The sequence below is a fragment of the Taudactylus pleione genome, unplaced genomic scaffold (assembly GCF_031769625.1).
Source record: "Taudactylus pleione unplaced genomic scaffold, aTauple2 ptg000397bl, whole genome shotgun sequence".
Taxonomy (NCBI): Eukaryota; Metazoa; Chordata; class Amphibia; order Anura; family Myobatrachidae; genus Taudactylus; species Taudactylus pleione.
Window position 1 is genome coordinate 7984123 of NW_028284799.1, and position 144179 is coordinate 8128301.

The 144179-nt window shown below is 43.1% G+C and overlaps 1 protein-coding gene across 2 annotated transcripts; it reads left to right on the top strand.

Moving 5' to 3' along the window:
• The first annotated feature begins 727 nt into the window (after positions 1–727).
• LOC148506759 (N-acyl-aromatic-L-amino acid amidohydrolase (carboxylate-forming)-like) lies at positions 728–65706 on the top strand. 2 transcript variants are annotated; one of them, XM_088446327.1, is made up of 7 exons: positions 728–810; positions 29292–29533; positions 35636–35816; positions 45614–45713; positions 50173–50280; positions 56955–57064; positions 65414–65706. In XM_088446327.1, exons 1-7 carry the CDS (start codon positions 793–795, stop codon positions 65633–65635), a joined length of 981 nt encoding a protein of 326 aa, XP_088302453.1. In that variant the 5' UTR covers positions 728–792; the 3' UTR covers positions 65636–65706. The 2 variants fall into 2 exon arrangements, with proteins under 2 accessions (XP_088302453.1, XP_088302454.1); XM_088446328.1 differs by lacking the exon at positions 728–810 and adding an exon at positions 24577–24679.
• Positions 65707–144179: the final 78473 nt, after the last annotated feature.

Genomic DNA, 144179 nt, shown 5'->3' on the forward strand with positions numbered 1-144179 from the left:
TGAGATGAGGGCTAAACAGGGTAATCTGGAAATGCTGTGACAAGGTTGGAACTCAGGTGCAGGCTGGATAGGATAATTGGGAATAACAGGTTTCAGGAAGGAATGGGTAGGTTTGGGAATTTTAGGTTCAGGGAGGGAGTAGGTAGGTAAAAGGGGCAGGAGTTGATCCACAGCAGGAAGCAAGGCAGGGTGACACGATGCAGGTTTACAGAGTGCCAGGGACCAACCAGGAGTAGGACTAGCAGCAAAGCACAGGCCAGGTATTGCTGTAACAGGATGTCTGGATGCCAGGTATTACTGTAGCAGGTTTTCGGGATGCACCAGGGGTTGCTGTCAGCAGGCTTACTGGATTGCCAGGTTTGGCTGTAACAGGTTTTCTGGAAGCACCGGGGGTTGCTGCCAGCAGATTTACTGGATTGCCAGGTACAGCTGAAACAGGTTTTTTGGATAGCGCCAGGGATTGCTGTAGCAGGTTTCAGGGATATACTAGAACACAGAAACAGCATGAACCATACACCACGGGAAGACGAGATGTTCAGGCCCAGAATGCTATCAGGAGAGGATATATATACCATGGGTCTGGCAGCAATTGGTGGATACGGACAGGTGGTCTGGTAGTAGCATTCTGAGTGGTGGAAGGCACAACATGCAGAGGGAGTATTCATCTCTGCAGCTCTGAGAATCAGAACCACACCTGTGATTCCAATCAGGGCTAGCAGTGCTCACAGACCGAGGAGAGACCAGGTGCAATAATCAGAGCAAATCCTCCAGGCAAATTACACACACAGATCCATGGGGCAGCTGACAGGGGTAAGTCTCAAGGCAAAAAGGTGACAACTAGACAGGGTCGTGACACAGTGTGTCCGGGGCCCTATTTGGATTTCTGCAGAGAATATTGTGGGAAAAAGGGGAGTATTGGATCTTTCTTTCAGGTACTTCCGTTGGATACTTTACTTTGAGAAGGGGACGTGAACATCTGGCAGCAGGTGAGTATGTGTGAGTGTGTATGGGTGTAATAAAACTTTATTTTCACATTTCTTTACAGGTGAACTACAGGTACCAGTAGGCCCTTAATGCCCCGCATGCTGGTACTTGTGGTTCACTAAGTACCAGCATTCGGGGGAGGCTTGCTGGGACCTGTAGTTCCACTGTAAAGACAATGTTGTTAATTCTATTTTTAACACTACATATACTATCAACTCGCCACCCACTGCCCAGGGGTGGCGGGGATAGCCTAGGCCAGGGGTGCCCTGGAGAGGGGGACCCCTTTATTGGAGGGATCCCCAACTCCCCACGGATCCCTGGCTTGGGCTGACTAGCTGTCAGGGCTGATGCTGCAGCACCCTTGGCTGTGGCATCAGTCCCTTGCTAGAAAGGGTCCGGAGCTGGTTTTAACTATACGGGGAACATCACACCAATTTTTTTCTCCCTATATTTAAAACTAGGTCTGGCCCTGCTGTCTGGTGCTGGTTCTTAAATTACTGTGGAACCCTACACATTTTGTTCCCTGTAATTTGAAAAACCAGGACTGGCTGGCAAGTCCAGGGCTGGTTAGTCTTTTTTTTTTGGGGGGGGGGGGCTCACGTAATTTTTTTAAAATTAACCAGTTTTTTAAAGGTACAACACAAGCAGCTTACACATATCTCACTGATATGTGTAGGCTGCTTGCTAGGGAGAGTTGTGCAGAAATAAATCACTGCAATCTCGGGTGAGATAACTCACTCAAGGTTGCTTTAAAATCACCCGGGAGAATCGACCTACATCACCATCGGCAAACTCGTTTAGCCTCAAATTGCCTGTTGGTAAATTTGAGAGATAAAAAGAGATTAAATCACCCGAGTTCAGGTGAATTACACCGAGATGAATCACTTTGCAAATTGGGACAATCCCGATTCTTAGTAAATTTATCCCTAAAATGGAAAACAGCAGCACGGCCGGCACTTTTGTCTTATTTCTCATTGCACACCCAGGGTTGAATCGCACTCGATTTCTCCTCGCACACCCAGGCTTTGAATTGAATTGCGGCCAAAGTAATAAATACATAAATGCACTTAACCTTGAAGACATATTTTCCCAGGACACTTAAAGCTTAATGGATATAATTTAAAAAAATCCACTTATATAGGATCTAGATCAAGGGTTCTTTAATCGTGCACAAGTGAGTTAGGGGTCTAGGGGCCCAATTCAGACCCACTTGCTAGATGCGTACGCTCGCACCCAGTGTATGCAAATTCAGCAAAGGCAGGCGATCGCACGGCAAGGCATTAGCACGCCCACTATATCTTAGCGTGCGATCGCTCTGTGTTTGCATACACCCACAAGCCTGTCTTAAGACACCCACTAATGCGCGTCACCTCCAGGAAGTGTGTACAACCGTTGGCAACATCGAGTACCATCGGATGCATACGCAATGCTTATGGTTAACCATACCACACCGCAAGCACTGCCTGCGAGTGCTTCAGAGTGAAAACCAACCAAGTGACGTGTACACTCTGCGTTAATTATGCACGCCTCTTAAACAGCGTTGAGATGCGCAGATACGCCTGCGTTCGCACCTCCACTCCCCCGTTTCCTTCGACCAACCCCTATTACCACCCACAAATGGCTTCTCCTGTCACTCAGTCCAGCAAGCAGTCTATGCGCAGCAAGTGAATGCTTCCCAATTGCCTGGACTAGTTTGCGCACGCGCACTGCGATGCGTAAGCATGAGCAGATTGCAAACCATTGGCAGCTACGAGCGAACGCAGCCTAGCAAGCGGGTCTGAATCGGGCCCTATGTACTAAGCCATGGAGAGAGATAAAGTGGACAGAGATAAAGAAGCAACTAATCAGCTCCTGTCACTTTTTCAAACACAGCCTGTAAAGTGACAGCTAGGAGCTGATGATTGTTACTTTATCTCCGTCCACTTTATCTCTCTCCAAGGCTTAGTACATAGGCCCTGATTCAGAGCCGAACGCTCTGAAAGAGCGCTCGCTCTGAATCAGGGCATTTTTTTTTTTTGGAGCAGCCTCCTGGCCGCTCGCATAGCTATGGGTAACCACCACAGCTATTGCAAGCGGCCAGGATGATGGTCGCGATGGTCAAGACCATCACGACCATCGGGCTTGCGACGAGACACTTGTGGTAGGGTCTCGTGGCCGCAAGCCCCAGAGAGCTTCTGGCTCTAATAGAGCCGGAAGCTCTCCCACTGACATCATTGGTGATGTCAGTGGGGCCTCCCACAAACGGCAGGCGTTCGCATGGGAATGCCTCCGTTTGTGAAGCCACCCCCATGCCACGCCTCCAAAATGGTGCGACAGCCGCCCCCTTTTGGTGCGAGACCCGGAGCGACGGAACGCCCGTCGCTAGCCAGGTCTCGCGCATGCGCACGTCGGAGCCAGTCCCGGCGTGTTGAAGCCGGATAATTGGCTGAGACAGGATCAGTTAAAAATTAGATCGGAGCGACGCCATCTTGCGAATGGCAACAAGACTGCCCAGCGCCATTTTAGCAAAACTCACACTTAAGTACATACGGTGATGCTATTATTAGCATCGTGCGATTGCATATCATATCATAACACATATACACATTAAATATGCACAGTTGTGCTGTTAACACCATTTAGCACATTAGCAACTGCATAATACCCCGCGTGCGAACGCAGTTTATTAGTTTCATGCATTCGCAACTGCCCCAAGTTAAAAGTCCTCACTATATAAATACAGACAGTCACTAAAACATACAAAGGGATCAACCCTGCAAAACACGTACCATGGTGAACTCTAACTAGCGTCCTTTCCCAGACCCCTAATACTTACACACTGTACATTTACATAAAAGGTTCCATAGCTCCAAAGTGTAATATTCAAGGTTTATTCATTTATTACTAATGTTGTAAAATAAAGATTATTTGATATCTAAGGTTTAGTACATGATAAGCTGACCGTGTTTGGTGTTGTACTGATCTACTCTGTCTCAAAAGCTTCCCGGTGTCATCGGTGAGAAGATCGCAACATGCATCCGCAACTTATGGACTATAGAGAGTTAAAACACTAAAATGTACTATGTAATATTAGCAGCTTAGATTTGCATGCAGCGGGAAAAAGGAGACAAAAGGCTGTTGGAGGCTGACCTGTGTCCATTTGAATTGACCTGTTAACTGTCCTGTAACAGAAGCATCGTGACGGAGAACCAATGGAATCATGCCAAACTTGCTTATTGTATTGCCTATCCCTGTAAGAGTATATATGTTCGCTCTCTGACCCCAATCAGGAGTCTTCTTGCTGGTGCTGTTGACGGAGGTTTCTTGCCGGTATCTGGTCCCAGAGCGCGTGCGTATGTAACAACTGTACCTTGGGTCTGTATGATATATTTGCGCTAATTGTTTTTAGATCACAGTGTGTAACCTTCTGTTTTTATGTTGAATAATAACCTTACTGTATGACTCATTATGCTAATAGCAATAATTTTAGAAGGTATAGGCAGGATCGTACAGAGGTTTTTACTAGGTATCGATGGGCGTGTGCATGCGCAGTGGTCTAACATTGACCCGCTCGTGAGCGCATAGTGCTTGCGAGCTGGTCTGAATCAGGCCCATAGACCCCTTCTTTGCTGGGTCAGTAATTATCCCACTTGCTTCCTTAAGGGGGGTATCCACTAGACGATAAAGTTGAACGATTGAACGATAATGACAAAATCGTTCGATAATCGTTCAAACATCGTTTGAACATCGTTTGCAAATCGTGCAGTAATTGTTTCTAACGATGTACGATGCGCGCTCCCGCTGGTCGTTTGATCGTCTCCTCCATCGACTGAACATGCAGGTCAATTTCACTTGATTGCTTACAAATCGGTTACACATCGTTTACACATCGTTTACACATCGTTCATGCTGAACGATCAAACGATGAACCACTGTCTGCCCACTATAGCTGAAAGCTCTCAATTACAGATTAAAACAACATAGTTTATTGTTAGATCTTTTGCAAATCGTTTGCAGATCTTTTGCAAATCGTTTGCAAATCTTTTGCAAATCCTTTGCAAATTGTTCAGAGTGGAAGATCATATTTCAAGGGAAACTTCAAGGGAAAATCGTTAAGAGGTTGGACAGGGATAAAATCGTCTAGTGGATGCCCCCCATTAGAAAGAAATCCTCAAAACATGACCAGTTGGGAATATTTGAGTGTTGAGGTTGAGACTAGATATGCACTAGATATAAGCCTTACTCTAGAATAATCCCACATTTTATCCGGGCCGTCATCAGGGGTGGACTGCCAGGACTGGAGTCCCAGGCCCGGACCCTGGCTGCTCCTACTGCCGCTGCACAGCTTGCTGCAGCCCACACTACCCCTTGAACAGAAGAAAGGGGGCCCAGTCGCTGACACCTGCCGGCCCCTATGTTAAATAAAGTTTGTTTTGGAGTCGGCGTGCATGATGTCACGCTGCGTTGCTGAAGGGAGAGGTCAAAGGAGCCGTGGATCGTGAGGAGCAGTGTCCCCTGTCTGCCGGGGAAGAGGGAGAGAAGAAGCCAGAGGGAACTCTGGGCCTGATTCAGAGGCGCTCGCTATTTGCGAGCACTCGCTCTGAATCAGCGGATTTTTTTTTCTAAAATCCACCTTCAGGCCACTCGCGTAGCTGTGAGTGACCACCCACACCTTGTCGCGACCATCGGGCTTGCGACGAGACGAGGTAGGGTCTCGTCCACCGCAAGCCCCAGTGAACTTCCTGCTCTAATAGAGCAGGAAGTTCACTACTGACATCACATGTGATGTCAGTAGGGCTGCCCACAAACGGCAGGCATTCCGTCGGGAAGGCCTCCGTTTGTGCAGCCATCCCTCCCCTGACCCGCCTACAAAACCGGGCGAGCTGTTGATCAACATGGACAGCCGCTATGCGCTCACGAGTGGGTATGAATCAGGCCCTCTGAGCCTTCTTCAAGGAAATAAGGTAAGTGGGAAAAAGCTATGGGGGAAGTGAAGTGGGAAAAAAGCTGCATTTAATAACCCAGGGGGGGAGGGCCCTGCCTATTTTGTCGGTCCCAGGCCCCGCAATTTCTGATGGCAGCCCTGCATTTTATACTTAGGTAAAGTAAAGTATATAGCAGTTACACTGCATCCAAATTAACATTGTGCTATTCTACTTCAGGTCATACCTGTCTAGATGCATACTTTCCTACCAAACTCATTGTAAGTGGAGAACACTTACAATGTTTAATTATACAATTATATACTGTACAGTGTAGATGTGGAGATAGTATTTCAGTGGCAAACGCAGGATTTTGAAAGGGGGGTTTCCAAATAATTGGTTACAGAACCAATGACAAAAAAAGTCTAACCAGAATAAGCCTGCAACATTCACTTTATTGTGTACTTCAGGTGTTTTAATATAAATAACAATAATTAATATAAACAACAAGGCATATGGGCATAAAATTTGCTTATGCACAATGTGTAACAGTATGTACGATCAAAATTTTTATTACCAGTGCAATTTACGCTACACAGTAGTCCCTTATTCAGGTTATGACACATAGTAGGGCCCCTTTTACACAATGCCCACAGTAGTAGTGCCCCTTATACAATACGCACAACAGTACTGACCCTTATACAATGCCCACAGCAGTGGTGCCCCTTACACAATTCCCCCAGTAGTGGTGCCCCCTATGCAGTGCCCCCAGTAGAGGGTGGTGCCCTTTATGCAGTGCCCCCTAAGCAATGCCCCCATTAGTAGTGCCCCCAGTAGTAATGCACCCATTAGTAGTGCACCCATTAGTAATGCACCCTGTAGTTGTGCCCCCAATAGTAATGCCCCCAGTAGTAATACCCCTATTAGTAGCACTCTCTTTTGCATCATGATTATACCTACTCCTATCAGATGGCAATAAAAGTACAGCATTACATAAAAAGTACGGCATTACATAATAAGTACGGCATTACATAATAGGTAAGGCATTACATAATAAGTACAGCATTACATAATAAGCAAGGCATTACATAATAAGTACGGCATTACATAATAAGTACGGTATTACATAATAAGTAAGGCATTACATAATAAGTAAGGCATTACAGTACATATTGCATGTACATATATTAGCTTAATGTGATGTACATTGTACTTAGGTCAGCCAGATTTGTTTGTCACCCACAGTCACACCTAACAATGTATCAATGTATTTAAAAAAATATAAATAAGTCCAGTATAAAGTGTATATATGTATATTTATATTAGACCTGGCCAACCTGTGGCTCTCCAGCTCTTGTGAAACTACAAGTCCCAGCATACCCTCCCACCAATAAGCTAGTAAAGCATGTTGGGACTTGCTTGAAGTTATATATACTGGATACACTGGGTAAATAATGGTTGCTTTTGTATGTAGCCCACAAATAACTAAAAGCTTTATTTTTAATCTGATATTTAAAGTTGAACTATACCACTCCCCCTCCCAGCCTAAGGATACTGGATTTCTACTTCTATACGCACCTACCTATACCTTCTAAAACCTGCCTTTAAACCTCTAAAGTTTACGCTATTTGTCAGGGCCAGCGTGCCGAATTCCAGGCATTCCAAGAGAGCAGCACTTTTGAATCTGTAACCCAGAACATGACTTGTGCACACACCTCCTTGTCCCCTTTCTGCTACTGTTCCTCCCAAAATTCTGATCCTGTCCTTCCCAGCCACATATTTCCACAGGAGTTACCAAAGATTCCTGGTCCGTTGGTTGGCACAAAACGTTCTCGCAGCAAAAAGAAGAATCGGTGAAGGTCTTGAACTATCTCCTTTGTAGACTTTCCACTCCAAGTATCCCAAGAAATTGGGAAGATGTCTGAAGAAAGTTTTTGTTTTGGTGTCCGGAGTCCACCCATAAAGAGGGGGGTACTGTCACGACCCTGTCTAGTTGTCACCTTTTTGCCTTGGGACTTACCCCTGTCAGCTCCCCCATGGGATCTGTGTGTGTAATTTGCTTGGAGGATTTGCTCTTATTATTGCACCTGGCCTCTCCTCTGTCTGTGAGCACTGCTAACCCTGATTGGAATCACAGGTGTGGTTCTGATTCTCAAAGCTGCAGAGATGAATACTCCCTCTGCATGTTGTGCCTTCCACCACTCAGAATGCTACTACCAGACCACCTGTCCGTATCCACCAATTGCTGCCAGACCCATGGTATATATATCCTCTCCAGATAGCATTCTGGGCCTGAACATCTCGTCTTCCTGTGGTGTATGGTTCATGCTGTTTCTGCATTCAAGTGTATCCCTGAAACCTGCTACAGTAATACCTGGCATCCAGTCATCCTGTTACAGCAATACCTGGCCTGTGCTCTGCTGCTAGTCCTACTCCTGGTTGGTCCCTGGCACTCTGTAAACCTGCATCGTGTCACCCTGCCTTGCTTCCTGCTGTGGATCAACTCCTGCTTCTTTTACCTACCTACTCCCTCCCTGAACCTAAAATTCCCAAACCTACCCATTCCTTCCTGAAACCTGTTATTCCCAATTATCCTATCCAGCCTGCACCTGAGTTCCAACCTTGTCACAGCATTTCCGGATCACCCTGTTTAACCCTCATCTCAGCATTACCTGATTTCACTTCAGCCATTGTCACGTTATACCAGTTCAGTCCACATTGTTCCAGTCCAGAGTCAAGTTCCAAGCTCATCAGTTCTATCCACGTAGCCACCCAGCTACCAGCGTCTACCCATGGCTATCCAGCCTCTCCACGTAGCCATCCAGCTACCAGCGTCTACCCACGGCTATCCAGCCGCTCCACGTAGCTACCCAGCTACCAGCGTCTACCCACGGCTATCCAGCCGCTCCACGTAGCCACCCAGCTACCAGCGTCTACCCACGGCTAACCGGCCGCTCCATGTAGCCACCCAGATACCAGCGTCCACCCACGGCTATCCTGCCGCTCCACATAGCTACCCAGATACCAGCGTTTACCCACGGCTATCCAGCCGCTCCACGTAGCCACCCAGCTACCGTCTACCCACGGCTTCCCAAGCCACAACAAGTAGCTTCCACGCTACCATCCGTCTGTAAGCCCATCTACTAGTAACCCGACCAGCTCAGTCAGCCTACCTGCCGGTCCCGGTCCGGTCCCTCCAAGTTCCTTCTGGTCACATTCCCACGTCTCAAGTTTCCAGTTCCAGTCACTCATCCCCAAAGGCAGTTCTCACTGCTACCCACTTCTTATAATAAAATAACTATTCATCTACATCATCTGTGGTTCCAGTCATGCCGGCCTCCGTTGAAACCCGATCACCACCTGAGACAGGTAACTCGCAGACACCAATTGTGACAGAATGTTCAGGCCCAACGATGGTGGCGGATCAAGCACCTATTAAGGCAGTAGATGCTTTCCGTAACCTGGTCACCCGCTTGGATTCACAGGAGGCCGTACAGCATCAAGTGCTACAGCTTTTGCAAATCCTGAATAACCGGCTAGATGTTACCCAAACCTTACCTGAACCCCTAACTACCTTCCATCGACTGCTGGAACAGCTTCAGGCTCTACTCAGCAACATTTTTCAGATAATTCCTGAATTTCTTAGAGCTGCCTCTGTCTCGACTAAAACCTCTGCTTGGAATCCCTAAGAAACAAGGATTCTTCCGAACCAAGTAATGTCAGACATCGTAGTTACCCACGCCCCAAGCTCTCTGTGGCCGAACGCCAGCGGCGCAAAGATTTACAGCTCTGCCTCTATTGTGGGAGTTCTGACCTCTTCTTTAAAGACTGTTTCCTTTGCAACTCCAGCAGTGGTTCCAAGTATCAACATCTCAGTGCCCGTTCCGGTCCCAGCCCGGATTCTGCCCATTCCGGTCCCAGCCCGGATTCTGCCCGTTCCGGTCCCAGCCCGGATTCTGCCCGTTCCGGTCCCAGCCCGGATTCTGCCCGTTCCGGTCCCAGCCCGGATTCTGCCCGTTCCGGTCCCTGCCCGGATTCTGCTTGTCCCAGTAGGGGACTCCAGTCAGCAGCCCCAGGAGGGGGTTTCAAGTCTCATACCCCAGGAGGGGGTTTCAAGTCTGGCACCCCAGCAAGGGGTTTCAAGCCTCGTACCCCAGCAGGGGGTCTCAAGTCTCATGCCCCAGCAGGGGGTCTCAAGTCTCATGCCCCAGGAGGGGGTCTCAAGTCTCACGCCCCAGGAGGGGGTCTCAAGTCTCGCGCCGCAGGAGGGGGTCTCAAGTCTCATGCCTCAGGAGGGGGTTTCAAGTTCCTGTTATCAGGGAAAAGTGTCTTGTACTACAAAATCTGATTATGGTTCCTGTTCACCGTCTCCTGCATATATTGTTCCAGAAGATGACAATCTCTGTAGTCTGTTCTCAGCTTTGATTGTTGATGCTACTGTCTTTAGCTCCCCAGGACTCCTTCCAGTTCCATCAGTTGGTCCAAATTCTGAACATCGGTCAGCTTCAGTTATTTCGACTCCTCATCAATCGGAGCATCCTCAAATTTCCTCCTGCCAGGCACCTGAAAGTGCTCCACAATCCTTGAACACACAGGATTCGTCAGATACTTCACCAGGCATTTATTTTGATGGGGACTTATCTCAATACTATGCTTTATTGAAACAATTCTTCGGTATGATGAATTCTTCTCTGCCATGTGGAGTCAACTCTACTAATATTGTAGAGTTTGTTATCTCATCTTTTCAAGGTAAAGCTTGGGACTGGGTTGCCCCTATTAACAACTCCAAAGATCCAATGCTTCAAAATATAAAGACTTTCAGTGAAGCTGTTGTCAAAGAATTTGGTCCTTACCCTATAAACCAAAATTCTAGCGAAGTTCTCAGTTCCAAAATATTGTCCAAGCACTCTGTTTGTGCTACCAAGAATTTGTCCTCCACTCCTCTGAAATCCGAACAAGGTCAAGTTTTCAAGGGCCCGCGTGCCGAATTCCAGGCATCCCAAGAAAGCAGCACTTTTGAATCTGTAACCCAGAACATGACTTGTGCACACACCTCCTTGTCCCCTTTCTGCTACTGTTCCTCCCAAAATTCTGATCCTGTCCTTCCCAGCCACATATTTCCACAGGAGTTACCAAAGATTCCTGGTCCGTTGGTTGGCACAAAACGTTCTCGCAGCAAAAAGAAGAATCGGTGAAGGTCTTGAACTATCTCCTTTGTAGACTTTCCACTCCAAGTATCCCAAGAAATTGGGAAGATGTCTGAAGAAAGTTTTTGTTTTGGTGTCCGGAGTCCACCCATAAAGAGGGGGGTACTGTCACGACCCTGTCTAGTTGTCACCTTTTTGCCTTGGGACTTACCCCTGTCAGCTCCCCCACGGGATCTGTGTGTGTAATTTGCTTGGAGGATTTGCTCTGATTATTGCACCTGGCCTCTCCTCTGTCTGTGAGCACTGCTAACCCTGATTGGAATCACAGGTGTGGTTCTGATTCTCAGAGCTGCAGAGATGAATACTCCCTCTGCATGTTGTGCCTTCCACCACTCAGAATGCTACTACCAGACCACCTGTCCGTATCCACCAATTGCTGCCAGACCCATGGTATATATATCCTCTCCAGATAGCATTCTGGGCCTGAACATCTTGTCTTCCTGTGGTGTATGGTTCATGCTGTTTCTGCATTCAAGTGTATCCCTGAAACCTGCTACAGTAATACCTGGCATCCAGTCATCCTGTTACAGCAATACCTGGCCTGTGCTCTGCTGCTAGTCCTACTCCTGGTTGGTCCCTGGCACTCTGTAAACCTGCATCGTGTCACCCTGCCTTGCTTCCTGCTGTGGATCAACTCCTGCTCCTTTTACCTACCTACTCCCTCCCTGAACCTAAAATTCCCAAACCTACCCATTCCTTCCTGAAACCTGTTATTCCCAATTATCCTATCCAGCCTGCACCTGAGTTCCAACCTTGTCACAGCATTTCCGGATCACCCTGTTTAACCCTCATCTCACCATTACCTGATTTCTCTTCAGCCATTGTCACGTTATACCAGTTCAGTCCACATTGTTCCAGTCCAGAGTCAAGTTCCAAGCTCATCAGTTCTATCCATGTAGCCACCCAGCTACCAGCGTCTACCCACGGCTATCCAGCCGCTCCATGTAGCCACCCAGCTACCAGCGTCTACCCATGGCTATCCAGCCACTCCACGTAGCTACCAAGCTACCAGCGTCTACCCACGGCTATCCAGCCGCTCCACGTAGCCACCCAGCTACCAGCGTCTACCCACGGCTAACCGGCCGCTCCATGTAGCCACCCAGATACCAGCGTCCAACCACGGCTATCCTGCTGCTCCACGTAGCTACCCAGATACCAGCGTTTACCCACGGCTATCCAGCCGCTCCACGTAGCCACCCAGCTACCAACATCTACCCACAGCTTCCCAAGCCACAACAAGTAGCTTCCACGCTACCATCCGTCTGTAAGCCCATCTACTAGTAACCCGACCAGCTCAGTCAGCCAAGTTTCCAGTTCCAGTCACTCATCACCAAAGGCAGTTCTCACTGCTACCCACTTCTTATAATAAAAGAGATATTCATCTACATCATCTGTGGTTCCAGTCATGCCGGCCTCCGTTGAAACCCGATCACCACCTGAGACAGGTAACTCGTAGACACCAATTGTGACAGTCTCAGTGTTCATTTTTAGTTTGATATATGCAGCACAGCATGGTTTTGCACTATGTGCTAGCAGGATTTTTTCCCAACTCTAAATGATATCCTCACAATGTCCTCATAATATTGTGCATGCTTTATTTTTGTGTGTTTTCTATATCTGCCGCATTTTTGTAATTCTGCCCTATGAATTGCATAAACATTTACACTTAAAGATAAAGCTTTGACAAGTGACCTTATGTTTTGTGCAGAGGAAAGTAAAAAGCAAAACCATCTTCACCTTTCCTGCCTTCGATGGCAGAGAACCATTGAATATCTACCATTAATGGCAAAGCACCGATGGTTGTTAGGGAATGGGGGATGTCTTGGCAGCACCCAATAGGATACTTCTGCAGCCCAAGGAGAGAAAAGGGATTCCCATCCAACACCATAGAATAGCAGGAAAAAAGAGGAATATCTCCGGTGCTAGAGGATAGTATAGCAACAATCTTGGTTATAACCTGATAAAAAGTGTCTGTGACACAGTACTGTGACTGTTCTGGGACTGTTGTGATTGTCTCAGCTTCAACCAATATAATGATCAACCTTTTACTCACACAGCGAGCTATCATACAGTATAAAGTAGGAGTGGCCACAGAGAGTGACCAAGTATAAATGTAATAAATAGTAAATTTGTGTTTATTAATGGCATCAAAAACATAACTACTGTCCTGGATAAACAAATTGCACAACGTTTTTCTCAAGTGCATACAACAATTGATGAAAAATGTGCAGAAATTATTTTAGATAAAATTTAAAACAAAAAAAAAATGTATAACAGTATCACATGATAAAATCAGACATAATAATTTAAAGCATAAAAATCTCACTTAAGTGGCAACGCGTTTCACAGCATCCAAACGCTTTCTCAGTTGAACAGTAAATGAGGTTAGTCAAAAGTGCATAGAATATATAGGCACATGTGATAATTATAATCAGCAGACAAAAGTAAAAGCACAGAAGTTTGTTACATAATCATTGAAATAAACTTTCTTGTAATAGATCAAACACATCTAAAATATACAGACAAGAGATGTTTATGGATAGATGGGGTATTCTATATAACAAAGTAAAATCAGTGAATGAGTAGTCTAATAATTTATATAGGCACATTTGTTAATTGAAACAAACGGGGAAAAAAGAAACTTTCTTGTGAGAGATTAAAACATCTGGAATATATAGGGAAGATATGTGTATGGAAAATAGATGGAGGAAATATTGAAAAAAAAAAATTAACAAATTTCACAATAAAAAAGTATATGCATAAGGGTGAAATATACTTTATGAAAATAAGAAATATCAAAAAGACAGAAGATACAAACTATAATCAACTATTGAAGTTGGAGGTCCTTTGCTAAAGCCCCCGTTGATGGAGCAAAACATGTTAGAGAATTACCTGTGACTTACAAAAGGACTTTTGCTGAGTGACATCTGTAGCCCTCTTTATTGATTGGAAACCATCTTTATTTACTGGTGGACTGCGCACTTTGGTGGACTGGTGACCCAGAGAGGCGGAGGTGGTGCCTGGCTGGAAAGTGCCCGGAGCTGGATTACCTTGCCGCATACTAAGATCTCAAAGTAAAAGGAGACGTGACCACAAAGCAGGCTAAGTTCCTGGTCCCTCCCTGGGCTGTGGTCTCTGGGACTGTGAGTAAAACGCCCAACCGGAGTTAACACTGATCACCTTGGAAAAGCATATATGGGCTAAAGATGTTCTAATATTGCAACTTATATATATTCAAATTAGGGGTGAGCGGGTTCAGATTTCTGAAATCCGAACCCCCCCGAGCCCCCCCGATCCGAGGCAGATCCGAGTCAGGCTCGACTTTTCCCGCCTGACTCGGATCTGAAATCGAGGCAAAACGTCATCATCCCGCCTTCCGAGTCTCGCGGGTTTTGGATCCTATATAAGGTACCCGCGTCGGCGCCATTTTCTCACTCGGCTGTGGACAGTGAAGAGGGAGGGTGGGAGTTAGGGCTGGCTGGGCTGTGTAGTGTAGTGTAGTGCAGAGTAGTGTTGTGCTGTGCTGTGCTGCGCTGTGCTGCTGTTGTCCACTACTTCAAAGTCCATAGGGGCTGGCTGTGTTGTGCTGTGCTGCTGTTGTTAATAGGGGCTGTGTCCACTACTTCAAAGTCCATAGGGGCTGGCTGGACTGTGTTGTGCAGTCTGTTCTCCATAGGGGCTGTGTCCACTCCAAAGTCCTGTGCAGTGTCCCAGTCCTAAAGGGGTGCTGTAGTGTTGTCCAGGGGGTGCTCTGTCCATCAGGGGTGCTCCCCCCAAGTGCTAAAAAAATAATATTTTTTGTGTGTTTGTGAATTGTGTGCGCAGTAGCCGCACGTGCATCAACAAAGTAGTGCCAAGCGTGCGCCTGTGTCATAAGTAAAGGGCCGGCTGGCTTGACCGTTAAAGGGTGCTGTAACCCCCAAAGTACACTCCAAACCAAAAAAATAATATTTTCTGTGTTTGTGAATTGTGTGCGCAGTAGCCGCACATGCATCAACAAAGTAGTGCCAAGCGTGCGCCTGTGTCATAAGTAAAGGGCCGGCTGGCTTGACCATTAAAGGGTGCTGTAACCCCCAAAGTACACTCCAAACCAAAAAAATAATATTTTCTGTGTTTGTGAATTGTGTGCGCAGTAGCCGCATGTGCATCAACAAAGTAGTGCCAAGCGTGCGCCTGTGTCATAAGTAAAGGGCCGGCTGGCTTGACCGTTAAAGGGTGCTGTAACCCCCAAAGTACACTCCAAACCAAAAAAATAATATTTTCTGTGTTTGTGAATTGTGTGCGCAGTAGCCGCACATGCATCAACAAAGTAGTGCCAAGCGTGCGCCTGTGTCATAAGTAAAGGGCCGGCTGGCTTGACCGTTAAAGGGTGCTGTAACCCCCAAAGTACACTCCAGTCCAAACCAAAAAAAAAAATATTTTCTGTGTTTGTGAATTGTGTGCACTGTGGCTGCACGTGCATCAACAAAGGAGCAGCGCCAAGCGTGCGCCTGTGTCCCATAAGTAAAGAGCCGGCTGGCTCATTTCTTAAAGGGTGGTGTAACCCACAAAGTGCACTACTCTCCAGCAAAAATAAAAAAATATTTTCTGTGTTTGTGTGCGCTTTAGCCGCACGTATATATCAATATAACATAAATGGAGGACCAAACTTTCTCCGATAAAAATAAAATAGGGAAAGATCACGAACCACTTCCTCCTAGTGCTGTTGCTGCTGCTGGGAGTTGTTCATCATCCCAGAGAGGAAGAAGGAACATCACTACTTTTACTAAACAATTGACCCTCCAACAGTCCCTAGCGATGAGGATGAAGTACGACAGCAGTCATCCTGAAGCAAAACGTATAACTGAGGCCTTGACTGCTATGTTGGTGTTAGACGTGCGTCCGGTATCCGCCATTAGTGCAGTGGGATTTAGACAATTGATGGAGGTAGTGTGTCCCCGGTTCCAAATCCCGTCTAGATTCCACCTGCATCCTCAAAGCAGCAGCGACAAGCGTGCGTCTGTCTGTTAAAGGATGGTGTAACCCTCAAAGTGCGCTCCACAAACAATAAAAATATTCTTCTTCTTTTTTCTGTCTTTGTGAATTGTGTGGGCTGTAGCCGCACTTGCATCCTCAAAGCAGCAGCGACAAGCGTGCGTCTGTCTGTTTAAAGGGTGGTGTAACCCTCAAAGTGCGCTCCACAAACAATAAAAATATTCTTCTTTTTTTTTCTGTCTTTGTGAAATGTGTGGGCTGTAGCCGCACCTGCATCCTTAAAGCAGCAGCGACAAGCGTGCGTCTGTCTGTTAAAGGGTGGTGTAACCCTCAAAGTGCTCCAAAAAATAAAAAAATATTTTTTTAATGTGTTTGTGACTTGTGTGCGATGTAGCCGCACGTGCATCAACATAGTAGCAGCGCCAAGCGTGCGCCTGTGTCATAAGTCAAGGGCTGGTTTGGACATCTGGTCCGGACTGAAGGACGTGCCAACTATTTCTGACAAGTCTACTGTCACTGCATATGATACTGTCCTCAAAGCAGCAGCGACAAGCGTGCGTCTGTCTGTTAAAGGGTGGTGTAACTCTCAAAGTGCTCCAAAAAATAAAAAACTATTTTTTTAATGTGTTTGTGACTTGTGTGCGATGTAGCCGCACTTGCATCCTCAAAGCAGCAGCGACAAGCGTGCGTCTGTCTGTTAAAGGGTGGTGACACCCTCAAAGTGTGCTACACAAACAATAAAAATATTCTTCTTTTTTCTGTCTTTGTGAATTGTGTGGGCTGTAGCCGCACTTGCATCCTCAAAGCAGCAGCGACAAGCGTGCGTCTGTCTGTTAAAGGATTACATCGGTGACAGCATCCAGGTAGGCATGTCAGACAGTCCGTACCTGTACTGGTAGGAAAAAGAAGCAATTTGGAGGTCCCTGTACAAACTGACTCTATTTTACCTGAGTTGCCCCCCCTCCAGTGTGTACTCCGAAAGAGTGTTTAGTGCAGCCGGGAACCTTGTCAGCGAAAGGCGTAGGAGGTTGCTTCCACAAAATGTGGAGAAGATGATGTTCATAAAATGAATTATCAACTCTTCCAGGGAGACCAGCCTCCAGAACGTACAGAGGGACCTGTGGTTGTGGATTCCAGCGGGGACGAATTAATACTCGATGAGGATGTACACAACACTGAAGAGGGTGAGGAATCGGTGGATGAGGAGGATGAGGACGACATCTTGCCTCCGTAGAGCCAGTTTGTGCAGGGACAGATTAATTGCCAGCTTGTTTTGTGGGTCCCCAAACGAACCAATCATTTCAGCCACAGTCGTGTGGCAGACCCTGGCGCTGAAATGTTTGGTTTGTTAAAGTGTGCATGTCCTGTTTATACAACATAAGGGTGGGTGGGAGGGCCCAAGGACAATTCCATCTTGCACCTCTTTTTTTTCTTTGCATTATGTATAGTTTGGGGCCTAGTTTTTCAAACTGCCATCCTGTCTGCCACTGCAGTGCCACTCCTAGATGGACCACGTGTTTGTGCCGCCCACTCGTATCTCTTAGCATAGTCATCCAGCTACCTCGGTGCAACCTTTTGGACATAAAAACACTATTGTGAGGTGTGAGGTGTTCAGAATAGACTGGAAATGAGTGGAAATTAAGGTTATTGAGGTTAATAATAGCATAGGAGCAGAAAAACCCACAAATTCTGTGATTTTAGCTGTTTTTATGCTTTTTTTCAAAAAAATACAGATCCAAAACACAAAACCCAGAACCCAAAACACGGAAGGGTGGTTTTGGCAAAACCAATCCAGATCCAAAACACGAAGAAAGATCCAGATCCAAAACCAAAACACAAAACACGAAAAGTGGCCGGTGCACACCCCTATTTCAAATTGGAGCAGCAGCTCATAAAACGTGTATTCTAGGAGGATCCTTTCCATCCAGCACATCAGTTTATCTTACAGAAACTTTGCTTCGAAAACTCTCACATTGGTGAGACTAAAAATATATAGTAGCAAACAAAAAAAAAAATGTTTTCTTGTTTAACAACTGCTATGGATATTTAGTCACTTGGCATGTGTAACCTTATAGACTTTATTTTTTCATATAGAATTGTGTTAGTAATATATCTTAAGCTTTTAAGACTATAATGTTCTTATGTTATATGTATGTATGATGTTTTATGTGTAATATAAAATTGAAAGTATTACGAAATTTGAATGATGGTGTTCTGATTGTTCTGCCACATTGAGACCTCTTTTTAATTAGTGCATCACCTATATATGCATTTTCAGTTTGCTCTACATGTGTTTATTGGTGAGCTGTCATGGGCTCATATGGTGTTATGCTGCTGTGATTAATTGAACAGCTTCATTGCTGATAAAATTAATATTGAGTTATAATAATTGCCATTTGATTAGTGCCAGGAGCTGTGTAAATAATAAATATAAATTTCTGAGACAGGGCAGACCTACTGTAATTCTGTGTGAGGGTTCGATGTTACTGATATATGCAGGACTGCGAGGTATTACGGATGTGAGAAAGCGGTAGTGGGCGTCTCTATGCTGGTTGAGCAGTTGCAGACATTAGCATATTTTCGCAGCAGGACTGTGTGCGTAATCGCAGCTGCAATCGCAATCTGTAATGAATCAGGCCCAATTTCTTCTCCTATGTATTATTACAATATGTCTGCGCTGTATCTTGCTCAAAGATTCCTAATTGATCTTTTACACTTTGCCTGAATGATAGGTTGGTCCTATTCTATGCCTGTTCCTGCAAGCACTTGCTTTATTTATGGGTCGGTAAAAGTTTAATTGGTATTCTTCTGCAATAACCTAAGAGCTACTTGTTTTCTACAAACATTTTCATACTGACCAGCGGAGATATGAGAAATCTTCACTACTTGAGAATAATCTGCTAACATTAATCTGTTTCTTGTACTTCAACATTTTTATCTTTTCTGTAAATGATGTAGTAACAATTACCAATTACTTGCTTAGATTGTGTCTCATCTCTACAACATATTTCAAAAGGTGAAGTGGCAAGAGGGTAAAATTTTGATTATTTTCAAGAAAAGTCAAGTGCAGATGTGGCCTTCAGCCGCACCAAACAGTCCCTCTCTGCGCGTCAGGTCCCGGGCATCTTGGCCGCGCTGAAAATACTTCTCGCTCCAATTGTGCACTCTAATTGCATAAGTAGATCGTATTGACTGTATAGGAGAGGAGAGAGCCAAACCTGAGGCTGGGGGCGGTCCTGTGGGGCATCAGGTGATAGGAGTGGACCTATAGCAGGGAAGGTTGGGGTTTGAGTGCTGTTCATGTAGTTGGTGTGGGGGTTGGTTCAGACTCTTTTGATTTCATCTTCTCACACTCCCTCCCTATTTTTGTTATTTGTTTTTGTTTGTTTGCATTTGTTTGCTAATTGTAGGCGGGAAAGAACGGCAGGTTACCTGTTTTGTGGATATTTTCTCAGTTAGAGTTGGATCAGTGATATGTTTTCAGGTGCTCTCGCATTCGTTGACTGTTTATATCTGCTGGACCACCTATCCGGGGGCACCGTCATCACCCTGCTGGGTGGATAGTCAAGGTAGAAAGGTGAGTGGATACCTTTGTGGGGTTTTTAATTCTTTTATATTTGACTTTGATATGTAAGGTCTAATCTGTTAACTGTTGGGGATAAGGATATGAGCCGTTCTTTCTTTGCCACCATGTTTTATATTCAATTTATATTTAATTTTATCCTGCTCGTATTTTTAGGTTTCAGCTCATTTAAATACAAAGATAAGAGTTTCTGCCAAATTCATGTCTCTGTGTCATTATTTTAGTTAATATGTGTTTGTTTATTATCACCAATGTATGCACGGGGCAATCCTCAGCCGCTGGGAGGTTTAATAAAACAACTGGAAACAACAAAATCCATTGCTAGCTTGCACTGATCAATTTGATGCGCCACATTTATAGATCTGTCTGTGACTGAGGGGCAGATGTACTAAGCTCTGGAAAGTAATAAATTGGAGAGTGATAAACTACCAACCAATCAGCTCCTGCCATTTTTCAAACACAGACTGTAACATAACAGTTAGAAGATGAGTGGTTGGTAGTTTATCACTCTCCAATTTATCACTGTCCAGAGCTTAGTACATCTCCTCTATAGTCTGAATCTGTGTAAAAAGAGCTGTCTAGATGCATACTTTCCTACCAAACCCATCACAAATAACAGGTGTCTTCTCTCGCCAAGTCTTGATATCCATTGACTTACAAACATCCCTGTAAGCTTCACTCTAGGACCTTCTAAATCTTGGAGAACACTTACAATGTTTAATTATACAAGTATATACTGTACAGTGTATATGTGAAAATTGTATTTTAGTGGCAAACACAGGATTTTGAAAGGGGGGTTTCCAAATAATTGGTTACAGAACCAATGACAAAAAAAGTCTAACCAGAATAAGCCTGCAACATTCACTTTATTGTGTACTTCAGGTATTTTAATATAAATAACAATAAATAATATAAACAACAAGGCATATGAGCATAAAATTTGCTTATGCACAATGTGTAACAGTATGTGCAATCAAAATTTTTATTACCAGTGCAATTTACGCCACACAGTAGTCCCTTATTCAGGTTATGACACACAGTAGGGCCCCTTTTACACAATACCCACATTAGTGCCCCTTATACACAATGCCCACAGTAGTAGTGCCCCTTATACAATGCGCACAACAGTAGTGCCCCTTACACAATTCCCCCAGTAGTGGTGCACCCTATGCAGTGCCCCCAGTAGTGGTGCCCTTTATGCAGTGCCCCCTAAGCAATGCCCCCAGTAGTAATGCACCCATTAGTAGTGCACCCTGTAGTAATGCACCCTGTAGTTGTGCCCCCAATAGTAATGCCCCCAGTAGTTGTGCCCACAATAGTAATGCCCCCAGTAGTTGTGCCCCCAGTGGTAATGCCCCCAGTGGTAATACCCCTATTAGTAGCACTCTCTCTCTTGCATCATGATTATACCTACTCCTATCAGATGGCAATAAAAGTACGGCATTACATAATAAGTACGGCATTACATAATAAGTACGGCATTACATAATAAGTAAGGCATTACATAATAAGTAAGGCATTACAGTGCATATTGCATATACATATATTAGCTTAATGTGATGTACATTGTACTTAGGTCAGCCAGATTTGTTTGTCACTCACAGTCACACCTAACAATGCATCAATGTATTTTAAAAATATAAATAAGTCCAGGTATAAAGTGTATATATGTATATTTATATCAGACCTGGCCAACCTGTGGCTCTCCAGCTCTTGTGAAACTATAAGTCCCAGCATACCCTCCCACCAATAAGCTAGTAAAGCATGTTGGGACTTGCTTGAAGTTATATATACCGGATACACTGGGTAAATAATGGTTGCTTTTGCATGTAGCCCACAAATAATTGAAAGCTTTATTTTTACTCTGATATTTAAAGTTGAACTATACCAGTCCCCCTTCCAGCCCTAATGCTGGGTACACAAAATCCAATTATCGGGCCAATGAGCTAATAATTGGCTAATTGGCCCGATAATAGGATAGTGCGTACTCAGGATTGTTGGAGTGTTTTAAGCCGGTAAACAGCTTCAAACACTTCTTCAACGGTCAGATCGGGGGAAATGAGATTGCGTGTACTGCAATACTTGATCTCTTTCATCTCCTCCCAATCTGGTTCAAAAGATGAAAGAAAAGTGCACTGATCCGTCAATCTCCAGTCGGATGGAAGCGTTTATCGGATCGGTGGCACTCGTCGTGTAATGTCTACCTGGCTTTAGTCTCAGTGTTCATTTTTAGTTTGATATATGCAGCACAGCATGATTTTGCCCCATGTGCTAGCTGGATTTTTTCCCAACTCTAAATGATATCCTCACAATGTCCTCATAATATTGTGCATGCTTTACTTTTGTGTGTTTTCTATATCTGCCACACTTTTGTAATGCTGCCCTATGAATTGCACAAACATTTACACTTAAAGATAAAGCTTTGACAAGTGACCTTATGTTTTGTGCAGAGGAAAGTAAAAAGCAAAACCATCTTCACCTTTCCTGCATTCGATGGCAGAGAACCATTGGATATCTACCATTAATGGCAAAGCACCAATGGTTGTTAGGGAATGGGGGATGTCTTGGCAGCACCCAATAGAATACCCTTACTTCTGCAGCCCAAGGAGAGAAAAGGGATTCCCATCCAACACCATAGAATAGCAGGAAAAAAGAGGAATATCTCCGGTGCTAGAGGATAGTATAGCAACAATCTTGGTTATAACCTGATAAAAAGTGTCTGTGACACAGTACTGTGACTGTCTGGGACTGTTGTGATTGTCTCAGCTTCAACCAATATAATGATCAACCTTTTACTCACACAGCGAGCTATATTACAGTATAAAGTAGTAATAACCAAAGAGAGTGACCAAGTATAAATGTAATAAATAGTAAATTTGTGTTTATTAATAGCATCAAAAACATAACTACTGTCCTGGATAAACAAACTGCACAACGTTTTTCTCAAGTGCAGACAACAATAGATGAAAAATGTGCAGAAATAATTTTAGATGAAATTTAAAACAAAAAATTTTTTAAAAAAGTATCACATGATAAAATCGGACAGAATAATTTAAAGCGCAAAAATCTCACTTAAGTGGCAACGCGTTTCACAGTATCCAAACGCTTTCTCAGTTGAACAATAAATGAGGTTAGTCAAAAGTGCATAGAATATATAGGCACATGTGATAATTATAATCAGCAGACAAAAGTAAAAGCACAGAAATTTGTTACATAATCATTGAAATAAACTTTCTTGTAATAGATCAAACACATCTAAAATATACAGACAAGAGATGTTTATGGATAGATGGGGTATTCTATATAACAAAGTAAAAACAGTGAATGAGTAGTCTAATAATTTATAGGCACATTTGTTAATTGAAACCAACAGAGGGAAAAAAAAAACTTTCTTGTGAGAGATTAAAACTTTCTTCTAAGAGATCAAAACATCTGGAATATATAGGGAATATATGTTTATGGAAAATAGATGGAAGAAAAATTGAAAAAAAATTATTAACAAATTTCACAATAAAAAAGTATATGCATAAGGGTGAAATATACTTTATGAAAATAAGAAATATCAAAAAGACAGAAGATACAAACTATAATCAACTATTGAAGTTAGAGGTCCTTTGATTAAGCCCCCGTGGATGGAGCGAAACATGTTAGAGAATTACCGGTGACTTACAAAAGGACTTTTGCTGAGTGACATCTGTAGCCCTCTTTATTGATTGGAAAACCATCTTTATTTACTGGTGGACTGTGCACTTTGGTGGAGTGGTGACCTAGAGAGACGGAGGTGGTGCCTGGCCGGAAAGTGCCCGGAGCTGGATTACCTTGCCGCATAATAAGATCTCAAAGTGATGGGAGACGTGACCTCCTCTCCGCCCGGCAGCGCACTGAGCTCTGTGCGGCCAGCGCCGGAGTTATAGACTCTGGGCACAAGAGTGTGCCCAGAGTCTATAGTGTATGCACAGGTCACCAGGAAAATGGCCACGGCACAAACGACGGGAAAATGGCAGCTGCAGCCATTTTCCAGTTGTTTTACAGCGCCGGTCCCCCGCACCGACGTGGGACTCCGACGAGGTAAGTAACATTATGGGTGTAGAATGTGCAGTGCGTGCCCCCCCTGTACCCAGGGGCCCGTGTTCCCCGCACACCGTGCACCCATTATAGATACACCACTGATTGTACTGTAAAGGCCCCCATACACGGGGCGATATAGCAGGCGATCTGACTGATTGGTGCGATTTGCCTGCTATATCGCACCGTGTATGGCCCTGATACTGGGCCGAGTGCGGTCCCGCTGGGTTGTACATCGCACCCCCTGATCTCTCTGCAGGACCATAGGATCAGGGGATGCGATGTGCGATCCCATTAATTGAAATGCAGGTGAGACAGGGGGGATCCGGCATATCCGGCGGTTGGCCACCCCATCACACTGTGTGTGCGGACCGCCTGATATGTCGGACGATGGATGCCCTGTCGCCTCGCACGGTGCCATCGCACCATGAATGGGGGCCTTAAGTCACTTGTTGCTTATTTACCTGTTTGTTTATGTACTCTGTAAGGCGCTGCGGAGCACTTGTGGCGCCATATAAATAAAGGATAATAATAATAATAATAATAATTTAACTCTGTATTAGTATCTGTTCGTACTAAAGAAATTGTTTTATATACAGCAACATGACACTTCAGTTACAATAATGAGCGTTATGGCTAATAAGGCAAAAAATGATGAACGGACAATCTATTCATCTGATCTCCCTGTGACACAGTGAGCATTAGCCCTATGCACTTGAAAGCACTTCCACTAGAGTGTCTGTGGATTACATAAACTGCAGCCCTGAGTCAGCATGTTGCAGCTGATCTGAAATGTGTTCAAGGTTTAAAGGGGAGGGTTGAGGAGGGGTGAGGCAGGAAGCTGCTTCTCTGAGCTGTTCCACCCATGTAACTTAATGCAGGAAAGGACAGGAACCCTCATTTATCCTAACAACCAAAGAAAATGCAGTTTGGAAAGATCTTGTTAAGGGTATGACAAGTATCAAGTAAGTACTACGCAATGCAATATTTCATCATTATATTGCTTTGCACAATTCATTTTAGACACTGTTGCAGATAAGATACAGCAATGCCTTACAGGTCATATATGACAGTTAGCCAATGCAGCATAAACGTAAAAAAGTGATATTCAATCAAATAGGAGCTGCTAACTGGAAAATTATTATACTCAATTTCTAGGTTTCATACACCCCTCCAGCAAGATTGGAGGCTTAGTGTGTGTGTGTGTATTTATGTGCATGTGTGTTTATACATGTATATGTGTGTACTGTGTATATATATATATCATATTTGCCTACTTTTGAAAAAGCATTTCAAGGAGATTGTGAAGGCGAAACCTATGAGCGTGGCGGTAAAGTGGACGTGTACTACTACATCTGAGGGGCGTGTAATAAAATTGCCTTACATCCAAATGTAAATGAGCCCCAAAGCAGTTAGTAAGATCTACTTGTTGATGAAAATACACTGATACTTTTCAAAAAATGCATGCAGTCGTAGGGATCAATGGGCCTGATTCGCAACTGCGAATGCAATTGCGATTACGTACGCAGTTCATCTGTGATAGTATGCTAATTCATTGCGATTGCTATGCCGTCGCAGCACTACATAAGGAAGCCCACTTTACCTTGCACACATCCGTGATGTTTAGCAAGACTGCAAAACCATCGGTACAATCGAGTATCATCGCAGCCACACACACAGTTGCACAAGCTCTCACCTTACTCAGAAATTGCTAACTTCATCACACGCTATGACTCCTCAAACTGCGTATGCAGTCGCAGAGGCTAATTTATCCACACCCCTGTAACGGCGTTCAAACGCACTGGCACGTTTGCGTTTCTCCAACCACCCCCCGTCACCACCCACAAATGGTACTTTCTGTCAATCACTCTGCAATGGGTCTGCGTAGCCACTGCGATCGCAGTCCTGATTGCAGTGGAGCGTTCGCGTATGCGCACTTTGATGCGTATGCATGTGCAGTGCGTAACAATCAGCCAATTGCGTGCGAATTTTCAGTTGCGATCCTTACTGAATCAGGCCCATTGTGCCTTATAACCAATGCAGGGAAATTATACTATGGCTCCCATTTGAATGTATATATCTCTGTTTTTTATATATATAACAGCTACATAATGGGGGCAAGGTGCAATCAGGGAAATTGCTAGACCATTCAGGTAGTCAGGGAGATTGCTACTATTTCAGGGAGTCTCCCTGACAATCAGGGAGAGTTGCCAAGTATGATATATATATACATGACAACTGTTCAGTTTTTTGTGGAAGTGTAAATATTTTTAATATCACATTTAATTTTTATATTTAATTAAAAAAAAAATAATTTTGACCTCTTTGCTCCTATGGATAATTTACCACAAAATAATTTTGAATTTCTTAGTTTATCAAGTTAATTTTAATTCTGTTAGTTATGAATTCCTCTTTTCTGGTATTCCCAGATGACTAATTTTCCTCTATTAAGACAATTGATCAATCAGAGATAATGTAGAAACACAAGTCTATATAGAGACCACATGCAGTACAATATAAAAACCATACATGAACGGGTAATTATAAATGGAAGGACCACAAAGCAATCATACTAGATGGGCAGATTTCATCATAGAGACCAAAGAAACTTGGACCATTATAGCTTCAGTTGACAGAGAACATGGACCCCCTTAAATGTGAGGAGATGAATCAGTTTAGTGCTATATCTGGGATGCCTTGTTATTTCTAGCACACATTAGGACCAATACGTACAATTGGAGCATAACTCACCGTCTGATCTGAGCTGATTCTGTTTTTTGATGAAATTCTGGCTCAATAATTATCAAGCACATTTCCACGACTGTATATATGTATAAAAAAGTGAACTGATTGTCTTTTTTGAAATTGCAAAACTATTAGCAAATGCTAGTACTCTTTGTTTTCTGTATTAAAACCGAATTGCATTAAATTCTAAAATACTGAAACACTGTACAATAGAACTTTCAAGTAACATATCTGTAGAACTAAATTAATTGGCTCAGAATATACACTAAAATTAATTGTAGTTTCTTTGCACTGATTTTACTGATTAACTACATGACCCACTCATTTATATTGAACATTGGACTATGCACCTTAAAACCTTTCAAAGTAAGACAGCTTCACTATAAAGGTAAATTCCCACCACCTAATTAGGGTCAACATGGACAGGGGCTGAACATTTTTAAGGGCCTGTTGTAAGAAGTGGAGATGTGACCAGTGGTCATGTACACCCCCATACATTATCAGTCCCAATTACTTCCTAAATATGTAATAGTAGAAAAATTGCATAATTTGGTGTGGGAAATACAAATAAAACTTTAATATTTACAATTTATGGAGGTCTGGATGGGAATACCATTAGAGTGTTATAAAAAAAAAAAAAAAAGCTTTATTTTTATCTATCATTTAATTAATTCTCTACATTTTTATGCTTATTATAGTGTATTTTTTGCTGTTGTATTTTACTTAATAATTGATTAAAAAAAAAAATTAAAAGTTCTATTCATGCAGTCATTTTGCATTTTATTATACATTATATTTTATTTTAGAGATTTTTATGATGTATATTTATTTGATCTATTTTTTTCACTATTAACTGACGGACATCGGGTGTTTAAAATAATTGTCCAAAGCGCATTGAAGTTTATTAAAGGTAAGTATAGTAATCCACCTAAACTTGTCAAAATACCATCCACCCAACTGGGACAAATAGGAAAAATGCTTCCCGATCCAGACGAACACTTTTCGTTGCTTGTGTGACCATGGAAAGACATCTTTGTAAGAACTGTCCATAGCCTGTATGTCATCCATAAAGGATTTATAAACCTCTGAACAATCTTTAAGAGCCCAATCAGGGGAACATCATTTTTAGATGGGGAGTTTTCCCAGCTAATGCTATCTAGACATTTGGATATCATTATACTGGAACCATTTGGGTTCTGGTAACCCTTCAGACTCCCAATCCACGTATGAGGGAAATACCTTGCTGCTTATGGTTGTCTCATTATGTTGCTATCTTAGTCCAGAAGTACAGTATTGTGCCAGCTAAGGGCAGGGCTGGCATGTGTGCTACGGAACACTAGTAGTTTGCTGGCAATGGACAATACCAGGGAACACAATTCATTTCCCTGTGAGGAAGTTTATTGATATACTTTCTGTGGTTCTCATTTTTTCTTAAATTTATAAATGGAAATCTTTTAGAAGAATCTCTGATGACATAAAATGTTTTCTTTATCCTTTTTACAACTATTTCATCAGATGAAGAATCTGATGATGAAACACACACCTGCCTTATGCTTTGGTGTCTTTCATGTGAGAGATTGGAGACATTAGCAGTTATTCTGTGACAGCTACAGACACTGCTGGAAACAGTCGGGAAGCTGATGGACGGAATCCCGACCGCCGGCTCCCCGACTGTATAACCCCGGCAAGGGTTAAATGACAGCCGTCAAAACCATGACACCTGTCATTTTCCCTACGCCGGAAGACCGACACCCGGCTTGCCGATCGAAGGTAAGCCAGGTGTGGACAGCCGCGCGGGGGGGGAGGGTTAGGTTTAGGGTTCCCAGGGGGGACTTTTCGTTAGGCACCCCCCAGGGAGGTTAGGGTTAGGCTAGGGGAAGGGGGGGTTAGGGTTAGGCACCCCCCCGGGGGGACTTAGGTTTGGGCGGCAGGGAAGGAGGGGTTAGGTTTAGGCACTTAGAGGGGGGAATTAGGGTTAGGCACTTAGGGGGGAGGTTAGGGATAGGCACCCCTAAGGGAGGGTTAGGGGATAGAATACGTTAGTTAATACTTACCTTGGGACAATCTGGATTTTCATCCTTGTCAGGCTGCCGCTGTTGGGATTTGAACCGCCGGCCATGCATACTGGATCCACACACTGCATCATACAGATTGAAAATCTGGTGTTAGGGGATGGTAAGCACATGCACGTGACTATAGCCTGCGTGCAGACTTCTCAGTTGAGCAGATGTAAGTGGATTTTTTTTTTCACTGATCATGTTACAGTGAATCAGGACAACCAAAACAGTGCATGAGCTTACAATGTGTATTGTGTCTGGTCATTATGAGAGTGGTGTACTTTGTTTGCTGTTATGGCAAACTGTATTTCAAACTGTTAATGGCGGATCTACTACCAACGCCAGAACTTTTTTCATACAAATTCACTCAATTATATTCTAGCTTAATGCCTGATCCATCCTCATGTTAATCTGCCATTGGTATTGATAAAAAAAATAATAATTTATAGTAATTTTATGTGTCTTTTCTATACAGCAGTGGTTCTCAAACTCGGCCCTCAGGACTCCAAACGGGTCACATATTTTAGATCGCCTAACAGGGGAACAGGTGTATTTCTGACTGTCACATTTTAAAAACCCACTGGTGACCTGGAAAATATTAACTGTTTGGGTTCTGAGGACCAAGTTTGAGAACCACTGCTACACAGTATATGTTTCATGTTACAGTGGAACCTGTAATTTAGGTTTAGTGTCCTTTTTAAAGAATGCCATGAGTGGTAGGGGATACATTTATTTAAACTATTTTATTTATGGTTTATTTATTTTTTAATTTCAGAAAGAAATGATGAATTCACACATCCTTTATCCAGCTATATCCCGTGTGGTGGTCTTTGGAGGTACACATGGAAATGAGATGTCGGGTGTTGCATTGGCTAAACACTGGCTCAAGAACCCATCTGAACTACATAGGAAAACGTTTACGGCTGAGCCATGCCTAGCTAATCCACAAGCTGTGGAGAAATGTGTCCGTTTCATAGACAAGGACCTTAATCGATGTTTTTCAAAGGAATTACTAAAGTGAGATTATTAATTCTTATACAAGTAAAATATTTTTTAAAGCTTTACATTTGTACAAAAAAGAAAGAGGTGAATACTGAACTTTCAGTAATACATCTCAGGTCCTGTATGCTGGGTGTAAATATCCGTGTATATATAATGATTATAAATATTTATCCAGCTGTGCGTACCACTTCTCTGCAGTGCACTAGGTACAGTTTTATGTATACTAGCTCCCAATCTCTGCTTTAGGCCATTTCTATTCTACAATCCGTGAGTAAAAGGTACACCTACCCAAATATTCGATATTGGCAACCAGTAGGAGCACATATTGAAAGTTGCCGATTTCCCTTGATTAGTTAGAAATTTAATTTAGCTCTTGAATTGTACAGCAATGTAAAGTCTTAATAAGAACACATTGGGCCATGAGTTGCATGCAAGTCCGTTCTGTGGACTTTTAGCAATTGGGCATACACTGGAGCCAACCGGTTAAAGTTTAGAACATGGGGTACACTTACCAAGTGGCAGTGATCCCCGCCGCAGCTTCAGTAAATGTCAATCAATCTGGGTCCTACTCCGACCCCATCGTTGTTCTCTCTGGCAGCACCCCCACCGGCTGTAACTGGCAGTACCTCCACCAGCTGGGACACAAGTGGCAGCTGTCCCTTCTGCAGCTCTGGTACAGACTGGCTCCATCCTGACCCTGATTTCCATCCTCTCTGGCAGCAATCCCATCATCCTATTTGTCTGTGGCAGAACTCGCAGGTCGCTCAAAAACAGCAGACAGAGGCGGGGTGCCAGTGCAGCATGCAAATGGACAGCTCTGTCTAGTCTTCTAGTGTGGCTCATCTCCAGGCTCCTCTCCAATGGGAATTGTCAGCTTGGTACAGCAGCTGGCTTGGCAGCTATGTTCGGTGAGTGAAAAAGGCACACGGAACCTTAGGGGGAGGTCTCTCAGTTCAGTCAGTCAGGGAACAAGCTGAAAAGTGTTTCATTCCTAAGTAGTAGCATACTTATGTTAAATTAGTGTATGTCCATGTTCAGAACGAGTTAGTTAATGTTCCGAACAAGTTTACTTATGTTCTGAAGGAGTTTAGTTTTGCTAAGCCAGTGTACTCCATGTTCTGAACTTCAACAGAGCTCAGCATAGCAAGCAGTGGCGTAAGTTTCTCCCAGATGCCCGGAGGCAAGTTATAATTTGGTGCCCCTCGTCACAGCCGCTGACACTGTAATGTAGCAATTTGCATGCACACAGGCTACAGATAGACAAAGGCAGCAGCTGATGGTCTGACATGGAGCTCTCCACTAGTGTATGGTGGCTTCTCAGGTGCTGGGAAGGGGTGCCATATATTGGGCAGCCGAGGCGGTACACTCCGGGTACATAGTTACAGCCCTAAGTGGGGTGAATATGTTGTGGATAATAAAGGAGGTGCCCCTTCAGAGCTGGAGCCCGACGGCAGGCGCCTCCATTGTCTCCCATAGTTCTGCCAGTTATAGAAAGCATTCAGCAGCTATGGGTGTTTCAAAGTCGCACACATGCCAGCCGTAACTCCACTTGCAGCTTAGTGAGTAGAACTGGGGCATTCACATGTAAGATAAGGGAGCCAAGGGTGTGTCGTGGGCATATAGACAAAATTGCGGGGTATTCAGGAGGTGAGAACAAGGAAAGATCCAGCTGATGTCAGACGCATCTCCTGTACCAAGGATAGGGCTGTTGCAATTGTGCAATGATAACCCACTATCAGCCCTGCAGTTAATATTGTTCCAAGTGATTTTCGTTCACTAAAAGGACTGTCCATTACCAAGGAACAGCTACCAGCAGCACTCATTGTTTGCCTCTCTGGGTCTGCTTGCTGTGCCTGTTTTCAACAAGAGGCTGTGACTACTGACAGCAGCCCACAGAGCTCCACCACGATATCATTCTGGCAGCACTCCCTGGATTGGATCTGTGCTGCAACATTGTGGACCTCTGGACCAGCGGTTAGACGGAGTTGCCCTCTCCTTGATTACAGTGGGGAACAGTCAATCTGTTGCCAGAGATTTAAGAGTCGATTTCGATTAATTTTGTGCTCCTGATCATGAATATGCCGTGCTTATTTTTCAATTGACTCTAGTTTTTGAGATATGCAAATGTCTTTAATATTTATGAAAAATTAAATTAAACGTTAAAAATAGTTAAATATATATTTTTTTTATTCTGATTAAATTTGATTCGGAAAATGTTATAAAAAGACACAGGATAATTACATACATAAGTGTTAGGAAGCTATGAGAGCGCTTTTTTGTAGAATTTTCTTTTGTATTCTTGGTACGGGCAGTCCCTCTGCAGACTCCAACAGTAATCTGCCATCATGTGACGATCCCACCATCCTTGATATCTTTCTTCCATTACCTGAATATCCTGGTGGAACCGTTCACACTGTTCTTCGCTTAACTCTCCTAGATTGGACGGAAACTGATCTAAATGGCTGTACAAAAAATGTACTTTAATACTCATGTTGGCACCTACTTTCTCGAAACATTTTAGCATGTTGTGAACTAAATCATGATAGTTGTCTGCCTTGTGATTGCCTAAAAAATTTTGAATGACAGACACATAACTCAGCCATGCTTCAGATTCGGTTTCAGTCATAGATATGGTCAAATTTGGATCCTTCACCACTTTCCGTATCTGTGGGCCGTCAAAAATTCCAGCTTTTAATTTTTCAATACTAAGAGATGGAAATGTTCGACAAATATATGTGAAACAATCACCTGACTTGACCAATGCTTTTACAAATTGTTTCACTAAACCCAGTTTGATATGGAGAGGCAGCAGTATGATTTTTTTCCTGTCAATTAATGTTGGCTTCTACTACAGTTATAACTTCTCTTGGAGGCCATACGGTTTGCTGCCAGTGCTTTTGTTTTGCACGACTATCCCATAAGCATATGTGACAAGGATACTTAGTATATCCACTTTGCTGCCCAAGAAGAAAGTTTACCATTTTTAAATCGACACAAACAGACCACTGATGCTGAGAATAAGCAATTTTTCTAAGACTAACTTGATATTTTCATACTGTTCTTTAAGTTTTGTTGAATGACCGATAGGAATCGACGCAAATTTATTCCCATTGTGCAGTAATATACATTTTAAGTTCCTTTTAGAACTAACCAAAAAGAGCCGCCAGTCTTCTGCTCAATATACTGGTAAGCCCATCATCAACCGGAGAAGTTCCGGGAATATTGTTGCAATCCACGAGATTGTCATCTTGGCTAAAGAATGGCAGTATGGCTTGCTCTCTATTTCGATATGACGTTATAGTAACATCCGGCTCAAGACAGTGCTTTTCTTGAAGTCTGGATGCTAAAAGCTCAGTTCCTTTTTTCGATAAATTCAAGTCACGAATTAAATCGTTTAGTTCCGTTTGAGAAAATATATTTGGAGTGGAGGAACTTTTGTCAAACTCACTTTCATCTGTGTTGTCACTAGCACTGGATGAAATTAACATTTCCACATCATCACATTCAACTTCGCACAAAGAACTGAATGATGGTACCGGTAAATCTTCGCTATGTGGTATCGGTTGTTATGCAGAATTCATACTTGGGTATCCCATTTGTGTTTCTTAAATCGATTCATACCCTTCACATTTACAGCACAAAAATAGCAGTCACTCAAGTGATCTTTTGACTCACACCACATCATACTGTAGGTATGCCGAAATTAAGTCCAATTTTGGAGTGATTCCACGCAGGTTTTACAAACTTTGTGAGGCACCCAAATCTTGTCTAGCTGGCATATGTGACGTCCAAAATAAGCCTGATACGCTTGTTTTACGAATACAGTTATATTTTTTCTTTCTTTTGCAACACTATATTTGCCACAAATATAACAATAAACATCAGGGTTGTTAGTACACCATCTCCGAGAAGAACTCATTTTTATGGCGAAAATGTTTTGTTTCACACATTCAGTGCTAACTCCCAACAAAACCCGAGGACGTACTGAACAAAGCAAGCCCAAACGGTGTTAAATTGGTTCTGGTGGGGAGAGAGAAGGCCGAAGAAAGGAACAGGGGGTGTGCTAACTGTGTCACTCAGTCCTCTCCGTTGCTCCTCTCTGTATGCTGGGAGGAGGCGTGGCTGTGGTCTGAGGATGGGAATCTCCTCCCAGCATTAGTGAGGAGATTTTAATGTGTTATGTGTCTCAACCGTGACTACCAGCTACGTTATCACAAATAAAACAAATTCTTGTTATTGTTGAAAGAGGGTAGTTGTTATAAAAGCAAAACTAAGTCGATTCTGTTAAGTAAAGCAAGGCGAGACTAGTAAGGTACTTGAAATGGAGAATATATTTGAATTTTAGAATTTTTCATTAATTTGAAAACTGAAGCGAATTCAGCTATAGCGAAGATCAAATGTGAAAATAGGACCTGCGAGTACTCTCAAACCGATCTTAAATACTTGGCAAGAAAACAAATATATTTTTTTGTTCCGCAGTGTTATTGATCCACATTACTACATAAGTACATAACCACCTTATTTCCATCTGTCTATGATTTTAAATACCTTTTTCATGATTAGGAATTATTGGACACATTCCTTAAAGGTACTGAGTATACTGCTGTAGAGACCGATTCATTTGGGTCAAACAGTCCTGTTTTCTCACTACTGGAACACTTGTGTCTATCTGTGAATATTGCTTTTTATTCTTGTATGCATAGTCTACTATAAATACATATGATAAGTAAAGCAGGTCAACCAGTGGCATAACTAGGGTCTTTGGCACCCAGGGCAAGACGAAAAATGGCGCCCCCAACTGTGTGCAAGCTCACCAAAAATGGGCATGGTCATATGCCACAAGGGGCATGGCCACTGAAAATGGCGGCGTGTCAACATGACACGCCACTGTTTCTCATCACTCTGGGAACATTCCTTTCCATTCCATTTGCACCTTAATGCCCTCAGTAGTAGTTCCCCTTATGCAATGCCCCCAGTAGTAGTGCCCATTATGTAATTCCCACTGTAGTAGTGCCCCTTATGCAGTGCCTCTTATACAGTACTCCAGTAGTAGTGCCCCTTATACAGTGCCCCACTAATAATGACCCTTATAATAGTGTCCCCAGTGTAGTGCCCCTTTTATAGTGCCCCCAGTAGTAGTGCACCTTATAAAGTGCCCCCAGTAGTAGTGCCCCTTACACATAAAGACACAGACACACAACGCAATACTATACTTACCTGAAGCCCCGCTCCTGCACCCACCGCCGCCCGACTGCTCCGTCCTTGGTCCTCACGCTGAGAAATATGGGAGAGACGTCATGATGTTATGACATTTCTCTTTTCATCCATAGCGGGAGCCTGATGGTGGAGCTGCAGGGAAGGAGATGCCAAGTGCCAACTGGTAACAAAATTTCAGGGTGTCCGTCAAATGTAGTAGGCAGTGGCGGCACCTCTCCAGCCCGGCTCTGGACAGCCTCCCCCCCGGCACAGACACTGCACCTGGGGCACGCATGCCACGCTTGATCCCCCCCTAGTTCTTTTTAGTGAGTCCGACTAACTCACACAGCTGTAAGAGAGCACAGTCAGTTAACTCATTGGCGCCTGGGTTTATTTTTTGTCAGTGATAACAATGACTACTTTCACAAGCACATTGATGGTGGGGGTTGAGTGCAGTGGCATAGGTGTGTCCACACTGGAATATAGGCAGATATTGACGTTTATTTCCAAGTAATATCTGTGGCTGCAGATATGGATGAATTATGTGTGACTCAGAATCAGGCCTATTATATAATCAGGCCCATCTTTAGGTAATTATACCCACATCTAAGTACAGTTATCCCTTGTTTCTTTGTGAAAAGTGTGCTAGATGGTGTGAAAAGTGTGCTAGATACGTTTATTTGTTGACCCACTGGTGGATCCTCCAGTAATGTTAGTAGAAAGTCAGTCTGGACGCAAATAATAAACCTGCCATTTCCAGTGTTGGACAATGTGTCCTTACTTTTGTGAACTTATTGTACCAGAGCAGAGTCAAAGATGATGCTGAAAAGTGTCCTATTTTCCCACAGTATTAACACATGTATGTAATTATGATGTCATTATATATACAGTATATAAACTGTATGCACGTTCCCATTTCAGCTCACCAGTGACTGAGAGTGATCCATATGAGGTGAAAAGGGCAAGAGAAATTTATCAAAAATATGGATCCTCTTCTAATTTTACTTTTGACTTACACAATACCACTTCCAACATGGGAGTCACACTGCTGAGCTGCTCAAAGGATGATGTCTTGTCACTGCACTTAGCAAACTACTTACAGGTGAGCACAGTAGTACAATTGATAAAAGAAAATGTTGTTGTAACAACACGAGGATTTATAAGTTGGGAATCATTTCCTGTGGAGCAGACACAAGAAAATGAGGATGGAACTCCTTAACGGGACCATTGATCCCTATGAGGATTGTAGTGGGCATTCACATGGCCATAATTTGCAATGCAGGGAGAATTGTATGTGGAGCATAGACAGATAGGTAATGCAAGCTGTATTACGCGTTATCTCTGTTTTGCAAATTAAGCCTGATATAGTTTTTACGAAAAGTGAAGAACCTCAAAGATACTTTAACATCTAGCATTTTGATATTGGACAATAAAAAAGAATAGTGGTCTGATCTTCAATTACCACTGAATAAAATAGGACACATAACTATTATAATATTAAATACAGGAACATAAAAAATAGATTTTGAACTACCTGTAAAGGTTTCCCTATAAAGAGAACAAACCCTCCTCCATAGAGAATTATAAAGTGGTAGAGGTAAGTATAATGTTCCTCATTGGAAATCCAATTCCAAAAGATAAGAGATTGTTGCAAAAATTATATTGTTATATATAATGTGGAGGGGCATCTGACCACAGCGGCTGATAGCTGTAGCCATGCTGATATAATTGTCAGCAATAGTCAGCAATAGGTGAGGTTCCATGGTTCCTTGAAGGGATATGTTAATGTTAATATATATATATATATATATATATATATATATATATATAAAAATATAGATAGATATAAATATACACATAGTATACAATCTTGTATGAACAACCCCAAATCCAGAGAAAGAAAAATAAAGATCACAAAGACCCCTCTTAGTGCAATAATGTATGAAAATCACCTTGGTGCAAGAACTTCAAATAAAGTGGCTCTGTACCAATATAAAAGAACGATGAAGCTTATCTGAAATCTCAGAATGACTCCTTAGATCTTCTTTAATAAGGCTCATAAGAATACAAACATAAAACCAGACAGAATAATTCCATTTAGGTAATTCTATTTAGGTAAAAGCAATTACCACAACAAACAATGGAATTGCACATACAATGTGTATATATTGGCTTATCTGAATATAAGTCGAAGATATCAGCAAAATACACCATATAACCAATGCGTTTTATCCTGGGAACAGTCAGACTTCCTCGGGGACATATGAAGATCATGCACTTGCCCTGATATAAATAGCATTACCAATAATTACCAAACAATTTCCACATGTGCAAACAAAGATGGCCGAAACAGGATATCCTGTATTGTAATCATGCTATGTATCCTGGAAAACAATACATATCCAAACCTGTCTCGAGATGTAACAGCAGTCTAAAAACTAATAGGGGAATCAGCACCCTCTAGTGTTGAAAAAAAAAATAACAAAATTTTCATAGATTTTTTTTTATTTTAAAAGCAACATAACATTTTCTTTTACAAAAGCAGCATGACCTTTTCTTTTAAGAAAAAAATAATACTATAATGCTATAAACACTAGTGCATAATACATGGCAATAATTACTAAAATTATATTAAAAACTACATACAGAATATATTATACAGAAATGCTGAAAATGCAGGTATTTAAAAAGGGGGCTATGTAAAGTAAGATAAATATAATCATAAAAAAGAGGCAATTTCATAATAGTCATTAAGACCATAAGGAACCAAAGTATTTAAAAATCCAAATCATTTCTCTCTTTGATAAAAGCTTATCTATACAACCCCTTTGCTCACCAATCCTAACATGTTATATAGCTTCAAAGGTTAAAAGCAAAACATTATGGAATTTAAAAAAAATGTATAGGTCCTGAATGGTTTGTTAATTTATTTTTGATCCCTATTAAGGTGCTCTTGTATGTCAATGTTTAAACGTCTTCAGTTTTTCCTATATAGTAGGTACCATGGATACCTCACAGTGGCGTATCTATAATGGGGGCAGTGTGTTTATTTTAAACTTACCTGTCCGTGGGTGCCGCAGCCATTTTTCCGGTGTTCTGCGCATGCACACGGGCTCCCTCCTCTCTTAAGACGCCCCTGACACCTCAACATATATATAACCAAACATGTATTACAATTAATGTAACTCCATATAGGGAATTTTTCAGACGCGTCTCTATTATAAAATTCTCTTTTGGTTTTTATGATATGACCCCATACATTAAATTTATCACATTTATAACACCCCTGAATAGTAAAAGAACTACAGGTTGAGTCTTCCATATCCAAATATTCCGAAATACGGAATTTTTTGAGCATGACTGAAATAGTAAAAACTTTGGCCCTCATTCAGAGCCGCTCGCTAGTGGCAGTACGCTCGTTCCGAGCGATGTTCACACATCTGCGCATGCGTACGGTTTTTAGTACGCATGCGCGAACCAGTCAGTGCGGCCGAAAATCGTTTGTTCGCTATATAGCGAGGGCCTGCTATTTTGAGTGACAGAATGAGGCGTATGTGGGTGGTAACAGGGGAAGGTGCTTGAAAACGGGGAGTGGAGATCAGAACGCAGGCGTGCTTAAAGGTCAAAACGGGCGTTTTAAGGGTGTGCATAATTAATACAGCAGCGTCATTGACCACGTCACTTGTTTTTTTTTAACTCAGAACTGCTCGCAAAATAGCGGTTGAAAAAACCAACCACAAGAATAGCGAGCAGTTCATACGCTGTACGATGTACTCGATTAATCCAATAAATAGCGGACATGACGTATGGTGCGAGCGGCCAGGGGGCGTTTTTATCAAATAAACTAGTGTATGTTTTGCTTGCTCGTTCAGACTTAGAGGTGTGAACAGACTGCAATGTGCGAACGGATCATTTGAATAGCCACCCCTTGTTTTTGAACGAACGACCGCAAATAGCGAACGGCTCTGAATGAGGGCCTTTGTTTTTTGATGGTTCAATGTGCACAATCTTTGTTTAAAGCACAACATTATTAAAAAATATTGTATAAAATGACCTCAGGCTGTGTGTATAAGGTGTATATGAAACATAAATGAATTTCATGTATGTACACAAACTTTGTTTGAGCCACAGAATTATTGAAAATATTGTATAAAATGACCTTCAGGCTGTGTATAAGGTGTATATAGAACATAAATGCATTCTGTGTTTAGATTTGGGTCCCATTCCCAAAATATTTTATTATGGTATGCAATTATTCCAAAATACGGAATATTCTGATATCCAAAATACCTCTGGTCACAAGCATTTTGGATATGCTTGGAGACTCAACCTGCATTTGGAGTTTTGCCATTCCTTATCATATTATGGTGTCTATTAGTCATCATTTAATTTATACAAGAGCAGGAGAAAATTAACATTGTCACATACTTTTGTATAAATAAAGTGTCAGGGCCATTCTTTAAAAAGCATATTTTTCAGAACTTGGTGGTGTTACTGTACGCTATCCTGTGACTGTGCATGTAAAGATTTGCACGGAGCCACTGCAGCCAGCAGAGGGATCTATTCAGATCCCTCCCTGATGTATCTGCACTGCAGAACTCTGGGGCACCGCAGCCCTGTGTCAGCCATGTGTGCAGCCCACACTGCCTTTTGCTCCGACTTACATGCTTCTGTCCAGGTCCACGGCACTGCTCCCGGTGGAGGAGACAAGTGGGAGGATTTGTGTAACGGGGGGGGAGGATGCTGGGGGGCGAAACACAGCAACAGGAGGAGGAGAGTGGACACAGAGGATGGGTGGAACAAAGCTGACCTGCCCCAGGGACAGTAGGCGGGGTTCCCGGGCTGGAGGAAGGGGTTTAGCAGTGTTGCATCCAATCCCGCACCGCCGCTTACTGGCTGCCGCTGGACGGATCCTTCTTAAACACAAGGCCAGTGTCCCTAACTCCGGGAGGACAGTCCCCCTTTGTAAGTTGGTGCGCTTCTCTTATGTAGAGCAATGTCATCTTCTCCTCTGCACAACGCACCACTCAGTTCCAGCTGAATGACCAAGCATTCAGCTAATCACCGGCAGTTACAGACCTACCTTCTGTGTTTACACAAGCTCAGCATACAAAGGCAGTGAGTGGCTCTGTGGGGGTCTGGTGGGGATTTAGAGGCATCTTGTATTACATCATTCCTATTCACCTTCTCTTCTATAATTTTCTGTGATATATATATATTCTGCCCTTGTGCTATCTCTAGTCATCCTACACAAGCATTCCTTGTGTGATAGCTGCAGCTTCTCAGTGTGTCTGTGTGTGCTAACCAGTCCATCTGTGTGTGATCTGTCTCTCTAAGCAGGTCACTGATTGATTGTTTCACCTGACACAATGACAAGCAAGGGATCTACCTCAGAATTTTTCCTAGAAGGTGTTTGCTTGTACTAGGTGCATAAATGAATTTTCAAAGGGCCACATAGATGGCGCGGCACTGTGTGATTCCTGTGAGTCTGAGAGCATAGCCCCTGTTGCGGCTCTACCTGACCAGACAGCTACTCCACACTAGGTAGCAAGTTTTGCAGGTGTAAAGTCTGAATTAACTTCTAATTTGACTGCTTTTCGTCTGGAACGGTCATCCGCAAGGGTGCAAGGATTCAGTTCTGATATCTTGCCTTCTTTTCTAGCGGCTGAACCAGCCTGGGCACAGGGATTAGACCGCTTGGTGAAGGATTTTGTTCAGATCATGGGGGCTTCCTCCAGGAATTCAGAGAGCTCCACGGGGCGCTCATATAAAAAGAAACTCCCGCTGGTAGTATTTCAGCCGGAAGATGAATGCTCCTTCCACGAGGAAGAGGGTGAGTTATTGGAGGACTCTGAGGTAGACGACTTCTCACAGGAGCCGGATTCGGGCACACAAGGAATTGAAACCTTCATCCTGTCACTCCATCAGGTCCTTAAGTTTTCGTATTCGGAGCCTGCGGAGTTACAGGATACCTTGTTATTTAGTAATAAACAGAGACTAGGTGTTACTTTCTCCACCTCTCTCCAATTGGATAAGCAGCTGTCTGCGGCTTGGAAACATTCGGACAAAAAGTTCCATATGTCCAAGCGTTTTCTTTCTCTTTATCCGTTTCCTGCAGCTAACGAGTCAAATGGGAGACTCTTCTGCCAGTGGATCCATCGGTCTCTTGTCTCTCAAAGAATAAGACGCTGCCTGTCCCATTGGCCACAACTTTAGAAGAGGGTTTGGAGCAGAAGTTGGAAACTACCCTCAAATCCATATTCACGGCTTTGGAAGTTTTACTCAGGCTGACCATAGTTGGCTCTTGGATAAACAATGAAAAATGGGCGGAACAGTGTCTGCGGTCTATTACACCATGAGCTGACCTGATTCCCCTAGCTGAGTATATCTGGGAGGCTATTTATCTGGGAGATGCCTCCAGAGACATTGGCCAGGTAGGTTCCAAGATCTTGGCTTCAGCAGTTGCAGCCCATCGTGCCCTATTGTTTCGGGGCTTTAAAAGCTGATACAGAATCTAAATGTGTGGTGGAAGCCCTCCCATTGACTGGGGATATCTTATTTGGTCCAGAGCTGGAAAAATGGATTTCTCTGGCCACGAGTGGCAAGAGTACCGCTCTTACCCTCAACTGCAGCTGCTTCAAGCCAACCCCTTTCCAGTCCTTCCTTTTGTAACTTTTCGCCCTCCCACCAGATTTCAAGGTAAAGCCAGAGGAGCTCTTTTGCTGTTAGAGGGGTAAGGACCAGAGGTCGACAACCCAGTACTTCCTGTTGTCGGAACTCTAAGCCTGCCAACAAACCAGTGGCATGATGGGCTTCCATTCCACCTGGGTGCTCCCACGGCGGGTGCTTGCCATTTGCAGTTCAAAGATGTTTTGTTTCCTCCCAGCAAATTCGGCTTTTAAAACAAGGCAAAAAAAAAATTACTCGGAAATGTCGGATTTCGCAGGTTTTGGATTGCATATAAATCCCTTCCTATCTTAATCCTTCTACTTCCTATCTTTCCATGAAGCAGCTCCACTTTTGTGGACGGGCTGAAAGCACTGCACAGATCAGTGTGATCCGTGCAGGCTTTATGTGTTAAAATAAAATAAATGGTTTATTAAAAAAAAAAAAAAGCATGGGCACCCCAAAAAAACATCCATAACCAGCCCTGGAAATCCGAGTCTGGTCTGGTATTGGAAAATAGGAAATAACGTTGTGGGGTTCCCCCTATTTCCCAATAGATAGCAATAGGCTGAACTAGCTCTTTCTGGCACAGGGCACCAAAAAGCCTAGTTACGGCTCTGTGTGTGTGTGTGTCTATATAAGCATTTCAGGGAAATAGTGAAAGCAGCACCTATGAGTGCGGCGGTAAAGTGGACGTTACATCTGAGAAGCGTACCATAAAATTGTCTTACATCCAAATGTAAATGAGCCCCAAAGCAGTAAGTAAGATCTACTTGTTGATGAAAACGCACTGATACTTTTCAGAAGATGCATGTAGCCATAGGAATCACTGTGCCTTATAACCAATGCAGGGAAATGATACTAATGATCCCACTTGAATGTACATATCTCTGTTTTTTTTTATATAACGGCTACATAATGGGGGTAAGGTACAATCAGGGAGATTGCTGGACTCATCATGGAGTGAGGGAGATTGCTACTATTTCAGGGAGTCTCCCTGACAGTCAGGGAGCGTTGGCAAGTAGTATTTTGAGTCTAGTGAAAGATTTTTATAGAGCCTCCGAGTCTGATATGACTGACAAAGAAGGATAGTTTAAACTGAGTTTTATAGCAAATTTACAAGATACAGTATATACATAAACCCACTTTTATTTGGGGATTCGTGGTCCTTTATTTAAGAATATAATAATAGATGGATCTCTTGTAAACTCAGAGTCACTTCAGCATTAAAGAAAATGCTGAAATATTAAAATCATCTTGTAGAATTAATATTAATTTCTGAAATCCGAACCCCCCTGAGCTCCCCCGATCCGAGTTGTATCCGAGTCAGGCTCGACTTTTACCGCCTGACGGATCTGAAATCGAGGCAAAAACGTCATCATCCCGCCTTCCGGATCTCGCGGGTTTTGGATACTATAAAAGGTATCCGCTTCAGCGCCATTTCTCATTCCGGCTGTGGACAGTGAAGAGGGAGGGTAGGAGCTAGGGCTGGCTGGGCTGTGTTGTGCTGCTCTTGTCCATAGGGGCTGGCTGGGCTGTGTTGTGCTGCTGTCATAGGGGCTGGCTGGGCTGTGTTGTGCAGTCAGTTGTCCATAGGGGCTGGCTGGACTGTGTTGTGCAGTGTCTCATAAAGGCTGTAGTCCTAGAGGGGTGCTGTAGTGTTGTCCAGGGGGTGATCTGTGCATCAGGGGTGCTCCCCCAAAGTGCACTCCGAAAAATAAATATATATTTTTTTCTGTGTTTGTGAATTGTGTGCGCAGTAGCCGCACGTGCATCAACAAAGTAACGCCAAGCGTGCGCCTGTGTCCCATAAGTAAAGGGCCGGCTGGCTTGTCCGTTAAAGGGTGCTGTAACTCCCAAAGTGAACTCCAAACAAAATAAAAAATTATTTTCTGTGTTTGTGAATTGTGTGCACTGTGGCCGCACGTGCATCAACAAAGTAGCGCCAAGCGTGCGCCTGTGTCATAAGTAAAGGGCCGGCTGGCTCATCTGTTAAAGGGTGGTGTAACCCCCAAAGTGCACTCCAAACAAAATAAAAAAATATTTTCTGTGTTTGTGAATTGTGTGCACTGTGGCTGCACGTGCATCAACAAAGGAGCAGCGCCAAGCGTGCGCCTGTGTCCCATAAGTCTGTTAAAGGGTGGTGTAACCCCTAAAGTGCACTCCTCAAAAAATAAACAATTCTTTTTTTTCTGTGTTTGTGTGCGAAAAATATGTGCAGTAGCCGCACGAGCATCAACACAGCAGCAGCGCCAAGCGTGCGCCTGTGTCATAAGTCAAGGGCCGGTTTGGACATCTGGTCCGGACTGAAGGACGTGCCAACAATGTAAATTTCTGACATGTCTACTGTCACTGCATATGATACTGTCACCACTGACAGAATGGTGGAGGAATTATTTTCTGTGTTTGTGAATTGTGTGCACTGTGGCTGCACGTGCATCAACAAAGGAGCAGCGCCAAGCGTGCGCCTGTGTCATAAGTAAAGGGCCGGCTGGCTTGTCCGTTAAAGGGTGCTGTAACCCCCAAAGTGCACTCCAAAAAAAATAAAAAGTTCTTTTTTTTGTCTTTGTGAATTGTGTGGGCTGTAGCCGCACCTGCATCCTCAAAGTAGCAGCGACAAGCGTGCGTCTGTCTGTTAAAGGGTGGTATAACCCCCAAAGTGCGCTCCACAAAAAATATATATATTTTTTTTCTGTCTTTGTGAATTGTGTGGGCTGTAGCCGCACCTGCATCCTCAAAGCAGCGACAAGCGTGCGTCTGTCTGTTAAAGGGTGGTATAACACCCAAAGTGCGCTCCAACCAAAATAAAATAATCTTCTTTTTTTCTGTGTTTGTGTGTGAAATGTATGCGCAGTAGCCGCACCTGCATCCTCAAAGCAGCAGCGGCAAGCGTGCATCTGTCTGTTAAAGGGTGGTGTAACCCTCAAAGTGCACTCCACAAAAAATAAAAAATTCTTCTTTTTTTCTGTGTTTGTGAATTGTGTGCACTGTGGCTGCATGTGCATCAACAAAGCAGCGCCAAGCGTGCGCCTGTGTCCCATAAGTAAAGAGCCGGCTGGCTCATTTCTTAAAGGGTGGTGTAACCCACAAAGTGCACTAGTCTCCAACAAAAATAAAAAATTATTTTCTGTGTTTGTGTGCGCCTTAGCCGCACGTATATATCAATATAACATAAATGGAGGACCAAACTCTCTCCGATAAAAATAAAATAGGGAAAGATCAAGAACCACTTTCTCCTAGTGCTGAAGCTGCTGCCACTAGTGATGACATAGACGATAACATACCATCAACGTCGTCTGCCAAGGCCGATGCCCAATGTCATAGTAAAGGGCATATACAATCCCAAATGACAAAGTTCAGGAAAATGACATTAAAAAAACATTTAAATCATCTGAGGAGAAACGTAAACTTGCCAATATGCCATTTACGACACGGAGTGGCAAGGAACGGCTAAGGTCTTTCCCTATGTTCATGACTAGTGGTTCAGCTTCACATGACGATGGAAGCCCTCCTCCCGCTGCAGAAATCAAACGAGTTAAGCTGGCAAAAGCACAGCGAAGAACTGTGCGTTCTAAGAAGATATCACAAATCCCCAAGGAGAATCCAAGTGTGGTTGCCATCCTGTCTGCCACTGCAGTGTCACTCCTAGATGGGCCACGTGTTTGTGCCGCCCACTCGTGTCGCTTAGCATAGTCATCCAGCTACCTCGGTGCAACCTTTTGGACATAAAAACACTATTGTGAGGTGTGAGGTGTTCAGAATAGACTGGAAATGAGTGGAAATTAAGGCTATTGAGGTTAATAATAGCATAGGAGCAGAAAAACCCACAAATTCTGTGATTTTAGCTGTTTTTATGCTTTTTTAAAAAAAATAAAAATACAGATCCAAAACACGAAACCCAGAACCCAAAACACGGAAGGGTGGTTTTTGGCAAAACCAATCCAGATCCAAAACACGAAGAAAGATCCAGATCCAAAACACAAAACACGAAAAGTAGCCGGTGCACACCCCTAATAACTATACACATATGTAAGTAACTGAAATCCTTACAGAATTTAAGATAAGACAAATGCAACCAATAATTTCCTGAGGTGCTTCCTGCTTTGAAAACAGTCTATTGTAACCAGAGTAGAGTGGTTCTTCCAAGGAATAATAAACAAGTCCATGCTGTTGAGTCACATAAATTCACTTTTACAGCTTGTATTTAAAATAACATATGTGATTCTATTTTAGAGCAGCATTGGGGATCAATCAATGCCATGCTACAACTACCTCATCGACAAACCAGAGAAGGATAATGTATACCTGCAGAATATAGGAAAACATGCACTGAGTAAGTCATTTTCCATTGCATTTATTAAACATACCTATGTCTCTCTTACATAAAATGTCAAATGTTATGGTGCATACACACGGTCAGATTTTTCCTTCAGATATGAACGATAATGATTTAAAAATCGTTCAGTCGTTCATATCTGAAGGAAAATCTGACATATCTGACATACCTTAACGATGGACGATGAACGATGCGCGTTCCCGATGGTCAGATAACGATATCTGACATCTGAAGTGTTTGCAGTCAGACTTGAACGATTCCATTCATTTTAATGCAGTCAAAAATTGTTCAATCGTTCAAATCATTCAGAACTTTGGTAAAATCGTTCAAATCGTTCAATCGTTCAATCGTTCATCTGACAAATCTGACAAATCTGACTGTGTGTATGCTCCATTACTATACACAGCAAATTTACTTGTACAAAAAAGAAAATTCCTTAACTACAATCTTTTAGCCCCAATGAAATTCCTCGCAAGTCCGTGCAGGTAAGTGCAACTATTTGCTGCACCTATGGCAAAGCCGGCCCTAGGCATAGACAAACTAAGCAAATGCCTAGGGGCATCCAAGCCTGCCTAGGGCCGGTGGAGGTTTGGTGCAGTCACGGCTGGGGTACCTGCTGCTGGCTGGGCAGAGACTCTGACAGCTGCTACTGCTGCTGCTCCGATCGGACCTGGCAGCAACAAACAGTGAGCGGGCAGCAGCACAGCCGGTGGCAGTTTGAGGGGGCGTAGCACCTGGACGGTGGCTAATGGTTAGCCCCGGGCAGGCTCTGAGGCGTCACACAATTAGAATGAGCTTCTGCGCATGAGCAGAGGCTAATTCATGGGAGGGCTGCTGCACCATGGGCCTTTGTGGAGCTCAGAGTAGTGAGTAACACCTTATGGCTCTGGGCTGCGCCTCCAGCAAACATCACACACAGTTGTGGCCTGCCAGCCTGAGACGGGAAAACTGGGTTCGCCGCCCGCGGCTTGCTGTACCTTGAGTCGGACAGCTCTGCAGGCTGCACTCAAGGAAAGTAAGTTTGGACCTGGGAGAGGGCCAGGGTGCTGTTGTGCTCACTGATGGGAGAGGGGTGCTCTGCTGGGATAGGGGTGGTGGGTGAGGGTGGGTACTGATACCGTGCTGTGCTGGGATAAAGGGGTGCTGTGCTGGGTGAGGGCCCCTTCCGTGAGGCCACATCCCTTTTCAGGATACCACGGGGAGGGGGGCACCACCCAAAATCTTGCCTAGGGCACTAATTTGGCTAGGGCTGGCTCTGAGATACGATAGCTCTGGACTCCTTGATTTTTGTTCTCAGCCCAACAGGGCTGTGTGTAAAAATCCACTAGTCCAGGGCAAGACTGGGCTGCTAGAGGTGTGAGATAAAGTCCCGATTACAGCATTTCCATGCCGTTGCATAGGCAACTCAACCCCCTCGTGTTTATTTGAATCGACCCCATAGGATGCAAAGGAGCGAGGGTGCTTAAGCATCCCCAATATTTGTGCTACCCAAAGTCATGTATTTATATAGCATTTTGGAGTCATGAGGAATTTAATATGAGCACCCTCAATAATTGTAAAATGTTGGCCCTTATGAAAGTATATATTGGTGAGAAAATTATCATATTGTCTGTCACAACATTAGGGAAGATGGACTATCCAGTTGTTTAAGAGGAGGACAGTAGAGATGAAGAGTTTCATGAGTGTGCAGGTAGCACAGGCAGGTAGTTTAGTCAGTTCCAAATAATGGCAGTAGCATAGTATGGTCAGGCACAGTTCTAGAAGTATTATACACAAGCTTATAATGCAGTAACAAAAGGGTTTAGAAGGAGTGTTGTTGGTAGCTGTAGCAGAGGTCTGGTACACTCTGGGATAAGTAATAACCATTGATCAGACAGAAGTATGGTCTAGAACTTAGCAAGGGTCTAGCTCACAATGCAGGTATTCAGTATTAGGAGCACCCAGAAAGAATATCTGGGAAACACTACTCCAAATTCTGTACAAAGAAAGACATCAGAGGAGCAAGGTTCAGCAGCTAGTTACAGGCAGACAAGACCATCACCTAGCAAGGTTTGCTAGGTCTCAACATCCTGCCCTGGGGATACAAACACCTGTCTGAACTGCAATAGATAATGCCAGGGAGCTGCAGAGGCGAGTAAGTCTCCCTCGCCTCTACCTCAGAGCTAACCTGGGCCTTCAGAGAGCAACATATAGATGCAAGATGGCCACCGCAGCAGTTTGCATCTGCTTAAAAATAGCAAATATTTCAAAATTTCAGATTCATTTATCTGAACAAAGGAACTGTAAAAACAGACAGGAAGCCTTCTACTAGTGGCATCCTCTTTCATAGGCATTGCTTCATAAAATCTTTATTGTTGATCTAACCAGTATATTTCCTGAATGTAAGTTAATAAAATGTAACACCTGTATCTGACCTTGATTCACAAGAGTAGATAGCCATAATAATAATCTGGAGGGCGAAGGACATGCTAATGTTCTGTTGTTGAAAAATAAGATTTTTTTTTCCACTGAGAAAATAAAAAATAAATTTTCATGCTTGAGCTCTCACATCTCCTTAAAATCAATTTCAAACATAGTTGGCAACTATAGATGTACAAACTTTTCCTGCCAGTATTAAATTAGATCAGATCAGCCAGATTTGTTGAACTGAACTAATCTCAACTGTTGTTTATGGTTTGAACATGATTGTGTTTATTTTATAACTGTTAAGCTGTTCAAACAAATTTCACTCTAAAATGTTGCTTTTTCTACCTGTTGAAGTTGATATTACTACAATTTATAATAAATTTAGGGGCATATGTATCAAAGCTTGATGTGAGATAAAATTGTGAAATATATATCACCAACCAATCAGCTCCAAGCTTTAATTTCTTAAACACAACCTGCAAAATGTTACAAGCTGATTGGTTGGTGATGTATATATCTCACAATTTGTTCTCACATCAAGCTTTGATACATATGCCCATTAATTTGAATTCAAATTCACCATAGAGAGTGAGAACTATACAACAGAAACATTTAAGATCAACAAATTCAAACATGGTCTCTCTGTGCCCATATTTAGCTCAATGTTTTAGTCTATCCAAAATTTGAACATTTTTAATTAATTTTAGAAATTTAAACTATTTTGAAACAATTTCAAATATCTCCATTTCCCAAGACAGTCCCAGGTTTTAATGTTTTAAAGGTAAAGTTGATAGTAATATTATTTTTTGCAACAATAAGTTATAAAGTTGTTTTTCAATAGTTCAAGAGCAGCATATAAATCTATTGTGAAGTCCTATAAACAATTAGTTTCCAACTGTCTCTAAATCATAGTTGCTTACCCTCCCACATCCTACAGGAGACTCTTAGATCACTGTATACACCCCCACAGCCATAATCATAAAGCCTGTTTTCTTCACTGAAGGCAAACTCAACCTGCCATGGGACCACTAAGGAGTTGCTGAGCAAAGACAGTGATTTTCTGCTGTCACTGTGACCGCTGTTGTTGCTTAAAAGCCTCTGCTGTCCTTGTTCATAAGCCCCTTGGTGGTGCCTTTAGCAGGATGATTACAGTGTCTGCTTATGTCTGTGTGTATGCTGCGGTGAGTTACAGCCTCTGTTGCTGCTGCTGCTAGTGTGAGTTAGTGAGTAGTGGGCCTAGTTATAATTTATTGCATAGGCGTCACATTTATCATGTATATTATGCTGAGTGAGTAGAAAAAAAAATATCACAACAAATAGTAGCAAACAAGAAATTGATTATTGCACGCAGGAATGTTAGTATCAATACTTGCAAAGTTTCCCAAAATATATTGTTACTAATGTTATATAGAAATATCTAGCAATAAGCATTTAGCATATACACGCCCTTCTGTGGAGCTATACACTCCCTTTGGCTGAAGCATTACACAACCCCTCAACGGCGTGCCACGCATTCTACTACGAACTATAATCTCCTTGAAACTAGTTTTCAAAGGTAGGCAAGTATGCGCTATATTAAAGAATGTTTTTGCCCACCCCCAAAAAATCTCTTTATTTCTCAATGATGTTCAAATGTCCAATGTGTTGTACAATTCATATAACTTCATATATTTTCATTCCCTGTGACTTATATTTTCATTTGATTATATTTATTCCAAAAAATTATGAAGGTGTTTCCTAGTTTTGGACAATTTATTTATTAACAGTTAGTTATATAACCCACACATATTACGCAGCACTTTACAGAGAATATTTAGCCATTCACATAAATCCCTGAAGCACTGGATCTTATAATCTATTATCACACGCACCCACACACTGGGGTTATTTTTTGGTTCAAAATTCAGTTAATCTACCTGTATGATTTTTAAACTATCCCCTCTCAATTTGTATTTATCTCATCACCCTCTTCTGCAACCCTCTTTATCGCTATATGGTAGCTACCAAGCATTACATTATTTAGATATTTTAATGTGATTTGTTTTTCAAGCTCTTGAACTTGGGCCTCAGCCTCAAGGAGTGATCAGAGCAGATGTGTTATCCAGGATGAGAGAGCTTGTGAACTGCGGCTTGGACTTCATTGATCTTTTTAACCAGGGTAAGAAACTGTATAATGGATGTATAATAGCATCTTTGGTCTATAAGATTACTTTCTTCACTCTTAGGGGTAAATTTACTAAGAAGTGATGTTGCCCATAGCAACCAATCTACTACAACACCTTTTTGTATATGTGCAGTGCAGTGGCAGACAATAGCCCCCCAGTATAATCTGACACCTGTAGGGACAGGGGCGGATCTAGACTGTTCTTTTAGGGGGGGGGGGTGATTTAATGAATAATTATGACTCCTCCTCTTTCCTGTATTGGCACCTCCCCTTTCTGGTCCCAACGCCTCCCCATTACAGGTTTTTTTTGTGGCCACATTGATTATCACAATGTTTATGTTTATGTATTCACTATGTGTGAATAGACAGTTTTAGCACCAGCAGCCATCTCCCTGCTCCCCCCTCCCACTAGCCAATCAGCTCCTAACTGCCATCACACAGGCTGTGTTTCAAAAATGACAGTTGGGAGCTGATTGGCTGGCACCTTATCAGTTTTCACTCTGTCTCCTAACACCGCTTAGTGAATAGACCCCTTAATGTAGTAAAACTTCTTTTATCGAGAGCAGGGTACCAGGAACATAAAGTTACACTTGGCATACTGTCTCGCCAGTATAAAAAGTATTCAATTCCACTGGTAATGTTAAAGGATGTTTTAATGTTATATTAGAGCAACTTTTATGAAATGTCTGGAGGTGTTATATAGACACCCCTGTAGTTGCTTTCTAAATAGCTATTACAATATCACTTTGGTTCATTGGGGTCCACAGACTACTGTCAGCACAGAGACTGTAATAATTTTCACACAAAGGGCCAAATATAATAGGCTGGAAGTTCAGAAAATGTTTAGCAGTAAACGCTCACATTGGTTTAGTTTTATCTTCAAACTGGGAAAATATCTGGATAAGAGTTTAAATCATGAGAGTTTTTTTAGTCTAAAAACATGCGAATTTGCATGTTCTCAAGATTTAATTACATTGGCCGAGTTTAAAAAGTGTGAGAGGTTACTGCTAAACACTCACATTTTCTAAACTCTCACCCTATTACATTTGGCCCAAAATGTTGATCAGCTGGATATATGACTTTACCCAAAATCCTACAAAGCATTAAATCAGATGGCTCTAGATACAGGAGTAATCTTGCTTTATTGCATGGACAAGTGGCATCCCATTGTTTTACATCTCAGCCAAACAGTCTTCCCACAGTCTGATTTCTATAGGGGAAATGTATCAAATCTTTGAGAGAGATAAAGTGCAAACGTTGCCCATAGCAACCCATCAGCTTCTTACTGTCATTCATCTAGTGCAGCCTTTGAAACAACAGTTAAAAGCTGATAGGTTGCTATGGTCAACTTCTCCATTTTATCTCTCGTTGGTTTGATACATCTCCCCCTCGGGTTGGGTATGAAATCTCGGCTGTCGGTATGCCGCTGGTCAGATTACCGACAGAGGCATCCTGACAGCCAGAATCCCGACACCCATAGCAACAAATGGTAAGTATTTTTCCATCCCCTACCCTAACCCTAACTCTCCCGCCCTGGTGCCTAACCTTAACCTCCCCCTTCTAGTGCCTAAGCCTAACCTCCCCCTCCCCGCAGCCTAAACCTAACCTCCCCCCTAGTAACTTTATGTTCCTGGTACCCTTCCCGATGCCTAAGCCTAACCTCCCCCCCTAGTGCCTAAACCTAACCTTCCTCTCCCCGCACCCTAATCCTAACCCTCGATCCCCGGTGGCTAACCCTTACTCCCTAGTGCCTAATCCTAAACCCGCACCATAATGCTAACCTCCCCCTAACATCCCGATACTTACCTTCGAGATGCCAATGGTTGGGATACTGGTGCCAGGATCCTGACCTGTCTGGATTTCGGCGCCGGTATTTAGACCGGCGGCATCCCGCACGCCGGGATGCCTACTACATCCCCTCCCTCAGGGCCGTAACTAGGGTGGTGCGACCTGTGCCATGGCACAGGGCATTGCAGGACAGGGGGTGCTGTTTGGGCCTGTCAATTATCTGTTTATAATCATTCTCACTTGTAGCATTCTCTTATTTTATCCCCAGCATCTCCTGGCCTCCCCTATCTCTTCCCTGGCCATTCCCCATGAGGCCATGCCCCTTTTTTGACTGTGTTTTGTCCCTATTTGAAAAATAGGGGGCGCAACTGCTCTTTCTGGCACAGGGCACCAAAAAGTCTAGTTACGGCTCTGCCCTCCCCCTCATTGAGGGGGGATGAGCCAGTGACATCCTCTGTAAGTCCCAATCCAGAGAAAGTCTGTAATACTTGGAGACAGCACTACACTATGGGTACCAGAGGAGTAATAAAAGAGGGCAGTTGCCTTGTAAGAGGTTTCTTATACTTTGGACAGTGTTGAATGTGGGTTAGGGTTCCTGTTCTAGGATTACTAGATGAAACTGTGGATCATAGTTACAGTACTCTGGGGCAGATGTACTAAGCTCTGGTAAGTGATAAAGTGGAGAGTGATAAACTACCAACCAATCAGCTCCTAAATGTCATTTTTCAAACACAGACTGTAACATGATAGGAGTTGAATGGCTAGTAGTTTATCACTTTCCAATTTATCACTTTCCAGGGCTTAGTACATCTCCCCCTCAGTGTATAGCGCTTCTTAGCATGCCGTAAGCAAGGAGACATCAGGTACCTAACTAGCAGGTGCATGATGACATAGTTGTTAATAAATTACACCTTTATTGTGAAAACCCTGGTCAGTGCCCTCTTTCTATGTAGAACCCCATATGTGTGGTGACTTTTGGGTTATATATCCTTCTGTCATCATGAATACATATAGTTAGAGACCCAGACACAGGGAAAACACGCCTTTATTGAGGTTACTACAGATATGCTGTAGACATTCATTTGCAGGTTTTTGAGTCCATGATGACTGGCAAACATACAGTAGGAGATTGCCTGGGACGCCAATGGTTAGATATTACCTAAAACTATTGAATTTAATGTATTTGCGGTGCCACAACAGGGAGCGCTGGGCGTTGACTTGAGGGAAAAAAGTCTGCTGACTGCTGCTCCTCCATGTCAATGTTGCATCCACTGTGTGGTGCTTGGTTTGGATGTACCCAACAGATGGGGGAGGTGTTCAAGAAGTGATCCCAATCCACCAGGTTACCTTAGCGTACTTAAATAGTATCCCACTATGTTGTATATTGGCGAGACTTGTGATGTTGTTATCTAGTCTTATATACCTCCAGGTTGTAGAGGATTGGTTGTATCCAGGAACTGGGTGGAGATCAGGCAAATAAAAGATGTTTAAGTCTTACTGAATAGGACCTTAACCAAACAGCTTCTGCTGTGGCTCACTTGATAGAATTTCTATTCCTCAGTCATCAGGACCTAGGATAAAATCATGTGAAGTCCGTTTGTATTTTTTCTTTCGAGAGTGTAACCATGACATACTCCCCTCTTTACAAGTGGATTTAAGGCACCATTAGGTCAAATTTTATGAGCATGCAAAAAACAGTAGTCTTTTAGAATAGAAGGATCAATGACACAGGCAGATTCCCACACATTTTCTTTTTCTGATAATCTCTTCTAGGAAACCAGGTATTGTGTTTCTCTCTCCTGAATATGAGAGTCCTGAACGGTTCGTACTGGAAAAGTACCATAATAATTTGTGCACTATGAGTCACAGTTTTGGCGTCAGGGCCTCTCTAAGTTGATTAGTTTGAATTCAACAGAACAAGTCAGTGCCATGGATTTAGAATCAGAGGGTAAGCTGGAGATTGCCATAATACCAGCAGGCTGCTGAGCTGTAACATTAAACATAATTTTGAGTTTGGCAAGTTTTAGAAATTTTACAGGCAACAGGAGGCTCTTTTATAGGTGACTGCAAGGAAGTAGCAGGAAGTAGCTGAAATTAGTCTGAGCAGCATCCCTAAAGCATGGTCTGGGAATTTAAAAAGAACACTAAAGCCAGGGAGACAAATATACTCTTCGAAGGAGTGTCCAGAGTACTCTTTTTTTTTTTCAAGGTTCATAAAATAGTGGGCTTCTGGACTTAGCATTACTGGATGAAAGGATCTGGAGAAGCACAGAAACAGTAAAGGACATTTTCTTATTTACTGAAGTGTTCTGTTTCCATCGGGTGATGCCATATTACCCCTATCTGCATAGGTTCCTCTGACCACATGTCTGGACCAGATGTTCAGATTCAACAACAGAAATGAGGGTCATTCCATGTCAAGTAGACCAATTTTGAAGTTCGTCCCAACCAGCTGATTGTGCAGATGGGCCACTTTGAGGGCCATAGTTTTGCTACTATTGTATATTGTGAGCTAAAATTTTCACAAAGTTAGTCTGGCATATATGCTAACCTTCATGTAATTGTCGATGGTCAGATTGGCAGCCCTAGTCCACTTGACATGGAATGACCCATGAATGAAAGTGGGATGTAAACATGATCCCTCTTACGCTCTAGATAATGCTCTGTCAGCTGTAGATTAATAGTCAAATACAGTACCTGTTTAAACACTTTAATTTTTGTTGGAGGATCATATTTTTAATCTAATCATATAAATCTCTACGATACGGATGAAGTGAGAAGCCACATTCCAGTTAGTCTTATAGCTTTAAATATGGAATGCTGAAATATATTCCAATATTGACCACTTGCCTTGGTGTAGGTGAGTTGTTTGGGTTCAGCTGGAGAGCTATGGTGTGAATCACCAAATGTAGAAGAAAAGGCAGTCAGGAGCTTTGTCATGGATGATAGTACTGGATTGTTTTTCTCCAAATAGGACATAGCTCAGTTCAAGACCTCTTCTTTAAGAAATGTCAGAATCAATCCCACCTCTGGTACATGAATCAGGGTTTTCATCTGCAACAACAGATTACATAGAGCAAGAAATGACAGAAGAATGAAAGCATTGCTTTCATTTGCCATGTATGTCATCATATGGTTGCATGGGATGGGTACGGGATGCCGGCATTCGGGATCCCGGTGGTCATAATCCCAAAACCGGCATCCTGACAGGGTTAGAATACCAACACTTGTCGGTTAGTATTCTAACACTCCCCTTCCCAATACCCTAACCCACCCTTCCCAGTGCCTGAACCTAACCTCCCCCTCCCCACACCTTAAACCTAACCCTCCCCCCTTAGTGCCTGACCCTAACCCTCCCTCTAGTGCCTAACCCTAACCCCGCTACTTATCGACGAGATGCTGCCGCCAGGATTCTGACAGGTGTCAGGATTCCGACGCCGGCATTCTAAGCACCGTCATCTCAACTGTCGGGTTTTTAACCGCAACCCGGTTGTATTTTATAACATTTCTAATTTATTTAACAAAAAAAGAATAATAAAAGCTAGTAAAACTAATTAAGTAGGATGATTGTTAATAAATAATGCAATGGGGACTGCTATCGGGACTGCAGTGTCTGCTCAATTTAACAAGTGCATAAGTGCAAGATTTTCACCAGGGCTCTGAAAGGGTCCCCAAATTGGTAAATAGCAGCGCTGTTACATTTTTGCAATAGATTTTCCGTTAGAGTATCCTGTACATCTATAGACCCTTTAACCTGTTTTAGTTTGTGACCATTAATATCTATCTGGGAATAGATATATCAAGTTCTTGCTCCTGTGTGTTACAAAACCTTCATTTGCAAAAGTGCTGTGAAATGACTGCTGTAATACCATAGAACATGTGACATCTCCATTAGCTTGCTACATCGTAATGAAGGTGGATTACTGATGTGTTGACAATGTGATGCCACAAAACTGCAATGTACACTTGATGCACAGCTTGATGCAGTTTTAAGTAATTCAGGCATACTGTACATTTCTCAAAAGAAGTGTGCTCTGCTCTTCTGCCAGGGGCTTTAGTAGCGGATTCCTATCCTCTCCACATTACCAAACAGCACTAGGCTGGAAAATCCCCTTTCTCCCTATGTCTGTCTTGGCCACTGAGCTCCTTGCCCAGAAGATCTTACTATCCCATGATTTCCAAGGTATCTCATTTCAGAATACCTCTCATGAATTGTGCTTTTTTGTGATGACGTCCTGCTGTTTATGACCGACCGGAGACTTTGCTATTGACCTTACATGATATCCTAAACTAATATAGTGCGACGTCCTTTTACAAATTGAATGCTAACAAGTCTTAGGTAGCATTTCATTGGTAACAGAAAGCTTCATGGGCTCTTAGAATCACATTGATGCAAATTACATCATCAAACCCCTGTCCCATCTACTGTACTCGGGAAGTGTGTGGGATTCGGTAGACTTGCCCACACCTTCATGAATCAGGGAGAGCCCCCTGAAACTCAGGACTCTCCTGGACATTCTGAGAGATTTAGAAGGCATGGCAGAGGTTACTTTAATAGGAAAATGTGTGGGGAAAAGCAGCAGTGAACTCATTTGTACCAGGTGATATACAGTACATCAAGTTACAGTGTCAGTCAGTACTAATCTTTCACATAATTGTCTTTTGCTAAAGGAAGATCCTTACTTAATCCCTCTTTCAGTCTCATGTACTCAAGTAAAAGACCTTAGTTATGTTGGCACTGACAGTGATGTGTGTAACAGTCATTTAAGGCAATTTAAAGCCTCAGATAAGGATTTGCGTAAATAAAGGAAATTATTTAATGTGTTTTCTGCCTGCTGATAAGCTTAGTAAGCTGTATTTCTGTCATATTGATCCAACAGGTAAGGAGTTTCCAAGTTTTGAAGTGGATATATACAGACTTTTGTCTGCAGTGGATTATCCGCAAGATTCTAATGGGGATGTAGAAGCTGTCATCCACACTGAGCTGCAGGTAGTGTAAATAAAGTGATATACTGTATTATGCCACAACTTTCCAGTACTATCATAATGTGATATATTTTTACTTGTTTTTCCGCTTCTTCAACATTAACTTTTTTTCATGATACTCTGCAGCACTTTACAATTGGGAATTAAAGGGGCTTAGTTGCATGTCAGGGGCTGAGCTAAGCTCCATTCCCCCTATGCTGGGGAAAGAAAAATAATATTGCTGCTTCTGTGCTATCAGTGGCGGAGAACCATTGGATCTTTGACACTGATGGCAAAACCATCAACCATTGGTAACACACCATCGATGCTTGCTATCCATCATTGGTCGATAACCATCCCTAGTTTGGGCTTTATAGTACCTCATTGTCAGAACTTTGTTTTGTGCTGCTTGCAATCAGACCCTTTGGCTACCTGGGATTCTTGTGTTCCAGTCTGGAATTACAGTCAGGTCCATAAATATTGGGACATTGACAGAATTTTCAGATTTTGGCCTCTATTCACCACCACAATGGCTTGGAAATGAAACAAACAAGATGTGATTTAACTGCAGACTTTCAGATTTAATTTGAGGGTAATTACATCCAAATCAGGTGAACGGTGTAGGAATTACAACGATTTCTATATGTGCCTCCCACTTTTTAAGGGGCCAAAAGTAATGGGACAAACTAAACAATCCTAAATCAAACTTTCACTTTTTAATACTTTGTTGCAAATCCTTTGCAGGCAATTACAGCCTGAAGTCTGGAACGCATAGACATCACCAGACGCTGGGTTTCATCCCTGGTGATGCTCTGCCAGGCCTGTACTGCAAATGTCTTCAGTTCCTGCTTGTTCTTGGGGCATTTTCCCTTCAGTTTTGTCTTCATCAATTGAAATGCATGCTCAATTGGATTCAGGTCTTGGGGGTTGACTTGGCCATTGCATAACATTCCACTTTTTAGCCTTAAAAAACTCTTTGGTTGCTTTTGCAGTATGCTTCGGGTCATTGTTCATCTGCACTGTGAAGCGCTGTCCAATGAGTTCTGAAGCATTTGACTGAATATGAGCATATAATATTGCCCGAAACACTTCAGAATTCATTCTGCTGCTTTTGTCAGCAGTCACATCATCAATAAATACAAGGGAACCAGTTCCATTGGCAGCCATACATGCCCACGCCATGACACTACCACCACCATGCTTCACTGATGAGGTGGTATGTTTTGAATCATGAGCAGTTCCTTTCCTTCTCTTCTCTTCCCATCACTCTGGTACAAGTTGATCTTTGTCTCATCTGTCCATAGGATGTTGTTCCAGAACTGTAATGGCTTTTTTAGATGTTGTTTGGCAAACTCTAATCTGGTCTTCCTGTTTGTGTGGCTCACCAATGGTTTGCATCTTGTGTTGAACCCTCTATATTCACTCTTCTGAAGTCTTCTCTTGATTGTTGACTTTGACACATATACATCTACCTCCTGGAGAGTGTTCTTGATTTGGCAACTATTGTGAAGGGGTTTTTCTTCACCAGGGAAATAATTATTTTGTCATCCACCACAGTTGTTTTTTGTGGTCTTCCAGGTCCTTTGGTGTTGCTGAGCTCTCCGATGCATTCTTTCTTTTTAAGAATGTTCCAAACAGTTGATTTGGCCACACCTAATGTTTTTGCTATCTCTCTGATGGGTTTGTTTTGATTTTTCAGCCTAATGATGGCTTGCTTCACTGATAGTGACAGCTCTTTGGATCTCATATTGAGAGTTGACAGCAACTCATTCCAAATGCAAATGTCACACCTAGAATCAACTCCAGACCTTTTACCTGCTTAATTGATAATAGGGAATAGCCCACACCTGTCCATGAAATAACTTTTGAGTTGATAGTCCCATTACTTTTGGCCCCTTAAAAAGTGGGAGGCACATATTGAAATTGTTGTAATTCCTACACCGTTCACCCGATTTGGATGTAATTACCCTCAAATTAAATCTGAAAGTCTGCAGTTAAAGCACATCTTGTTTGTTTCATTTCAAAACCATTGTGGTGGTGAATAGAGGCCAAAATCTGAAAATTCTGTCAATGTCCCAATATTTATGGACCTGACTGTATGTTCCTTAGACCTACAATTCTTCTCCCAAACTAGCTGTACAATCTTAAGACCTCCTGGTGCCCTGTGTCTCATTACTTTCAGGTGTTTTATTCTCTTGCACCTTTATATAGTTTACCATATTATATTCTGACATTTTCACCTCTCGTTTACTATATCATCCAACGACTCCAAGACTTAGTACCTCTATCCAAGTACCTTGTGCCTCACTTCATATATTCATACCTCTTCCTTGTCAATCCCATTCCTGCCAATCACTTCTGTGCTTACTTGGGTTGCTGCAACTATGTGTTGTCCAAGATGGCCAACTTAAAGTTGGCCGCCATACCCTAAAAAGTTTTCCCGCACTCCCATATCATATGTGTAGATAATGGATTTATATTTTCTTAGTAATTTCCTTTTTATAAGGGTGTTACTGTCACAAACCGTAGAGAAGAAGCCAGGGGGTAGGGTGAATAGGCAATAAGAAGGTGAGTGACAGCTAGGTCTCCCTATTGCAGCCAAACCCAGGTTTGGCTAGACCTGCCCAGAGGGATGGAGTCTAACCCACTTGATGGTCTTCACCAGTGACCCCTCCAGTCGGGATTTGGGTTTCGCTGCACCAAGTGGGCAGGTCGTAGCTCTCTGGACAAGTACCTGGGAATGGCAGAAAGACTGGAACTAGATTAAATGAATAGTATATAAACTAATACTGGAATACTGAAGATGAGCTGGATACTTGAATATTGGAGATGAACTAAATACTTGAACACTGGAAATGCACAGAATACTTGAAGACTGGGGATGCACTGAACACTTAAACACTGGATATGAACAAAATACTTGAACACTGGTGATGAATGGAATACTTGAACACTGGTGATGAATGGAATACTTGAACACTGGACTTTAACTTGAGAATGTAGAGATCCTAGTCGCAGGCTTGCTTGAGAACACAGGGAAGTGTACTAGGAACTACAACAGATTTAGGTGCTGATTTGCACAGAGAGATACAGAGATAAGTGGACACAGGCATGTACTGGGGATTGCTATAGATCCAGCTGAGAGCTAACTAGAAATTAGGAAACCTGACACCTCAGTAACACAAGGAAGCTGGACACAAGAAGAATAACATAAAACACTGGAGTTCTGAGAGAGAACTAAAGTCTCAGACTAAGAATTAGCATGGAAGCTAATACAGGTAACCCTGGAAAACCTTGAATAGGCTGAAGCAACACTCTGCAGGGAATAACACAGTGCAACACTGGTGAAAGTCACAGTCACTGGAACAGCGAAGCTGAACAGCAGTTCCTGGAGTCAGACTTAAATACCCCATGGTAGCTGGTTATTGGATCAGAGGATCAGCTGAGTGACCACAGGACTACCATTGGGAGAGACTAGTCAGGTGATATGGGCCAACACGGCTGCGCCCATGCCCAGCACCCCGGAAACCAGTACTCATGCACAAAAGCCCTAGCAGACCCCGGAGAGAATATTCAGACAACACTCACCTTCACTCCCAGTGACTGAACACCTTAGCCCAAGGGCACCAGCGCCAAAGTGATTAGTGGCCGATCCCAGGCCGCATCCTGACAGTACCCCCTTTTCAGGGTGGACTCTGAACACCAAAAACATGCACAAAAAATTCCTTCCAGAAAAATTCCAAAAATACAAGAAAGCTTCCAAAAACTTGAAACTTGAGACATTAGAAAAACTTTACAAAACTTCTAAAATCTTGATTGAGTCTGTCAGATATCTTCAGGAACTCAAAAACTTTGAGACACTGGAAAAAAAATTTCAGCCTCGGTATGAGGAACTTGTAGATTTACCAAGTTTGAGTTGATATCTGGTACGAAAGGATGTTTTTTTTTTCCTCTGGACTGACAGATCCTGTACCATATTGTCTTGTAAAGGGATTAAAGTGGTATATCGGAGTTTGATGTCTAAAGGTGGTGAAGTCAAACTAGAACCTTTGTCAGAGAAGGTAACTGAAGACGAACCCAAAGGAGCAAATTCTTTAATCAGAGCTGTACTGAAGGCCATCACATCTTGTAGGATTGGATCCTTGGACTCAATAAGTGGGTTAGCCCACTCCAAAGCTCTTCCTCTGAAGATCAAGATGAGAAACTTGACAAGGTTGGTGGGAAGTGATACCACAAGATGGATCAGTTCTCATTAGTGTGTCATAATGCTTAAGTAATGCGGTGTATTGGGGCACTTCTCAATCAAAGACTATAGGCACCAGTGCATCAGGCGAGTCCTGATTTACAGAATTCTCTTTAGAGACAAAACCACTTAGACCGAAGATTGGATGACTCAACTAAACTTGATTGAAGCTCTTCACTCAAATCAACAGAAGAAGCAGAATGAGATTCAGGAGAATTGGAGTTGGTATTTATTAATTTAAATAAGCCGACTTCATCTATAATTTTAGTCCCTAAGCCATTTGCTTTCTTTCGTTTTGACTCTCCACCCTCACGGCCCATGATGATCTTAGTGCTAATATTTTCAAAGACTTTGCCTCCATAGCCTTCTATTAATGTCTTTGCTTAATTTTTCGTTATGGACTCCAAAACTCCAGTAAACATGAATGTTAAACCTTCCAAGCATCTTGTACCTCGGGGAATTTGCTTGGCATCAAAGGCTTTCGCTGTTGAACTAGATTTGTCTTCAGGAAAAAGTTCTGATGCAGAACCTGAAATTTTCTTGGTCCTTAACTTTGAACCCTTTTCTTTCTGACAGCCTGCTTCTTACACCTCCTCTTGTCACTGACCATGCTATTATGCAATTCATTGCAGTAAAAGAGAATGATGCACTCTGCAGTTCTAGTCCCTAAAATTAGTGAAGCAATGAGCATTAATAGTGCAGCAGCAGGAGAGGGAAAGGAAATGTTTAAGCTTGCCTACCGCTGCTAAAATAATGCGGCTAGTACACTTTGCGGAAGGGAAGGGATTTCCTACAATTGTTAGAAGGCAGAAGGGGGGATGGCAGGAGTTGGGGAGCATTTGCAGTCATGACTGCAGTTTCTACACGGGTAAGTTCAAAAGTAAATTCAGTGGTTATAAAAACCCGACTGCCGACAGGCAGTCTTAACTGTGATTGACAGATAGTGGTTCCAATGGAAAGCCACTCCCCTTCCTTTCTGCCAGCTCTGTATATTGGTGTGTCCTGATGAAAGGGCTGTTGCTCTGAAACGTTTACGTTAATACACTTTTTTACTGCATCAAGGATCGTGCCGTCGGAGCGCTGTGTCTTCTTTTTGGAGTACTATGTGAATGACTGGATTCGGGCACCAGGGCCAGATGTATACAATATTTGGAGTGCCGTATATGTGTGTGTATATATATATATATATATATATATATTAGAGATGAGCGGTTCAGAATCCGAACCTCTCAGAACAGTGGGGATCCGAGTTCACCCGAGCCGACTTGGATCCCCACTGCGAGCCCGTCGTCAGTGTCCTGACGTCTGATCTTGCGAGAGTACCTAACTCTCGCAAGAGGCAAGAGCTCGACTCTACATAAGGCGCCGAGTCCCGCGACACGGCTCCATTAGTCCTGCACGCTCCGGACTGCACGCAACCCTGCAAGTGGGCGGTCTGGCAAGTGGGGGCATGCTGATGATCACTGGCTGGCTGAGTGGCTGTATAGGGGGGCACACTGCACGCTGATGCTGCACTATACTCTGCTAATTAAGTGCCGGGCTGTATAGAGGGACACACTGCACGCTGATCACTGGCTGGCTGAGTGGCTGAATAGGGGGACACACTGCACACTAATGCTGCGCTATACTCTGCTAAATGGCTGTGTCCAGGGACTCACAAGTGGCTGTGACTGTGTAAACGGGGCACACTGACTGCAAGAAGTGGCTGTGTGTAAAAAAAAAAAAGTAACAAAATAGACAAAATATAAAACTTATTTTTTGGTGCTGTACTACACTGTGTAAGCGTGTATACAAGCACCATGACTTTGTGGGCCATAGCCCTCTGTGTATAAAATACAAGCACCATGACTTTGTGGGCCATAGCCCACTGTGTATAAAAAATACAAACACCGTGACTTTGTGAGCCATAGCCCTCTGTGTATAAGTAATACAAGCCCCATGACTTTGTAGGCCATAGCCCTCTGTGTATAAGAAATACAAGCACCATGACTTTGTGGGCCTTAGCCCTCTGTGTATAAGAAATACAAGCAACGTGACTCCATGGGCCATAACCCTCTGTGTATAAGAAATACAAGCACCGTGACTTTGTGGGCCATAGCCCTCTATGTATAAAAAATACAAACACCGTGACTTTGTGGGCCATAGCCCTCTGTGTATAAGTAATACAAGCACTGTGACTTTATAGGCCATAGCCCTCTGTGTATAAGAAATACAAGCACCATGACTTTGTGGGCCATAGCCCTCTGTGTATAAGAAATACAAGCAACGTGACTCCATGGGCCATAGTCCTCTGTGTATATGAAATACAAGCACCGTGACTTTGTGGGCCATAACCCTCTGTGTATATGAAATACAAGCACCGTGACTTTGTGGGCCATAACCCTCTGTGTATAAGAAATACAAACACCGTGACTTTGTGGGCCATAGCCCTCTGTGTATAAGAAATACAAGCACTGTGACTTTGTGGGCCATAGCCCTTTGTGTATAAGAAATACAAGCACCATGACTTTGTGGGCCTTAGCCCTCTGTGTATAAGAAATACAAGCAACGTGACTCCATGGGCCATAGCCCTCTGTGTATAAGAAATACGACTGGAAATTAATATTATTGAGGTTAATAATACTCTAGGAAGAGAAAAAAACCCCCCAATTTATGTGATTTTAGATTTTTTTGTACATTTTTGTAAAAATTCCAAATCCAAAGCCAGTCAATCCCTAATATATATGTATGTATGTATGTATATATATATATATATATATATATAATACTGTGTATGACTGGGCTAAATAATACACATGAATTAAATGCCAACAGATTCCGATGGTGAGTAATAGGATTAGGTACAAGGGAGAGGGTTAGGCTATGGGAAGGGACAGTTAGGGTTAGGCTGTAGAAGAGGATGGTTAGGGTTAGGCTGTAGGAGGGGATGGTTAGGGTTAGGCTGTGGGAGGGGTGGGTTAGGATTGGGGTTAGAATACTTACCAAAATCAGTTGAGATTTTGACCATTGGGATGCCGCTGTCTGTATTATGGCTGTTGTTATTGTGACATCAGAATCCCATACCCAACCCGAAATAGCTTAGCTAAGAATGCTTATCATGTTGTCCTACACTCCTCTGCAGCAGTTTTTTATTATTATTAAATATTATTATTATTATTAACTATTATTTATAGGTCTGTTATGAGGAATGTGCTTTTTTTAGGTAAACTGTGGCTGACAGATTTGTGCTGTATAATGCAAATTCATTGGCACCCGCAGTCACCTCGCCATGCTGTACTAGCCTGGTTGCGGGGGTACAGCTGCACTTCCGCAGTCTCTCAACACCCATTCCCAGACATAAAGGAAGAAACCGTCTTCCTCCTCTTTCTTTCCTCCTGAATGTTGGATGTGATGATGTCACATAACATCATAATGCCTGTCATTTGCGAGCATAGAGCAAGGTGCCACATGGAGGCAAGCAAGTGGTGGCTCCTACCCTTTTGGTTGAGGGGGGCTGTGGCTGCTCGTACTGCAGTCCACAGTTCCGGCGCCTGCACAATTGAACTGGCAGGGTCCGGGACCGGAACATGCGCACAAGCAGCGTCCACAGTCCTGGTGCCTGCGCAATGGATCTGGTAGGCTACAGGTCCAGCGCATATGCACAAACACCAGCTTCTAGGGACTGCATCGGCTACAGCCCCCAGAAGCCGGGTGGGCCTATCAGAAAGACAGAGGAATGGCTTCCTATTGGAAGCTTTCTCTCTATTAATCGCAGCCCGGACTGGCACTCCCATGGGGAGAAAACACATCCCTATGGGACTGCCTGTCCTGTGTCCTGTCTGATTGGCAGGTAGCGCTTCCAATGGGAAGTCACTGCCATTGAAGCTATTGCATGGACTCAGTGACTTAATGGAGATGGCAGAATTTATTGGGGGGATTGAAGCCCCTAGGTAAAATTCACCACTGCTAGTAAACAACGGTGAGTTCTGAGTGCTCTCCTATATAATATTTCACTTTTGAGGTTTAGTGGTCCTTTAAGTAGGTTTTTAAGTTTGAAGAGTTGTGCATACCAACATATTAATAATATAAAGGATGTAAGTAGGAATAACAAAAACCGGTAATTTTTTAACTTCACATTATTTTCTTCATTAGGACAAAGATTATGTTCCTGTGCAGCCTGGAGATCCTATCTTCAAGACTTTGAGTGGAAAAGATGTGTTCTATGAGGGAGAGAAAATCGTCTACCCAACTTTCATCAACGAGGCAGCGTATTATAAGAATAATATAGCATTCGTATTGACGGAAAAAATACATTGTAATGTCCCTGCATTGAAACTGGAACCTCAGGCAGGTCATCTTGGAACTCCGAAATAACTTAGTGCAACTTTTCCTTAAGTGCCTACACTAGAATACTAATGTTGTAATCCAGATTTTATTCTTTCCAATTTTATCCAAAAATAAATTATTAAAAGTTTTAATAATTAATCAAATAGAATAGTTTTATTATTTCTATTTTTACTATTTTTTACTATTTACCATTTGTCACTTTTCAGCGTGAAGTGTCCAAATGCTGCTGCATGTCATGTAAGGGTTCTTTGTTCTCAATGTTAAGGTGCTGGAGATCTCTGTGGTGGATGTGGAAATGCAAAAAATAACCTGATAATCTTCATAAATATGCTGTACAGTATGTCATTTGTAGCCATTTGTAAAGCAAAAATGATTTACTGCACAGTGCAAACAGGGTCGCCGAGGGGGAAGGGGGCAGGGCCCAGGGCAGTAACTCATCGGGCAGGGAGAGAAGTGGAGATTGCTGCTGCTCAGTGACGGCAGCCTCTCTCTTCATCCCAACGCAAACATATTTTATTTTATGAGGGAATGAATACACCTCCACAATTTGGTCATGCCCCCTCCCTTTACCCCAGGCTCGTCAATGATCTTGATGGCCCTGAGTGCAAAGAGTGCTTTGAATTTGTAATGCACCTCATTTTACACAAGTGTGGCAAGATTTCTACTTTTGATAGTTAGATTGCACATATATGATACGGGATGCTTGTTACCCAGCCCATCAGCTGTTGCTAGGTGGCAATCTTCCAAAGACAAAATTGTATAATGCCTTATATGGACAAAGCCTCATGTAATATCAGCTGGCTATATGCTAAGCCAGATACAATGGGCCTGACTCAGATCAGCATGCAAATGCTGATATTTATGCAGATTGATCAATTGTTAGCCTTTACGGATTGATTGTTTTGCAATCTCATACACACAGAAGATTCAATTGCAAAGTGAGTCACAGGTAGTCAGCTTTTGGGGGAGGTAACGAGGGGTGGTACTGGTTAAAATTATGCAGGCATGTCTGACCCTTTAAACACTGTTTCCAAGGTGTGCATAAATTAGCCACTACATCCTTGCTCGCAGCAGGAGAGCTCTCTGCGTGACTGGAGACTTGCTGTGCCTGCGGAATCTTAGACCTACTCAGAAGGCTGATGGCTGTCTGAACTGCATTCGATGTTTCTGGTTTTGTGAGTGAGTGGCGGATGTGAGATGCTTTCAGTGGGCGTCTCATAGCTCTGGACAGCAAGTGGGTCATATTTTTGTAATTGCGATCTATGAGTTATCACAGCTGCGATGTCATTTGCATGCAGATTTGAATCAGCCCAATATAAACTTTGGGTGTGACTGCTCCTGTACTGACTTCAAGCTCCTATGCTACCTGAATAGATAAGAGTTTTCTTTCATGCAATCTGAGCTAATATAAGTTGTTTTGCAATATAAGTACATTTGTTAAACAGGTTATCACCTAAAAATGTTTATCCTACCGATAATCTATATACACACACAGGAAGTTGGATGCTGCTGCTGCTGCTGCTTCGCTAATGGCAAGTAATAATTTCCTACAGCCTCTAGAGACTGTCTGGTCCATCGGGATCATCCCAAAAATGGCCCACATGGCAGACAAGGGCACATACTGTAGTTAACCAAATGATCTTACCCACAGGTTCTCAAACTAGGTCCTCGGGTCCCTAAACAGTTCATGTTTTCCAGGTCTTCTCACAGAATCACAAGTGAAATAATTAGCTCCACCTGTGGATCTTTTAAAATGTGTCAGTGTGTAATGAATACACCTTTGCACCTGCAAGGTGACCTGGAAAATGTGACCAGTTTGGGGTCTTGAGGACCGAGTTTGGGAACCCTTGATCTAACTAAAATCATCTGACCAATAGCCAAAATTGCTGAAGGAGTGGACAGGTCCAAAAACAATGTAGTAAATTTGCTTGTAGGGTATGGCAATGTAAGCATTCATGGGACGCAGACATTCCCACTAAGAATTAGCGGTAAGGTGAATAATAGGATCTATAGAATAAATTAAAGAACAATTCTTGATATTGTACCGAGGGAATCGTTATGAAATACTGACAGTCAGGATCCTGGTGGTGAGAATCCTGACGCCGGGATCCCGACAGGGTTAACATACTGACACTTGTTGGTTGGTATGCTAACCCTCCCCCTCTCCCTACCCTAACCCTCCCTCTTTGGTGCCTAACCCTAACCTCCCCCCCTAGTGCCTGAACAAAACCTCCCCCTCCTCGCACCCTAAACCTAACTCTCCCCCCTTAGTGTCTAACCCTAAGCCTCCCCCTAGTGCCTAACCCTAACCTTCCCCCCAACCCCGTTACTTACCTTTGGCATCCCGGCGGTCGGGATGCCGGCGCCAGGATTCTGACACTGGTAATATAAGCATACCGTACCGAGGATAGTATCCTGCATGAAACAGTAAGATTTTATTGAAAATGTCACAGGAGAGTGCAGGGGGCAACTGTTGACTGGTACTTGAACAGACCTAAAAGTGATGTGTTTCTGTAAAATTGCGTAATGCAATGAGATAACTCTTTGTGTGGCCATTGGAGACCTAGAGGGGTATTCAATATGGGAGCGAAAAGTCCGTGCTGGACTTTTCACTCCACATAGGAGATTTTCCTGGGATAAAGTATCGGGCGCGCGCCCGCTTTATCCCCGTATTCAATATAAAACCTACGAAAACGGGAAGCTGCGAAGTGGGATCTGCGTAAAAAAACAACATTTTCCTGGAATAAATTGTAGGACCCCCCTAAAGTTGTAAAAACATGGGGGATCACTATGGGTACCCCCGTTTTAGCCTGCAAATGAAAGTCGGGGATTTAAATAGCCACAGCAGGTGTTTTTTCCTGACATTGAAGAAGTGATGCAGAAGAGCACTTAGGTTTTTTTTTTTTCGTTTTTTTTAAGTGGTCCCATCAAATTTGGGGTACATGAAAATGGGTACTAGCATATTTTTATGTCCCTAAAGTAAGTTTTAAAAAATTCTGCAACTATGCACCTGCCGCTAATAGCCTATTCTAGAAAACACCTGCCGCATACTTGCAGAATAGCCCTGAACCTATTTGCCTATTTTTAAACACTTTTTTCCCCAATTCTTTTTTTTTCACCCCAATTTTTAATTAAATTTTTTGGGGTGTCCCTATTTTTTTTTAAACTTTTTTTGACACAGTTATTTTTAAAATGTCATTCCCAGGGGTGCAGGCTATTTGTTTTAAGTCTCCACCCCTAAACCCCAATTCTGCACTTTTTTTCGCCACCTATTCAGTGGTGAAAAATTATCCCCGTTTTTTTTCAAAGACTTTTTGAACCTGCGAAAAGTCTTTGAAATTGAATACGGTGTAATACCAAAACCTCAGAAAATGTCGTTATTGGTGCAAAAACATCGCAAAAATGAAATTTTCGCTCCATATTGAATACCCCTACTAGAGTCAAACTGATTCTGCGAATCCTGGTCTGAAAACCTTTTGATAGAGGCACTTACGTAATGCTGTGCCTAAAATAGTACAAGAGGACACCAAATCGTAAAAGGAAAGGCAGCTGGTTCTGGATCAGGGTTCTCAGGAATGGCAAAAACAGAGGCTTTTGCCTATTAAGATAATAACTGTGTCTTAGAATGTACACACATAGGGGATCATTCAGACCCGGTCGCAAGCGCTGAGTGCTCGCAACCGGGTCGATGTTTCCCCACTGGGCATGCGCACGTTGGAGCCTGGGCTAGCGACGGGCACTCCGTCGCTACGGGTCTCACACCAAAGAGGGCGAGCTGTCGACGGTGACTGACAGCTCGCCCTGTTTGGGAGGCGGGCAGGGGGCGTGGTTGGCCAAACAGATGTGTTCCCGATGTAACGCTTGCCGTTTGGGGGCGGCCCCACTGACATCAGCAATGATGTCAGTGGGGAGCTTCCTACTCAATTAGAGCAGGAAGCTCCCTGGGGCTTGCGGTTGATGAGACCCAAACTTAGGGTCTTGTCGCAAGCCCCGATAGTCACGATGGTCTTGACCATCGCGACCATCACCCCTGCTCAATCGCAAGAGCTGTGGGTGGTAGCCCACAGCCTAGTGATCGATCAGGAGGCGGCACTTAAAAAAGTAAGCGGCCGCCCTCATTCAGAGCGATCGCATGCAGCAAGCGATCGACTCTGATTGAGGTCCATTTTCTAACATGTTGACCTTCAATACATAAGTTTTGTTTAGTGTAGTAGGCATAAAGTAATCTTTCTTTGGCCCGATAGTCAAGAAATATGGCTATGGTTGGTCTAGGCCTGTTGTCACTACCCTGTTGTCCCTAAACTAATCTATGCGCCCTTTCCATTTGAGGAATAGCGGTTTCATCATGGATACCCATGACCACGGCCTCAGAATACTGATATAATCAATCAATTGGGAATCTTTAACAGATTCAGGGATGCCATAAAACATAAATTACTATACCCGTTTCTGTTTTACAGATCGTCAATTTTCTCAGACATGGTTCTGATGGCCTGAGTTTTGTAAGTTACTGTCACCAGTAGCACATGTACTGTCATGATGTCAGGTGCTCAGGGGATGGGCCGCCACATGGCGAATTTGAGCCCGGTTACGACGCTGGGAACACAGCACACCAAGGTGTGTCTGTTATGTCGCGTGGTAATGGGAGTGACAGGGAATGAAAATGTAGCCTGTACTCAGGACAGGCTTTTAGACCCATGCAAAATGAATTAAAATTAAATAACAATTGAAACAACACACATAAGTAACAGTAAATAAACTGAAGTGTTATTTAGCAATTATTTGAAACACAACTAGAGGGCCTCAAAAATTTAAAGAACTAGGGGTATATTTACTAATGGTTGATTTTAATCGAATTAAAATTAATGAAAATTAACCAAAATTGATCAACATCACTGTTGTGTTTCTTGGGCTAAATCACACATTTACTAACAGACAATTTTTTATTTGGTTGTATTAGTAAATGTGTGTTTTAGCCAGTCACCAGGGAAAGATCCCTATAATCAGCAGCTTACAGCTTTGGGTAAATTCACCAAGTTGGCCTGGGAGACAGTCCACAGCCACAGCACAGGTAAGTAGATAATAATATGGCCACAAAAGAGTACAGGAATAGGGAGCATCAAAGAGGTTCATCCTGCCCTAGAAGGTTTGTGTTATTTACAGTGTAGGCTTCTAACAAGCAATCCGATGTGACAGCCAAACTACGGTGGAATTGTAAAATGTAATGTTCTGGTCTGAAAGCAAGTACAATCGCGTCCTCCACAGGAAATCGGTATGAAATACCGCCGGCCGGTTCGATTCCTGGCAGCGCCTGGCTGACAAAAGCAGAGTTCCCGGCAGCGGAAGCCCGACAGAGCTGGAAATCCCGATTGTCCCTAAGGTAAGTATAAACTAACCTAACCAAAGCCCCTAACCCTCCTTAGGTGTGCCTAACCTCCCCCCCAAGTGCCTAACCCTAACCCCCCTCTAGGTGCCTAACCCTAATCCCCCCCTTCCCCGCTGCCTAAACCTAAGTCCCCCGGGGGGGTGCCTAACCCTAAGTCCCCCCCGGGGGTGCCTAACCCTAACCCTCCCTCCCCCTAGCCTAACCCTAACCCTCCCGGGGGGTGCCTAACCTAGCCCCCGGGTGCCCCCAGGTGCCCTAAACCTAACCCTCCCCCCCGCGGCTGTCCGCTCGCGGCGCCCAGCATCCCTTCGGTTGTCTACATCTAGATTCCCAGCATTTCACCCAAGCCAGGATATGACAGTCGGGAAGCCGGCTGTCGGTATTAAGGCAGCCGGCCTCCCGATTGTATACCCTCCACAGTACCCTGACAGGTGGAATGTAGTATACCCCTCCCAGGTGAAGAAATAAGGAGGGTGAAGGGTGATTACAGGACCACGCTAAAGGGTAAATTTACTATTTTTTATTTTAGTGTGAATTGACATTCGATTTTGCATTTGGAGATTTACTAAAGGCAAAATCGAATGTAAAATCGAACATAAAACCGAATTTCATTCAAATCCTACTCAAAATTGAACATCGGAAAAACATCGGTACTTTTACATAGACCAACACACAAATCCCTTATTTACTATTATTCGATTTGAAATCTAGCACAAAATCAAACTTCAAATCGAACTTCAAATCCCCAAATGAATAGACCTACTTTATGCTTACGATTTTAGCATGAGCAGGTCGGATTGACACAGATACATGCATACATCAGTGAGATGCATGCATGTATCTTACTGTAAAAAGCTTAGAAAGAGTTAAAGTTAAAAAAAAAATTACGTGGAGTCCTCCCCCTAAATACCCAACCAGCCCCAGACTTTTCATAACCAGTTCTGGTTGTGTAAGTACAGGGAAAAAATTACATAGGGTTCCCCTGTACTTAGCACAATCAGCACTGGGCTCTAAGCCGGTCCTGGTTCTGGAATTACAGGGAAAAAAATGCGTAGGGTTCCCCTATAATTTCCACAACCAGCACCGGACCCCTTCAAGTGGGGGGGGGAGGGTGTAATGTCACAGCCGGGGAAACCCTATCACCGGTTCCTCCAGCTGAAAGATTACTCCTGACCGCTAATCGGCCTAGGCCAGGGAGTGGGTGGGGGGTTGATAGTGTAAGTGTACTGTAAAAAGAGATAAGTGTAAACATTGTCTTTACAGTAGAACTGCAGGTCCCAGCAAGCATGCTGGTACTTGGAGAACCACAAGTACCAGCATGCAGGGGATTAAAGGCCCACTGGTCCCTGAAGTTCACCTGTAAAGAAATGTTTAAATAAACACAATACACACACACCGTGACAGTATAGTTTTATTACATACAGTACATACACACTCACACATACTCAGCTACATTACCTGGACTGGTCCCTTTCTCCCTGTAGGCATCCATGGTCTAAGTAAAATAAAAAAATTAGAAACACGAGCCACGCAACAGGTAACAACCAAGATGGTTGTTACCTCCTGAATGAAGAACTCAGACGCGGTTTCTCCCTTTGTAGAGCTGTATCTGAGAGTTCATTGGCTGAGAGAGGTCAGCCCCTGCCTCTCTCAGCCAATGAGCGGCTCCCTCCATTGAAGTCAATGGAGAGCCGCAGGGTTACTAAAGCCGCATTGTTCTGCCGCTGGTCCGTCCTGACCAGCAGCGCTACCTCATCTTTTCTTCTTCCAGCTGGTGCCGCCAATCTTCTTTCTTGATTGCGATATCTTCCGGCCTCTGCCACAGCCGCCGGAGTCTTCTCTCCTCCCTCTCCGCCGCCGAACTGACTGCGGCATCTAATATAAGACGCCATGATTGGTTTGCGGCCAGAGCCAAAGAGCTGCAGCCTGCTCCACTTAACCGGCGCTGGGAACAGATACTCCGTCCCAGTGGCAGCTTTCCGAAGCCGCATCAAGGTTACTGGACGGTGAGCTACAGTCAGCTCACGCCTAGGGCAAAGTCCTGCCCACCGCTGCTGCACAGGTGCTGGGATCAAACACACTGTCCCAGTACCGGCCACAGATGTGTCTCGCAGTGGATACATCTCCCTTGCCTGCCCGTGCACTCCCAGTGCTGGGTTGGACACTTGATCCCAGCGCTGGTGCCCCTATACCCACATACATGTTACACCACACAGTACTGCCACTTATACATGTTACACCACACAGTGGAGCCCTTTATACACTTTACACCACAGTAAAGCCGCTTATACAAATTATGTCACAGTAGAGCCGCTTATACACTTTACACTACAGTAGAGCTCCTTATGCACTTTATGCCATTGTAGAGACCTTCCACCTCATTCCTCCTTCTCATCATTCCTCCTCCTCCTCCTCCTCCTCCTCCTCCTCCTACTTCTCATTCTTCCTTCTCATCATTCCTCCTTCTCATTGTTTCTTCTCCCCTCTCGAGAGCAGCTATTCTGCATATCATTGTTGTTGTGCGGCCTTTCCCAGCAGCAGCAGCCATGGAAAGGATCCTGACTGTGCCCAGCGGAAGTACAGTCCCTGCAGACACGGCAAGAGACAGGGAGGGAGGTTCTCAAACTCATTCCTCAGGACCCCACACAGTTCACATTTTCCATGTCACCCAGCAGATCCACAGGTGTAGTATTTACTCACTGACACATTTTAAAGGCTCCAAAGGTGGAGCTAATTATTTCACTTGTGATTCTGTGAGGAGATCTGGAAAACATGCACTGCTTAGGGTCCTGAGGACCAAGTTTGAGAACCTGTGTATTACACTGATAGGGATGCACATTATGTTTAAGAACTAAAGAGAGCACATTATTACTGTCCTAATAATACATACATGATTACAATTCCAATAAAGGGGGAAAATTCCAATAATTGTATCCATATGATTACTATTCTACTAAATGGGATACATATTAGTAGACTAAAAGGGACACAGATTATTATAAAACTATGCTGTGTCCTTTGTGGGACGGCCACATCCCTATAGTTGATGACCACACCTGCCCAATGAGTGGTCACTCCACTACGGGCCCTTCCATTGCAATCCCTTGGAATGTAGAGACGGAGCTGGGCGCATCAGTACTGTTATACATTGCGGTTGGCAGTGGACACTCAGTGATGCTGGCGCATACACAGGTGAAGGCGGTCAGTCCGCCCACAGGGCATGTGTGCTCTGTGGCCGCACTGCCCTAGTCATGGCTATGACTCTAACCACAAGAAATTGTATTTATGCTGTTCAATAACCACTAGAGATTAGATGTCTAATACCACAGACTGATGTCTTCTATTGACAAGTCACCATAATGCCATATAGTAGCCAGCAGGGTCTTCCATGCAAAAGCCTCCAGCTTTTGCAAGCTAGTTTTATATTAGCCACCAGATTTAGGGCCCTATTTACTACAATCCACTTTTAATATGCGGTTGTAGTGTGATATTTTCGCCTACATTTGCATTGCAATCCGCAGTCTACGCACTGTATTTTTTGCCAAAAATACAGTGAGAAGGTGCCAGCGCATGGGTTTCTGTGTAATTAGCCCAAGCTAGTATATTGTGCAGTAAAAAATAAATCATAAAACAAAAACCTAACCTGTCTGGGTTCTAACTAAATAAACATGATTCCTCTCTCAACTGTGGTAGAACCTAATGCCCCTACCACAAACATAGGTATATGCACAGTACTCTCAGTCATTATATCACACTATATTACAATGGGGGAGATGTATGAAGCGTCAGAGTGGTATCAGCGCACGTTATGCGCCCTTGTCATTATCTACAAGATAGCTGCGCGATACTTGCGAGATCCCGCGCATGCTCAGTGGAACTGGCCGGGACTGAGACACAGCGCATCAGCACTAAGCTGTGGTCTCTAGCGGGGATCTCCAGAGGGGGGGTTAACACTCCACTGCTCCGACCAATGAGATGTTCATACATCTCATCGTTAGTGCTTCCTGCTTCGCCTCGGTAAAGAGGCGAAGCAGGAAGCGATATAGCGGCACTTAACATGCCGCTATAATACATCTCCCCCAGTGTCTCTTAATAAGTCTATACAAGCTGTTCTCCCCAGGTAGTGAGACCTGAGTAAATCCTCTGACACACATTTATCAGCCTCTTACAGGTGCAAGTACTAGTTAGCCTGTTCTCAGGCTGAATACCTGAAGACCCGAAATGGGCCTAATGGATGGAGCTCACCTTCACTCTCCATCCATAACCCCGTGAACCCTTAACTGGCTTTTGCTAAAGCCCAAACATCTATTGCAATCACAGACATTTTCCTGGGGTTTTAATGCATATAGGTCAGAAACCTGGGACAAATATATCTCCCATGTACAACCTTGTGCTTTTGCCACAATATCTATCTATCTATCTATCTATTTATCTATCCATACATATATACTGTACATATATATGTAGCATTTTGTAGAAAACTGGGGTCTGTAGAGGTTATCCATAACATGTAGAGGATTATTACAGAGCAAAACCACCCAAATTACACATTTACAACCTGCAGTACTATTAGATGGATTTGATGGGCAGTACATAAGAAACTGCAAATGATTTTCCCCAATTTATAATTACTTTAAGGCCAAATAAAAAGGATACAAACATAGAAACACAAATACATCCCCCATACATCTTGTTAGGTTTGAAGGTTAGAAAGAAAGGGTGTTCTTTTCAGTATAGAAATATATGCTATAAAACCACTTTCAATAAATGACTAAATCTAAAAATATTGCAGTGAATGAGTGAAACCTACAAAGGAGTGCCCATTCAAAAGAAGAGAAAAAATATCAAAATCAATAACTACTTTTCTCAGTTTTGCTCTTATATGCTCTTAAATGCCAATTTGATTCAATTTATATAGGTAGAAATTTAAATGTACGTTTGGCTGAACAAACTTATAGGGCCAAATGTAATAGGGTGAGAGTTTAGAAAAGTGAGAGTTTCTGACACTTTTTAAACTTTGCCAATGTAATAGAGTCCAAAAACAAAGTAACAGAGTGAACTTGCATGTTTTTTAGACTTAAAAAACTCTCAAGATTTAAAATCTCATTCAGCTGTTTTCCCATTTTGAAGATAAAACTCAACCAATGTGAGAGTTTACTGCTAAACTCTCACATTTTCTAAACTCTCACCCTATTACATTTGGCCCATAATATTAAAAAGGGCTTAGAAACCCACAATGTCTCTATGCACTTTAAACAGATGCACAAGTCTAATCCTTGTTGTTTTAAAGCTTTTTGGGGGATTCAGGCGATCCATTCAACATGGAAAAATAGGAACCTTGAAGTGAGACTCTCCAAGACAGAAGTGAAATGGGTCCACTTTAACCCCAAATGGCTTGAATGGAGAGTTTGAGATAAAGTGTTTTTTATAAATATTTTATCTGCATTTTAATTTATATTTTATGAAATGTATGTATTTATATTATACTGCTTATTGGTATTTTCTATTATTTTTTCTATGTCCCGTTTATGGAGAGATATGGACCTAATACTATGGAAACAGTATTTTATAAGGACAAAATGATTCCTCCATCATTTGAAATCTATTGGAGGACAAGGAACTGGAGTCTTACGTCCTCTGTTTCCTTTGGATTCTGAATAATGCACGCTATTTGACATGCAAGTGATGACTTCTTGTTTCGGCTGGGCTCTTCCGGTTCTGACAGCAATGGAACACAGCGCCAACTTATGGTTTTGGATATTTGTGATGACGTCACTTCCGGTAACGAGGCACAGACGGTTTTGGTGAGAATTAACAGGAACACCAGAGACTGGTTTAGTAATTAGGTATAATATAAATATTTGTGACTGTTCTTTGAATCACCATGCTTCTGAGGAAGGACTAAGGACCGAAAAGTTTGAAGCTGGTGATCGTGCTGTGGGGATATCGTGGCTGCTATCTTTAAACACCCTGAAAGCCGCAGGGAGTTCCGGACCTCTGGATTTCTATCCATTATCCATCTGGGAGGGTAATTGGTGGGACTCAGCAACGAATGTTAAACCCTATATCCACTGTGATATGCTTTTTATCTTATTTTAAATGTGAGTGCAACTTGAAAATAAATCTTTTCTATATCTGGATAGTATTGCACTATGGGCCTGATTCAGAGCTGCTCGTAAGCGGACGCTCGTTCGCTCGTCTGCGCATGCGTATGGGTCGTAATGCGCATGCACTAACCAGTCAGTGCGGTCGGAAAATGTGTATTCGCAAAATAGCGAGTGCCTGCTAATTTGAGTGACCGGATGAGGCGTTTGTGGGTGGTAACAGGGGAAGGTGCTTGAAAACGGGGAGTGGAGATCCGAACGCAGGCGTGCCAAACGGTCAAAACGGGCGTTTTAAGGGTGTGCATAATTAACAAAGCAGTGTCATTGACCATGTCACTTGGTTGTCTCTTAGCCTGAACTGTTCGCATGATTGCGGTAGGAAAATCCAACCACAAGCACTGCGAGCAGTTCAGATGCCTTTCGATGTACTCGATTAATCTAATAAATAGCGGAGATGACGTATGATGCGAGCGGCCAGGGGGCGGCTTTACAAAATAGCGAGCGCATGTTTCGTTCGTCCGCTCAGACATAGAGGCGTCAACAGACCGCAAAGTGCGAGCGCTCAATTTAAATAGCCGGCCCCTTTTTCTGAGCGAGCGCAAATAGCGTCCGGCTCTGAATTAGGCCCTATGTTCTTCTATATTATTGAGAGATTATACATGGTCTGAGGGGAAGTGGAACTACTGAAAGTATGAGAATCGATTATATGAATGGGAAGAATTGAATAAAGAACAGAAGAACTGTGGACTCATTTATTTTTCCATTGCCTTCTTTATTCTTCCATTGCCTTCTTTATCTATATAGGTATCGTGCGCCATTGAGAGGATATATTTTTTGTTAACGGCAGAATGAGTGACAGGACAAGACGTTTGTCGGTGGTAAGAGTGGTTGGTCGATGAAAACGGGGGAGTGGTGGTGTGAACGCAGGCATGCCTGAGCGTCTCAACGCCATTTCAGAGGCGTGCATAATTAAGACGGAGCGTCATAGTACACATCACATGGCTGAATTTTACACTGAAGCACTCACAGTGCTTGCGGTAGGGTATGGTCAACATAATGTTTATAAGGGGCTCTACTGTGTGGCATAATGTGTATAAAGAGGTACAATTGTGCAGCATAATCTGTATAAGGGGTACTACTGTGTGATATAATGTGTATAAGGGGCACTACTGTGTGATATAATGTGTATAACGGGCACTACTGTGTGGCGTAATGTGCATAGGGGGTACTACTGTGAGGCATAATGTGTATAAGGGGTACAATTGTGTGGTGTAATGTATATAAGAGACTCTACTGTTTTGCATAATGTGTATAAGGGACTCTACCATCTGGCATAATGTGTATAAGGGGCTCTGCTGTGTGGCATAATGTGTATAAGGGGTACAATTGTGTGGTATAATGTGTATAAGAGACTCTACTGTGTGGCATAATGTGCATAAGGGACTCTACCATCTGGCATAATGTGTATTAGGGGTACTACTGTGTGGCATAATGTGTATATGGGGTACAATTGCGTGGCATAATGTGTATATGGGGCACTATTGTGTGGCATAATGTGTATAAGGGGCTCTACTGTGTGGAGTAATGTGTATAACAGACTCTACTATGTGGTATAATGTGTATAAGGGGCTCTACTATCTGGCATAATGTGTATAAGGGGCTCTACTGTGTGGCATAATGTGTGTAAGGGGTACAATTGTGTGGTATAATGTGTATAAGAGACTCTACTGTGTGGCATAATGTGCATAAGGGACTCTACCATCTGGCATAATGTGTATTAGGGGTACTACTGTGTGGCATAATGTGTATACGGAGTACAATTGCGTGGCATAATGTGTATATGGGGCACTATTGTGTGGCATAATGTGTATATGGGGCTCTACTGTGTGGAGTAATGTGTATAACAGACTCTACTATGTGGTATAATGTGTATAAGGGGCTCTACTATCTGGCATAATGTGTATAAGGGGCTCTACTGTGTGGCATAATGTGTATAAGGGGTACAATTGTGTGGTATAATGTGTATAAGGGGCTCTACTGTGTGGCATAATGTGTATAAGGGGCTCTACTGTGTGGCATAATGTGTATCAAGGGTACTACTGTGTGGCATAATGTGTATCAAGGGTACTACTGTGTGGCATAATGTGTATCAGGTGTACTATTATGTGACATAATGTGTATAAGGGACACTTTTGTGTGGCATAAGGTGTATAATGGGGTCTACTGTGTTGCGTAATGTGAATAAGCTGTAAATATAAGACATGCCAAGTGGACTTATTTGTAGGTGGGCGCAAATATATAGTTTGCAGGGGGGCGCCAAACACCTTAGCACCGAGCCCTGTCAGAATGTACCAAGTATTGAGATTAAAATTGCAAATGACAGCTTTTCTGAAAAGAGTTGTTCTTTGCAATGACAGGACTTCCGGGTTTAAGACCCGGGAGTCCTATCTGTGCATGCATGGTCAAAGCGCGCTTCGCAGGGGGCACTGGTAGGGTACTGAATAGATCCTTCTCAGTGAACATTGAGAAGAGAATCCCATAGTCTTCTATTAGGCAACATAATTTATAGATGGCGTTGCCTAATGGGTCTAAGCTCTGGAAAGTATCGCATCACGAAACTTGGTATGTATGGAGAATGTGGCCAGAACACCAAAAAGAGCAGTTTTTATAGTGTTGGCCGCATTTTAGCTTAGTACATCCTGCCCACAAACATTTACTGATGTTATATAAATGTGGTAGGTACGGCCCAGAGATGATCTACACTAAAGTCATTTTTAGTTGCTGATGAATGCATTGTGATGCCACAATGCAGGATACAGCCCTATATACAGGATACCCAGCTACTGGCAGCCATTTTATGGTGATATTTTGTCCTACATTGATACTCTCTGAGCAGTTCCTGCTTTATTAAGCTTTATTTAAGCAACTTTGGATAACAACTACCGAGAAGGACTTTGGATTATTTCTTCCAATAATGTCCTGAACAACATTGCCTTCAGAAAAAGAATCTGATTAACATCTTCAGGTTAAAACTATATATCATCCTCTGTTTGTGGATTTTAGTTTAGAAACAATGGATGAAGCAAATTATTCATCTGATGTGAGGTCACATTAAATGAATAATTTGCTTTATCCATTGTTTCTAAATACACATGCTATATGGGGGAGGTATTTATGTTTCTATGTTTGTATCATATGAATTTGCATTTCAAAGTAATTTTAAAATTGGGAAAGTCATTTGCCGTTTCTTAAGAACTGGCCATCAAATTCGTCTAATATTACTGCAGGTTACAAATGTGCAACTGGGGTATTTTTGCTCTGCAATAATCTTCTACATGTTATCAATAACCTCTACAGATCCCCCACCCCCCACATGGTTTTCTCCAAAATACCAGAGCCACCCCTGTCATACTCCCTGTCAGACTGCACAGTTTTGACTATAAAATTATTAGAATAATACAAAGAAGATATTTATAAGTTATAAATATCTTTGTATTATTCTGATCACTTTTATAGGCAAAATTCATCACCACTTAATTCACATAGAATACTTTTATCACTTCTCTATTTGTTTGTACATTATTTATGTCATTTTAATTCTTTATCATTTCATTAACACTTATTGTTTTATCTTTACACATCTTTTCTTTATACTTCACTATCACCTTTTTTCCCTTTTTCGTGTGATGCCCTGGGGATGGCCCTTGGCTGGAATTTTTTTGGGGTGCCTTGCTTCTCGGACGTGAGCCCCTTAATTTTAGGGACGCCAGTATAGAGGAGCCTTGACGATTGGCCTGGCGCTTATTCATATATTTGCAAATGTGTGTAACTAATACCTCTGAATCGCTATTATTATGTAGGATTTAAGTATTGTTTTTGCTGCAGTGTGCTGGGGGGCAAATCTCTTTTTTTTCTGTGTTATAGGCAAAACTCACCAAGATGGCAGCATTCCCTGGAAATACAGGGAGAGACAAGAAATGAGGCAGGAAGAGCTCAGCCTCACCCAGGGCCGGCGCTACCATTAGGCAGCATTGAGATGACACACCCCTTTATTTTCAAACTGAACATTCCTATCCATATGCACCTTAACCCCAGTAGTACCCCTTATACAGTACCCCCAGTATGCAGTTGTGGTCCCTCTCATGCAGGCCCATAGTAGTGCCCCTTATACAGTATCCCCAGTAGTGGTCCCTCTTATACAGCCCCCAATTAGTTCCCCTTACTCAGTACCCCCAGTAGTGGCCCCCCCAAATGCAGTGCCCCACGTAGTGTTCCCCCTTATGCAGTGCCCCCAGTAGCAGTCCCCACAATGCAGTGCGCCCAGTAGCGGTATCCCCTTATGCAGTGCCCTTTTATATAGTGCCCCCAGCAGTAGTCCCCCCCCATGCAGTTTTCCCAGTAGTGGTCCCCTTATGCAGGCACCCTGTAGTGATTCCCCCTATCTAGTGCCCCCTGTAGTGGTCCCCGCAGTGCCCCTAGCAGTAAGCCCCTTATATAGTGCCCCCAGCAGTAGTGTCCCCCCCTCCCATGCAGTGCCCCCAGTAGTGGTCCCCCTGATGCAGGCTCCCAGTAGTGACCCCCCCTATCCAGTGGTCCCTGTAGTGGCCCTTCCTATTATTACCCCCAGTAGTGGTCCCCCGAGTGCAGCACCTCTATTAATACTAGGCCCCTTTTAGAATGCCCCCAGTGGTAGTTCCCCCCCAAGTAGTAGTCCCCAGTAGAGTAGCCCCCCCAGTAGAGGTCCTCCCAATGGCACCCCCAGTAGATGTCCCCCCCAGTAGTAGCCAACCCCTCCCCGGTTGTGCAGATAGGTTTAAAAATAAATAAATATATCTAAAAATATACTTACCTGATTCCACGCTGCTCCTGCTCCTGTCCGCGATGCCGCTCCCGCCCTCCAGTCCGCCCGGGCTGGCGCGCTCAGCATTATGGGACTGACGTCATGACGTCATGACGTCAGTCCCATTACCCACTGCAGGAGCCGGACGGAAGTCTGGCTCTTGCAGTGGGTGCTGCAGCAGTCAATGAGAGTCTATCTGACTCTCATTGGCTGCTGTTTAACACACGCATCGCCGCCAGCGCTGGCGGCGATGCGTGTGTTATGCACAGCCTGAGCCCGCCTCCTGGCGCTATTGGGCAAGCGCTCAGGGGGAGGGAACGGGCTCAGGCTTGCAGCACAGGACCGGCGCTGGAAGCCTAGCGCCGGTCCTGTGAAAATGTGTAGCGCTGACCGCACTCATTGCGGTCGGCGCTACACTGGCTATCTAGGGCGGGCGGGCCGGTACCGTGGCCGGCGGCGCCCCCCCGCGCCGCCGGTCCAACGGCGCCCGGGGCACGAACCCCGCTCGCCCTGCCCTAGTTACGCCACTGCTTGCAGGTGTTTCTTAATACATCTGGTGATCATTAATTTCTTATTGCCATGAATAGCAGTGAAAATAAATTACATTTATTGGGTCTAGTATCCAATAATTAATAAATATGTTGCTTTATCTCTTGCCCTTATACCACCAAGACCGTCTTCGACTTCTACCCTCTTCACTCATAATCTTCCTCCTCTTCTGCTGAAGACAATGGCTTCCCACAGGCTGCTGACGTGACTTGTATAAAATCTGATTTTAATAATTTTTGCCCTATAGAGCCAGTGAATCTTATATTATAGATAACTCTGATTGTAGTAATATTTAGCAGTTTTCATCAGAAAATGCTTCCCTGTACCTGCTCTGCCCACTTGCTTGCCCTTTATCCTTCTATTTGACCCAGTTTCTTTGGCCTCTACCACTGCATGTCCATACTGGATCCTTCATGCCCCAATCTGACACAGCTCTCAATGGTCTTTGCACTTCATTGCCATGTTTGAGTCGCCATAGCATGCACTTGCTCTGAGCGCTATGGCCCCACGCTACAACTCTGCCTCCCAGTGGCTCTTCTAGCTACAGCTGTGCAAGTATAACTGGCCTAAAGCTTCCGGTGGCAGGGGCTTCTGGGAGTTGTAGCTCTTTCATTCCTACTGGCGGTGATATCAGCGTTGGGGCTACAAAAAGTTCAGGTGGCAGGCGAACAGGGCATCTGTGTAGTATAGCTTGTATATGCCACGCCTACTGAAATCAGCTGTCCCTGTGCGGAGAGGGCAAGTGTGAACACCCTGTGATACATCCCTGGGCCTGGGGGACTCCCTAAGATAAGCCCCCTGGGCTTCCCTTTTGTTGAAATTGTAAAATTTACAAAATGACTCAAGAAAAATAAAGACATTCCTTTGTTTTCTACACTTGAACATCTTTTTAATCAATCCTGCCCTTCTGCTTGAGCTACCAAATATTACTTGGAAGGATGTTTTACAGTATTTTTTTATTTTTAGCATTATTTTGTTATTGTTCAACATAATAATGATAGAGAGCCTGATTCAGATTTGTACGCTATTCGCATCACTGCAGTGTTTTTGGACACAGCTGCGATGCTAAATTCAGGTTTGAGTACAAATAAATCAGCCCTATAGTTATAGATGAAGTTCTATTTATTAAGTCCTCTAAAAGTTTATATATTGTTCATCAAATATGTACATGGCTTGTGCTGCCATAAATGATGAGGGCATTAGAAAGTAAATAATAAAAATTGGGCATTAGAAAGTAAGAAAACTGAACACCGGTAACTGTGAAATTTATGAATAATCTTTTTGTTTTACATTTATTTATTCATATTGCACTGGTCACACAGAGTAAGTAACAAATAGAGCAATCAGAACAGAGCAAATAACTCTACTGAGGTAGAAATCTGAAATACAGGTATTGTTATTAATAATAATAATAATAATAATAATAATAATAATAAAAGGAAAAAAAACAATTAGTTATTTAAAGTACATTGTAATTTAGTAATTATCAGTTTTGCACTAATGAATTACAGTCACTAGGTGTCGCTGCTGCCTAGTTCTGTGGTAAATACTAAAACAGTAACCTATAGCAAATGTAACAGAAAGTATGTGATATTTGGTGCTGTGGGCATACTTCAGTCCTCTGTAACAAATAAATACATGTAGCCATAAATACATGTAACCATAAATAAGAAACTCAAACAGATTATTATGCTTTCCTTAATCAGCTTCCTTAGTACAGTAATAGCAGAGGTTTTTTTTTTATCCAGATGGTACATAAATACAAGAAAGATTATACTACTAGTGTAATAAAATCACACACAATAAATTCATACAGTACATCAATGCTCAAAATTAGGGCTACAGGTACAAAATTCTAATTTCTCTCCCACATGTAGAGAAAACTGTGGTAAATTTGAGGAGTACCGCTCAGACTTTTAGACCTACTTTCAGATCGCTTTATGACGCCTCAAAGATTTAAATGTGTTTACTATATAAACTACAGTACACACTGTACACAGTGAGACTTTAATGCATGACTCCAATATTTCATGGTAAAAAACTCTCAATTTTTCCAATGTGTCTGAAAAACTGCAAAGTGCAATTGTTGGAAATAAATATTTTACAATTGTTGTGTTGGTTTCTTCAACATGCTAAAAAAGAAATCATTAAAATTCTAGCTATACTACAATTAGGTTTTGACATGTACCATACATAATATGTAACCAGATTTTCCACCAATTCCAAAAGAAACGACCAGCAAACTTCTGAATTATTGTGCATACAGGTACGAGATTGATTTAATAAAGAACACTGAACTGATCATAGTTTAAACAACAATCTTTCATGGTATAATACTTGTGGTGCTGGCCTTCTTAAACCTCTTAAAGTTTGTGGCCCGATGGCTGTTTCGATGCAACTTTTCAAGGGCTCCATAATATACACTGGGATTCAACCCAGTAAACATGACTAGAGATACTCTCCAGCTAAAGAGTAGCCAATCAATTAAAGTACCTATTTACCTGTGTGCTGCATAGTGCCAGCGAAGACACATATGTTACTCATGGACAGCTAGACCGGAGCCGCGAATGCCACTATGCATCATTGGGTAATTCCCCGGAAGTGACGCAGTTCATCTCAGTATCACCATAGCAGCTAGGCATGTAAAAAATAGCGTCCTAATACCCGCAATAAGCACTGACAATAACTGCACCATGGTATCGATACACACCGTTATTAATCTAGTCACCCTTGAATAGTAAGCATATCTCTGATCATCGTGGGATGTCCTTTGATATTAAAAGAATAAATTGATGATAGGTGATTGCTAGTTCTACTATTAGCTGTCTAATCCATATGCTGTTTGGTTGTTCCTCCAGTGACCGATCCCGACTTTGACCAAGCCTACATGCTCTTATCTGTTACTCCAGTGTATCTATCCTGGCTCCGCCTCTGACTATCCTTTTCTGTTTGCTATATCTGAGTACCAATTCTGGCTCAGTGTTTTTAGCAGGGCCATATACAGTATAGGAGCCCTGGGATAATGAAGGACTTGACTAACTGAAACTTGTATTCAGTACGTTACACTTCTGGGCCCCAGAATAATGGAATAATGGAAGTTCCAGGAACCCGAATACAAAAAGTGAGGCTGGTATAATTTGCAGAGAGACTTCCGCAAAGTTGGGCAGTCGGAGGCCCTCCAGTGGTTTAATTTTTTGGTTAGCTAAGGAAAACTGCGCCTACCCCACAACCCGACTGACGCCCTTGATGAGTGCCATGCTGGCCAACCAGTAGTTATGGCTCTGGTTTTGACTGCCTACTCTACCTACTCCTTGTACAGAATCTTCTGCTACTCTGAGACTTGATTTCTAAAATCCCCTCTACTTGTTCTACTGTTTATCAGGCCTTGTTAATATGACCAGACTATTTCTATACCCATTACCTGATATTGTTGTGTCCAGCCGTGTACCAAACCTTGGACTATTTTGACCTCATACTTGCTTTACTGCTTAAGCACCTTAATAACGAGCAATGCTCGATATATTCTGGACTTTATTATTCTATGTTAAATAAGTACATAATATATTAGTCATTTAACATGTTATTAAGGTTGCTCAACTCATTCTGGCTTATTAGTGATAATATCTGCCACTAATGTTCTCTTTAGAACTGTCAGGGTTAATTTGATACCCTACACTGAGGGGTTCAGCTACAAATACGGTTATCATCTAGCCCCATCATGGACTCTGAGGGGTTTAGCTACAAATACAGAAGTAGTATTGATCTAAGTAGTACAAAAACTACAGACACAACTTGCTATATGCTACTATGCTCATTTTCATTGATTACTTACAGGCAGCTAATGTTTTACACATTGAAAGGGACACATCAAGTGGATCATGGATGCTAAGTGGCATCAGTACCGCATGGACCCGCCTTTAGGCCTGGAAGAATTTATGAACTGCACTCTCGCAATTGATTCTAGACTTAGATTAGCCAGGGGGGAAATACTTGGATCCCTGGCTAATCTTTTTCCTGCAGAGGGGGCACACAGCAATGATATTTGTAGAGCTAGCAAAATAGAGACACAGAGGAATTTCCCTTTGTCTTTCTTGAGATGTGAGAGGATATTACACGCTTCCAATTTGCACAGGGTCTGTGTTATGCAGTAACCAATGGATAGCAGAATCATGTAGGGAGAAGTTGGTGTGCTGCATTTTTTTTTTACAATATTCTGTAAATCAAGAATCAGTTGTGATAGTGCAGTTCATAAATTCTTCCAGGCTTAAAGGTGGATTACCACCACGGCACTAACTATGTGGAGTATATATATTCTCCCAGTACTTGGGTGGGTTTCCCACAATCCAAAAATATACTGGTACGTTAATTGGCTTCTGACAGAAATTAACCCTAGTGTGTATGTGTGTGTGCATGTGATAGGGAATACACTGTAGATTGTAAGCTCCACTGGGCCATGGATTGATATGAATGGCCAAATATTCTCTGGATAGTGCTGCATAATATGTGTGTGCTATATAATTAACTGGTAATCAATAAATAGGGCCAATTTTGTTTATGTCCTCTTAAACTTCAACCTTTAAATTAGAGATGAGCAGGTTCGGATCTCAGAGAGCCCAACCCACCCGAATTTTGAGATCCGGGGTGAGAACCGAACGTGCGTGCGGTTCCCCCGCCGGCCCTGGATCTCAAACCGAGGCAAAACCATAGAGACGAATTCTCGCGGCTCACAAGCTTTCGTCCTATATATAAGGGACCATGCGGCGACCGCCATTTCACTCCGGCTGTGGGGACTGAACATGGAGGGTGGGTAGTGTAGAGCTGGGAGGTACTTTCCTGTGCTGGTGCTGTGCTGTCTGCTGTGTCTTGGGCTGGTGCACTGCTGATCCATCTGGTGCTGTCACTGCTGTGCTGTCTGCTGTGTCCATCTGGGCTGGTGCTGTGCTGTCTGCTGTGTCTTGGGCTGGTGCACTCAGGGCCGGATTAAGGTCTGTGGGGGCCCCTGGGCAACAAGTTTGTGGGGGCCCCCATGAAACTGCTGCTACATATATAGTCCAAACCCCAAATGGTGTGTGTATGTATATATATATATATATATATATATATATGGTGCTTCCGTATCTTTGCGGCCCTCTGCAGGAGCCGCTGGTTACACTACTTACGTATCTTCACTAGTCAGTGAAGATACGTAAGTAGCGTAAATATCAGCCAGTGTCCAAAGTCATTCCCTACCATCCAAGTGAGAATGGAGGAGGAATATATCCATGTGGCGAGGGAAGCGAGCCACCATGCCCGCAGCGCGGCGAGCGAAGTGAGCCCTCAAGGGGCCGAATGACACTGGCTGATATTTACGCTACTTACGTATCTTCACTGACTAGTGAAGATACGTAAGTAGCGTAATCAGCGGCTCCTGCAGGGGGCCGCAAAGATACGGAAGTACCATACATATATATATATATATATATATATATACTTACATATATATAAGCTATATATACTGTATATATGGGTGTGTTTTTGTGTATATATATATATATATTATATATATATATATACACACCACATACACACATATACTGTGTGTGTATGTATATATAAACACACAGTATATTTAAATGATATATACACAGTATATATATATATATATATATACATTATAATATATATATATATATATATATATATATATATATATATACACACAATTTGACATTTTATGGCAAATGTAATAAACACACACAAATACATATATATATTTACATATACACACAGGATATATGTATATATAGTTGTATATATTATATAGCTATATATACTATGTGTATGTATATATTTATATATATATATATATATATATATATATATATGTGTGGGCTACCTGCCTGTCAGCTCTGTAGCTCAGCTCACGGTACCTGCACCGCTGAGCCTGAGCTGTATCACGGGGGAAGGCTTAGGACAAACGAGTCACTGGCACTGAGAATCTTCTCTACGCAGCAGCCTCGGCTTCTGACAGTCAAACTCTCGCGAGACTTGTCGTCATCTCGCGAGACTTTGACTGTCCGAGCCGAGGCTGCAGCACATAGAGAAGATTTTCAGTGGCTCTGACTATTGAAGCTCCTCGGCGGCCGCTGTTTAGGGAACAGCTGAGCCGCCGGAGAGTATCAGAGTGGAGACAGCTAAATGCTGTTCTCCAATGTGTTTGTACAGTGGCATGTGTGGGGACAGTGCGGGGGCCCCCTATGTGTGGGGCCCCAGGACGACCGCCCCTAACGCCTCGCCTATAATCCGGCCCTGGGTGCACTGCTGATCCATCTGGTGCTGTCACTGCTGTGCTGTCCATCTGGGCTGGTGCTGTTGCTGATACATCTGGGCTGGTGCTATGCTGTCTGCTGCATCCATCTGGGCTGGTGCTGATCCATCTGGGCTGGTGCTGTGCTGTCTGCTCTGTCCATCTGGGCTGCTGCTGTTGCTGATCCATCTGGGCTGGTGCTGTGCTGTCTGCTGCGTCCATCTGGGCCCAAGTTCCGGACCCTAAAAAAAAATAAAAAAATAATATTATATTGCCTTTTTATTTTTTTCTGTGTGTGCATGTTTGGTTTAGCTGCACAAGATACAGCAACGCAACCTAGTGCTGCCCGACTCCAGTCGTCATCAATCTGTGCTCTGGGCCTAAGTTTTGGACATAGAAAAAAAAATAAAGAAATAGTGTCTTTTTTTGTCTAATATTTTTCTGTGCGTGTGTGTGTTAGGCTTAGCCACACAAGATACAGCAACGCAACCTAGTGCTGCCCGACTCCAGTCGTCATCAATTTGTGCTCTGGGCACAAGTTCTGGACCCGAAAACAAAATAAAACAAATAGTGCCTTTTTTTGTCTAATATTTTTCTGTGTGTGTACGTGCTAGGCTTGGCCGCACAAGATACAGCAACGCAACCTAGTGCTGCCTGACTCCAGTCATCTTCAATTTGTGCCCTGGGCACAAGTTCTGGCCGCAAATTTTTTTTTTAAAAAATGAGTGTCTTTTTTTGTCTAATATTTTTCTGTGTGTGTTCATGTTAGGCTTAGCCGCACAAGATACAGTAATGCAACCTAGTGCTGCTCCTTCTCCAGTCGTCATCAATCTGTGCTCTGGACCCAATTTCTGGACGCAAAAAAAAAATAAAAATAGTGTCTTTTGTTGTCTAATATTTTTCTGTGTGTGTGTGTGCGTGTTAGGCTTAGCTGCACAAGATACAGCAACGCAACCTAGTGCTGCCTGACTCCAGTCATCATCAATCTGTGCTCTGGGCCCAAGTTCTGGACCCGAAAAAAAAATAAAACAAATAGTGTCTTTTTTTGTCAAATATTTTCCTGTGTGTGTGTTAGGCTTAGCTGCACAAGATAGAGCAACGCAACCTAGTGCTGCTCGACTCCAGTCATCATCAATCTGTGCTCTGGGCCCAAGTTCTGGACGCGAAAAAAAATAAAACAAATAGTGTCTTTTTTTGTCTAATATTTTTCAGTGTGCGCACGACTGCACGTGTGTGAATTTTGTAACCGCACCTTGGCTACACTATTGGTGCTTGTGACACTGCTTCAAGACTGCAGAAAATATGGAGGGCTGTCACATGACAGGAGAGCAAGGCCAAGAACCACATGTTGTAGCTGCCGCCAACAGTCGTCATGATAATGCAAGGCCATGAACTTCCTTGTCCTCTATGAAGGCCCATGCCCCAGGGCTTAAGTCACGCCGTGGATATGGTAAAGCTACTTTTACTGTAGTAAAGAAAAAAAAAATCGAAAGGCAAGTTGCCTTTAGATAAACCAAAAATTGGCAATATGCCATTCACTACACGAAGTGGCAAGGAAAGGATAAGGCCGTGGCCTTTATTTATGTTGACTGCTGGTTCTGATAGCCCTTCTGCTTGTAGTAGTAGTGGTGGTACCATTAAAAATTTTTAAATTGTTAAGAAGAGTAAGACAGCTCCGGAAAAACCAACTGTGTGCCCTGAGAAATCAAAGTCACAAATCCCCGAGGAGAGTGCAAGTGTGTCCGCGGTTGCCATGTGTGAGCCAGACCTAAATACTAGTGTACTGGAGGATCCTCCAAGTTCCAACATTTGTGTGCCCTCTGTAAATGTTGGGAAGGGCAGTCAATATCTTGCAGATGTAGTCAGTGAGGTTGCTTCTGGGGAATTGCACATGGAGGAGGAGGATATTTTGGTAGTTGAAGGCGCTAAGGAAGATGAGGATGTTGATGATGAAGATGTTGGTGATGAGGCTGTTGATGCTGAGGATGTCCTTTGGGTAAGTAAGGCAACAGCTGTTGTCCATGGATTGGAAAAGCCAAAGCCCATTGTTGTCATGCCGGGGCAAAAGACAAAAAAATCCACTTCTCACGTGTGGAATTATTTCCACCCCAATCCGGACAACAGCTGTCAAGCCATATGTAACCATTGCCAAGCAAGAGTGAGTAGAGGAAGAAACCTAAACCACCTAGGGTCTTCCTCCTTGTTACATCACTTGGAGCGCATTCAAAAGTGTATGTCACCAAGTTCCAAAACTCAAAATGTAACAAGTCCAGTGTCAGCTACCTGCTCCCTCTCTGTGGGATCCAAGCACCTTTGATCTCCACCACCAACACCTGCATCATCATCAACATCCTCATTCGTCATTGGGAGTAGTCCTGCTGCATCCAATGTTGTTATTCGAAGCATGATTGACTCCTCTTCTATCCGTGATCCCTCAGAAGGATCCTTGATGACTATGCCTGTTGCTGCTGCTGTTGCTGTGAGTGGATCTTCATCCCAGAAGGGGACCAGGAGGAAGACTACTTGTAGTGTATCCTCCAAAAAACAATTAACTGTCAAACAATTGTTTGCAAGGGCAGTATCTGCCATTACTGCAGTGGGTGTTCAACAGTTAATTGAGGTCCTGTATCCTCGCTACCAGATCCCTTCTAGATTCCACTTCGCTAGAACAGCAATTCCAAGTCTGTACAAGGACATTAAAAAAACCCTTATTAATGTCCTCAGAAATGCTGTTGTACCCACTGTCCACTTGACCACTGATATGTGGACAAGTGGGACAGGGCAAACTAAGGATTACATGACTGTGACAGCCCACTGGGTAGGTGTATTGCCTACAACAGCAACAGCACCAGCAACATCTACCAAAAGACAGCTGATACAGAAGCAGGCTACTCTTTTTATAACTGGTTTCACTAAGAGGCATACCGCTGAGAACCTCTTAGAAAAACTCAGGGAAATCATTGCTAAATTACTTACCCCACTTGGACTCTCCTCGGGATTTGTGATTTCGGACAATGCCACCAATATTGTGAATTCTACCCTCTATATGCTTCAGTGGATGGAGGAACAGCAAAAGGACATCCAGGGCTATACAACGGTCTATGACATAGGCTGTGGAGGTGGAATGCACCTTACTCAAGTGCAGTGGAGAATAATTTCCGTGTTGTGCAAAGTTCTCAAACCCTTTGAACTTGCCACACGTGAAGTTAGTTCAGACACTGCCAGCTTGAGTCAGGTCATTCCCCTCATCAGACTTTTGCAAAAACAGCTGTAGAAACTGAAGGAGGAACTAAAACAAAGCGATTTCGCAAGCAGTGGCGTATCTATAATGTGTGCAGTGTGTGCGGGGCACACGGGCCCCCAGGTCCAGGGGGGCCCCGCATCACACACCCTGCACCCTTATTATTTTAAACTTACCTGTCCGTAGTCCAGTGGTGGGTGTCAGCGCTGCTTAGAACTCCAGAAAATGGTTGCCGTGGCCATTTTTCCGGTGTTCTGCACATGCGCAGTAGACTCCGGGCACACTCTAGTGCCCAGAGTTTACTATGCATGCACAGAACGCCGGAAAATGGCCGCCACGGCCATTTTCCCAGCGTTCTGCGCATATGCAGTAGACTCCGGGCACACTCTAGTGCCCGGAGTCTACTAATGCTCCAGTGGCTGGCCAGCTGCATCAGTCGGCTGTCGGCCACCGGGGAGCTAGGAGAGGGCCCCGCACGGGGAGTGCACATGGGCCCCCTCCTCCCAAGATGCCCCTGTTCGCAAGGTATGTCGGACTGGTGGATCAAGCCGTTGATTCACTTCACCAGGATCCAAGAGTCGTCAATCTATTGAAATCTGAAACATATATTTTGGCGACCATTCTGGATCCTAGGTTTAAGTCCTACCTTGTGAGTTTTTTTCCAACAGATTGAAATCTAAAATTATGCAAAGAGCTGTTGGTAAAAAAATTGTCAGCTGCAGCCGCACGTGAAACGCCATCATCTCCTCCTTCAGTTTCTGCAGCTGCCAGGAAAAAACTAAATTTTCCTTACAGAATGCCTGCTGGTCATGCAGATCGTTCACCAAAAAATGACATCTGGTCAGGCCTGAGAGAACTGCCTACTAGTGACATGTCTTCTACCATGACAATGTGTGGTACAGTCTCCATTCACAGAATGGTGGAGGACTATTTCAGCGATAACATCCTAATACGCATGTCAGACAGTCCCTTTCAGTACTGGCAGGAAAAAAAGGCAATTTGGAGTCCCATACACAAACTGGCTTGCATTACTTAAGTTGCCCACCCTCCAGTGTGTACTCGGAAAGAGTTTTCAGTGCAGCTGGCAACCTGGCAACCTTGTCAGTGATCGGCGTAGGAGGTTACTTCCTCAAAATGTGGAAAAGATGATGTTCATTAAAATGAATTACACATTCCATGAGGAAGATCTCTACAAACAATCACATCAAAAAATTACAGAGGTGCCTATGGTGGATTCCAGCGGGGATGAATTAATATTGTGTGAAGAAGAGGATGTACACCCTAATGGGGATGACGAGGATGAGGATGATGACAACTTGTAATGTAAAGCCAGTTTGTGTATGGGATCATTTTCATTTCCATGTCCAATGCACATTGGCAGCTTGTTTTATGAGGGTCCAAATAAACCAATCATTTCAGCCACAATTGGCAGTCCTTGTCGCTGAAATGATTGGTTTGTTAAACTGTGAATGTCCTGTTTCGTATAGAACATAAGAGTGGGTGGGAGGGCCCAAGGACTATTCCATCTTGTACCTTTTTTCTTTTCCATTATGTGCTGGTTGGGGCATTGCTGCCTAACATTTTAAATTAATGTTATGGTTGGTTTAGGAACCAATGATTTATTTTCAAATTAATTCATTATCAATTTTACAGCCAGGGGCTGCACCAATTAATTTCTTTTTATTAATTATTCAGCCAGGGGCTGCACCCAATGAATTATTTTTTAATTTATTTATTATCAATTTTACAGCCAGTGGCTGCACCAATGAATTGTTTTTAAATTAATTTATCATCAATTTTACAGCCAGGGGCTGCACCAACTATCAACTATCAATTCTTCAATCCTCAAGGGTATCCCAACCATCATCTTTGCACAGTCCTCAACTCTATTAATAATTATATCAATCAGTTTTGAGCCAGCAAGCCGGATGCAACCTTTTGACTCTTTAACTAGATGAAAAAAAATCAATATTGTGAGCTGTGAGGTGGTCAATATTGACTGGAAATGAGTGGAAAAAAATGTTATTGAGTTTATTAATACTGTAGGAACAAAAAAAGGCCCATTTTATGTGATTTTAACAGGTTTTTTTTTTTTTTAAAGAAAAAATCCATATCCAAAACCAAAACACGAAAACAAAACACAGAGGTGAGGTTTTGGCAAAACCAATCCAGATCCAAAACCAGGGGAGAGCCAGATCCAAAACCAAAACACGGGGGTCGGCGGACATCTCTACTTTAAATTAAGTCAAATGTTTATCAGTATTTTACATTTTATTACAGGTTAACATTCAATGAAAGAATAAATATGTTGAAACAGTGGCATTAGTGGACTACTGGTCTATGGTCAATTCTTATTTCAAAGGTCTGATATACCAACATCCAATTCCAATAAAAAAAAAAACCATAATAGCATTAGACTTAATTAGATTAATGGATCACACATGTCTCAGGACATGTAAATGAAGAAGTCCTACATGTGTGTATTGCTATAGTATAACATCATCATGAATGATGCTTAATGTGGTCCATTCCCCCAAAGTTTCCTGTAGTTCTAGTAATGACTTAATTTGAATAACATAATCCATTAACTGGCAAATCAAAGAACAGTCTTTTAATGCTGAATCATGTCTTAACACTGTCTATGGAAATGGAACTTTCACAACACCAAATACAGGTTGAGTCTCCCATATCCAAATATTCCGAAATACGGAATATTCCGAAATACGGAATATTTTTAGCATGACTGAGATAGTGAAAACTTTGATTTTTAGTGGCTCAATGTACACAAACTTTGTTTTAGACACAAAATTATTAAAACTAAAGTATAAAATTACCTATAGGCTGTGTGTATAAGGTGTATATGACACATAAATTAATTTCATGTATGTACACACACTTTGTTAGAGGCACAAAATGATTGAAAATATTGTATAAAATTACCTTCAGACTGTGTGTATAAGGTGTATATAAATCATAAATGCATTCTGTGTTAGATTTGGGCCCTATACCTAAGACATTTCAATATGGTATGTAATTATTCCAAAATACGGAATATTCCGATATCCAAAATTCCCCTGGTCCCAAGCATTTTGGATATGGGAGACTCAACCTGTACCTTCATTTCTACGTGGTGTCAGGACTATGTAGATATTTATATTTAGAAGAAACAGGAATAGAATCTCCCGCAACATTGTATCTGTGATTGTTGATTAGATATACTTTTTGGTGCTCAGATGTCATTTTTACAAATTTATTCTCTCACTGGGCTCTATTTATTATCATTATTTTTACTAAAATAAAGTGAATAAGGGTGTTTTCACACTCTTTTCACATTATTTTAGTTTCACCTAAAGTTACTAAAGGGCAATTGGAGTAGAATTCGTAAAATTCTACTCCAAACCCTAATTATCACTTGCTTTTAGTAATCAGATCGCATTTCTTATCATTGTAATGGGAAATGCGATCTGCCTGGTAGTTACTAAAAATAAACTGTGAAAAAAATACCAGGGAAAGCCCTGTAATAATAACACCACCTGAAGGTGGCGTTATCCAGGGTCTCCCTCGGTTACCGGACTCCTGCTCCGCTCTAATAGGCAGAGCAGAGCCCGGAGCCAGCCCCAGTGATCAGCTGTGTGGTCTAAGCAGACCACACACGGATATACTGTATAAAAAAAAAAAAAGTAAATAAAAAAAATAACTTACCTGAGTCCAGGGACCAGAGATCGGGGCTCCAGTGATGTCCTCCATCCGGTCAGCTGGTCTCCCATCCTGCACTGGGACCCGGTCATCAGGTGACCGGGTCCCAGTACAGGATGGGATGTCAGCTGACCGAAGCCATGGAGGACATCACCGGAGCCCCGATCACTGCAGGTAAGTGCAATTAAGTGAGGGGGGAGTCACGGGGGCAGGGATTAGCAACGTGGGGCGGGGCTTAACGGTGGCCGGTCAGCGCATGCGTCGGCACTTGTCATGGTATTTTTCTCAAAATTACCATGATTAGTGTGCTGAGGGGATTCACAGGGACAGAGATTTATCGCAAGCTCTGTCCCTGCAAGGGATTTTTAATAAATCCCTGTGATATTGTCTGAAATCGCAATGCGAATTCAGCCGGTAATATCATACTACAATCTGCATTCAAAATGCGGATTGTAGTAAATAGAGCCCACTGTATTAGATCTTAGGAGTTTGGAGGAGTACATAGATGACAATCTATATTGTGTTTCAAACACCCATCTACTTCCCCACCTTTAGCACCTATATTATTAGTTAGGAAGAAGGATAGTAGGTTAGACTTCAGAGTCTTGAATGCTGTAACAGTGAGGAATCAATATCCTTTGCCACTAATATCTGAATTGTTTGAGAGACTCTGAGGAGACATAATCTTTACTAAATTGGATTTGAATGGAGGATACAATTTGATAAGAATCTTAGATGGAGATGAGTGAAAGACAACTTTTCTAATGCGTTATGAACCCTTTGAGTACTTGGTAATACATTATGGCCTAGTAAATTATCCAACAACCTTCAAAAATTTTGTGTATGACATTTAAAGAAACATCCTTGATTAATTCATTGTATTATACTTTGATGGTATTCTCATCTATTTCCAAAATGATCCAGCAGAGCACATAGGGCCTGATTCAGCAAGGAATGCACGCTAGCAAACGCACGCACCTGTCCGCTGCGAGAATATGCTAATCAATGCCTACGCACGGAGACCGCAGCACAAAATACAGATGCCTAGCCCCATATTAAGCCGCCCATGTCCCTTTACTCACAGCCTGATCAGTACGCAAGGTATCATAAACATCGGTAACATCGAGAAACATCTGACTCATACGCACATTAGTGGTTGACCTGACCTGCTGCCGGATTTTGGCCGTTTCCTGTGTACAGCTTATGGTATGGCTGCGTATGCCGCCGCACTGTCATAATTATGCACACCCCTATAACGGCGTTATAACGCCTGCGTTCGCCTGACCACACCCCATCACCACCCACAAATGCCTCTTCCTGTCAATCAATATAGGAAGGGTCTGCATACACACTGCGTGTAGTCTGTGTACCATAACCCGATCGCCCTGGCTTGTTCACACACGCGCAATGCGATGCGTAGGCATGCGCATAGCAAAAACATCGAACAAATGCGTGCGTTATCTCCTTTGCATTCCTTGCATTCCTCCCTTAGTTCAAATTTGAAAGATCCTGGCATGGCTGAGAATTCCTGGTAAACTTGCGAAATGTACAGTACTGTTTTTTTTATATACACAACAAATAGAATTTCTGGGTCACATAGTATTTTCAAAAGGAATTGATATGGATAAAGGAAAAACGCAAACAAATGAAAATCAATCAGAACCACATAATATTAAGTGCATTCAATAACTCAATGGCCTTGCTAACTATTACAGGTGCTTTATTAAAGGATTCTCTAAAAACTGTTCAGCCATTAACTGCCTAAGAGGCCTATTCATTAAACCTAAAAATTCGATGGAGATAATTAGGTTTACAACTCGCATGGAGTTCTACCTAATTATAGGTGGAATTCATCATTCCACCTCTCCATAAGTATCTATATTCTGAAAAGCTGTCATTTTTGCGACGACAGCTTTTCGGGAAATAGATACTTTTCCCTGCCTACACTACCTTATCGCATCTGGAAACAGTGCTGGGCATGTGCTGTTACATCTGTAAAACCAGCGCATGCGCAGTACTGCCTACAGATGCGTTAAGGTAGTGTACCCCCCCGACTCCCCCCACCCTCCACCCCCTCCACTCACCTCCCCCCCGACTTACCTGTCCGGGCAGCAGCCTCCGGCTCCGTCCTGCTGGTCTGTCATGTGGTTCCCCAGCAGACCACATGACAGATTAGAAAAAAAAACAAAACTTTTTTTTCTTTTTCTAAACTTTCTTGTGCTCTGCTGGGGAGCACACATGTCCGACCAGCCTCCGGAGCCTGAGGACGGAGCAGAGCGCCGGAGGGACTCGTCGGGGGACCTGCACACGTGGATACAGGTAAGTCGATTCTGCTATTCGCCACCTCACAGTGGCGAATAGTAACTGCATCAAATTCCGAAAATTCATAATTTTCGGAATTTGATGAATACCACAATTTCCACATCCCCATACTAATGTATGGGGAGTGTGGAAATGAACGCAGGGGAACTTAGCAAGGAGATATCTGTGATATCTCCTGTGCTAAGTCTGTTCATGAATACCAAAATAACGTTATTTAAGGAAAATGTCCTTAAAAACGTTATTTTAGTGTTGATGAATAGGCCCCTTAGTTTTATAAGGGCATCATTTCTCTTGGATCAGTTGAGCAAAGAAAGCTTTTTAAACAACTTAAGGAAGCCTTTCAGTATGTAGCAAGACGAGATGAATGTAGGGAGCCATATTATTATTAATGGACGGGCACCATGAATTGTTACATTCCTGTTTATTTTTCAAAAAACCTTTTTCCTGCAGAACAGAAATATTCCATAGGTGACCAAGAATTAAAAGCAATAGTGATGGCATTAAAAGTATGGAGACAGCTTCTTGAGGGGCATGTAATCCTATAACTATTTATACAGATCATCAAAATGTTTAATACATTAAGTCAGACTCAATGCCAAACAAGCTAGATGGGTTATGTTCTTCACATGCTTTAATTTAGTTGTAATTTACAGACTGGGATCTAGCAATTGAAACGTGGGTGCTCTTTCTCTGCAATTAAATGTAACTTGTGCTATACAGATGTGTCCTTTCCAAATAAGACGCACATTTTGAGCAAAAAAGATGTTTGGCACAGCCGAGTTGCACGGGTCCTGGCGCACCTAGAGGTGCTTTTTGGCACAACTGAAGCAACAGTGAGAAAGGACAAATCTGTATGTGCCTACTCCATTCTTGCAAAAGAATATTCTGACGCAATATCATGATTCTCCCACAGCTGGTCACCCAGGCATCAGGAAAAACCTTGGAATTAATTGCTCATCAATTTTGGTGACCTATACACTAATGGAGCGTACACACGGTCAGATTTGTCAGACTTGTCAGATTTGTCAGATGAACGACTGAACGACTAAACGATTGAACGATTTGAACGATTTGACCAAAGTTTTGAACGATTTGAACGATTGAACGATTTTTGACTGCATTAAAATGAATGGAATCGTCCAAGTCTGACTGCAAACCCATCAGATGTCAGATATCGTTATCTGACAAACGGGAACGCGCATCGTTGATCGTCCATCGTTCAGGCATGTCAGATATGAACGATTTTCCATCAGATATGAACGACTGAACGATTTTTAAATCGTTATCGTCCATATCTGAAGAAAAAATCTGATCGTGTGTATGCACCATAAGACCTATTTCCTAAGACTGTTATAGAGTATGTAAAAGACTGTGAAATTTGAGCCAAATTAAGCCATGACATGCTCCTCCTTCTCCTACACCTACTGCTATCTTCTGGAGTTTAGAATGACCCTTTCTAAGGGTTTACTACGATATGATGTCAGGTTCTCTAAGATGGCACATTTTGTACTTTTAACTAAGTTACCTGCACATCTATTTATCAATAATATATACCAGATGCATAGTTGTTATTTCCTCTGATGGGGGTACACAGTTCACTTTCAGTTTTTGGAAAGCCTATTCTGAAATGTTAAAATCAAATTGAGAATCACTGTCTGTGAATCACTGCAAACTAATGGACAGACAAAATGGGTGATTCAATACTTTGAACAATATATTTGATATTTATAATTGCGATACATGGGGTGCATATCTTCCTTTGGCTAGATTTGCATACTACAACTGTCAATCTTCTTCCACTTTACACAGATCATATTTCACTAAATATGGATATCATCCTCACAGTCTAACAGTTCTGACAATTGTAATATTCCAGCAGTACAAGACTTTCATCAGACTCTGAAAGAAGTGATGTGGAAGGAAAATAAGGGTTCAGGGGACTGGATAAAGTATAAGTAGGGAAAAGTATATTTGTGACAAAATGGCTTCCCCCGACGAGTCCCTCCGGCGCTCTGCTCCATCCTCAGGCTCCGGAGGCTGGTCGGACATGTGTGCTCCCCAGCAGAGCACAAGAAAGTTTAGCCGGAGGCTGCTGCGCGGACAGGTAAGTCGGGGGGGGGGAAGGTGAGCGGAGGGGGGAGGGGGGTGGGTCGGGGGGGTACACAAACTTAACGCATCTGTAGGCAGTGCTGCGCATGCGCTGGTTTTACAGATGTCACAGCGCATGCGCAGCACTGTTTCCAGATGCGATAAGGTAGTGTAGGCAGGGAAAAGTATCTATTTCCCGAAAAGCTGTCATCACAAAAATGACAGCTTTTCGGAATAGATACTTATGGAGAGGTGGAATTATGAATTCCACCTATAATTAGCTAGAACTCCATGAGAGTTCTAAAGCTAATTATCTCCAGAGAATTTTTAGGTTTAATGAATAGGCCCCTCAAGCAGATAACAAATGGTCATCACATCCCCAGTAATTAAAGTAGTAAGTCTGGCAATTGGAAAAGAACTTGAGCGTATCAGAACCCACAGTCAAGTCTACAAATAAATTTGCAAGAAATCTGTCAATTTACAATTGCCATAATATATGAAAAACAAATCATCTCATATTACATATATCTCAAATCAGTCTGGCTTTATCCTTTGTAACCTCCACTCCATTATCATCAATTAAAATAGAAGCCCAGGATGAGTTTGGTGTAGAGGAAATCTTATTTTTTTTTAATGTATATCCTAATAAACGCCCTAGTGGAAATTGGCACTGAAACATAACCTTATGCATCTTAAACAATACACTTAAGCTATACTGAAATCATGGAGACAGATGTGGTGTTTAAACTGGTTGGCCTTTTTATTTAATTCTCAATATATAATAACTTTATGATGGCGGCAACCAAAAGAAACAGCATCCGGCAGAAATCAATGATTACCAATCAGATGAATACAAAAACTTGCAGGACCAATAGCCCACTCAGAATCTCTAGGTTACATGAGACCTCCCCATACCTTCAAAGCCTAGTTAGCCAATTGAGACTGGTGGCCCCAGTGGGGACAATCAGCGAAAAGGTATATCAAAAGGGAGTGCTCTATTAATCAGTTCACTGACCCTTTGACTGCATTTCTTTCCTGCCCAACACCAAAGTAAAAAAAAGAGAAACATGGCGACATCTGAAAATTAGCCAATAATGAGGAGGGAGGGGAAAACACTGAAGGGAGGCAGTTTCCTTTAGGGATATGACCTAAGAAAACTATAGCTCCTCCCTTAAACCCACCCCTAATCCTACCATTGTCTAGCTACCAAACCCTACACTAACCATGCAGTTGTATGTTCAACTGTCTTATAGCCTAGGGGTTTAAGGTCCGCCCTGCACAAATGGTTGCTCTCCATTTTCATAAATGCCCTAGTGGCAATTGACACTTGAAAATAACCTTATACATCTTAAACAATATACTTAAACTATAATAAATACACAGAGATAGATGTGATGTTTAAACTGGTAGGCCTTTTTTTAAAATATCAATAATAACTTTACTATGGTGGCAACCAAAAGAAACAGCAGCCAGCATAGATCAATGACTACCAATATGATGACTACAAAAACTTGCAGGGCCAACTGCCCAGTCAGCAAGGCCACAGGTCACATGAGACTCCCCCATACCTTCAAAGCCTGGTTAGCCAGCCGAGGCTTTTGACCACAGTAGGGACAATCAACCAATAGGTATATCAAAAGGGAAGTGACCTATTAATCAGTTCACTGACCCCTTGGCTGCAGCTCTTTCCCGGCATGCGAGACATTGACCAGGAACTAAGACCGCCACAATAAACGCAAAGTAAACTAGCTAAAACCCTAAAACACTCTCCAAAAAGAGAACCCCCCCAACTACTGTAAGATGGGCACCATCCACCAACACATAGATTTGTCCACGTACAAATATCCTCCATTTACTACAAGTCATTTTACACATAAAGCGTGAGCGCCCTGCAACTTGGTAGCGCCAAGTATGTCTTTGTGCAACTTTTCCCCTAAAAATGTGTCTAATTTGTGAAATGATGCGAATAGGATGCACAAACAGCTTATCCTAATAAAATTATATACATCATGCCTATATTCTGTGTGTGACTACGGTTATATCTGCATGCGAAATGCTACGTTACTGTGTCAGCAGCTGTGACACTGTAATGTAACATTTTGCATGCAGATTGTGATGTTCTGGTTTTGTTGTGGGCCCGGGGTGGTGATAGGAGCAGACACAGAAGCAGATTTAAAACAAAACGTGGAACTTTTAATAAGTGGTTTGGCAGAGAGAAACAATGGGAGAAAATAAGTCCAGGGATGGCACTAAAGTGCAAATGGGAACTGAGGTGAATGCAATGAATAAAGTCCAGGTAGTGGCAGATAGGAGCAGTCCAGTATCCGGGTCTTGTGAGGGTGGTGAAAAAAGACTTGTCCAGCAGTGTGAGTTTCTGATTTATAGGGAAATGTCCAGTTAATGACAGGCAGGGGAAACCAGGTGTAGTGGTTGAAATGAAAAATGCAGGCTGAGGGAAAATCATGCTGAAGAGTGTCAGTGGAGGCAAGGTGCAGGGTGAACAGCAGACTCAGGTTCTCAGGCAAGGGGAAGGTAATGGAGGATGCAGGGTAGTCCAGTGGGGTAGGAGAAGACAAGCAGGCAGGTAGGTAGCATTACACAGGAACAGATGGTGAGCACAGGGAACTCTCTCTCTATGCTGAGAAACACATTGCACTGGCAATGAAGTGAGGCTCTGAACCTCCCTAAATACCAAGTGCTGTGCCAGAGAGAGCATGTGACAGACAAGGATTGGGCGATTAGGTCACGTGACCAGAGGCAAGATGGCGGCGCCCATGCCACAGCGGAATGGAAGCACCACCAGGCCTCACCAGCCCAAAGTGACAACATGCCCGCACAGAACCACGCACAGCTAACACCCCTCGCCAAATACCAGCGCCACCACCAGACGCCCCCCCGCCATAGTGACCTCACAGGAAATACCCGTTGACCACCATGCCGAGAAACTTTGGTCGTGACACAGATACAGTCACATGCCGCATATCATTTTAATCAGCACAAGTTGCTTGTGCGTCTTATTCATATCACTTTGCTAATAAATCACATTTTAAGAAAAAAAGTGTCATGTAAAGACGTTTGGTGCTACTGAGTCACACCATGGCATGGCACAATTAGAAGGGCTGTTTAACACACAAGGAGGGATGATGTATGTGGACACATCTGTAGGATCTACACCACCACACCAGCTGGGCCAATTGCCTTTCCCAAAGGTAAGTAAAGAGGAATCCCACACTAGTAAGGCCAATTAACCCTCTCATTGGTAAGTAAATAGGGTCCACCCAACCACACCTGCAGGGCCGATTGTTCATCTCAACAGCAAGCAGTAGGGTCTAAATACCCCATACTAATAAACCATATAACACCAGCCAGCCGACCGATGCCGCTGAGGGTAAAATCAGCCTACCCAGTGCATTGATAAGCCCCTTACACTAAGGAATGCCCCACTAACCAAAGAAGGCATAGATCCCATCTTAGGTCCTCTTGTAACAACCCAACCAAATTATAGAAAACAATATCACTACACCAGGAGGGAAAGGGGGGAGGGAGGATACAGATGGAGGGGAGGTGGGGATAACTTGGCCAGAGGTAAACACCTTAAAAAACCTGCCAGGAGTACCACGGCCAATCAGTCTCCATGGTTCAGGGCAAAAAACAGGGCAAAATCCCTTGAGGCCCCCATTGCTAATGGTGACGAGCGGTGGGATGCTCCCAAGTGAATAAATTAGAAGAAAATCCAATGCAATAAACAACAAAGAAACTCAAAGACTGGGATAGAGGAAACGAACTGCAAACCTACTGGCATACCACCGTAAAGGTCACAGATGCCGGAGGGCAACGAGAGAGCAAAACATAGTTGCCCACCATGGGTAACAAAGGGGGGCACATAACCTTTTGGGGAACACCCGAGTGACAACATACCAACCAAATGCAACGTTGAAAAACCCAACCGAACTAAAAAATGTGACCTGGGAACTATCAGATGCACCAACCACAGCTGGAAATCCAGGCAACAAATCAGCCTGGGATAGTGCCTTAGGGCAAGAACAGGAGGCAACAGAGGGACTCAGACGAGCCCAATGACCACGGCCCAGTCTGCCAGGCCTCGAACGTTACATCCCACACAACAGCATCAGGCCCTCAGATCCTAGCACAGGTGAGATGATATTCTTGAATTCGGAAAGAAACACACTGATGTGATGCTGGAAGACCCAATGAAACTGCGAAAGTGTGACCAGGGATCCATCAAGATGCATCAACCATGCACCCTCAACTGAATATCAGAGCACCAAAAGTCCTGGAACAGAATCACTGGGCAGCGGCCCAGGACAGCTTCAACAGTCCAATCCAAGAGTCAGCACAGTGATGCAGGGTAACCCAACAAACATGACCTAGTCATCCAGTCATCAAGCAACACAACCGATACAATCCATACATAAATCGGGGCAAGAGATTGCAGCAAAAGTGAGAAATAAAAAGCTCCATTAACCCCTAGTAGTCCCAAGACATAATACTAAAGCAATGCAGGCACTCACCCCGCTAGCTGCCAAACCGAAATAGGGGCATAATGCATGGATTGTAACTAAACAAACACTGTGACTATTGCTTTTTATGAAACTTGACCTGACCACCTGTCAGAGAAAGACTAGAGAATGCCAAAAGTCACGCTACTAGTTCATGCGGCAAACAACAAGAGCAAGCGCAAACAAAGCATTGGAGAAGCAAATGGAGCAAACCAAGAAAAAGCACCAACACAACTCACAGTGACCCATAGCAACTGAAGATTAATCAAACTAACTACATCTACTAGACTACACCATAATACAAACCTGAGAGCAGAGCGGCTGCCATGGGAGACAGCAAACTGCCTCTGTCTGCACCCCTGAAGTGATTGAATGCAATATAACAGCACTTAGGGGGCTATTTACTAAGCATTGTTAGGAGGAGACAGAGTGAAAAGTGATAAGGTACCAGCCAATCAGCTCTCAACTGTCATCTCACAGGCTGTGTTTGAAAAATGACAGTTGGGAGCTGATTGGCTGGCACCTTATCACTTTTCACTCTGTCTCCTAACACTGCTTAGTAAATAGACCCCTTAATGTTACTCCAGTGGCATACACTGTAGGTGAGAACAACAACTGCCTATTTCAGACATAGCCAAATAAAAATATAAAGGTAAATATTACAATGGTAAGTACCCACGCTAACAAACCTCCTGACGTAGAGCACTAAAAGACCAAGACAAAAAAAAACAGAACCCCTACTAGATGCATACTAATGTCGCGGATTCCGATTATGCAAGTGCTATACGTACCAACCAACACAAGGGGCACTACCACACAGCGATGGGCGCACTGAGATGCCACGCTAACCATAGAGCAAAAGCTAACACCCAGCCCAGCAATTGTTATTTGCCCAGAGCTTGTCTGAGGACCTCACCAAAGGAAGAGGAGAAGATGACAGCTGGAACACCATATAGGCCACTGCGATCTGCATCTGAAAAAGAGGAAACATAAGAGGCCCCCAGAACCTGGAGACGAAGCCCGAGGAACTGGAGCAGACACACGACCAAGAGAAGACGTAGCGACTAAGAGAAGAATCAGTAGAGGCAATAACAGATAAATCAGAAAAGCTTTATTCAAAACCTTGCCCTCACGACCCACAACCTACAAAACGCCCACTTGCAGGGAGCCGAGACACCCAAAATGGACACAAGCAGGCCAACAATGGAATGGAGTAGAGCCATAACAAACTACAGCTCCTCCCTTAAACCCACCCCGAATCATACCATTGGCTAGCTACCAAAACGTATTAACCGTCCAGTAACCAAGCAGCTGTACGTTCAACTGTCCTTTAACCTAGAGGTTTAAGGTGCATCTTGCACACATGGATGCCCTCTGTTTTATTATGTGTAAGAGGTAAACTTCAGAGGAAAATTCATGGAAACCCGAAGAAAATAACAAACCTTAAATAGTTGAATTTTTTTTTTCAGAGTAACTGGGGTGCATAAATGTCGAATTATGAGGACAGCGAATATCATTATGTATAATATATGGACTGTATTCTGAAAAAAAATTTCTACAGTAAAATGCTAATATTATAAGTAGACCAAGAAATTTTACTCAATTTCATTGACCTTGAATATCTGCTCTTGTCTGCTACTCCAGTTTATCGATCCTTATGCTGGGACCGACCAATATATCGGGTGCCCGTCGGCCAGTGTGGTCCAGCGATATGTCTGTGAATTACATTGTTCACAGACATATCGCGTCGGCTCTGCTGCACAGCCAATGGACAGATATATCTGTTCATCGTGCAGTGTGTACGGGCTCTTGCAGCTGAGACTGGGGGAGGGGGTTGCGTTGCAACCCCCGGTCAGCGGGCCCCATGGCTAGGATGAAAGATGATGGTTGTTCAGTGTTAATGAACAACCATCATCTGCAAATCACTCGATCTGCAGATACTGTATATCAGTCAGGTGTGTACCCAGCTTAACTCTGACTTTCTGTTTTCATATGTTACTATACTGTGTTACACTAAATTGCAGCCGGGCTTGAAGACATGGCCGTAACTACCAAAGTAACTGCTGCTGCTACTGTATGTGCCCTTAATGCCCCTTTGCTGCAAGACTCCATATTTGTGACCACAATGCTTCAATTGCTAACTCCCCCTTGCCATCTCTTCTGAGGGCTGCTGCCTGTAAGAAAGTTAACAAGCTTCCTACTGACTGATAGAGAACAATAAAATACATTTTAATATAAAAAAATGCCAGCATTCTAGAGCTTCAAAATTAAAGTTTGTTCAGAAGGGAAAGGAAGTCAGATGCTTCCTTCCTTTCTGCAGAATGTGCAAAAGAGCACTTAAATTTAATTAAGAATACATCATTTTATTTTCTATACTAGAGGCAGGGGCGTATCTATAATGGGTGCAGGGTGTGCGGGGCCCAGCACCACACACCCTGCACCCATATAATTTAAAACTCACCCGTCCGTGGTCCCACGTCGGGTGTCAGCGCTGCACAGAACACCGGAAAGTGTTCTGCGCATACGCAGTAGGCTCCAGGCACACAGAGTCTACTGCTTCTGCAGTTGCCAGCCAGCCATGCCAGTCGGCTGCCAGCCGCCATGGAGAGAAGAAGGAGCCTCTCTTAAGACGCCCCTGACTAGAGGGTTAATTCCTCAAACTTTAATCATACTTGCAAACTCTCCATCCTTGTCAGGGAGACTCCCAGAAATAGTAGCAATCTCCCTGACTCACTGAAGAGTTTAGCAGTCTCCCTGATTGCACCTTACCCCCATTATGAAGCTGTTATGTTAAAAGAAACAGTGATATATACATTCAAATGGGATCATTAGTATCATTTCCCTGCATTGGTTATAAGGCACAATGATCCCTACGGCTAGATGCATTTTCTGAAAAGTATCAGAGTGTTTTCATCTACAAGTAGATCTTACTAACTGCTTTTGGGCTCATTTACTTTTGGATATAAATCAGTTTTATGACACGTCCTCTGTAACGCGCGCATATAGGTGTTGCTTTCACAATCTCCCTGAAATGCTTTTTCAAAAGTAGGCAGTAGGCAAGTATGACTTTAATATAAACAGGAATCACAGTTATACTCATTGCATTTGTGAGACAATGTCAATTCATTCATATTGTGTTATGCCATGGTTCAGTAGTCACATTAAAGACAACTGAACAAAAATTCACAGCATGAAAACTTGGTTGCAGGGAATAATATCAGGCAGCATTTTATGTCATATACTATCTAAGGTTTGATAAATAAACCCTACAATATTTATGCAAATATAAAGATATATGCACCATGGCATGTCATAAATAAAACATTAACTGAATATACTCTATAGCCCAATTTATCATTTGTTTTCCGCTCACTGTTTCTTTTTTGCCAGGTTCATACTTTCTGATTTTGTGCCTGTCTTAGTGTTAACATTCTAGCGTTCAGCCCCTGGGTTTTTCGGATACAGGAAAATTATAATTGACAAGTCCTCTAGTGTATTTACTGTTAAGAGAATTGACAGAAAAGTGTAGAATCAGGCACTGACCGCAGAAAGCAAGGAGCTGTTACCGAGGGTGGATAGCCATAATGAGGCAAGTGTGAGGAACAATGCCAGTAAGAAGGTTATCTGTGCTAGACATTCCTGTGCTTCTCAAGGGCTTAAAATGACAAAGATTGATGGGACACTAGAAATAAAATAAGGAATGTACAGTAACATTAACCTTTGAAATGGATGAATGCTTGTTTCTCGCACGGAAAGTTTTAGATCACTTCTGTAAAGGTTTCTTAAAATAATATTTTATTAAAACAACTGTTTAATTGTTCACTGTGGTTGTAGGGTATTTACCCTTCCAGGGATTGAAAAAAACTCAAGTACAGATATTCTTGACCATTACCATTATTGTAATATGTAGGTTTGTAATACAACATTTATGGGCTCCGAACAAAACTTTGTGTGGACTCTCATGTACATGAAGCAGTACATACAGGATGCTGTCAATATCCCGACAGTCGGGATGCCGGTGCTTAGGATGCCGGCGCCAGAATCCCGACACCTATCGGAATGCCGGCACCGGCATCCCGAAGGTAAGTACTGGGGTTAGGCACTAGGGGGAGGGTTAGGTTTAGGGTATGGGGAGGGGGCGGTTAGGTTTCGGCACTGGGGGGGAGGGTTAAGGCACCAGGAAGGGAGGCTTAGAGGTATGGGTAGGGACAGGGGAAGGGTTAGGATACTGACCGACAAGTGTCTGTATCCTAACCCTATCGGAATGCCAGCTTCGGGATTCTGACCGCCAGGATCGCAAGTGCCGGCATCCCCTACCCAACCCGTTTACACAGTCTTACTAAAGCTCCCTCTACTAATCAATCTGTGGCTGCAGTTCTGATAACAAATGGGAAGTAGACTACATTATTAACCAATCACAGCCTTCCTACAGGGAGCTTTGGTAGCCCAAAAGACTGGAGCAGTGGAGTGTAATCCTGGTGGGCTCCACCAACTAAGCTCCAGTCTCTATTGTGGAGAGGTGGAGCCCACCTATCTGCAAGGTGTTGAGTCACCAGGGGCACTACTCAGTTGCTGGATGTGTGTTCTGTGGTATGTGTGTGTGTGTGTGTTTGTGTGTCAGTGCGTGTCTGTCAATCGACTATTTGCTCCCAAACACCGTTAGATGGACAAAAACAGTTGTTCAGACAAACTGCATTAAACAGATTTCCCCAACTTGAATGACTGCTTTTGTTAATTTTCCGGCATTTGGGAGCAAATGGTCGATTGCCATTTGCATACTTTACCAGATTTTTCTTCCAACCAACCTTCTACACTAGCTGAATACTGTAGGTGGACAGTAAGGTGTATGGTCAGCTTTACTCTCACGTTATTAAGAGTCAATGGGGTAGATGTATTATAGTGGCACGTTAAGTGCCGCTATAACGCTTCCTGCTTCGCCTCTTTACCGAGGCGAAGCAGGAAGCACTACCGGTGAGATGTGTGAACATCTCACCGGCCGGAGAGGGGGAGCGTTAACTCCCCCCTCCGGCGCTACCCGCTACAGACCACATTGCATCAGCCTAGTGCTGATGCGATGTGTGTCAGGCCCGGCCGGCTCCAATGAGCATGCGCGGGATCTCGCAAGTATCGCGAGATCCCCGCGTGCAGCCCTGGAGCTGGTAGCCGCCACAGCAGGGACAGCGCTGTCCCTGCTGTGGGTATAGGCTAACGCCAGGCTGTAGCTGTCGATAACGACAGCTACAGCCGGCCGAACGGCTACAGCCTGCCGAACGGTCAGACGATCTGACCGTTCGTACATAGCCCAGGCTGTCGGCGCTGCTATCTTGTAGATAGCAGCGCCGATAATGACAGGGGCGCACAGCGCCCCTGTCATTTACCGCCCAGACCCCCGATCATACATCGGGGAGAAACAGTATCAGCGCACTTAACGTGCGCTGATACCGTTTCTGGGCTTCATACATCTACCCCATTCTTTAAATAACTTGATAATTATAGAATCATTTAGGACAATATTGTTTTTATATAAGAAACATATAAATGTTATAAGAAAAAAAGTTCAAGTTATTAGCTATAAATGAGCATATTTATCAATCTTTTTCTACTAAAATAATGTGGAAAAGGGTGTTTTCATACCCTTTTTCACATTATTTTAGTTTCACATAAATCAAGGGCTTTTTGGTGGAATCTCCTTAATTACCTGAAAGATTAGCATCAGCTCTGCATGCTGACCGTATTTCTCATACCTCTAATGGGAAATGCACCAGCCTAAATTTAACAAACCTCAATGATTATAATGATTAAATCTTTTTGGACCAAGCACTGTGTGGTCAGTGGAGCTGCAGTAAACATCATGGCCAGCAGCTCAGCTGACTACACTGCTCAGCTGATTGGCTTACAACGGCAGCTCACCGATCAGACAGCCTGATTCAGCAGAGGAATGGAATTGTAAAGCCACACACAGGCGGCTTTGCAGTTCTGTCCTTGCTCAAATGCAAATGCACCTGGAGGTGTCTGACATATCCTTGCAGCATCTGCGATCCCAGGGCTGCGATTGAGGTCGCAGCCAACGGTCATGAAGGTTGACTAATTGGTCAGACTGCGGAGGCATCCTGACAGCCTGTTAAGCCAAGACAACTGCATCCAAGGATGCAGACCCTGGCCTTGCCACCCCCAGAAAACGGGGGTGATGCCCCCATTTCTGGGAATGTAGTTCATCCCCACCCCCGCACAGCCCCACAAATGCCATAAGCGGGGCTGCGCGCAAGCTCATAGAATCCGTTCTGCACATGTGCAGAACAGGTTCTGCACATGCACAGATTCCCGATAAGTGGGAACCTACGTTAGGCTACTTACCTGCGTCCACTGCAAAATCAGGCCTAGATATGTGCAGGTACTGTAAGGTTTTTTTCTGTTAGAAACATTTATTTTCTTTATGCATGCTGCCTGTGTCCCAGAAACATTTATTTTCTTTATGCATGCTGCCTGTGTCCCAGAAACATTTATTTTCTTTATGCATGCTGCCTGTGTCCCGGAAACATGTGTTTTCTGTATGCATGCTGCCTGTGTCCTGGAAACATTTCTTTTCTTTATGCATGCTGCCTGTGTCCCGGAAACATTTATTATCTTTATGCATGCTGCCTGTGTCCCGGAAACATTTATTTTCTTTATGCATGCTGCCTGTGTCCCGGAAACATGTCTTTTCTTTATGCATGCTGCCTGTGTCCCGGAAACATTTCTTTTCTTTATGCATGCTGCCTGTGTCCCGGAAACATTTCTTTTCTTTATGCATGCTGCCTGTGTCCCAGAAACATGTCTTTTCTTTATGCATGCTGCCTGTGTACTGGAAACATTTCTTTTCTTTATGCATGCTGCCTGTGTACTGGAAACATTTCTTTTCTTTATGCATGCTGCCTGTGTCCCAGAAACATTTCTTTTCTGTATGCATGCTGCCTGTGTCCTGGAAACATGTCTTTTCTTTATGCATGCTGCCTGTGTCCCAGAAACATTTCTTTTCTTTATGCATGCTGCCTGTGTACTGGAAACATTTCTTTTCTTTATGCATGCTGCCTGTGTCCCAGAAACATTTCTTTTCTGTATGCATGCTGCCTGTGTCCTGGAAACATTTCTTTTCTTTATGCATGCTGCCTGTGTCCCAGAAACATTTCTTTTCTTTATGCATGCTGCCTGTGTACTGGAAACATTTCTTTTCTTTATGCATGCTGCCTGTGTCCCAGAAACATTTCTTTTCTGTATGCATGCTGCCTGTGTCCTGGAAACATTTCTTTTCTTTATGCATGCTGCCTGTGTCCCAGAAACATTTCTTTTCTGTATGCATGCTGCCTGTGTCCTGGAAACATGTCTTTTCTTTATGCATGCTGCCTGTGTCCCGGAAACATGTCTTTTCTTTAGGCATGCTGCCTGTGTCCCAGAAACATTTCCTTTCTTTATGCATGCTGCCTGTGTCCCGGAAACATGTCTTTTCTTTATGCATGCTGCCTGTGTCCCGGAAACATTTATTTTCTGTATGCATGCTGCCTGTGTACTGGAAACATTTCTTTTCTTTATGCATGATGCCTGTGTCCCGGAAACATGTCTTTTCTTTATGCATGCTGCCTGTGTCCCGGAAACATTTATTTTCTGTATGCATGCTGCCTGTGTCCCGGAAACATGTATTTTCTTTATGCATGCTGCCTGTGTCCTGGAAACATTTATTATCTTTATGCATGCTGCCTGTGTCCCGGAAACATTTCTTTTCTTTATGCATGCTGCCTGTGTCCCGGAAACATTTCTTTTCTTTATGCATGCTGTCTGTGTACCGGAAACATTGCTTTTCTTTATGCATGCTGCCTGTGTCACGGAAACATTTCTTTTTTGTATGCATGCTGCCTGTGTCCCGGAAACATGTCTGTTCTTTATGCATGCTGCCTGTGTCCCGGAAACATGTCTTTTCTTTATGCATGCTGCCTGTGTCCTGGAAAAATTTATTATCTTTATGCATGCTGCCTGTTTACCGGAAACATTTCCTTTCTTTATGCATGCTGCCTGTGTCCTGGAACATTTAATTTCTGTATGCATGCTGCCTGTGTCCCGGAAACATGTCTTTTCTTTATGCATGCTGCCTGTGTCCCGGAAACATTTCTTTTCTTTATGCATGCTGCCTGTGTCCCGGAAACATGTCTGCCTGTGTCCCGGAAACATGTCTTTTCTTTATGTTATGCATGCTGCCTGTGTCCCGGAAACATTTCTTTTCTTTATGCATGCAGCCTGTGTCCTGGAAACATTTCTTTTCTTTATGCATGCTGCCTGTGTGCCGGAAACATTTCTTTTCTTTATGCATGCAGCCTGTGTCCTGGAAACATTTCTTTTCTTTATGCATGCTGCCTGTGTGCCGGAAACATTTGTTATCTTTATGCATGCTGCCTGTGTCCCGGAAACATTTCCTTTCTTTATGCATGCTGCCTGTGTCCCAGAAACATTTATTTTCTTTATGCATGCTGCCTGTGTCCCGGAAACATATCTTTTCTTTATGCATGCTGCCTGTGTCCTGGAAACATTTATTTTCTTTATGCATGCTGCCTGTGTCCCGGAAACATTTATTATCTTTATGCATGCTGCCTGTGTCCCGGAAACATTTCTTTTCTTTATGCATGCTGCCTGTGTCCCGGAAACATTTCTTTTCTTTATGCATGCTGCCTGTGTCCCGGAAATATTTATTTTCTTTATGCATGCTGCCTGTGTCCCGGAAACATTTATTTTCTTTATGCATGCTGCCTGTGTACCAGAAACATTTCTTTTCTTTATGCATGCTGCCTGTGTCCCGGAAACATTTCCTTTCTTTATGCATGCTGCCTGTGTCCCGGAAACATGTCTTTTCTTTATGCATGCTGCCTGTGTCCTGGAAACATGTCTTTTCTTTATGCATGCTGCCTGTGTCCCGGAAACATGTATTTTCTTTATGCATGCTGCCTGTGTACTGGAAACATTTGTTTTCTTTATGCATGCTGCCTGTGTCCCGGAAACATTTATTATCTTTATGCATGCTGCCTGTGTCCCGGAAACATTTCTTTTCTTTATGCATGCTGCCTGTGTCCCGGAAACATTTATTTTCTTTATGCATGCTGCCTGTGTCCCGGAAATATTTCTTTTCTTTATGCATGCTGCCTGTGTCCCGGAAACATTTATTTTCTTTATGCATGCTGCCTGTGTCCCCGAAACATGTCTTTTCTTTATGCATGCTGCCTGTGTCCTGGAAACATTTATTTTCTTTATGCATGCTGCCTGTGTCCCGGAAACATTTATTATCTTTATGCATGCTGCCTGTGTCCCGGAAACATTTATTATCTTTATGCATGCTGCCTGTGTCCCGGAAACATTTCTTTTCTTTATGCATGCTGCCTGTGTCCTGGAAAAATTTATTTTCTTAATGCATGCTGCCTGTGTCCCGGAAACATTTCTATTCTTTATGCATGCTGTCTGTGTACCGGAAACATTTCTTTTCTTTATGCATGCTGCCTGTGTCACGGAAACATTTCTTTTTTGTATGCATGCTGCCTGTGTCCCGGAAACATGTCTGTTCTTTATGCATGCTGCCTGTGTCCCGGAAACATGTCTTTTCTTTATGCATGCTGCCTGTGTCCCGGAAACATGTCTTTTCTTTATGCATGCTGCCTGTGTCCCGGAAACATGTCTTTTTTTTATGCATGCTGCCTGTGTCCCGGAAACATGTCTTTTCTTTATGCATGCTGCCTGTGTCCCGGAAACATTTATTTCCTGTATGCATGCTGCCTGTGTACTGGAAACATTTCTTTTCTTTATGCATGATGCCTGTGTCCCGGAAACATGTCTTTTCTTTATGCATGCTGCCTGTGTCCCGGAAACATTTATTTTCTGTATGCATGCTGCCTGTGTCCCGGAAACATGTATTTTCTTTATGCATGCTGCCTGTGTCCTGGAAACATTTATTATCTTTATGCATGCTGCCTGTGTCCCGGAAACATTTCTTTTCTTTATGCATGCTGCCTGTGTCCTGGAAAAATTTCTTTTCTTAATGCATGCTGCCTGTGTCCCGGAAACATTTATTTTCTTTATGCATGCTGTCTGTGTACCGGAAACATTTCTTTTCTTTATGCATGCTGCCTGTGTCACGGAAACATTTCTTTTTTGTATGCATGCTGCCTGTGTCCCGGAAACATGTCTGTTCTTTATGCATGCTGCCTGTGTCCCGGAAACATGTCTTTTCTTTATGCATGCTGCCTGTGTCCTGGAAACATTTATTATCTTTATGCATGCTGCCTGTTTACCGGAAACATTTCCTTTCTTTATGCATGCTGCCTGTGTCCTGGAACATTTAATTTCTGTATGCATGCTGCCTGTGTCCCGGAAACATGTCTTTTCTTTATGCATGCTGCCTGTGTCCCGGAAACATTTCTTTTCTTTATGCATGCTGCCTGTGTCCCGGAAACATGTCTGCCTGTGTCCCAGAAACATGTCTTTTCTTTATGTTATGCATGCTGCCTGTGTCCCGGAAACATGTCTTTTCTTTATGCATGCTGCCTGTGTCCTGGAAACATTTATTATCTTTATGCATGCTGCCTGTTTACCGGAAACATTTCCTTTCTTTATGCATGCTGCCTGTGTACTGGAAACATTTCTTTTCTTTATGCATGCTGCCTGTGTCCTGGAAACATTTCTTTTCTTTATGCATGCTGCCTGTGTCCCGGAAACATTTATTTTCTTTATGCATGCTGCCTGTGTCCCGGAAACATGTCTTTTCTTTAAGCATGCTGCCTGTGTCCCGGAAACATTTCTTTTCTGTATGCATGCTGCCTGTGTCCCGGAAACATGTCTTTTCTTTATGCATGCTGCCTGTGTACCAGAAACATTTCTTTTCTTTATGCATGCTGCCTGTGTCCTGGAAACATTTCTTTTCTTTATGCATGCTGCCTGTGTCCCGGAAACATTTCTTTTCTTTATGCATGTTGCCTGTGTCCCGGAAACATTTATTTTCTTTATGCATGCTGCCTGTGTCCCGGAAACATGTCTTTTCTTTATGCATGCTGCCTGTGTCCTGGAAACATTTATTTTCTTTATGCATGCTGCCTGTGTCCCGGAAACATTTATTATCTTTATGCATGCTGCCTGTGTCCCGGAAACATTTCTTTTCTTTATGCATGCTGCCTGTGTCCCGGATACATTTCTTTTCTTTATGCATGCTGCCTGTGTCCCGGAAATATTTATTTTCTTTATGCATGCTGCCTGTGTCCCGGAAACATTTCTTTTCTTTATGCATGCTGCCTGTGTACCAGAAACATTTCTTTTCTTTATGCAAGCTGCCTGTGTCCCGGAAACATTTCCTTTCTTTATGCATGCTGCCTGTGTCCCGGAAACATGTCTTTTCTTTATGCATGCTGCCTGTGTCCTGGAAACATGTATTTTCTTTATGCATGCTGCCTGTGTCCCGGAAACATGTATTTTCTTTATGCATGCTCCCTGTGTACTGGAAACATTTGTTTTCTTTATGCATGCTGCCTGTGTCCCAGAAACATTTATTATCTTTATGCATGCTGCCTGTGTCCCAGAAACATTTATTTTCTTTATGCATGCTGCCTGTGTCCCGGAAACATTTATTTTCTTTATGCATGCTGCCTGTGTCCCGGAAATATTTCTTTTCTTTATGCATGCTGCCTGTGTCCCGGAAACATTTCTTTTCTTTATGCATGCTGCCTGTGTCCTGGAAACATGTCTTTTCTTTATGCATGCTGCCTGTGTCCTGGAAACATTTATTTTCTTTATGCATGCTGCCTGTGTCCCGGAAACATTTATTATCTTTATGCATGCTGCCTGTGTCCCGGAAACATATATTATCTTTATGCATGCTGCCTGTGTCCCGGAAACATTTCTTTTCTTTATGCATGCTGCCTGTGTCCCGGAAACATTTCTTTTCTTTATGCATGCTGCCTGTGTCCCGGAAACATGTCTTTTTTTTATGCATGCTGCCTGTGTCCCGGAAACATGTCTTTTCCTTATGCATGCTGCCTGTGTCCCGGAAACATTTATTTTCTGTATGCATGCTGCCTGTGTCCTGGAAACATTTATTATCTTTATGCATGCTGCCTGTTTACCGGAAACATTTCCTTTCTTTATGCATGCTGCCTGTGTCCTGGAACATTTAATTTCTGTATGCATGCTGCCTGTGTCCCGGAAACATGTCTTTTCTTTATGCATGCTGCCTGTGTCCCGGAAACATTTCTTTTCTTTATGCATGCTGCCTGTGTCCCGGAAACATGTCTGCCTGTGTCCCGGAAACATGTCTTTTCTTTAAGCATGCTGCCTGTGTCCCGGAAACATGTCTTTTCTTTAAGCATGCTGCCTGTGTCCCGGAAACATTTCTTTTCTGTATGCATGCTGCCTGTGTCCCGGAAACATGTCTCTTCTTTATGCATGCTGCCTGTGTACCGGAAACATTTCTTTTCTTTATGCATGCTGCCTGTGTCCTGGAAACATTTCTTTTCTTTATGCATGCTGCCTGTGTCCCGGAAACATTTATTATCTTTATGCATGCTGCCTGTGTCCCGGAAACATTTCCTTAATCCTTCTATCGGATGAGGTGTTGTCATGTGTGCAAACCACTTATCATACTAACATAAAATAAAGACACTGAGACGTGGATTTGGCAGATAACTTGATGGCGATTTATTGGAGCAATAATAATTATTATTTATTTAAGGATGTATGGTGGCAAAGAAAGGACGGCCAGAAATCAGCCAGATCTGCTATGCCCACACACAAACAACAAAAGGCATAGCAGGCGTAGATCGCCCAGAGTGCATACACATAACCATGTAACTCATATCATCAACAAAAGGTAACGCTCACCCCCATCTTGACTTCCCACCCGTTTAGGTGGTGATACTGCCCCCCGTTAGGTTGGTACAGCCAACTACCAGTCAACGAAGGGAGCGCCCTTAAATCATAATTGCACCCGGACTGGCGACCTGCCGTTCTTTCCCGCCACAGCAAGGTTCTGCTTATAGAACCGCTGCACCGCCACCATACCAAGTACTACCCCAATAACGCCAACTCCTCAAAAAGATCCCCAATAAACAATGACCAACCCTCCTCTGTTAAATGAACTCCATCAGGTCTATACATATAACTAAATCGAAATTGAATGTTCTTATGGTAAATGAAACGGCCATAATTGGCCATCACAAATTTGGCAACTGCGAAATTAAGTTTCTTCCTAGCTTCGTCATTAGCAGGAAAACTCCTAACCCCACGCCAGACCTGTCGAGGTACAATGCAAGACCAAATTAATTTACACAAGGGCCAGGCCGATAGCACCCTCGCCAAATCGTTGACAATATCAACTCGTAATTCTACAGTGGACCTCTGCCCTAAGTCATTGCCTCCTAAATAAGCCACCAAAATACGTGGCCTACCAAAAAGCCTTGCATACTCTAACAGTTTAGGACAAAAGGAATGCCATCTCATACCTCTGGAACCTATGCAACGGACCCTAGCTGAATATTCAAAAATTGGAGCTTGATCTGAACTCAAACCTAGCAGCCCAGAAAATATATGAGTGGCCTATAACCCAAATTTCCTGCGTGTCAAAGAGCAATCCTAAAGGTGGAGGAAAGCAGTAAATAAAAAATTAGTAATTGTCATAAAACAATAAAATTTTATGGTGTATTAGTGGGATCTGATAGAACATAAGTGAGTATCTGCCAAAAAGAAAAATTTTCTATTGGTCGCCGACTTTACTATTTGAAGTGGCTGAGACAAACAGAAGACACAAAGGGGAAGAATGGGTGGGGGGGAATTGGGAAAAAACAGGTGAACTCGGCAAGAGGTAAAATAAAAACCTGCTGAGGGATGGACTATGGCCTAATTAAATGATTGAGAATAGCCGAATTGAATCCGTCAGTTCAGGTATAAATTGTAAAATCCCTCAAGACTCCCATTGCCAGCAATGGCGAGTAGCTAATCCCGAGTAGGACGGACAGGGGTAACAGACAAGACAGGACAGTACATGAGACAAGACAAAAACCAGGCAAGCATAAAATATAAACGTAACCAGAACAGACTGTGAAATGACTTTAAAACAAAGGGCCTTCACGCCTAGGTCGAATGTAACCTTTATAACTATCCGATTTCCAACGTCCTAGGGCCTTAATTTCTGATGCCGAGAAACCCGCAGCTGCCGCCGAAGTTGCGGCTCCGATCAGAAACGAGTGTGTACCAAAATCTTGAGGCGGGAGGCCTAAAACTGATACACACCTCTTCAAAAACCAACCAAACTGGTATTTGGTAAGCGGAGTCCTGTCCATATGCATGAGTCATGAACCAGGAACATCCGGCCGCAATAACTCATTCCGCATAGCTAGTGCCACGGGGCAGATCTGTTCGTACCTAGATGGACCCAACGAGATCCACCCACCCCTACCAGTCTGGTCGGTCTTTGACCGCCGAATCCTACAGAGAACAGACCTCTCACTGACCAGGATATCCGAGAGGAGCATGGCGGCATCAACCCATTTGGATGATGCCACCAGCTCCGATACCCTCAAGGTGCCGTGAAAAGCCTCTGAAAACACCACTTGAATCAGGACCGCCTCATACGCAGTAAGAGCCACTCCGAGAACCGCCCCTAATACTGCCGGAAGCAGATGAGCGTCCACAGGTCTCCTAAGGTCAGCTACTGGCCGGGAGACCCGTGCCCAACCCTTTAAAGCCTTCACAATCAGAAAACTTTTAGTAAAGTCAGGTTGGCCCTTCAATTTACAATAAAATGCAATGCCCCCCAAAGAGCGCGCAACAGAAGCCCTGGATCTGCCAGCCAAATGGAGACTCCAAATAAAAGAAAGCATCGAACGATGCTGACTCTTACCTGCCTGTTTGCTGCTACGGGAATAATCTTCCCATTCATTCCATGCCTGCCGATATGCTCGCAACGTGGAGGGGGCTAAAGACTGTTCTGCTAAGCCCTCCATGCTGGCTCGATCACCTGCCAAACATAAGAGGGGCAAAGCACAACGTCAGCACCAGGGGCCACAGATCGGGACCTAGCCCACTGGAAACGTGATAACGCATCGTCTATCTCATTCTCCACCCCAGGAACGTGTCTTGCCTTAAACATGATGTTACAGCGCAAACATGTGAGCACAGCTGCGCTAGCAAGCGCAAAACCAGCAGGGAAGCCGCATGTTGCTGATTGTATCGCATGGACCACGCCCAGGTTGTCACACCTGATAATGATGCTGCGATTGCGTAACCATTCCCCCCAGATTTCCAAGGAAACCATTATGGGAAAGAGTTTGAGAAGGAGTAAGTCCTTAGTCAAACCCTTTCCCACCCATTCTTCCAGCCAATGGCCAACGCACCAGGAGCCATCAAGGTAACATCCGAACCCTGTGGTGCCTGCTGCGTCGGTGAACAGCTGCAGCTGCAAATTGTCAGCGGCTGGAGACATCCACAACCGAACGCCATTAAAATCCCGAAGAAACGAGACCCAGACAGAGAGGTCCTGCTTAATCTCTGAGGATAAACGTAGCAAATGTCTCGGTTAGTGACACCAGCCGTGGCCCTTTCCAATTTACGTGAAAAAGCTCTGCCCATTGGAATTACTTTACAGGCCCAGGAGGGATTGCGCCTGCCGCAGGGTAATTCTACTGGAAGCCGTGCATTCCGCTATGGCATTACGCAACTTGACAGGCTTATCGAGAGGAATGCGACAAGAACCCGCTGAGGTACAGATCTCGATACCCAGGAATGACAAGGGGAAGGGCCCTCCGTTTTGTCCGCAGCAACGGGAACTCCAAATGAAAAAACAGCGCTCGTAAAGAAAACAAAAGATAACTGCATCTGCCTGAACCGGAAGGGCCGACACACAGAAAGTCATCGAGATAGTGGGCTATTCCATGACTACCGCAAAAATTAAATAAATAAATTCCGCGCACCAGTGTAGGAAGGTGCTAAAATGCTCGAAAAACGCACAGGACACAGAACACCCCATAGGCAAGCATTTGTCTATGCAATATCCGTTGTCCAAGCTAAAAACCCATAAACTGGAATGACTCTGGGTGCAAAGGAAGTAGACGAAAAGCTGACTCAACATCTATCTTAGCCATCAGTGCGCCCGGACCATAACACCTAATGACATCCAAAGCATCGTCAAAAGACTGGTACACCACCGAGGAAACCTCAACTGGTATGGCAAAATTTACTGACGAGCCTGGCGGATAAGACAGATGTTGCATGAGCCTGTATTTTCCTGGAATTTTCTTGGGAACCACTCCCACCGGGGAATTCACAAGATCCCTAATGGGGGTTCTGCAAAAGGCCCTGCAATGCGCCTGACGCTAACCTCGCCAGCCACTTTTTCCCTAAGAATGTGAGGCAATTCAAAGGCAGACTTCAAATTTCTAGGCGAATATGTGTCGACATCCCTGCAAATAGGTAAACGAAAACCAAAACTGAAGCCTTTTAACGAAAATTCTGCGTCCTGCAGAACCGGGTACCAACTCAACCATTTTGCTATCGCTGTGACACGGACAGGGGATGGAACTTTACTTAGCACTTGTGCCTTTTGCTGGCTGTGCAGGCTGCTGCTGGGCACCCCCCTTGAAACACTTGGCAACTGGGTGATTGCCACCACATCGCAAGCAGAGGTGACGAAAATGACATTTTCGTCCCTGCGTACAGGTGGAATTATTAAAGGCGAAGCATTTTCCCCAGACGCCTGCTGTTAGCCCTGACGAACTGAACTAGCTGCTTTGCTCGCGTTGTACCCCTCATAGGCAGGACGCGAAGGCTGCGTGACCTCCAGCAATGTATATTTGTCGAAGTAGGAGCATAGCTGAGAATGGAGCTTCCCGGTGATAGCTGCTTGGGGCAGTGATTGCAATAATAAGCTGTGCACCCTGTAGAAATTCACTGTAGCACATGTATTCTGTCTATTTTGTAAGTTAAATGCTCAGAATACAGTATATAATACAATCTCCTCTATTGACTGATAATATGATTCAAAGGAGATAAAAGCTAGATCTAAGGTGCCATACATAAATAAAGCAGTGTCAAAGCCATTACCCCTTACTGTCAGATAACGCATCACTAAAGCATTCTATTCCCCCAATGATACCTCAATGCCCAGCATAATACTGACACTGTTTGCTGCAACTGTTTTCTACCATTAAGAGGGCATAATCAGCACAGACCAGCTATAAAATACAACATACGAATGTACTGAATGATATAATTTTGGCATATACAGGACCAGCAAACACAGTAAGCAATTATATGTAGAAGTAGAGCCATCCTGTCTGAGCTGAATCTTTTTATTTCATGTGCAGGCTCCTTTACAGATCATATGAGCAAGTTGGGGAATCTGGAAGAGGGCAGAAAAAGAAACCATGCACTGTCCTGGACATAGATGCACAGATTGGTCCCCTTATGTACTGGATGGTGTATTATCCAGTATTAATAATTGATCCAATAGGTGATCCATATCAGTGCACCCCGTACAGTGCATGTTTTCCAGATCTAGTTGGTGCACAACAATATTCATTACTGGCTTTTAACTTTTTCTACTGGCTGACACATTTAAAAGATCAACAGGGACTGTAGTGCTAGTTATTTCATTTGTGACACTGAGGGGATCCTAAAAAACATGCAACTTTAGTATTATATGCTATTTCTATTGTAGTCATCATGGTGTGTGCTGAGGGGGGGTTCAGGCAAGGCACTCATAAACCCCTCCTGCATTTGCCTATGGTGCTGGCCACTGCAGCCACAAAGATGATATTGACCAGGGGCATTAAGGACTGAAGGGAAGCACCCCTCCCCCGCACTGGCACACCTTCCACAAAGCTGCTGCAGCAGCCTGAGGGGGGATAGAACTATCAATAGGGGAACCACACCTGCAGCTCCTAATAACATGGGGGCACTGTGGAGCCAGGGACCAGGGTCTGGGGAGGCTCATTACTAGGCAGGACATAGCTACACCCACCCCCAGCAGAACAAGAAATCAGAAAAGACAGTGATTGAGGACAGAAAGGAAAAGTAAAAGCAATGATATGAAGTAAATGAAAAGAATGACTAAATACAATAAGGAAAAGGAGGAGAGAAGAAGGAGAAGCACTAAGAGTTTTATTAAGGAAAATGACAACTGACAAAATGCACTTCCCTGTCCTGGAGGAATCTGGAACAAAGAGGCTTTGGCCCACACTTTTATCCCACTATATAATGTTCCTGTTACAAACCCGCCCCTACTTGCCATAGGTTAACTCCCACAAGTAATTTGCATACATGCCTGCCCCCATCCTAGAGGTTTAAAACACCTCTTTTCTTATGCAATCTTTCGGTGTCTCTTCTTTATGCATGCTGCCTGTGTCCCGGAAACATTTATTTTCTTTATGCATGCTGCCTGTGTCCCGGAAACATGTCTTTTCTTTATGCATGCTGCCTGTGTCCTGGAAACATTTATTTTCTTTATGCATGCTGCCTGTGTCCCGGAAACATTTATTATCTTTATGCATGCTGCCTGTGTCCCGGAAACATTTCTTTTCTTTATGCATGCTGCCTGTGTCCCGGAAACATTTCTTTTCTTTATGCATGCTGCCTGTGTCCCGGAAATATTTATTTTCTTTATGCATGCTGCCTGTGTGCCGGAAACATTTCTTTTCTTTATGCATGCTGCCTGTGTACCGGAAACATTTCTTTTCTTTATGCATGCTGCCTGTGTCCCAGAAACATTTCCTTTCTTTATGCATGCTGCCTGTGTCCCGGAAACATGTCTTTTCTTTATGCATGCTGCCTGTGTCCTGGAAACATGTCTTTTCTTTATGCATGCTGCCTGTGTCCCGGAAACATGTATTTTCTTTATGCATGCTGCCTGTGTACTGGAAACATTTGTTTTCTTTATGCATGCTGCCTGTGTCCCGGAAACATTTCTTTTCTTTATGCATGCTGAGTGTGTCCCGGAAATATTTATTTTCTTTATGCATGCTGCCTGTGTCCCGGAAACATTTCTTTTCTTTATGCATGCTGCCTGAGTCCCAGAAACATGTCTTTTCTTTATGCATGCTGCCTGTGTCCTGGAAATATTTCTTTTCTTTATGCATGCTGCCTGTGTCCCGGAAACATTTATTATCTTTATGCATGCTGCCTGTGTCCCGGAAACATTTATTATCTTTATGCATGCTGCCTGTGTCCCGGAAACATTTCTTTTCTTTATGCATGCTGCCTGTGTCCCGGAAACATTTCTTTTCTTTATGCATGCTGCCTGTGTCCCGGAAACATTTATTTTCTTTATGCATGCTGCCTGTATCCCAGAAACATGTATTTTCTTTATGCATGCTGCCTGTGTCCTGGAAACATTTATTATCTTTATGCATGCTGCCTGTGTCCTGGAAAATTTTCTTTTCTTAATGCATGCTGCCTGTGTCCCGGAAACATTTCTTTTCTTTATGCATGCTGTCTGTGTATCGGAAACATTTCTTTTCTTTATGCATGCTGCCTGTGTCACGGAAACATTTCTTTTTTGTATGCATGCTGCCTGTGTCCCGGAAACATGTCTGTTCTTTATGCATGCTGCCTGTGTCCCGGAAACATGTCTTTTCTTTATGCATGCTGCCTGTGTCCTGGAAAAATTTATTATCTTTATGCATGCTGCCTGTTTACCGGAAACATTTCCTTTCTTTATGCATGCTGCCTGTGTCCTGGAACATTTAATTTCTGTATGCATGCTGCCTGTGTCCCGGAAACATGTCTTTTCTTTAGGTATGCTGCCTGTGTCCCGGAAACATTTCTTTTCTTTATGCATGCTGCCTGTGCCCCGGAAACATGTCTGCCTGTGTCCCGGAAACATGTCTTTTCTTTATGTTATGCATGCTGCCTGTGTCCCGGAAACATGTCTTTTCTTTATGCATGCTGCCTGTGTCCCAGAAACATTTATTATCTTTATGCATGCTGCCTGTTTACCGGAAACATTTCCTTTCTTTATGCATGCTGCCTGTGTACTGGAAACATTTCTTTTCTTTATGCATGCTGCCTGTGTCCTGGAAACATTTCTTTTCTTTATGCATGCTGCCTGTGTCCCGGAAACATTTATTTTCTTTATGCATGCTGCCTGTGTCCCGGAAACATGTCTTTTCATTAAGCATGCTGCCTGTGTCCCGGAAACATTTCTTTTCTGTATGCATGCTGCCTGTGTCCCAGAAACATGTCTTTTCTTTATGCATGCTGCCTGTGTACCGGAAACATTTCTTTTCTTTATGCATGCAGCCTGTGTCCTGGAAACATTTCTTTTCTTTATGCATGCTGCCTGTGTCCCGGAAACATTTGTTATCTTTATGCATGCTGCCTGTGTCCCGGAAACATTTCCTTTCTTTATGCATGCTGCATGTGTCCCGGAAACATTTATTTTCTTTATGCATGCTGCCTGTGTCCCGGAAACATATCTTTTCTTTATGCATGCTGCCTGTGTCCTGGAAACATTTATTTTCTTTATGCATGCTGCCTGTGTCCCGGAAACATTTATTATCTTTATGCATGCTGCCTGTGTCCCGGAAACATTTCTTTTCTTTATGCATGCTGCCTGTGTCCCGGAAACATTTCTTTTCTTTATGCATGCTGCCTGTGTCCCGGAAACATTTCTTTTCTTTATGCATGCTGCCTGTGTTCCGGAAATATTTATTTTCTTTATGCATGCTGCCTGTGTCCCGGAAACATTTCTTTTCTTTATGCATGCTGCCTGTGTACCAGAAACATTTCTTTTCTTTATGCATGCTGCCTGTGTCCCGGAAACATTTCCTTTCTTTATGCATGCTGCCTGTGTCCCGGAAACATGTCTTTTCTTTATGCATGCTGCCTGTGTCCTGGAAACATGTCTTTTCTTTATGCATGCTGCCTGTGTCCCGGAAACATGTATTTTCTTTATGCATGCTGCCTGTGTACTGGAAACATTTGTTTTCTTTATGCATGCTGCCTGTGTCCCAGAAACATTTATTATCTTTATGCATGCTGCCTGTGTCCCGGAAACATTTCTTTTCTTTATGCATGCTGCCTGTGTCCCGGAAACATTTATTTTCTTTATGCATGCTGCCTGTGTCCCGGAAATATTTCTTTTCTTTATGCATGCTGCCTGTGTCCCGGAAACATTTCTTTTCTTTATGCATGCTGCCTGTGTCCCCGAAACATGTCTTTTCTTTATGCATGCTGCCTGTGTCCTGGAAACATTTATTTTCTTTATGCATGCTGCCTGTGTCCCGGAAACATTTATTATCTTTATGCATGCTGCCTGTGTCCCGGAAACATTTATTATCTTTATGCATGCTGCCTGTGTCCCGGAAACATTTCTTTTCTTTATGCATGCTGCCTGTGTCCCGGAAACATTTCTTTTCTTTATGCATGCTGCCTGTGTCCCGGAAACATGTCTTTTTTTTATGCATGCTGCCTGTGTCCCGGAAACATTTATTTTCTGTATGCATGCTGCCTGTGTACTGGAAACATTTCTTTTCTTTATGCATGATGCCTGTGTCCCGGAAACATGTCTTTTCTTTATGCATGCTGCCTGTGTCCCCGAAAAATTTATTTTCTGTATGCATGCTGCCTGTGTCCAGGAAACATGTATTTTCTTTATGCATGCTGCCTGTGTCCTGGAAACATTTATTATCTTTATGCATGCTGCCTGTGTCCCGGAAACATTTCTTTTCTTTATGCATGCTGCCTGTGTCCTGGAAAAATTAATTTTCTTAATGCATGCTGCCTGTGTCCCGGAAACATTTCTTTTCTTTATGCATGCTGTCTGTGTACCGGAAACATTTCTTTTCTTTATGCATGCTGCCTGTGTCACGGAAACATTTATTTTTTGTATGCATGCTGCCTGTGTCCCGGAAACATGTCTGTTCTTTATGCATGCTGCCTGTGTCCCTGAAACATGTCTTTTCTTTATGCATGCTGCCTGTGTCCCGGAAACATGTCTTTTCTTTATGCATGCTGCCTGTGTCCCGGAAACATGTCTTTTTTTTATGCATGCTGCCTGTGTCCCGGAAACATGTCTTTTCTTTATGCATGCTGCCTGTGTCCCGGAAACATTTATTTTCTGTATGCATGCTGCCTGTGTACTGGAAAAATTTCTTTTCTTTATGCATGATGCCTGTGTACTGGAAACATTTCTTTTCTTTATGCATGCTGCCTGTGTCCTGGAAACATTTCTTTTCTTTATGCATGCTGCCTGTGTCCCGGAAACATTTATTTTCTTTATGCATGCTGCCTGTGTCCCGGAAACATGTCTTTTCTTTATGCATGCTGCCTGTGTCCTGGAAACATTTATTTTCTTTATGCATGCTGCCTGTGTCCCGGAAACATTTCTTTTCTTTATGCATGCTGCCTGTGTCCCGGAAACATTTCTTTTCTTTATGCATGCTGCCTGTGTACCAGAAACATTTCTTTTCTTTATGCAAGCTGCCTGTGTCCCGGAAACATTTCCTTTCTTTATGCATGCTGCCTGTGTCCCGGAAACATGTCTTTTCTTTATGCATGCTGCCTGTGTCCTGGAAACATGTCTTTTCTTTATGCATGCTGCCTGTGTCCCGGAAACATGTATTTTCTTTATGCATGCTGCCTGTGTACTGGAAACATTTGTTTTCTTTATGCATGCTGCCTGTGTCCCAGAAACATTTATTATCTTTATGCATGCTGCCTGTGTCCCGGAAACATTTCTTTTCTTTATGCATGCTGCCTGTGTCCCGGAAACATTTATTATCTTTATGCATGCTGCCTGTGTCCCGGAAACATTTCTTTTCTTTATGCATGCTGCCTGTGTCCCGGAAACATTTATTTTCTTTATGCATGCTGCCTGTGTCCCGGAAATATTTCTTTTCTTTATGCATGCTGCCTGTGTCCCGGAAACATTTCTTTTCTTTATGCATGCTGCCTGTGTCCCCGAAACATGTCTTTTCTTTATGCATGCTGCCTGTGTCCTGGAAACATTTATTTTCTTTATGCATGCTGCCTGTGTCCCGGAAACATTTATTATCTTTATGCATGCTGCCTGTGTCCCGGAAACATATATTATCTTTATGCATGCTGCCTGTGTCCCGGAAACATTTCTTTTCTTTATGCATGCTGCCTGTGTCCCGGAAACATTTATTTTCTTTATGCATGCTGCCTGTGTCCCGGAAACATTTCTTTTCTTTATGCATGCTGCCTGTGTCCCGGAAACATTTATTTTCTTTATGCATGCTGCCTGTGTCCCGGAAACATGTCTTTTTTTTATGCATGCTGCCTGTGTCCCGGAAACATGTCTTTTCCTTATGCATGCTGCCTGTGTCCCGGAAACATTTATTTTCTGTATGCATGCTGCCTGTGTACTGGAAACATTTATTTTCTTTATGCATGATGCCTGTGTCCCGGAAACATGTCTTTTCTTTATGCATGCTGCCTGTGTCCCGGAAACATTTATTTTCTGTATGCATGCTGCCTGTGTCCCGGAAACATGTATTTTCTTTATGCATGCTGCCTGTGTCCTGGAAACATTTATTATCTTTATGCATGATGCCTGTGTCCCGGAAACATGTCTTTTCTTTATGCATGCTGCCTGTGTCCCGGAAACATTTATTTTCTGTATGCATGCTGCCTGTGTCCCGGAAACATGTATTTTCTTTATGCATGCTGCCTGTGTCCTGGAAACATTTATTATCTTTATGCATGCTGCCTTTGTCCCGGAAACATTTCTTTTCTTTATGCATGCTGCCTGTGTCCTGGAAAAATTTATTTTCTTAATGCATGCTGCCTGTGTCCCGGAAACATTTCTTTTCTTTATGCATGCTGTCTGTGTACCGGAAACATTTCTTTTCTTTATGCATGCTGCCTGTGTCACGGAAACATTTCTTTTTTGTATGCATGCTGCCTGTGTCCCGGAAACATTTCTGTTCTTTATGCATGCTGCCTGTGTCCCGGAAACATGTCTTTTCTTTATGCATGCTGCCTGTGTCCTGGAAACATTTATTATCTTTATGCATGCTGCCTGTTTACCGGAAACATTTCCTTTCTTTATGCATGCTGCCTGTGTCCTGGAACATTTAATTTCTGTATGCATGCTGCCTGTGTCCCGGAAACATGTCTTTTCTTTATGCATGCTGCCTGTGTCCCGGAAACATTTCTTTTCTTTATGCATGCTGCCTGTGTCCCGGAAACATGTCTGCCTGTGTCCCGGAAACATGTCTTTTCATTATGCATGCTGCCTGTGTCCCGGAAACATGTCTTTTCTTTAAGCATGCTGCCTGTGTCCCGGAAACATGTCTTTTCTTTATGCATGCTGCCTGTGTCCTGGAAACATTTCTTTTCTTTATGCATGCTGCCTGTGTCCCGGAAACATTTATTATCTTTATGCATGCTGCCTGTGTCCGGGAAACATTTCCTTTCTTTATGCATGCTGCCTGTGTCCCGGAAACATTTATTTTCTTTATGCATGCTGCCTGTGTCCCGGAAACATGTCTTTTCTTTATGCATGCTGCCTGTGTCCTGGAAACATTTATTTTCTTTATGCATGCTGCCTGTGTCCCGGAAACATTTATTATCTTTATGCATGCTGCCTGTGTCCCGGAAACATTTCTTTACTTTATGCATGCTGCCTGTGTCCCGGAAACATTTCTTTTCTTTATGCATGCTGCCTGTGTCCCGGAAATATTTATTTTCTTTATGCATGCTGCCTGTGTCCCGGAAACATTTCTTTTCTTTATGCATGCTGCCAGTGTACCGGAAACATTTCTTTTCTTTATGCATGCTGCCTGTGTCCCGGAAACATTTCCTTTCTTTATGCATGCTGCCTGTGTCCCGGAAACATGTGTTTTCTTTATGCATGCTGCCTGTGTCCCGGAAACATGTATTTTCTTTATGCATGCTGCCTGTGTACTGGAAACATTTATTTTCTTTATGCATGCTGCCTGTGTCCCAGAAACATTTATTATCTTTATGCATGCTGCCTGTGTCCCGGAAACATTTATTTTCTTTTTGCATGCTGCCTGTGTCCCGGAAACATTTATTTTCTTTATGCATGCTGCCTGTGTCCCGGAAATATTTCTTTTCTTTGTGCATGCTGCCTGTGTCCCGGAAACATTTCTTTTCTTTATGCATGCTGCCTGTGTCCCCGAAACATGTCTTTTCTTTATGCATGCTGCCTGTGTCCTGGAAACATTTATTTTCTTTATGCATGCTGCCTGTGTCCCGGAAACATTTAATATCTTTATGCATGCTGCCTGTGTCCCGGAAACATTTATTATCTTTATGCATGCTGCCTGTGTCCCGGAAACATTTCTTTTCTTTATGCATGCTGCCTGTGTCCCGGAAACATTTCTTTTCTTTATGCATGCTGAGTGTGTCCCGGAAATATTTATTTTCTTTATGCATGCTGCCTGTGTCCCGGAAACATTTCTTTTCTTTATGCATGCTGCCTGAGTCCCAGAAACATGTATTTTCTTTATGCATGCTGCCTGTGTCCTGGAAATATTTCTTTTCTTTATGCATGCTGCCTGTGTCCCGGAAACATTTATTATCTTTATGCATGCTGCCTGTGTCCCGGAAACATTTATTATCTTTATGCATGCTGCCTGTGTCCCGGAAACATTTCTTTTCTTTATGCATGCTGCCTGTGTCCCGGAAACATTTCTTTTCTTTATGCATGCTGCCTGTGTCCCGGAAACATTTATTTTCTTTATGCATGCTGCCTGTATCCCAGAAACATTTCTTTTCTGTATGCATGCTGCCTGTGTCCTGGAAACATTTATTATATTTATGCTAGCTGCCTGTGTCCCGGAAAAATTTATTTTCTTTATGCATGCTGCCTGTGTACTGGAAACATTTATTATCTTTATGCATCATGCCTGTGTACTGGAACTTTTCTTTTCTGTATGCATGCTGCCTGTGAACCGGAAACATGTCTTTTCTTTATGCATGCTGCCTGTGTCCCGGAAACATGTCTTTTCTTTATGCATGCTGCCTGTGTACTGGAAACATTTATTTTCTTTATGCATGCTGCCTGTGTACTGGAAACATTTATTTTCTTTATGCATGCTGCCTGTGTCCTGGAACTTTTCTTTTCTGTATGCATGCTGCCTGTGAACCGGAAACATGTCTTTTCTTTATGCATGCTGCCTGTGTCCCGGAAACATGTCTTTTCTTTATGCATGCTGCCTGTGTATTGGAAACATTTCTTTTCGTTATGCATGCTGCCTGTGTACTGGAAACATTTCTTTTCTTTATGCATGCTGCCTGTGTCCTGGAAACATTTATTTTCTTTATGCATGCTGCCTGTGTCCCGGAAACATTTATTTTCTTTATGCATGCTGCCTGTGTCCCGGAAACATGTCTTTTCTTTAAGCATGCTGCCTGTGTCCCGGAAACATTTCTTTTCTGTATGCATGCTGCCTGTGTCCCAAAAACATGTCTTTTCTTTATGCATGCTGCCTGTGTACCGGAAACATTTCTTTTCTTTATGCATGCTGCCTGTGTCCCGGAAACATTTCTTTTGTGTATGCATGCTGCCTGTGTCCCGGAAACATGTCTTTCTTTATGCATGCTGCCTGTGTCCCGGAAACATGTCTTTTCTTTATGCATGCTGCCTGTGTCCCGGAAACATGTCTTTTTTTTATGCATGCTGCCTGTGTCCCGGAAACATGTCTTTTCTTTATGCATGCTGCCTGTGTCCCGGAAACATTTATTTTCTGTATGCATGCTACCTGTGTACTGGAAACATTTCTTTTCTTTATGCATGATGCCTGTGTCCCGGAAACATGTCTTTTCTTTATGCATGCTGCCTGTGTCCCGGAAACATTTATTTTCTGTATGCATGCTGCCTGTGTCACGGAAACATGTATTTTCTTTATGCATGCTGCCTGTGTCCTGGAAACATTTATTATCTTTAGGCATGCTGCCTGTGTCCTGGAAACATTTCTTTTCTTTATGCATGCTGCCTGTGTCCTGGAAAAATTTCTTTTCTTAATGCATGCTGCCTGTGTCCCGGAAACATTTCTTTTCTTTATGCATGCTGTCTGTGTACCGGAAACATTTATTTTCTTTATGCATGCTGCCTGTGTCACGGAAACATTTCTTTTTTGTATGCATGCTGCCTGTGTCCCGGAAACATGTCTTTTCTTTATGCATGCTGCCTGTGTCCTGGAAACATTTATTATCTTTATGCATGCTGCCTGTTTACCGGAAACATTTCCTTTCTTTATGCATGCTGCCTGTGTCCTGGAACATTTAATTTCTGTATGCATGCTGCCTGTGTCCCGGAAACATGTCTTTTCTTTATGCATGCTGCCTGTGTCCCGGAAACATTTCTTTTCTTTATGCATGCTGCCTGTGTCCCGGAAACATGTCTGCCTGTGTCCCAGAAACATGTCTTTTCTTTATGTTATCCATGCTGCCTGTGTCCCGGAAACATGTCTTTTCTTTATGCATGCTGCCTGTGTCCTGGAAACATTTATTATCTTTATGCATGCTGCCTGTTTACCGGAAACATTTCCTTTCTTTATGCATGCTGCCTGTGTACTGGAAACATTTCTTTTCTTTATGCATGCTGCCTGTGTCCTGGAAACATTTCTTTTCTTTTTGCATGCTGCCTGTGTCCCGGAAACATTTCTTTTCTGTATGCATGCTGCCTGTGTCCCGGAAACATGTCTTTTCTTTATGCATGCTGCCTGTGTCCCGGAAACATTTCCTTTCTTTATGCATGCTGCCTGTGTCCCGGAAACATTTATTTTCTTTATGCATGCTGCCTGTGTCCCGGAAACATGTCTTTTCTTTATGCATTCTGCCTGTGTCCTGGAAACATTTATTTTCTTTATGCATGCTGCCAGTGTCCCGGAAACATTTATTATCTTTATGCATGCTGCCTGTGTCACGGAAACATTTCTTTTTTGTATGCATGCTGCCTGTGTCCCGGAAACATTTCTGTTCTTTATGCATGCTGCCTGTGTCCCGGAAACATGTCTTTTCTTTATGCATGCTGCCTGTGTCCTGGAAACATTTATTATCTTTATGCATGCTGCCTGTTTACCGGAAACATTTCCTTTCTTTATGCATGCTGCCTGTGTCCTGGAACATTTAATTTCTGTATGCGTGCTGCCTGTGTCCCGGAAACATGTCTTTTCTTTATGCATGCTGCCTGTGTCCCGGAAACATTTCTTTTCTTTATGCATGCTGCCTGTGTCCCGGAAACATGTCTGCCTGTGTCCCGGAAACATGTCTTTTCATTATGCATGCTGCCTGTGTCCCGGAAACATGTCTTTTCTTTAAGCATGCTGCCTGTGTCCCGGAAACATTTCTTTTCTGTATGCATGCTGCCTGTGTCCCGGAAACATGTCTTTTCTTTATGCATGCTGCCTGTGTACCAGAAACATTTCTTTTCTTTATGCATGCTGCCTGTGTCCTGGAAACATTTCTTTTCTTTATGCATGCTGCCTGTGTCCCGGAAACATTTATTATCTTTATGCATGCTGCCTGTGTCCGGGAAACATTTCCTTTCTTTATGCATGCTGCCTGTGTCCCGGAAACATTTATTTTCTTTATGCATGCTGCCTGTGTCCCGGAAACATGTCTTTTCTTTATGCATGCTGCCTGTGTCCTGGAAACATTTATTTTCTTTATGCATGCTGCCTGTGTCCCGGAAACATTTATTATCTTTATGCATGCTGCCTGTGTCCCGGAAACATTTCTTTACTTTATGCATGCTGCCTGTGTCCCGGAAACATTTCTTTTCTTTATGCATGCTGCCTGTGTCCCGGAAATATTTATTTTCTTTATGCATGCTGCCTGTGTCCCGGAAACATTTCTTTTCTTTATGCATGCTGCCAGTGTACCGGAAACATTTCTTTTCTTTATGCATGCTGCCTGTGTCCCGGAAACATTTCCTTTCTTTATGCATGCTGCCTGTGTCCCGGAAACATGTGTTTTCTTTATGCATGCTGCCTGTGTCCCGGAAACATGTATTTTCTTTATGCATGCTGCCTGTGTACTGGAAACATTTATTTTCTTTATGCATGCTGCCTGTGTCCCAGAAACATTTATTATCTTTATGCATGCTGCCTGTGTCCCGGAAACATTTATTTTCTTTTTGCATGCTGCCTGTGTCCCGGAAACATTTATTTTCTTTATGCATGCTGCCTGTGTCCCGGAAATATTTCTTTTCTTTGTGCATGCTGCCTGTGTCCCGGAAACATTTCTTTTCTTTATGCATGCTGCCTGTGTCCCCGAAACATGTCTTTTCTTTATGCATGCTGCCTGTGTCCTGGAAACATTTATTTTCTTTATGCATGCTGCCTGTGTCCCGGAAACATTTAATATCTTTATGCATGCTGCCTGTGTCCCGGAAACATTTATTATCTTTATGCATGCTGCCTGTGTCCCGAAAACATTTCTTTTCTTTATGCATGCTGCCTGTGTCCCGGAAACATTTCTTTTCTTTATGCATGCTGAGTGTGTCCCGGAAATATTTATTTTCTTTATGCATGCTGCCTGTGTCCCGGAAACATTTCTTTTCTTTATGCATGCTGCCTGAGTCCCAGAAACATGTCTTTTCTTTATGCATGCTGCCTGTGTCCTGGAAATATTTCTTTTCTTTATGCATGCTGCCTGTGTCCCGGAAACATTTATTATCTTTATGCATGCTGCCTGTGTCCCGGAAACATTTATTATCTTTATGCATGCTGCCTGTGTCCCGGAAACATTTCTTTTCTTTATGCATGCTGCCTGTGTCCCGGAAACATTTCTTTTCTTTATGCATGCTGCCTGTGTCCCGGAAACATTTATTTTCTTTATGCATGCTGCCTGTATCCCAGAAACATTTCTTTTCTGTATGCATGCTGCCTGTGTCCTGGAAACATTTATTATATTTATGCTAGCTGCCTGTGTCCCGGAAAAATTTATTTTCTTTATGCATGCTGCCTGTGTACTGGAAACATTTATTATCTTTATGCATCATGCCTGTGTACTGGAACTTTTACTTTCTGTATGCATGCTGCCTGTGAACCGGAAACATGTCTTTTCTTTATGCATGCTGCCTGTGTCCCGGAAACATGTCTTTTCTTTATGCATGCTGCCTGTGTACTGGAAACATTTATTTTCTTTATGCATGCTGCCTGTGTACTGGAAACATTTATTTTCTTTATGCATGCTGCCTGTGTCCTGGAACTTTTCTTTTCTGTATGCATGCTGCCTGTGAACCGGAAACATGTCTTTTCTTTATGCATGCTGCCTGTGTCCCGGAAACATGTCTTTTCTTTATGCATGCTGCCTGTGTACTGGAAACATTTCTTTTCGTTATGCATGCTGCCTGTGTACTGGAAACATTTCTTTTCTTTATGCATGCTGCCTGTGTCCTGGAAACATTTATTTTCTTTATGCATGCTGCCTGTGTCCCGGAAACATTTATTTTCTTTATGCATGCTGCCTGTGTCCCGGAAACATGTCTTTTCTTTAAGCATGCTGCCTGTGTCCCGGAAACATTTCTTTTCTGTATGCATGCTGCCTGTGTCCCAAAAACATGTCTTTTCTTTATGCATGCTGCCTGTGTACCGGAAACATTTCTTTTCTTTATGCATGCTGCCTGTGTCCCGGAAACATTTCTTTTGTGTATGCATGCTGCCTGTGTCCCGGAAACATGTCTTTCTTTATGCTTGCTGCCTGTGTCCCGGAAACATGTCTTTTCTTTATGCATGCTGCCTGTGTCCCGGAAACATGTCTTTTTTTTATGCATGCTGCCTGTGTCCCGGAAACATGTCTTTTCTTTATGCATGCTGCCTGTGTCCCGGAAACATTTATTTTCTGTATGCATGCTACCTGTGTACTGGAAACATTTCTTTTCTTTATGCATGATGCCTGTGTCCCGGAAACATGTCTTTTCTTTATGCATGCTGCCTGTGTCCCGGAAACATTTATTTTCTGTATGCATGCTGCCTGTGTCACGGAAACATGTATTTTCTTTATGCATGCTGCCTGTGTCCTGGAAACATTTATTATCTTTAGGCATGCTGCCTGTGTCCTGGAAACATTTCTTTTCTTTATGCATGCTGCCTGTGTCCTGGAAAAATTTCTTTTCTTAATGCATGCTGCCTGTGTCCCGGAAACATTTCTTTTCTTTATGCATGCTGTCTGTGTACCGGAAACATTTCTTTTCTTTATGCATGCTGCCTGTGTCACGGAAACATTTCTTTTTTGTATGCATGCTGCCTGTGTCCCGGAAACATGTCTGTTCTTTATGCATGCTGCCTGTGTCCCGGAAACATGTCTTTTCTTTATGCATGCTGCCTGTGTCCTGGAAACATTTATTATCTTTATGCATGCTGCCTGTTTACCGGAAACATTTCCTTTCTTTATGCATGCTGCCTGTGTCCTGGAACATTTAATTTCTGTATGCATGCTGCCTGTGTCCCGGAAACATGTCTTTTCTTTATGCATGCTGCCTGTGTCCCGGAAACATTTCTTTTCTTTATGCATGCTGCCTGTGTCCCGGAAACATGTCTGCCTGTGTCCCAGAAACATGTCTTTTCTTTATGTTATGCATGCTGCCTGTGTCCCGGAAACATGTCTTTTCTTTATGCATGCTGCCTGTGTCCTGGAAACATTTATTATCTTTATGCATGCTGCCTGTTTACCGGAAACATTTCCTTTCTTTATGCATGCTGCCTGTGTACTGGAAACATTTCTTTTCTTTATGCATGCTGCCTGTGTCCTGGAAACATTTCTTTTCTTTTTGCATGCTGCCTGTGTCCCGGAAACATTTCTTTTCTGTATGCATGCTGCCTGTGTCCCGGAAACATGTCTTTTCTTTATGCATGCTGCCTGTGTCCCGGAAACATTTCCTTTCTTTATGCATGCTGCCTGTGTCCCGGAAACATTTATTTTCTTTATGCATGCTGCCTGTGTCCCGGAAACATGTCTTTTCTTTATGCATTCTGCCTGTGTCCTGGAAACATTTATTTTCTTTATGCATGCTGCCAGTGTCCCGGAAACATTTATTATCTTTATGCATGCTGCCTGTGTCCCGGAAACATTTCTTTTCTTTATGCATGCTGCCTGTGTCCCGGAAACATTTCTTTTCTTTATGCATGCTGCCTGTGTCCCGGAAATATTTATTTTCTTTATGCATGCTGCCTGTGTCCCGGAAACATTTCTTTTCTTTATGCATGCTGCCTGTGTACCAGAAACATTTCTTTTCTTTATGCAAGCTGCCTGTGTCCCGGAAACATTTCCTTTCTTTATGCATGCTGCCTGTGTCCCGGAAACATGTCTTTTCTTTATGCATGCTGCCTGTGTCCTGGAAACATGTCTTTTCTTTATGCATGCTGCCTGTGTCCCGGAAACATGTATTTTCTTTATGCATGCTGCCTGTGTACTGGAAACATTTGTTTTCTTTATGCATGCTGCCTGTGTCCCAGAAACATTTATTATCTTTATGCATGCTGCCTGTGTCCCGGAAACATTTCTTTTCTTTATGCATGCTGCCTGTGTCCCGGAAACATTTATTATCTTTATGCATGCTGCCTGTGTCCCGGAAACATTTCTTTTCTTTATGCATGCTGCCTGTGTCCCGGAAACATTTCTTTTCTTTATGCATGCTGCCTGTGTCCCCGAAACATGTCTTTTCTTTATGCATGCTGCCTGTGTCCTGGAAACATTTATTTTCTTTATGCATGCTGCCTGTGTCCCGGAAACATTTATTATCTTTATGCATGCTGCCTGTGTCCCGGAAACATATATTATCTTTATGCATGCTGCCTGTGTCCCGGAAACATTTCTTTTCTTTATGCATGCTGCCTGTGTCCCGGAAACATGTCTTTTCTTTATGCATGCTGCCTGTGTCCTGGAAACATTTATTATCTTTATGCATGCTGCCTGTTTACCGGAAACATTTCCTTGCTTTATGCATGCTGCCTGTGTCCTGGAACATTTAATTTCTGTATGCATGCTGCCTGTGTCCCGGAAACATGTCTTTTCTTTATGCATGCTGCCTGTGTCCCGGAAACATTTCTTTTCTTTATGCATGCTGCCTGTGTCCCGGAAACATGTCTGCCTGTGTCCCGGAAACATGTCTTTTCATTATGCATGCTGCCTGTGTCCCGGAAACATGTCTTTTCTTTAAGCATGCTGCCTGTGTCCCGGAAACATTTCTTTTCTGTATGCATGCTGCCTGTGTCCCGGAAATATGTCTTTTCTTTATGCATGCTGCCTGTGTACCAGAAACATTTCTTTTCTTTATGCATGCTGCCTGTGTCCTGGAAACATTTCTTTTCTTTATGCATGCTGCCTGTGTCCCGGAAACATTTATTATCTTTATGCATGCTGCCTGTGTCCCGGAAACATTTCCTTTCTTTATGCATGCTGCCTGTGTCCCGGAAACATTTATTTTCTTTATGCATGCTGCCTGTGTCCCGGAAACATGTCTTTTCTTTATGCATGCTGCCTGTGTCCTGGAAACATTTATTTTCTTTATGCATGCTGCCTGTGTTCTTGAAACATTTATTATCTTTATGCATGCTGCCTGTGTCCCAGAAACATTTATTATCTTTATGCATGCTGCCTGTGTCCCGGAAACATTTATTTTCTTTTTGCATGCTGCCTGTGTCCCGGAAACATGTCTTTTCTTTAAGCATGCTGCCTGTGTCCTGGAAACATGTCTTTTCTTTATGCATGCTGCCTGTGTCCCGGAAACATGTATTTTCTTTATGCATGCTGCCTGTGTACTGGAAACATTTATTTTCTTTATGCATGCTGCCTGTGTCCCAGAAACATTTATTATCTTTATGCATGCTGCCTGTGTCCCGGAAACATTTATTTTCTTTTTGCATGCTGCCTGTGTCCCGGAAAAATTTATTTTCTTTATGCATGCTGCCTGTGTCCCGGAAATATTTCTTTTCTTTGTGCATGCTGCCTGTGTCCCGGAAACATTTCTTTTCTTTATGCATGCTGCCTGTGTCCCCGAAACATGTCTTTTCTTTATGCATGCTGCCTGTGTCCTGGAAACATTTATTTTCTTTATGCATGCTGCCTGTGTCCCGGAAACATTTAATATCTTTATGCATGCTGCCTGTGTCCCGGAAACATTTATTATCTTTATGCATGCTGCCTGTGTCCCGGAAACATTTCTTTTCTTTATGCATGCTGCCTGTGTCCCGGAAACATTTCTTTTCTTTATGCATGCTGAGTGTGTCCCGGAAATATTTATTTTCTTTATGCATGCTGCCTGTGTCCCGGAAACATTTCTTTTCTTTATGCATGCTGCCTGAGTCCCAGAAACATGTCTTTTCTTTATGCATGCTGCCTGTGTCCTGGAAATATTTCTTTTCTTTATGCATGCTGCCTGTGTCCCGGAAACATTTATTATCTTTATGCATGCTGCCTGTGTCCCGGAAACATTTATTATCTTTATGCATGCTGCCTGTGTCCCGGAAACATTTCTTTTCTTTATGCATGCTGCCTGTGTCCCGGAAACATTTCTTTTCTTTATGCATGCTGCCTGTGTCCCGGAAACATTTATTTTCTTTATGCATGCTGCCTGTATCCCAGAAACATTTCTTTTCTGTATGCATGCTGCCTGTGTCCTGGAAACATTTATTATATTTATGCTAGCTGCCTGTGTCCCGGAAAAATTTATTTTCTGTATGCATGCAGCCTGTGTACTGGAAACATTAATTTTCTTTATGCATGCTGCCTGTGTCCTGGAACTTTTCTTTTCTGTATGCATGCTGCCTGTGTCCCGGAAACATGTCTTTTCTTTATGCATGCTGCCTGTGTCCCGGAAACATGTCTTTTCTTTATGCATGCTGCCTGTGTACTGGAAACATTTCTTTTCTTTATGCATGCTGCCTGTGTACTGGAAACATTTCTTTTCTTTATGCATGCTGCCTGTGTCCTGGAAACATTTCTTTTCTTTATGCATGCTGCCTGTGTGCCGGAAACATTTATTTTCTTTATGCATGCTGCCTGTGTCCCGGAAACATGTCTTTTCTTTAAGCATGCTGCCTGTGTCCCGGAAACATTTCTTTTCTGTATGCATGCTGCCTGTGTCCCAAAAACATGTCTTTTCTTTATGCATGCTGCCTGTGTACCGGAAACATTTCTTTTCTTTATGCATGCTGCCTGTGTCCCGGAAACATTTCTTTTGTGTATGCATGCTGCCTGTGTCCCGGAAACATGTCTTTCTTTATGCATGCTGCCTGTGTCCCGGAAACATTTCTTTTCTTTATGCATGCTGCCTGTGTACTGGAAACATTTATTTTCTTTATGCATGCTGCCTGTGTTCTGGAAACATTTATTTTCTTTATGCATGCTGCCTGTGTCCCGGAAACATTTATTTTCTTTATGCATGCTGCCTGTGTCCCGGAAACATTTATTTTCTTTATGCATGCTGCCTGTGTCCCGGAAACATGTCTTTTCTTTAAGCATGCTGCCTGTGTCCCAGAAACATTTCTTTTCTGTATGCATGCTGCCTGTGTCCCGGAAACATGTCTTTTCTTTATGCATGCTGCCTGTGTCCTGGAAACATTTCCTTTCTTTATGCATGCTGCCTGTGTCCCGGAAACATGTCTTTTCTTTATGCATGCTGCCTGTGTACTGGAAACATTTCCTTTCTTTATGCATGCTGCCTGTGTACCGGAAACATTTCTTTTCTTTATGCATGCTGCCTGTGTCCTGGAAACATTTATTTTCTTTATGCATGCTGCCTGTGTCCCGGAAACATTTATTTTCTTTATGCATGCTGCCTGTGTCCCGGAAACATGTCTTTTCTTTATGCATGCTGCCTTTGTCCCGGAAACAAGACTTTTCTTTATGCATGCTGCCTGAGTCCCAGAAACATGTCTTTTCTTTATGCATGCTGCCTGTGTCCTGGAAATATTTCTTTTCTTTATGCATGCTGCCTGTGTCCCGGAAACATTTATTATCTTTATGCATGCTGCCTGTGTCCCGGAAACATTTATTATCTTTATGCATGCTGCCTGTGTCCCGGAAACATTTCTTTTCTTTATGCATGCTGCCTGTGTCCCGGAAACATTTCTTTTCTTTATGCATGCTGCCTGTGTCCCGGAAACATTTATTTTCTTTATGCATGCTGCCTGTATCCCAGAAACATTTCTTTTCTGTATGCATGCTGCCTGTGTCCTGGAAACATTTATTATATTTATGCTAGCTGCCTGTGTCCCGGAAAAATTTATTTTCTTTATGCATGCTGCCTGTGTCCTGGAAACATTTCTTTTCTTAATGCTTGCTGCCTGTGTCCCGGAAACATTTCTTTTCTTTATACATGCTGTCTGTGTACCGGAAACATTTCTTTTCTTTATGCATGCTGCCTGTGTCACGGAAACATTTCTTTTTTGTATGCATGCTGCCTGTGTCCCGGAAACATGTCTTTTCTTTATGCATGCTGCCTGTGTCCTGGAAACATTTATTATCTTTATGCATGCTGCCTGTGTACTGGAAACATTTATTTTCTGTATGCATGCTGCCTGTGTACTGGAAACATTAATTTTCTTTATGCATGCTGCCTGTGTCCTGGAACTTTTCTTTTCTGTATGCATGCTGCCTGTGTCCCGGAAACATGTCTTTTCTTTATGCATGCTGCCTGTGTCCCGGAAACATGTCTTTTCTTTATGCATGCTGCCTGTGTACTGGAAACATTTCTTTTCTTTATGCATGCTGCCTGTGTACTGGAAACATTTCTTTTCTTTATGCATGCTGCCTGTGTCCTGGAAACATTTCTTTTCTTTATGCATGCTGCCTGTGTGCCGGAAACATTTATTTTCTTTATGCATGCTGCCTGTGTCCCGGAAACATGTCTTTTCTTTAAGCATGCTGCCTGTGTCCCGGAAACATTTCTTTTCTGTATGCATGCTGCCTGTGTCCCAAAAACATGTCTTTTCTTTATGCATGCTGCCTGTGTACCGGAAACATTTCTTTTCTTTATGCATGCTGCCTGTGTCCCGGAAACATTTCTTTTGTGTATGCATGCTGCCTGTGTCCAGGAAACATGTCTTTCTTTATGCATGCTGCCTGTGTCCCGGAAACATTTCTTTTCTTTATGCATGCTGCCTGTGTACTGGAAACATTTATTTTCTTTATGCATGCTGCCTGTGTTCTGGAAACATTTATTTTCTTTATGCATGCTGCCTGTGTCCCGGAAACATTTATTTTCTTTATGCATGCTGCCTGTGTCCCGGAAACATTTATTTTCTTTATGCATGCTGCCTGTGTCCCGGAAACATGTCTTTTCTTTAAGCATGCTGCCTGTGTCCCAGAAACATTTCTTTTCTGTATGCATGCTGCCTGTGTCCCGGAAACATGTATTTTCTTTATGCATGCTGCCTGTGTCCCGGAAACATTTTTTTTCTTTATGCATGCTGCCTTTGTACCGGAAACATTTCTTTTCTTTATGCATGCTGCCTGTGTCCTGGAAACATTTCTTTTCTTTATGCATGCTGCCTGTGTCCCGGAAACATTTTTTTTCTTTATGCATGCTGCCTGTGTCCTGGAAACATTTCTTTTCTTTATGCATGCTGCCTGTGTCCCGGAAACATTTATTTTCTTTATGCATGCTGCCTGTGTCCCGGAAACATTTCTTTTCTTTATGCATGCTGCCTGTGTACTGGAAACATTTCTTTTCTTTATGCATGCTGCCTGTGTACTGGAAACATTTCTTTTCTTTATGCATGCTGCCTGTGTCCCGGAAACATTTATTTTCTTTATGCATTCTGCCTGTGTCCCGGAAACATGTCTTTTCTTTAAGCATGCTGCCTGTGTCCCGGAAACATTTCTTTCCTGTATGCATGCTGCCTGTGTCCCGGAAACATGTCTTTTCTTTATGCATGCTGCCTGTGTCCCGGAAACATTTCCTTTCTTTATGCATGCTGCCTGTGTCCCGGAAACATGTCTTTTCTTTATGCATGCTGCCTGTGTACTGGAAACATGTCCTTTCTTTATGCATGCTGCCTGTGTACCGGAAACATTTCTTTTCTTTATGCATGCTGCCTGTGTCCTGGAAACATTTATTTTCTTTATGCATGCTGCCTGTGTCCCGGAAACATTTCTTTTCTTTATGCATGCTGCCTGTGTCCTGGAAATATTTCATTTCTTTATGCATGCTGCCTTTGTCCCGTAAACATTTCCTTTCTTTATGCTTGCTGCCTGTGTCCCGGAAACATTTCTTTTCTTTATTGATGCTGCCTGTGTCCCGGAAACATCTCCTTTCTTTATGCGTGCTGCCTGTGTCCCGGAAACATGTCTTTTCTTTATGCATGCTGCCTATGTCCCGGAAACATGTCTTTTCTTTAGTCATGCTGCCTGTGTAGTGGAAACATTTCCTTTCTTTATGCATGCTGCCTGTGTATCGCAAACATTTCTTTTCTTTACGCATGCTGCCTGTGTCCTGGAAACATTTATTTTCTTTATGCATGCTGCCTGTGTCCCGGAAACATTTCTTTTCTTTATGCATGCTGCCTGTGTCCCGGAAACATTTCTTTTCTTTATGCATGCTGCCTGTGTCCCGGAAACATTTCTTTTCTTTATGCATGCTGCCTGTGTCCCGGAAACATTTCTTTTCTTTATGCATGCTGCCTGTGTCCCGGAAACATTTCTTTTCTTTATGCATGCTGCCTGTGTCACGTGAAGTCACGTTTGGCACGAGATTTGGACTTCTCCCTATAAGCGGGAGTCTCTGGCACCAGACAAGTGCCAGAGTATAGGCTCCATACCATACTCCAGCATTCCAGTACTTACCTGTTATCCTGATCCTGACCTTGGCTTGTTTGTGACTCCGATTTCATCTGACCCCTTGTACTGCTACTGATATCTGGTTCTGACCTTGGCTACTCCCTGTGACCCATTTACGTCTGCTCCCTGGTACCGTCTCGTCTGTTTGGTATTGACCCGGCCTGTCGACTACGTTATTCTTCTGCACTACATCCAGTACTCACCACCACCTGTATAGGGGAACCTAACCTGAGGGCCGCGACCTGCGTGTCAGACGCAGCCAAGTCCATACCTTCTTGAAAGGTTCCCTGGTGAATACCGCCAGCACATTAGACTCCGCGCCTCAGGCATAGGTCACGCCAATTCCCTAAATATGGGTTGCATCCACAATCCATCCTAGAGTTGTGACAGAATACTCTGGCTGACAACATGGATGCTGCTGGTAATCCGTTACCATGAGACCTGCTCAAGAACTTACTTGCTAGAGTCGAAAAGCAAGAACAAGACCAGGCTCAGATTATGCAGTGTTTGCAGACACTAATGCAGCAAGGCGGTGTCGCTCAAGCACCTCCAGTACAACCAGGCCCATCCACTACTGCACCAGCCACTGGAGCTTCCGCTCCAATAAGGATTCCGAATCCAACAAAGTATGATGGGGATCCTATAGGCTGCTGTGGATTCCTGAATCAGTGTTTGATCCAGTTTGAAGTCCAGGCAGCAAGCTTCCTTTCCGACAGGACTAAAGTGTCTTATATAATCCTGCTATTGTCAGGTCAAGGATTGGCTTGGGCCTC

Bases quoted from the DNA above. Each gene is read 5' to 3' on its own strand.
- LOC148506759 (XM_088446327.1), top strand. The intron at 35,817-45,613 runs GTGAGCACAGTA...ATTCTATTTTAG, and splicing joins ACTTAGCAAACTACTTACAG to AGCAGCATTGGGGATCAATC. The intron at 50,281-56,954 runs GTAAGAAACTGT...TTGATCCAACAG, and splicing joins CATTGATCTTTTTAACCAGG to GTAAGGAGTTTCCAAGTTTT.